Source organism: Herpailurus yagouaroundi, unplaced genomic scaffold (genome assembly GCF_014898765.1).
Source record: "Herpailurus yagouaroundi ecotype Mexico unplaced genomic scaffold, PumYag 28, whole genome shotgun sequence".
NCBI classification, from domain to species: domain Eukaryota; kingdom Metazoa; phylum Chordata; class Mammalia; order Carnivora; family Felidae; genus Herpailurus; species Herpailurus yagouaroundi.
The window spans coordinates 76,043,193-76,187,371 of record NW_024412376.1 but is presented as its reverse complement, the minus strand read 5'-3'; the positions used below and the strand labels follow the sequence as shown (position 1 = coordinate 76,187,371).

The window sequence follows — 144,179 nt, the reverse complement described above, 5'->3', positions numbered from 1 at the left end:
ATTCCAATGCCAAAATTATCCAACAAAAGAATAAAGATGAATTAAAACTCTTAAGCAAAAATAACTAGGCAATGTAGTTCTGCCACATAGGTCAATGAAACAGATTCTAAATTCTGTGATACATCCAAGAATATATAAGGATTTAGAATTAGTGAAGCAAGTTTGTAATCAACACAGAAAGAGTAGATTTTTAATAAATGGTTGTTTTAAAAATTTGTTAACTCAGGAAAAATACAGATTCCTTACGTAATGCGAAATATCAACATATTTGCATATTTCAGTGTAGTTTGTATTGTGTATCAGGAAAATGCAATCAATGTATTACTCATATAATTTTTAAAAAGATTAAAAAAAAAGAACTCAAATGACCAGTATAACTTTGAAAAAATGTTACTCATTGCAATTTATTTTTTTTTAAGTTTATTTATTTATTTTGAGAGAAAGCAGGAGCTTGAGCCAGGGGAAAGTAGAGAGAGGAAGAGAGAAAGAATCCCAAGCACATCACAAGCCTGATGTGGGGTTCTAACTCATGAACTGTAAGATCATGACCTGAGCCAAAATCCAGAGTCTGGTGCTTAACCGACTGAGCCACCCATGAGCTACTCATTACAGTTTAGGTCACCCAAGTTAAAATAATGAGATAGGAATTTAGCCCACCAAATTAGAATTTTAAAAATGATAGCACAAGTACCTATGAGGGTTCAAGAAAAAGGGCACTTCCATTAACTGCAAGTAAGAACTTAAATTAGTACAATCTTTCAAGGAGCAATTTGGCAATATGCTTCCAAAGTGTTAAAAATGTTAAGACTTTTTCACCCGACTTCCACCTCCAAAAATATGTTAAGACATAATGTGGACTTCAATCTAGAAATATTATGAACTATGTAACCTGAAAATATGAAATATTTTTCTGCTGCAAAACACTCAGGAATGTTGGATTAAAAATAAACTTATTTTTTAAATTGCCAGTGGAAAGAATGAGGGGAGGGACAGGGAAAAATGAGGGAGAGCTATAAAACAAAACAAATTCATTTTTGAGCTAAAACCTCACCAGCCTCAGAGGGGTTCATTAGTATCAGTAATCAGGGGGCTTTTTCTAAACACTGGAAATACATTCAAATGATTTAAGATTCAAGTCTTACGAAAGGAAGGAAGGAAGAAGGAAGGAAGGAAGGAAGGAAGGAAGGAAGGAAGGAAGGAAGGAAAAGAATTATTCAAAACCTATCCTCACACCACTCTCCAGAGGCAACCATTCTTAACCAGTTTCTTGTGTGTCTTTCTACACAGCCTTATGTTTATTGTGGCAAATATGTATTTGTAGACTTATTTTTAATCCATATGGTATCACACTATACACACTGTTCTGCACCGTGTTTTTTTCACTTAAGAAAAGAGTATTTTAAGAGCACCTGGGTGACTCAGTTGGTTAAGAGTCAGACTTTGACTCAGGTCATGATCTCATTGTTCATGGGTTTAAGCCATGCATCGGCCTCTGTGCTGAATGCATGGAACCTGCTTAGGACTCTCTCTCTCTCTCTCTCTCTCTCTCTCTCTCTCTCCCTCGCTCTCTGCCCCCTCCCCATCATGCTCTATCTCTTTTTCTCTCTAAATAAATAAATAAATAAATAAACTTAAAAAAAAGAAAAGATTATTTCATTCCTACTTATAAAGAGCACTCTCATTCTTTTTACCGGTGCACAAAACTCCATCTAATGGCTGAACTATAATTATTTATCCTATCTCCTATGAACAGGCATTTAGATGATTGCCAATCTTTACTACAAAATAGAGCTTCAATGAGTAATATTGAACAAAGGTCACTTTGCACTTACACGAGTGTGGGAAAATAGGTTCTACTTACATAAATGAAAAAAGTATAGGGCAGAAAACTGCCACCACTGGGCAAAAGTGACCAAGGTTAGCTAGTGAGATATTATAATGGAATCACGAGTAACTTGTTATATCACCTGCAGGAAATTACATTCCATCTGATGCCAATATACTATTGTAGTTTGATCACAAACTCCACTCGCCCCCCAGACCCCTTGTTTGTTACACACACATGTTAATGATTACTGTCTGATTGTCTTCTCCACATTCACAGGTATAAGATCTTGTTTTCTTCACGTTCAGCAGGTGGGTAATATCTTGAGCGCTCAGTAAATACAGAGATGAAACCCCTGTTCAGAGCTCATCTCCTCCCAGACGTTAGCCTCTCTTGTATTCAATTCTGTGCCCACTCTCTTGCTGCACAAGAGAGAACTCCAGACTCATAGTCTGCAACACACAAGTGTGTCTGAAAAAAAAAAATTCCAAGAAGTGGAATTGCTATGTAGAAGGATAGAGCCAAAATATATATATACATATTATTACATCATCCTTAGCTGTTGCATTAGTCCATACACTTACCATTCTTGTGGGAGAGCACCTGTTTCTCCAAACTCATGCTAATATTGTGTTGTATGGAATTGTTGATATTTGCCCATTAAAGAGCAGAAAAACAGTACCAGTGGTGCTTTAAGTTGATTTTTCTTTTTATGAATGAAGCCAACTATCTTATCTTAGGTTTCAGGGCCAATTATTTTACTTTTTCGTGAACTGTCATATCCTTTACTCATTTTCAGTTGTTTGGGTTTCTTTTCTTATTTCTTTGGTGGAGATTTTATATTAATAAAATTAGCCCTTTGGGGCATCTGGGTGGTCTGACTCTTGATTTCAGCTCAGGTCATGATCTCACAGTTCATGAGATCAAGCCCTGCTTTGGATTCTCTGTCTCTCTCTCTCTGCCCTTCCTCCCCCCACCCCAATTCACTCTCTCTCTCAAAATAAATAAATAAACTTTTTTTAAAAAAGGTAGCCCTTTACTTATGATTTAAAATTATTTTTTTGTTTTCATTTGTCTTCTGACTCTGTTAACAGCTTCATTGAGATACGATTGATATACACATACTGCCCATATCAAAGTGTGCAACTTGAAACGTTTTTAAAAATTTTTTAATGTTTATTTATTTTTGAGACAGAGAGAGACAGAGAATGAATGGGGGAGGGGCAGAGAGAGGGGGACACAGAATCTGAAGCAGGCTCCAGGCTCTGAGCTGTCAGCACAGAGCCTGATGCAGGGCTCGAACTCACAAACCGTGAGATCATGACCTGAGCCAAAGACAGGATGCTTAACCAACTGAGCCACCCAGGTGCCCCGAAACGTTTTTAATGGCTTTAATTGAGGAACAATTAACCTGCAATAAAATATATACATTTAAAGTATACAGTTTGGTAAATTTTTACCTATATATATACTCACAAAATTATCACCACAATCAAGATAAAGAACATATTCCTCCCCCCAAAAGGTTTCTTGTGCCCCATTGTAATCCTTTTCTCTTACCCCCTAAGCCTCCCATCTCATCTCCCAGACAACAGCAGTTATGTGTTCTATATCACTATTGATTGATTTGCATTTCCCACCATTTTATGTAAGTGGAAATATACAATATATACTTTTATTAATCTGGTTTCTTTCACTCTGCATAAGTATTATGACATTCATTCATGTTGTGTGTACCAATAGTTCATTCTTTTATTGCTGAGTAGTATTCCACAATCATCCCAAATGATCCTCAAATGGGCTCAGAAAAGGTATATATATATAATCTATATATTTAGATAGATAGATAGATATCTAGATAGATAGATAGATTCACATACATGTACATTTAGAAAGAGAGAATATGACAAAGCAACTGGAGCAAAATGTAAACAATTGGTGAAATTGAGAAAAGGATATATAGGAGTTCATTGAACTATTAAAAAAAAAAGCTTTATTGAGATAAAACTTACACATCATACAATTTATCCATTTAAAGTGTGGGTACTGTGGCCCATGTTTATGCAATCCTCTAGGGCATCTGCAAAGCCCAGGCGGCCCATTACCAGAAATATGTGGATGAGGCTTCAAGAGATCAAAGATGTCTTAATCTAGTATGATCAGATCTTGCTGGTAGCTGAGTCTAGTCACTGCAAATCCAAGGAGTACAGAGGCCTTGGTGCACACTCTGAAATCCTACTGATAAACCACTACAAGGAACAGGCTTCACTTTTGTATGAAACAATGGTTGTAGGATTTTCAGATTTTAAAAAAAGAGGTGAGGGGTTCTTCCAGGTTAAGATTATGTGAATACACACATCTACTTTTCTCCCTCCCTAAATTCCACAAAATTATAATTATAATACATGAGTTACGTTTAATATCTAAACCAACAAGTGTGGGGAAAACAGTAGAAGAAACAGCAATAACATTTTAGAAGTTGGAAGACATAACGCGAGAAAATTGCTCTAGCATCCCCAAGAAACCTAAATCCCAAGCTGGCAGCAAGGAAGGTTCAAAATCAACATCATTTGCACCATAGTCTCAGAAGGATCAGAAATTGGCAACACCAGAAAAATCTGAAACACAGCGTGAGAGTCCCTATGTGGGTAGTGCTCGCTTTGGCAGCACATATACTAAAATCGGAATGGTACAGAGGTGTGGGTAAAAGCTGTTTGAGAAACAGTAAGATCTCGGGTCTCTTACTCCAACCTAGACAAAACAGAGAAGGGATGCCATGAGACCATATGTCTAGTGAATTGCTGAATGCACACACCCCTCACTTTCTTCCCCAACACAACCCCAACATGCTGACAGCCAGAAAAGAAACTGAAAAACTCTTTTCCCCACAATCTGACCTTCCTAAGAGCAAGACTCTAAGACACCCACCTCAGAGTTTCTCCTGGAAATGCCGCCCCCCTCCAAGTTCTGAGTCACTGAAATACAAAGTTGAAAAGTTCTTCCCACAGGCTCAGTGTGTGTATCCGTTTTTTAGGCTCACACTTTCTTGATCATGAGCAGAGAGCCAACCGGTTACAAACCTAATGAAGAAAGCCTCTACCACAGAAAATGAAAACTAAAATAAGCAAGCAGTGGGGGGAGAAAGAAGGCAACTGAGGAGGAGAGAAAAACTTAGAAAAATAAATCAAGTTATTTAAAAGAAAAAGAGGAAGACAATATGTTGTATATATGAAACAAAAATAAGATGCAAAAAAGAAAAAGAAAAAAAGAAAGAAGAATAAACACATAGAACACAGAAAAGAGCCCTAAAACATTAAAAATACAATAGCAGAGGGGTACCCAGGTGGCTTAGTTGGTTGAGTGCCCGATTCTTTTGTTTTTAATTTTTTTAATGTTTTTTCATTTTATTTTTGAGAGAGAGACAGAGCACAACCGGGAGAGGGGCAGAAAGAGAGGGAGACACAGAATCCAAAGCAGGCGCCAGGCTCTGATCTGTGAGCACAGAGCCCAAACTGGGGCTCAAACTCACAAACTGTGAGATCATGACCTGAGCTGAAGTCATCACTCAACCGACCGAGCCACCCAGGTGCCCCAAGGGCCCGACTCTTGATTTTGGCTCAGGCCATGCATTATCCCAAGGTTGTGAGAACAAGCCCCGTGTCAGTCTCTGCATTAAGTGTGGAGCCTGCTTAAGGTTCTCTCTCTCCATCTCCCTCTCTCTTTCTCTCTCTGCCTCTGCCCCCTCCCCTGCTTGCACTCTCTCGCTCTCTAAAAATTTTTTTTTAATTTAAATAAAAAAATACAGTAGCAGAAATGAAAACATTGATAGATGGTTAGATGAAGTTGAGAAAATCTCTTAGCAGAACAAAAAGTCAAAGAAATGAAAAACAGAAAGAAAAGGAAATTATAACACCATTCCAGAAAGCTTAGCATCTGAGTAATGAGGGAAAGAAGTCATCAATGAAACAATCTAAGAACATTTATTAGAATGGAAGGACATGAAATTACCGATATAAAGGGCAATCATTGGCACATTACTGTAAAATTTTAGAGCTCTTGGAAGAAAAGTAATTTCCTAAAATCTTTCAGTGAGAATAAAACAAATTATATATCAAGGATCAGGAATACGATCCTTTATCTCTTTCAGAGATAATTACTGAATATTCACACATGAGACAGTGTGATGTCTGGAGTTTTATTTAAAATAATTGAAAGTTGACTAGGAAGCGGGGGGTGAGCTATAGATGCAACATTATTGGCTAGGAATTCATAACTGTGGAAGCAACGTGGTAGGTATGTGGGGAATCATTACATTACTCTCTCTTTGTAGATATTTAAAGGAATCATAGAAATGGTTTGGATTTCTCAGCAACACTAGAAACAAAAAGACAGTGAAGCAATGCTTTTAAAATTCTAAATGAAATTTATTTCCAGGCTAGAATTCTATACCTAGACAAACTATAAATCAGGGGCAATGGAAATGCCCAAGTAGATCTTGGCCTCAGATGAATCAATGGGAGTCTATCCACTGTATTAGGAAGTAAGACAGAGTGTTAGGGTGCAGATACAGGTAAGTTCATATATTTGATAATGGAAATAAGTGCTAGTTCTCTTCAGATTGCTTCTGATTGCTTTACTCTGTGGAGCATCATAGTCTAGTGGGGGTGATGGATATATAGATAATGTTTAACACTAAAATAAAATGTTCTAAGTTCTATAAGTAGAGCCATATATAGGATCCTCTGGAACCTCAGTCATATTATGGTTCAAGAAAGGTTTTATGGAGTCGGTGATGCCCGAGATACGTCTTATGGAATAAGCAGTTACATAAATGAAGAAGAAAGGGAAAAGCATTCAAGGTAGAAAGATCACCATTAATAAAGGTATAAAGATCACCATTAATAAAGGAATAAACATGGTGGCATGAATAGAATATAGCACAAAACCGAGCACAAGAAGTGTGCAATAAATACTTACTGGAATTAATTAAATCACTTGGTGTTTTTATGGACTTGGCATATCTAACATAACTGGAGGCCAGGGATGAAACCAGAAAGTATTAAGCAGCTGTCTTGTTATCCAAGTGTTACACTAATTATGAAAGAGCAGAGTCAAGAAACAAGGTGCTGAAAACTGTACAGGCGTGCCTCATTTTATTGCACTTTGCTTTACTGCACTTTTCAGATAATTGAGCTTTTTAACAAATTGAGGATTTGTAGCAACCTTACATCGAGCAAGTCTATTGGTGCCATTTTTCCAAGAGCATTTGTTCACTTTGTGTCTCTGGGTCACATCTTAGTAATTCTCAAAATAGTTCAAACTTTTTCTTTTTTTTAAGTTTATTTATTTATTTTTTGAGAGATAGAGACAGCACGGTTTGGGGAGGGGCAGAGAGAGGGCGAGAGAAAGAGATCCCAAGCAGGCTACAAGTTCCACACGGAGCTTGACCTCACGAAACCACGAGATCATGACCTCAGCCAAAACCAAGAGTCTGACACTTAACTGACTGAGCCACTCAGGCGCCCCTCAAAATATTCAAACTTTTTCATTATTATTGCATTTGTTATGACGTGATCTTTGATGTAACTATTGTAATTGTTTGCAGGCATCACAAACCACACCCATATAAGACAGTGAACTTGATAAATATTGTGTTTGTTCTGACTACTCTACACAGCAGCCATTCCCTCCCTCCGTCCCTCTCCTCAGGCCTCCCTATTCTCAGAGACACAACAATCTTGAAATCAGGCCAATTAATAACCCTACAATGCCTGTATGTGTTCAAGTGAAAGGAAGTCACATGTCTCCCACCTTAACTCAAAAACTAGAAATGTTGGGGTGCCTGGGTGGCTCGGTCGGTTAAGCGGCCGACTTTGGCTCAGATCATGATCTCACGGTCCGTGAGTTCGAGCCCCACATCGGGCTCTGTGCTGACAGCTCAGAGCCTGGAGCCTGTTTCAGATTCTCTGTCTCCCTCTCTCTGCCCCTCCCCCGTTCATGCTCTGTCTCTCTCTGTCTCAAAAATAAATAAACGTTAAAAAAAATTTTTTTTTAAAAACAACTAGAAATGATTAAGCTTAGTGAGGAAGGCATGTTCCTATACAGTATAGTATAAATGTAACTTTTTATACACTGGGAAACCAAAAAATTCATTTGACTCGCCTTATTGAGATATTCACTTTATTATGGTAGTCTGGAACCAAATGCTCCCTGGCTGATATTTCATTTGTTTAATTCAGAAACGCTTATCTTTTTTAATACATTTTTTAGTTTATTTTACAAAAAAAAAATGTTTTTCAGCCTACAAAATATTTTAAGCACCTATTTGTATAGACACTCTTTATACAAAATAAGTCCTTGGGGTTTTTATAGTCCAATGGAAGAGGCAGATGTTAAATAAATAAGAAGTTATGTGTGACTAAATATATAAATGATATTTTTTTATAAGGCACAAGGTCCCCGCCATATGACACAACCATAAGGTTCAAATATTTCAGTACCAGTAAGGTCAGCTTCTATCTTAAAAATACTGCCTAAGTACAACAGCAATTTTTGGTACGTATTATAAAAAAGGACCGGGAAAAAAAACTAATTTGGTCTTTATGTTTGTTTATTTTTAATTAATCCACTAATCATTATTTAGCTATTCATGTGAAACACTGAATTTTTATTCAAGATGAGTCCAGAATAATTGGATAGACTTTGAGTTAGTAAAATAACAGAACATACTATAGAGAAAGGACAAGAACATATAGATTCATTTTCTTTTTAAGTTTGAAAAAAGAAGCCATTGACTCAAATGAAGCTTCTGTTTCATGAATTAATGGGTCACCATAACCAAACGATTGTAAGTCACAATTTCACTGAAAACCAGAAGGGTAAAAATAGCAAAGACTAAACATAGAATATCCTTCTTTCTTCATCTTTGCTTCTGGAAGGTGTGTCTTTCCTGAACTATGAATCACTGCCGCAGACCTTGCAAATTTGTTCCAGAAGAGGGAAAGTACCAAAGCGGCAGTAATGCTCTCATTGTGGGCCTCGCTCGCTGCTCAGGAGGGGAAAGGTGCACAGTCTGCAGTTTGGTCAACTCTCCTTCCCCATAAGTTGCACAAAATGGAAACTAATGGTAAGAGAGAAATATTCCACGTTGTTTCAACTTTTCCTCTCCTCAACAACTGCAGTGATTAGACTAGTGAGTATAACAGAAGGCAAGCTCTTATTGCCCCCTAGCTAGCCTGGTTGTTGTTTTTTTTTTTAATTATTTTTTAGTGCTTATTATTTATTTTTGAGACAGAGAGAGAGAGACAGAGCATGAGTGGGCGAGGGGCAGAGACAGAGGGAGACACAGAATCAGAAGCGGCCTCCAGGCTCTGAGCTGTCAGCACAGAGCCCAACGTAGGGCCTGAACCCACAAACCGTGAGCTCATGCGCTGAGCCAGACGCTTAACTGACTGAGCCACGCAGGCATCCCAACCCCCTAACCTTCTTAAACTAGTCTTGGGTATTCCCATAACCAACACCACCATAGAACTTTCACCATCTCAATCCTAAAAGATAAATGAAGGCATAGTTTGTAAAATTTACCGTTGATGTTTATATTTTGGCAACTATCACTTCTTAAGCCTGGAAATAAAATGAATAAGTATTGAATTTGGACCAGAATCAAAATTAAGGTTTTACCTTTCAAGACTTAGCTTGATTGCTACAGAATTGTATTAGATTTCTAGATTAATAATTGTTATATTAACCAAAAGTTTTTCTATATTAAAAGCATAGCATTGTCTGAAGTCTATATATATACTTTATCTCTGATTTTTTGCATTCTCTCAAATTTCTTTTTCTATATTGCTTTTGTTGCTTTATTGAAAAATAAAAATTAGTATTGACTTTTTTTAGCTTTTCTCCTAAGACATTTCCTTTCCATGTATGAAACACAAGTTGCAAATAACAGTGTCTTCAAAGTTATATAGAAACAAGTTACGTACCATTTATTTTCTTCTTTGCCTTACCAATAATAATTGCTTAAGCGATTATGATAAGGAATTTGTGGGTGGAATTATTATATTATGTATTTCTTTAGGCTCTTTTAGCTAATTCGGTGCACAGCAGCAGCACCTAGTGGACATTTTTGTACTCTAAGAAGAATCACTTTATTACCTTCCAAGGTATGAAATTGGCTAAGAAATGCAATGTGTATAGATGTTACTGATGATTATATTTCTGAATATTGCTCTGGTCAGCCCATAAGTGAATTCATAGAGTTTACATAATAAAAAGAATGATAATAAGCCTCACAATTATGGAGTAATTAAAGAGAAGCATTTCAAACATGTGAAGATACACATATAGTCAGGGCTTCAAATTTAATGTGTCGTATCAATTCTTTTCTAAATTTTTTAATGGTTTGGGGTTTTTTTTTTTTTTGTGAGAGAGTGAGAGACAGAGTGTGAGCAGGGGGGTGGGGGGCAGAGAGAGAGGGAGACACAGAATCCGAAGCAGGCTCCAGGCTCTGAGCTGTCAGCACAGAGCCCCACACAGGGCTCAAACTCACAAACTGCAAGATCATGACCTGAGCTGAAGTCGGAGGCTTAACTGACTGAGCCACGTAGGTGCCCCATGTCAATTCTTTTCTAAAATAGACTTTATAAGGAAAAGAGAGCCAACATCCAAATTGCCAGTAGTAAAAATTCTCAGTTAAGCCATTTATTCTCACTCACATTCCTGTATATCTATGGAAAGATGCTTAATAGAGGTAATTGAGGTTGTTGTGATAAAACCAAGGCACAAGGGAGAAAATAATGCACATGATCCCAGGTGTTGATATGTACGTAGTTAATAAGGGGAAAAGGTATGCTAATACCAACATTCTCATTTTCTTTTGTCACAGTAAAGTTGGATTTGTCAGACATTCAATTAAAACCAGCATGGGAGAGAGGATTTTACACATTCATGGAGAAACATAAATAGCTGCCATCTAATTGCAATAATACAACATTTAACATTGTTCCAATACTCTTACCACTTTTCTCCCCAGTATAATTTAACCTCATGCACACAGCTCCCCTGCTGGATTGTATTAGAGACCCAGAGAGGCACAGCTGTGTAGGAGAGGCAACTCACCCTGCCTCCACACTTTAGGGGGCCTTCATCCGACTTGTTCCTAGGTCTGACACATGAAAAGAGTCAGGACTTCAAATGGTGCAGGGTGGAAGGGAGAAAAATAGAGTCATTTGCAAAAGGTAAAAAAGCATAGAGGCACTCCTATAGAACTCAGTCAGGTCATCATCACTCAATCAATGAGGCAACATTCTTCAGTTAACTTTTATATCCACGAATCACTGATGTGAGCTCTGTAGGCTATTTAGCTGGGGTCAGCAAATTGAGGTTTTATACAGCGTGTGAGCTGGGGATGAACTTTGCATTTTCAGAGATTTTTGTAAAAGAAAAGAATGTGTGTCTTAGGAAAAACTCAGTTTTTCCCTCTTATAAGTCTCCTTTACTCTTACGCTATGACCACATTCACAACCAGATATGGAGGTAGGGAAGTTCCCTACTAAGCAAGCCTCTGAAACCAGCTGGGTGTCCTATGGGGTCATTCAATTCTGACACTTTTTACCTGGAGTTAGCTTCAAATCCCACAGGTCAACAGCCCGTGAGACTGCCCCCCACTTCAGATGCCAGTTGCAAGTAGTAGGTCCCCAGGTTACCCACAACCTGTGTCCAACTTGACTACAAATTGGAGCCAAACCACAACCCCCTCATTGGGTCTGATTACTTTGCTAGAGCAGTTCACAGAACTCGGGGGAAACACGTTTACCCACTTATTAAAGGATGTGATAAAAGACACAGGTGAACAGCCAGATGAAGAGATACATAGGGGGAGGTCTTGGGAGGATCCCCAGCACAGGAGTTTGTTTCTGTGTGGTTGGGGTATGTGGATGTGTTCACCAACCTGAAAGCAATCCAAACCCCATACTATTAGGATTTTATGGAGGTTTCCTGTCGTAGGCATGATCAAGTATTAACTTCATTTTCAGCTCCTCTGCCCTCTCTGGAGAGGGGAGGTTGGGCTGAAAACTCTAAGCTTCTCATCATGGCTTGGTCTTTTTGGTGACCAGTCCCCATCCAGGAGATCGCCCGGAGTTGCCTCATTAGAACAAAACACACTCCTATCACCCAGAAAATTGTAAAGGTTTCAGGACCCCTGTGTCAGGAACTGAGATCAAAGATCAAACATTACAACAAAAGATGCTCTCAGTGCTCTTATCACTTAGGAAAACTACAAGGGATTCAGTCGCTCTGTGCCCGAAACCAGGGGCAGAAACCAATATATATTTTTTCTATTATTTCACAATATGTGACAGAGATATGTGTTGCTTGCCAAGCCTAAAATATTGTTTGGCCTTTCACAAGAAAAGGTTTGCTGATCTCTGCTATATAGAGAGATTTAACTCTCACCGAAGTTAGAGCCTAGAAAGGAAATCAAAACAACAATAATAACAAACAAAATAACACAATTCTTTGACCATTTACTATGTGTCAAGCACTGAGTTAAGTGTATTACATTCATTATCTCATTTAATCCTCATCAAAAAAACCCCTATGAAATAATTATGATTATTATCAATTTCCCAATGAAGAATGCAAGACTTAAAAAGGGTAATAACCAAGATCCCATAAGTGACCAGACCTTAAATTAAAATCTAAGCTGTCTGACCCAGAGCACTCAACCACTCAGTTCAGGAACACAAATACAAACGACAAAAGGTAGAAAATGATAGGTATCTCAAGAAATATGAAGACACAACATGCAGTGAAAAAACAAAGGTGGCAGATAACACTTCTAGAGGGATGTTCAGGGAACATTTCATGGACAAAGCAGCTTTTAAACCAGGTTGCCAAATACGGGAAAGTTGTAGATATAAGACACGGCAGTAAAGGACAACCAGCTATGGTAGAACTTCGAGGCAGAAGCCTTGGGCGTGTTGGAGGAAAAGTGAGTCTCATTTCTTGAAAGGAACATACAGGAAGAGTGTAGATGGTCAGAAGAACACCTAGGTTAGAGGGGGACTGTGGATGTCGCGGAATATTGAACCGAAGAAAGAAGGGTAATTGAAATCAACGTGCCTGAACATTCTAACTAAACAATTGGCACAATCAGCTGGATGCTCCAGAGAGATTAATCTGATCAGGACATATTGGATGGGTTAGAAGAAGGAGAATTCGAAGCAGAAGAACAAATTAGGAGACTATTAACAATAATCCAGATCCAAGATGGTAACAGTCTGAACCAGAGGGGAGACAGTGAGAACACAGTGGTACAGAGAGAGGGGAAGAGTAGTGGTAAGGCCTCTTGCTGCATTCCTTCCAAAGTCACAAAGCAATGCAAGAGGGAAGGGGTAAGTGTCCTGCCAACGACAGCCGCCTCTTGCTCCCACGGGCCCCTCAGGCTAAATATTGCCCTTTTCATGACATTGCCACTCCAATTGTTCCCCAACCTTGTGCCCACGCCCTGCCCCCCCCACACACACACACACACACCGCACCACTTTTACTGGGCAAAGGTCCCCATTTTTGTTCTCTTGATAAAGTCATTCCTCGATATTCATTTTAATGGAATTTCATCTGAATAAAAATGTCAACATTTTGGGGTTGAGTGGGGAGGCAGAGGGAATAATGCTCACACAGTGTGATTTACCAAGTCTGTCACCCTCAGGAATTGTCTTCTAAAAGGGTGGTGACATCTGTACACAGATCAACGGCTCACACTTCCTGACATACAGGCCTTGATTTAATGAATCTGTCAGTTTGTCACTTAAAAAATTGAGTGCCTATTCAGCAAGGGAAATAAGAGAAATGAAAATTCAGTCTCTGCCCTTAAGAAGCTGAGAGTTTAATACACATACCAAATGAATCAAATAAATCAAATATACATCAAGTAAATCAAATAGACACACCAAATCAAATATACATACCAAATGAATACAGAACATTTTAATACAACTACATGTTAATACCATCGAATCATATTCCTTTGGAACACTTTGGGGAATGAATTTTTTTTTTTAATAGCTAAACAATACGAACAGGTGAGTTTACTCACCCTCTCATTCTTCCTTAACATTTTTTTACACATCTACCTTTACATTGCTCTTTATTTCAACCACCTTGAATAAAACAAAATATATATCACTTTAAGGGCATCTGGCTGGCTCAGTTGATAGAGCATGCCACTCTGGATCTGAGGATGGTGACTTTGAGCCCCACCTTGGGTGTAGAGGTTACTCAAAAATAAAATAAAATAAAGTATCACTTTAAAAATATACCACCCCTTGGGGCACTTGGGTGGCTCAATTGGTTAAGCATCAAACTCTTGATGATTCGGTTCAGGTCATGATCTCTCAGTTCATGAGATTGAGCCCTGCATAGGGATCTGTGCTGACAGATATATATATATATATATATATATATATATATATATATGTGTGTGTGTGTGTGTGTGTGTGTGTGTGTGTGTGTATCACCACTTCTTTAACATACCTGGATCTCACTGGAATGAAACTATCCCAAAGGGCAGGATATGGTCTGTTAAATCTCAAGAGTGAAGCCAAGCATGGAAGGGCATGGTTACCCTGACATTGTCTGTGAATGCTTCAAGACAGAGAGGAGCGATGAAAATGTGGCTGAGGGGAAAAATAAACTCAAAACCCAAGAGAGTATATTTAAGCATTAAGCTGAAGGAGTAGAGTGAGGACCCAAACCCTGGAGAGGCCTCAATGTTGAAAGCCAAAGGGGAGGAGGGAGAACGTGGAGGAGCTAGGGCTGGTGAGTCAGGCATTTGGGACGGGAGGTCCTTGTACAGCAGTGCAGTGAAGTCTGACTTGCTAGGGGAGAGGAGCGCCTTACAGGTGATGCCAGCCTGGAAAGCCCCAGTCTGCTGACCATATTTGTGTTCCGGGCTGGTGGATGTTACAAGACAATAGTATGAACAAATTTAGTAGCATGCTAAATTCATACATGCTTAAAGAACAACAAATAGTGAAAGAGTTGACAAATAAGAGTCAAATAAGAGTCATCAGGTATATTCCCAAAGGGGTAAGTTTTGACTCTGATTTTGTAGCTGGTATTCCAGGACTTCTCTGCTTTTGTTGATTCATCAGTTCCAATTCCTAACAGCAAGTTATGGCATCCTTTCTGTCCTACTGTGCCTTTAAATCAAGTTCCACTGCCTTCCACGCATGAATCATCGTTGAGCCCACAAGGAAGGATTCCAGTAAGGGAAGCAAGGAGGATTGTTAGAGGAGCTATTCTGGGAGACTTGTTCTTTCACTGGACACTGCTTATTCCACTTTGTGGATTTACAGGGCAGCAGCTGTGTTTCAATTTCTCTTGTAAAGCTAGCTGCAGAGAAATATCACGAATTAAAACAGACAAAAAGAGACCAAAAATTACTTTACCAGTTACCCCCAAGTTGACAGTCTATAGATTACAACCAAACCTGACAGTGGTTTGCTGGTCAATTGTATTATTCTGTAGCTCAAGTGTCTATTTGAAGACCTAAAGCAGGTGATGTTTTCGGCCCAGATCCAGAGTTTAAAAACTTGTGTAATATAATGTAAGCTTACCTACAGTTTTATTAGAATTTCTGTTAAGCTTTTGGGGGTTTGGACTGTATGCTGTCATCCTTCATTCTCAATGAATACATTTTTTTACGATGCTGTTTCCCATATATACTTCCCATTGTCTGCAACAACTACCCTGACTTATTTATAAACTGCTGTCAAACTCTCAAAACTTTTCTGCCCCACAGCATACTGAACTGATTCTTTTCCCTTCCTCTCTCACTATGGATGGAGAAACAGATGATCACAAAGCTTTAAGAGGCCCTTGGTGGGCTTGTGTGGTGGGAGAGAGCTTGTGGAGAGAAAGGAGGGATTGGAGTAGAGTCATAGAAACGATTCCTGGCAAAATGGCTTTGCACGAGAGTAATTCCATCTGGGTGATACCTCAGTGCAAGCCTGTAAGAAGAGAGAGCCAGCAGTGTGCCAATGGGAAAAAGTGATGTTTCCTGTGGACTGGCAGTGGGAGTTTGTCCCGTCTCTTCAAAATGTTGTCAGGAAACCTCTTTGCCAGTGAATGCAGCCCTCGGCCACTGAACGGGGCAGACAAATCCACCTATGTGCCTCCAGGTGAGAAGCATAGGAAAAAGGTTTCCCCTCCCCTGTATCTAGGAGACCTAAGTTCCAGTTCTGATTTTACAACGAGTTGTGTGGCCCAGGGCAAAATCAGTTAGCGTCTGTGAGTTCCAGTTACGTTTTGTGAATAAAGAGGGGATCTTCATAAATAATCCCCCCGGCCCTAAAATTCCCTACGCCTATAATCTGTCAGTGTCTCTGGTAGCTTCGACAGAAGTAAAAGTCTGGTACAGCAGCTCTTCTAACGCTTCTATTGTCTAGTCCTGTCTATAATCGGGCCAAGTCCTGTAGTTTGTGGGATTAACATGAGGCACAAAATAACTGTGTGTCATCAGAAACAAAGAGTTTGGAAAAGACATTTCCCCTAACTAAATTAAATATCACTGCTCAAAAATAATAAAATGCTATAGAAAGAAAATATCAACGCCACCACAAATCAACATCTGAAGAACAGCTCTAGAAAACATCTGGAAAATAGCCTTCGGTTAACAAACCACTAGATAAAATGTTTGATTTCCCAGTCACTGATGTTACTAACTGCAAAAGCAGTTAAAGGGTCTTATGAGGAATAATATCTTGGCACTGGATGAACGGCAAGAAACCCAGCTGTTTGCACTTGCTGTATAACAAGTGCCAGTGTACATACCGTAATCCACACAGTCTGCTGAGGATAGAGCAGCAAACCACACAATGTGATGCAAAGCCCCGATCAGGTCAGGGTGATCAGGCTACTGGGACGGAATAACAGGCAAATGCCTCTTTTTACTACAACAGTCCACTTCCCGGGCAACTTCCTTGTGAAATGTTGTTTCTTGCTATATATTCATTCATTTGCTTTCACTAGAAATTTATATCACGGTCTGGAAAGAACTTCTATTTCCAGGCAGAGTCCCTCTAAACCATAACAGATGTTGAGAACACTATGAGACTGGCCAAAAACGCAAAAAAAGGAGGGGCTATCAACAAAGACCACATCAGCGACAGACACAAAAGGAAGGGGCCCACAGGTGAGTGGACAAGAAGACAGAGACACTGATGAACACAATAATGCAATAAAGCAAGATACAGTGAATCCTTCAAATTCCTCACCACAAAGGACCAGAGGATTATACCCATTCTGCAACTGAGATTTTGAAAGAGACTAAGGTAAAATTGCAAGCAAAGGAAAAAGGTAGGAGTGTTCAGATGCTCAGATGTCAGGACAGTAGGATTATCTGCAATCCTATTTAAGCACTCATTGGAATCAGCGATTCTTTGGAATTTCAAAAGAAAAGTCTGATCATTTTGGCTATTGTTCGTCCAATGATTAATTGTTAGGCTCTTTACTAAGTATCAGGAAAGCTTCTAGGTACAGGCAGGGTGGGTGGAATAACAGTAAACAAAACAGATAAGGTCTTTATGGAAGACTCATTATTCAGGTTATCTCATGAGTAAACAATCACCACCTACTGATAGATGTTATGAAAACAAACCAAAAAAGATATGCAGAAAAGGGGTTTCTTCTCTTCATTTATACTCTAGAAAATATAGATAGGAATAAAATAACCATAAAAATAAATATAAAATTGCAACTGTTTTGAGTGCTGCAAAGGAGAGGCAGATGGTTCTATGAAAAAATAATTATAAGATTAGAATTTGTCAGAGAGAAGAGACAGCTTCCTTGAAGAAGGGACATTGGAACGTTAATTTGAAGGATGAGTGGGCTTTAATTAGGTGAAGGAGGGGATGGAGTACAGATGGGGAAGAGTTCTCTAGGAAAAGATCAAAAGAAATGGGCTGATCAAGGAGCTGCAAGGCCACTAGTCAGGAATGGAGCATTCATAGGGAGCACGCTGCAGACTGAAACCAAAAGAAAATGTAAGAGCAAAATTTACAGGAGTCTGTGGATCATATTTGTCATCATTCTCAAAGTATTAAAGGGCTTTTTAATGGGGGAATAACATAATCAAATGTGTTGAGAAGATGGCTCTGGCTGCAGCGTGTAAAATGGATTACGGGAACAAGAATGGATACAGAAAGACTAGTCAGTAGATTACTTCAGTCCAAGTGATCAGAGACCACAGCTTGCCCTAGGCGGGTGGTGACAGTGGAGGAGATGGAATTTCATCTAGACTCAAAGCCAGAACAAAGGTAAGCATGTTGGGTGGGGCAGGGTGGGTGGAGGCCTAACACATCCCAAGAAGCCACTTTTCATTCAAACAAGAACTCGCTTTGAATGCAGAAAGAAGACAATGGTGTTCTAGGCAACCGGACCAAGGAACGCTACCATATCTTTCCTTATTCACATAACTTCCTGATATTAGCGAACAATTTATGCCAAAAATGATGACACAGGAGGAGAGGGAGATATAGGAGAGCACCGAGCTCCTTTTCCCTTTGGTCCATCCTTATTCATCAGGAAGCTGGAATGTAGGCTGTGCACGTATAAATAAGTGCAAAAAGAGTTGGGTTCGTTTTATGCAGCATTTCCACTCTTCTAGTAAGAACAAAATGCATATGCATGTACAAGCTAAGAAGGAAAAAAAGCTTCTACATTTGCATTTAAACTGGTATTGCGCAATGTAGAGATGAATGGCAAAGCTCACGTCGATAATTAAAATTTTTATTTTTTCTGGGATGCCTGGGTAGCGCAGTCAGTTAAGCATCTGACTTCTGCCCAGGTTATGATCTCACAGTTCGTGGGTTCAAGGCCCATGTCGGGCTCTGTGCTGGCACCTCGAGCCTGGAGTCTGCTGTGGATTCTGTGTCTCCCTCTCTCTCTCTGCCCCTCCCTGCTTGTGCTCTCTCTTTCTCAAAACTAAATAAATAAACAAACATTTTTTTAATTTTTATTTTTTCTTTATTTAAAATGACATGAAATAATAAAAGACATCATAAGTTGAGAGAGACAGTTTGAAGAAGAGACAAAACATGTATTAGTATCTTTAATGGTATTTGTCCCCTGTTTGTTTGAACAAGGTATCCTGCATTTTCATTTGCAGTGGTCCCCAAAAATTATGTAACAGGCCCTGGAAAACACATTCCTTATCAGCTTGCAATTGGCATGTTCCTACTAGACTGCCCCACTGCTGATCACAGTAGGCAGGAAAGAAATGCCAAATAGAAACAAATCTGGACATAGCTAAGGAGAGACTGTATTTAAAAGGATTCTTGCAATCAGAGAAAAGGGACTATTGCAATGGACAGAATGCACTGGTCATACAAACCATCTGCAAGTGTCGCAATGGTCTTTAAAAGAAGCAAAGATTTGGGGCACCTGGATGGCTCACTCGGTTAAGCATCCGACTTCAGCTCAGGTCATGATCTCACAGTTGTGATTTCAAGCCCCACATCAGGCTCTGTACTGACAGCTGAGAGCCTGGAGCCTGCTTTGGATTCTGTGCCTCCCTCTCTCTCGTTCTCTCTCTCTCTCTCTCTCTCTAGAGAATAAATAAACATTAAAAAATATTTTTAAAAAGAAAGAAGAGCAGATTTGAACACAGACGTGTGCACAGGGTGGAAAGACCGGGTGAGGACACAGAGAAGGTACCATCTGCAAGCCAAGGAGAGAGGCCTCGAAGAAATTAAACTTGCTGACACCTGGGTCTTGGAATTCCAGTCCCCAAAACTTTAAGAAAAGAAATTTCTGTTGTTTAAGCCACCCAGTCTGTGGTATTTTGTTATGGTGGCCCAAGCAAACTAACGCCATCTTCTTATTTTTGAGATACTTTATTATATTCTGTATACAAGAGATTTTTTCTTTTTTTTTTTTTTTTTTTCTGTCAGAGGTATGTATTGCAAATATTTCCCACTCCACTGACTGTCTTTTCATTTTCTTCATGGTGTGTTTCAAGGAGCAAAGTCTTTCATTCTCATGAAGTCACATTATTGAATTCTTTTATATTTTGGTTTGTGTTTTTTGTGCAGTCCTTCCCAACTTCCCCCACTGCCTCGTTAGATCAACCAAGGTCCAATCAGGAGACAAAAAACAACATCGGTTATTTTAACAGAAATGTTTAGCATCGGCAATTGTGAAGCAATGAAATGGTGAGGTGCTAACAGAGATTCTAAGAGTATTCTCAGGGGTACAGAAATAGGAACTGCAGAGGGCAACTACTTCCTCTACAGCCAATGGAGAGTGAACAGGGAAGGAATTTTCAAAATCTAGAAGCATCTCTAGGCTGAGACTGAGACCTCCAAGGGGGGTATGGCTGCCACAGGAGCCGTCAGCCTGCTGGTGGCAGCAGAAATGCTGGAAGGCACCAGGGCATCCAGAAAATTGATGGAGGACACAGACCTCACCTGGTGAACAGGACTCACTGACGGCAGCTCAGGTCTTAAGATATTTGTTAGTTAAAACACCGCTAGCGAGAAAGTGAGGAAAGAGGAGAGGGAACTCAGGACCAAGAAGACTGAGAAGAAACCAGGCAGGAGCCAGGACAGAAAACAGAATCTAATGCTGCTGAGAGAACTGTCTCAATACCAGTTTCCTCCATGAGATTTTCTTTGTTATTCCGTTTCTGTTTCATCCTATTTAACCTTTGTACCTTTCCATAGTAGTTTAACGTATCTCCTCTTCTGAATGCCTTCTTACATCTAGCACTTGGTTAGCTGTTCCCTTGGGTGCCAAATGCATTTCCACTTACTCTGTGATAAAAGTTAAGCTCCTTGAAGTCAGAGATTGTTTATTCTGCATTGTGTCTCCAGATCACAACACACTTCTCAGCATGTTGCTAGTATTTCGGCATTTGATAAATGAAGCTTTTTCAAAAATCTGAATAAATCACTCTTTTCTCTGTCCCAAGCCACTTTATTTATACTCCTGTCATGGAATGCATTACCTATCATTATTTTTCTTGTTGTTTGCTCTCCCAAAGAGTTAGCTCCTACTAATCTTTGCATTCCTGCGATTGACAAGCATTGTGTTTTGCAGAATAAGCATTTTCTGAATATTTGCTGTATCAATTTTAGCAAACTCATAGAAGGCGATTTTAATGTAAGCCGAACTGATGTATGATTGGCTTGTGAAGACATTTCCTTTTCTAATTTTATCAGGAAGCCCGCAACAAGCTTGGAGGTACTCATTCAAATTCGTTGGAGTGCCAGAAACAAATGAGCTTACCTGGAAAGGAGGGGAGTCTCTCTCTCTCTCTCTTTGAGGTGGGGAGTTTCTATGAGGAGTAGGATTGTGGTTGAAACTATGGATTGGGCTGGAACCGAGCCCTTCATCCCTGGCTCTGCCCCTTCTACGCATCCTCTTGGCTTTGTCCTCCACTTCCAGGGATCTTTCACACCTTCCTGCATGCTCTTCCTCCTTTCCTTTCTTCCCTGATAGCAGTGATGGAATTATAAGGCACAGGAGGGAAATGTTGGTAAGCATTCCCTCTGGTTGAAAATGGCCTCCTACAGCTCCAGAATCTGCAGCTCCTCCATTGAGACAAATTCCAAACTAGAATAACTGAGACTGGATTATTTTTGTGTGTCCCAGATGGCAGGTTGGAGGGACTCTGGCTTACTCAGGTTGTGTCCGGTGCTTACTCTGAGTTCAGTCAACTGAAGGGGCATGCAGTGAAAGCCTGTGACTATGGGGCATGGAGGAGTAGAGGATAGAGGTTCGGAGGGAAAGGAAACTAAATGGAACTAGACAAGAAGAACCTAATGCATCAGGCCCCACACCAAGCCACCCAGGTCAGAGCCTGAAAGGAGGAAATCCTGTCTGGGTGGGAGGAGGGATCCTGCACGACCATTAAGGGCTGGCCCTAAATTGAATCGTCAGCAATGCAATGTAGGGAGGGTAGGGTCAGCTTGGATGTGACTTGGCAGACTAGAAGGGCCTAAAACTTGCCCCTAGTCATAACAGATATGACTACTTACGGGGCTGAGGCTTTTTTGGAAGGTTCCCGTCAGGTTCAGTGGTAGCTTACCAATGAGTGAAGTCTGGCCAGTAGGTGGCAGCATTTGGCTGGGGACAAATGGAGGCTTGTGATTTCTACTGTATTTGCATACTAGCAGCATATCTTTACCCAAATTTTTTTGAAAGGCAGCATTCACTTATATAGCTAAATATGTTTTGGTGAGTATGAAAAAAGTAATTTTATTATATTTTATCCCATATCATACCATTTGTGATATATTTATTATGGGAGAAGATGACATTGAGCCAGCTATATATTTAATGTATCATTTGTTGTATTAATGGAAAAATAACAAGGGAAACTAATTTTTAAAAAAACACCCTGAATTTTTCGATTTACTCTGCTGCCTATTGTCAATTGTAAACTACTTTCCTAGAATCATATGGACTTTAACATTTTTAATTCATAGCTCATTGACCAGAAAGGGCCCCACAGCCAATCTAACCAAGGTAAATGTGCTGAAAGGCAGGGTTTTGGAACTATTCTGTGATGAGAACTGCACACTTCTTTCCCTCTGCCAGCCACATCTCTGCTCTAACTTTTTTTTTTTTTTTAATGTTTATTCATTTATTTTGAGAGAGACAGAGAAAGAGAAAGCCAGGGAGGGGCAGAGAGAGAGGGGGAGATAGAGAGAAGTTGAATCCAAGCAACCTCCGCGCTGTTAACACATAGCCCAAACTGAAAAGCCTTGAGATCATGACCTGTGCTGAAACCAAGACTCAGACGCTTAACCGACTGAGCTGTCCAGGCAACCCTCCTCCCTAGCTCTTTAAGGATGTGTGATACCCGTAAGGCTTATCTGTATTTTAAAATTAAAGGAAATGGGGGCACCTGGGTGGCTCAGTCAGCTGAGCATTTGACTCTTGATTTTGGCTCAGGTCATGATCTCATGGTTCATGGGATCCATGCTAAGAGCACTGAGCCTGCTTAGGATTCTCTCTCTCTCTCTCTCTCTCTCTCTCTCTCTGCCCCTCTCCTACTTGCAGGTGCATGTGCTCCCCCACCCTCAAAAAAAAATAAACTTTTTAAAAAATGAAAAAAATTTTTAATTACAGAAAATAGAACAATCTTACCAAAAAAGAGTAGATCCTCAATGTTGAGAGTAGAGGTGTAAGAGAAGTGGGATTATAGAAATAAAAATGGATGTAGATAGACTTCCTGTCCTCTCAAATGACAATGCTGAGTAAACATCTCTACTTAAGTTGGGCCATGGTGCTGGAAGTAGTTATGAAGTGATATACCTGTGGAGTGTGACTAAAGATTATTTTCATTACTTTGGTTCCACATCATCCTAGTTTGTGATCCAACACCTAAAAGTGATCCCCCTTTATAATTACCAAGAAATAAACTGTTTTTGTCTATGGAGTTGTTAAATTCCCATGCATTCCTTTCAGATTAATTGCATTATTATAAAACTCTTATTAATCACCCTCCTCCTCACGTCCTGCAGTCTTCTCAAGTCAGAGCAGACTGTACATTGTCCACCAGATGGCGATGGAAGCCCGCTTTATTCCACAAAGCAGGAGAAAAATTAGTTAAGCCCAAAGGGAGAGGTGGAACTTTCTAACTTGTTTTTAAACTTAATTGTTTAATGGAAGAGGGCTGTTGCATTTTACAGTCTCAGAAGTTGGGCTTTTATAAGAGCCCAGTTAAAAAAAAATTTAAGGGCACCTGAGTGGCGCAGTCAGTGAAGCTTTCAATTCCCGATTTTGGTCCAGGTCATGGTCTCACAGCCGTGATTGAGCCCCATGCAGGACTCCAAGCTGAGTGTGGAGCCTGCTTAGGATTCTCTCCCTCTTTTCTCTCTGCCCCTCCCCGCTCACACTCTCTCTTGCTCTCTCTCTCTCTCTCAAAAAAAAAAAAAAAAAAAGGTAAAAAAAATTACATATGCTAAAGACAATGTTTTTACGTTTTTAGTGAGCTAAGTAGATTACATTCTCTGTTGATTTTTTTTTTTTTTTTAATGAAGCAAAATGGTACTGAACACCAGTGCCTGGGTAAAGTTTGCCAACATATTTTTTAAGTTCTCAGTGATCTGTTTATTGAAACTTCTTGGCTGGGGAGGAATTGGAAGAGGCAATATGCTTGAAATCTCCTATTATTTTTCATCCCAATGATAGCATACAAGAGAAAACCGTCATTATGGATATCATTAGCTACTGGAGACTGGATGAACTACCTTTGTACCTGGATTCTAGAGTCTTTCAGGCAACCCTCCCTTCTTCCTCTGTGACTTCCTCCATTGTTTATCCCACTCACTAAATGATTGAGATAACTGTGATCGTGGGATGTTTCTTAATTCTTTGAGTTTCAGATTTCTTGTTTATAGAGTTTTTAAGTGTCTACTATTTTGTGGAATTAATATACTAGCATACCTAATGCAATGCCTAGCAAATAGTAGGTGCCCCAAAATAGCAATAATTATTATTTCCAACGTTTACCTTATTTTAAAAGTGAACCTGTGGCTTACTAATTATAGTGATTTGTATACAGTTCTTATTATTTGTGCCCAATGATCATGGGACAAAATTGTGACTATGCCTTCTGTTTACATACATGCTGATTAACCATCAAAATGTCTACATTTTGTGTCTATAAAGAACTCACGTATTTGCAGCCTTTAAAATTTTTTGTTGCTTTTTCCCCGGTTGGCTGATTATAGTAACAAAATACACACACATACACGTGCATACATATGCACATGCAAAAAAAGAAATGTTCCCTAAGCCCAGAGTGTGTCTCAAAACACGTATTTTCCAAACTTCAGCTAGGGGGAAAATTAATAGATACCAGACGTGCCGACATTCTCTGCCTTAGTTATAGAGAAAGTACATGGATTATATGACCTGGTTTCAGCTATACAACTTATAGCTCTACTGGAGTTCCATGGAGAACAAAGTAAGAACTCTTTGTCTCAGAAAGTAGACAGGAATTACCCACTTCACTCATATATCAGAAATTTCCTAGATCCAGGAAATGAGAACAGCTGGGCCTAGAAGATGCCTTTTGGAGGAAGTTTGTGTAATCTACAAACAGAACCCAGTTTTGGGGGGGGGGGGGTCTCATTCAAAGATAATGAGGCTAACTTTGATAAAAATAAAGATCTTTAGTAAGTTTCCTTAAAGATTAATACGGAAGTCTTTCACAGGGAAAAGAAAAAAGAAAGGAAATCTTCCTTCGATATCTCTACATATGTTTCCTCACTCCTCATGACAGTTAAAACTCCTTTCCTCTTTCAATCCCTCAAACCCTTCCATGCTGTTCTCTCATTGTTGCTTCTACTTTGCTCACTACCTCCTTCCCACGTGGTATAAAAGTGAGAAGCCATAAATTCTTGTGTAACCACACAGCAGCCACACATAGAAGATAGGCTTTCAGCTCACTTCTTGGGTGAGAAGCATGTAGCATCCCTTAGGATGTATATTTCTCTCCTCCTGAATGTTTTTCTCTCTTTTTATTCTTTAAGTTTATTTTTATTTATTTTGACAGATATCGAGAGCAAGCAGGGGAGGGGCAGAGAGAAAAGAGAGAGAATCCCAAGTAGGCTCCACACTGTCAGCATAGAGCCCGGCATGGGGCTTGAACTCATGAACTGTAAGATCATGACCAGAGCCAAAGTCAAGAATCAGATGCTCAATCAACTGAGCCACCCAGGTACCCCCTTAATGTTTTACTTAAGAGAAATGTTTTCAGAGAATTTCTGGGAAATAACATTACCCACGCTGTTGTGTTTAAAAGGAGAAAACCCCATGGGAGAAATTCCTGTTTAAAATAACCTCTCCCATATCAACTTTCCTGTAGCTTAAACCTCATAATATCATATAAGTTTGCAGGAACGTGATAAGGATTTATTTTAGTCTATTCCATAGCAACTGTGTATAGGAATCTGCTTGATTTCTACTCTTCATTACTGGAGAAGAAAGTTGTTATAAGAAAAAACCTTTTTGAAAGAAATTATGCACCAAGAAAATAAAGAAAATCTACTTCAATCCTTGAACAAAATATAGAGGAAAAAGACCCCATAGGAAGAACATCGTATTAACTTGCTAGGGCCGCCATAAAAAAATACCACAGACTAGGTGGCTTAAATAATAGAAATTTCTTTTCTTGTACTTCTGAAGGATTGAAGTTCAAGATTAAGGATTCAAGATAAGGTTTCTACTAAGAACTCTCTCTCGGGCTTACAGATGGTTGCTTTCTCTCTGTCCTCTCATGGTCTCTCCTCTGGGCAAACAAATCTGTGTCCTAATTTCTTCTTATAAAAACACCAGTCATATTAGATTAGGACCCATCCATAGGGCCCACTCATTTTACCTTAATTACCTCTTTAAACGTTCTATCTCCGAATACAGTCACATTCTGAGTTATTAGTGGTTAGGACTTGAAGGGGTTCAGACAGGCCCCTTGAGAATGTGCCTCTTTGGCAAGCAATGGAGACCTTGTGGGCCCAGGAGAAATTTTTCTCACACCCTTACCTACATAGAAGAATCTAAATTGGAGGGTCTTTCCAGAATAAGAGTTATTAGCACAGATAAATTTTATCCGAGTGACTCATCTACACGACAGGGCAAACATCTAATTACCAAACATCTCTTCTTATCACCCTATGAATAACATTCCTTTCCTCTGAAGTCCCAGACCCCTACTACTTTCTCCTTGGTTCAGAATAACATATATACCTCATTTTGCCTGTCTGTGGAATTTCCATGCCTGTATGATTTCCTTGTACATATGCTATTAAATCAGATTTTCCCCTGTCAATCTGCTTCATGCCAGTCTGATTTTTAGTGCAGTTAGAAGGGCCTTTAAAGGGGGCAGGAATTCCGCTCCCTGATATATCAATTACAAGTGGACTCAATTCAGCCCACGATAGAGATTCAAATTTTACTGGAATTTTAGTTGGGTAGGCTTTTGAAGACTTTAAGGATATTAATAAATGACTTTGTAATTACTGAAAATATCAAAGCAAATGAAATCTAAGTGGCAAGTACGACATGTGCTGGAAGCCGAAATGGGGAGTAAGTGTAGAGCACATGTAGTTGAATTTCTCTCCCATTGTGGAGATACCTTCTCCAGGATTCCCAAGAATCCTGATTGAACATATCCCATGTATCAAAATTCAACTCATTTGTCCTTGGTCTGGCATCTGAAGCAAAGACTTACCACTCTTCAGAAGAAAGCTCTCTAATATTTTAGGAAGTTTACCATTTTCCCATGAATTTATCTTCTCTAGTCCACCCCCTCCTCCCATACTCTTGCACATTTTTATATGTCAAGCTCTTGAAAAGTTTGCCATCATAGTGATTGTTAAAAAGTGTATCCTAACCGAATTAGTATGTTCGACATTTTTAATCTGGCATGTTTCGAAGAGAATTGTATTCACACAATTGATTTTTCTAATGTAATTGAAGGTTTTCCTTTCAACTAGAAAAGAAAAAATGAACTAAACCTGTAATATAGAAACACCAGGCATCCGGGAGCCTGGGTCGCTCAGTCGGTTAAGTGTTTCACTGTTGGTTTCAGCTCAGGTCATGATCTCACAGTTTCATGAGTTCAAGCCCCACATCAGGCTCGGTGTGACAGTGTCGAGCCTACTTGGGATTCTCTCTCTCTCTCTCTCTCTCTCTCTCTGCTCCTCCCCCACTTGCACTCTGTCTCTCTTAAAATAAATAAAGTTTTAAAAAAAGGAAAAGAAACACCCCTTCTTATGATGTTTTAACTCAGACAGCTTCATAAATAAAAATCTACCTTCTGGAGCAACACTATATCAATTTTGCCTGCTTCCAGCAGATGGCACTGAAGATTGTGCACAGTAATTTTTGCCAAGAGTAGCACTTCCCAGCCCCTTCCTGGCTTAGCCCAGATAGAAAATAAGAATATTTCTGTGAGGTAAACACACAGGGAAGTTGCAGCCCAAGGAGACTAGGCTGGGGATCACCTGAAAGCCCCCTCAGGACAATCCTCCAATGTCTGAAGAGGATTGATATTTGGCACATCTTTTAATGCATTGCAGCCCACAGCGTCCCCTGGTACTTTGGTTGGGAAATTCTGACCCAGGTCATCTTCTTATTAATTTGGAACCTATAATGAGTTTACATTTTTATTTTTTTTAATTTTATTAGTGTTTGTTTATTTTGAGAGAGAACACACATGTGAGAGTGGGGGAGGGGGCAAAGAGAGAGAGAGAGAGAGAGAGAGAGAGAGAATCCCAAGTAGGCTCCATGCTGTCACCACAGAGCCTAATCTGGGGCTCGATCCCACAAACTGTGAGATCCTGAACCAAACCCAAGAATCAGACACTCAGTTGACTGAGCTACCCAGGTGCCCAGAGTTTACATTTTTAAAGTGTACTTTACAAATATTAATCCCAACATTTTTTTTAAGTTTATTTATTTATTTTGAAAGAGAAAGTGAGCACAAGCAGGGGAGCGGCAGAGAGAGGAGAGAGAATCCCAAGCAGGCTCCTTGCTGTCAGCACACAGCCCGATGCAGGGGCTCAGTCCCACCAATGGTGAGATCATGATCTGAGCTGAAAGCAAGAGTCAGACACTTAACCGACTGAGTCACACACATGCCCCAAATCTCAACATTTATGTCAGTGAGAGAGCAGTGAAAACGTTGACAGTATTTAGAATAAGAATTTAAGATAAAAGAGGTTTAAGAATGGAAACTCATAATAATTAAATATACAGTGAATTGGGACAAACCCCTTGAAAGTAGGAGCAATTCTGAAGGGCAAACAGTGAACTCATGCCTTTACAAAAATGCCATTTGTTATGGACTGAATTGCGCCCCACTCCAAATGCATATGCTGAAGCACTAACCCCCATGTAACTGTACTGGAGCTAGGTCTTTAATGAGGAGGTGATTAAGGTTAAAGGAGACCAGAATGGTGGAGATGAGATCTGATAGAACTGGCTCCCTCATGCAAAGAGACACCAGAGACATAGCTCTCCGTGTTATGTGAGGACGTAGAGAGAAGGCCAGGTTCCGCAAGCCAGGAAGAGAGCTCTCGCCAGAACCTTCCCATGTTGCCACCCTGAGCTTGGACTTTCAGCCCCCAGAAGTGTGGGAAATAAATTTCTGCTATTCAAGCCACCCAGTCTATTGTATTTTGTTATGGCAGCCTGAGTCAATACAACATTTTTCTACAACAATAATCAGCAAGAGGAAAAATAATGACCCAAATGTTGAATATATGGTGAGATGATCAGTGTCAACATCGGGCACCCATCAATCCAGTAGGAGCAGGTTCAGTATCTTAAAGGCATAAGAAAGTACTGCCGCTGTAGGAAGCCAGGGTAATACCAGGCCCAGTTTAATCTGTACCACATCAACAGGAGTGGGACCAGGGAGGCCTACACTGCAGCTGCTAAGTAGTTCCCTTGTCATCCGGGCAGGGCATTTCTTTCCTCAATGGACTTTCTTTTTTAAAAAAAATTTTTTTTCAACGTTTTTTATTTATTTTTGGGACAGAGAGAGACAGAGCATGAACGGGGGAGGGGCAGAGAGAGAGAGAGGGAGACACAGAATCGGAAACAGGCTCCAGGCTCTGAGCCATCAGCCCAGAGCCTGACGCGGGGCTCGAACTCCCGGACCGTGAGATCGTGACCTGGCTGAAGTCGGAGGCTTAACCGACTGCGCCACCCAGGCGCCCCTCCTCAATGGACTTTCAAATGTAATTGAAACGATGCCCTTTGGAACCCTGCTACTCAAAGTGTGGGTCATGGACCAGCAGCAGCAGCAGCAGCAGCAGCAGCAGCAGCAGCAGCACCTGGGAGCTTATTAGAAATGCAGAATCTCAAGACATCCCCAAATCCACTAAATCAGAAAACTGCATTTTAGAAGATCCTCAAGTGATTCGTAGGCACATTGAAGTCCAAGAGGCACCCTTTACAACTTGCTACCAGTAAAAAGAAAAGAGTAAGCTTGGTTCTAAAGCTTCAAAGAACTGGCTCTTTCTGTTTGGTGAACATGCATATGGGGCCTAGGAGGGTAAACTCTTCTACTCACTCTGGACTTGTGAATATTAGAACAATGGGGCTTTAGAAGCCTAAGCTGATCATATGTACAAGAGTTTCTAAGGTTCTAAAAATAGGTTGTGTATCCCTGCTGTCTCCTGATTGTGTGTGTGTGTGTGTGTGTGTGTGTGTGTGTGTGCAAGAGAGAAAGAGAAGTGTCCTAGAGATTTCAAGTTGTATAGTAGATGCTCAGTAAATGGGAATTCCATTCGTTCAATTCCCTTCAGAATACGAGGTTAGAAATTCTCAGATGGCAGAGTTGTGGGCTATGTTTATCATATTCCCAGTGGAATATACAGGGTTGTTCAATTTAACTAATTGCTTCAGACTACTGTGCATTTTCAGTTCTTCCATTTTGCCAATTTTCTTGTCTTTCCTGTATTTATTCTGGCCACTGATAATGATTGCTGCTCTCAATATGCCCATATCAATAGTACCTCCCCCGCCCCATCTTGTGATTCATTGTTTCTAACTTGCTATGGGCTGGATAAACGGATAGCTACAGAAATTATAGTACTATATATCTGAAATAATAGCCAAATCTTCTAAGTAAGAACTTGACAGAATTTTCTGCATGCAGTTTTGTGCACAAGTTGACTGTATGGTAATTATTTACCTAATAATCCCCATCTTTTTTTTTTTTCTTTTAGGATCTTAGCTGTGTCTTAGATATTTGAGACTTACATGATAATTAAATGACATAAACATAAGCAATCACATAATATAAACGTCAGTGAAACTGTTTCTTCCCATCACAGTATAAGTGGTAGAACTCAATTTAGAATGCCATAATAAAAAGAAAAAATAAAGATTCACAAGGAACAGAAAAAAATAATAGAGCAAGTTTATAGGGAAAAAAATCAAGAAATTCCAATATAAAAAAGTAAGAATAGGGGCGCTTGGGTGGCGCAGTCGGTTAAGCGTCCGACTTCAGCCAGGTCACGATCTCGCGGTCCGTGAGTTCGAGCCCCGCGTCAGGCTCTGGGCTGATGGCTCGGAGCCTGGAGCCTGTTTCCGATTCTGTGTCTCCCTCTCTCTCTGCCCCTCCCCCGTTCATGCTCTGTCTCTCTCTGTCCCAAAAATAAATAAAAACGTTGAAAAAAAAATTAAAAAAAAAAGTAAGAATATATGTAAAAGATCCTGCATAAAATATTTGGGAACAGATTATATCTTATTCATCTGTCCATTGCCAATACCAGCTGTAGAAAGCCAGGGAAGTGCCAGACCCAGTTTAATCTGTACCACATCAATACAAGTGGAGCCAGGTAGGACTACACTGCAGCTGCTAAGTAGTTCCCTTGGTATCATCCAAACAGGGTATTTCTTTCCCCAGTGAACTTGCAAATGTAATAGAAAGATGCCCTTTGGAATCTTGTTACTCAAAGTGCGGGCCTACTAAAAATGCAATAAATGTGTAAATAGATCAGATAAAGAAGGAGAAAGAAGAAACTTGTTTTTCATGTTGGGAGAGAGACACCCAATAGGGAATGCTACTAAAAGAGAAAAGGTATGGGGCACCTGGGTGGCTCAGTTGTTTAAGCGTCTGACCCTCAATCTCTGCTCAGGTCATGATCTCACAGTTTCTGAGATCGAGCCCCGCGTGGGCCTCTGTGCTGACCGCACAGAGCCTGCTTGGGATTCTGTCTCTCTCTCTCCTGCCCTCTGCCCCTCCCTCACTCATGTTTGCACATGCGCTGTCTCTCAAAATAAGTAAAGAAACCTTACAAAAAACACAAGAGAGAAAAAAGGTGTTACACAAAGGTCAGACATGATTTAAGAACTAGAGAAGAAAAAAACCTGTCTGAGGATGGGAAGCCAGGCTACAACAGAGAAAGGACTGCACTAGCATCTTCTGAGATCCACATAGGTCTTTAGTTGTGAAGTCTCCTGCAACTTCTGTTATAGAGAATGTAAGTCCTGAGTTAGGGGTGACAAATAGTGGCACATGTGTCAGAATCTAACACTCAGCAAAAATTTCCCTCCTGTACCTGCAGAAGGGCTTAATTTCTTTTTTTTTTTTTTTAATTTTTTTTCAACGTTCTTTATTTATTTTTGGGACAGAGAGAGACAGAGCATGAACGGGGGAGGGCAGAGAGAGAGGGAGACACAGAATCGGAAACAGGCTCCAGGCTCCGAGCCGTCAGCCCAGAGCCCGACGCGGGGCTCGAACTCACGGACCGCGAGATCGTGACCTGGCTGAAGTCGGACGCTTAACCGACTGCGCCACCCAGGCGCCCCAGAAGGGCTTAATTTCAATTACAGCACTCTCCCACTGAACACAGACTTGGAGGTCAGCATTTGCTTCAACACCGCCTATCGATCAGAATCGACACAGGCACTACCATATTTGGCATTTCTGGCACTGTCATCACACATCTAAAAACGATCACTTTTAATGACTGGCAAAAAAATTGAAGAGACGTCCTGAAGAAAAGGAGCATTACCTCCCAATGTGAAAAAAAACAATGAACCAAGTCACCTTAACTTTGCTATTCAAAAGCGGTGGTTCTCATATTTTCCTATGCGTTCAAAATCACCAGGAGAGTTTGCTGTTGGGGCCCACGTCCAGTGTTCAGTAGGTCTTAGGTGGGACCTGTTAATTTGCATTTCAAACATTTTGAGATCCATCATTCTAAAGAATACTGGAATACATTTTAAATATGCAAAACTGAAAATCCTTTGACAAGCAAAACAGTGTATCATAATTAGCATAGCTTTATGAAGAAAAATGTAAATGAACCCAGCATAGCTTGTAGTGAATGGAGTAAAGATTTTGGAGCTAAATAGACCTTGGTTTGATCTCTGGTTCTGCTATTTACAGGTTCATGACTTTTGCTAATACTGAACTCTAGAACTCTTAGTTTCCTCTGGTAAAATGGGGATAAGAAAAATATCCCGTAGAGTTATTGCATTATTGTGAAGACTAAATGGAAATATATATATATATATCCACATACATACGCATCTCAAGTGACTAGTACAGTGCCTGGCACATGGTAAGCATTCATTCACTCATTCAAGCCTTTATCCTTTTCTTCACCGATAGCTGTCACAGAACTTAAAGCAAGAGAGCAAAATAACACATTTTCATAAAGTTTGTAGGATCTGGAGCACCCGGGTGACTCAGTTGGTTAAGCGTCTGACTCTTAATTTCAGCTCAGGTCATGATTTCAGGGTCATGAGATCAAATTTTGCCTCAGGCTCTGCACTGTCAGTGCAGATTCTCTCTCCCTTTTTCTCTGCTCCTCCCTTGCCCTTACACTCTCTCTCTTTCTAATAAATAAACATTAAAAAAAAAGTTGTAGGATCTGACATGCAAAAGATTCTTATAACCATGCTAGAAAATAGAAAATACTATGGTAAATTAGTGGACAAGAGGAAGCAGCTCAGATGATAAAGATTGTGGGGAAGATTGCTGAAACGTGGTCCCAGTCCTCCTCTTTAGGAGTCTCCCCTAAAACAGATAGGGCTTGCCTTCATTACATATACCTCTGATTAAAGGAAGATACATTCAGGGGCAAAATGCCAATTGCCTAGTGATTTCCTTACCCTCATAATGGTAGCCCTTAATCCAGCGGTTTTTTTTGTTTGTTTGTTTGTTTGTTTTTCAAAGAACTCCTGGGAAGCCTTGGAACCTGTAACCATGTAATCTCCTTGATAAAGCAAAGTGTGATTTTTGCTCATGCAGGGCTTAGGCTTCTGTGGAAAAGCTGGGAATGCTGCGGAAAAGAGCTTGCCACTTCTAGGTGGAGCATGACGTCTCTTTGAAAACCCTAAAACTCAAAAGTACTTATTCAACTACTGCAATCCTATTTGTAGTCCATTTGATGCACTAAAACACCAAATACCATTAATTCATGGGAACAACAAAAGGGAAGCTTTGCATTATTCTAGATCACACTACATGATTTCCATAATTATTCGGTAAATTAGACTTATCACTCCAGAAACATCTTGCTACATCCCATTTCAAATTCAATGTTTCTGAACAATTTCACTTTTAATTGTTATTTATTTTGAGAGAGAGAGAAAGCACGAGTGGGGGAGGGGGAGAGAGAGGGAGGGAGAGAGAGAGAGAGAGAGAGAGAGAGAGAGAGAGAGAGAGAGAGAGAATCCCCAGCAGGCTACCCCAGGGCTAGATCTCAGGAACCTTGAGATCATGACCTGAGCATAAATCAAGAGTCAGAGGCTTAACCCACCGAGGGCTTAACCATCAGGTGCCCTTGAGCAATTTCATTTCTAATAAAGATGGTAGCACACTAAGGGTTCTAAGATGGAAAAACGACTTGGGTAATAAAGTCCAAGATTTGCTTGCCAGTTAGCCTGCTGGCATAGGCCAGGGATTCAAAGATTTCAAGGTATATAATGCAGGCGGAGTTTCTGCTTTGGATGCTATAGCTTCTCATCTAAACATCAACAGAATGATGCAACTCTTGGCAAAAATGAGGAAGATAAAAGTTTGTCTTCCAGTTTCTCTTGCTCTATTTCCTCCTTCCCCTTCCCTAGATTTAAGTTAGTGGGAAAAGTTTAGAATAACGCACTTATTTCGATCCTTGTGTTTATCAAAGAGAAATGTTTCCTCTTCCTTTGCTGAGGATTACACTTTCCTACAGACAGGTAGACATTCCTACCCTGAATGCCGTATTTCCTTTAGAATTAACATTGAGAGGGAAAATTTCAAGATGAAAAACCAAAAGTGAATCCAGGGTTCCAGTTCAGGACGAAGGGTGGGTGGGGTCAGGCCAGTGCGGCGTGGCCCTGAGCTCCGGATGTCACTCCGAGGCTAGGGTGCGGCGCGCATCCCCCTCCCAACCCCGCGGGGCCAGGCTCGCCGCGCGCGCAGCCTCCGCACAGATGGGAGTCCTACCGGGGCCCATCCCTTCCCTCTCAAAGCGACCGGGGCTCCGCCGGTGCCGGAGCAGTTTAGTCGCCAGGCTGGCAGGGAGGCCGCGGCCCCGGACCCCGCCTCGAGCCTGAGCTTGCCGGGCTTCGACCTGCAGGGGGCGTTGCGTCGGCGGCCCAAGGCCTCGGTGCGGGGAGCCACCCGAGTCGGGAGCCCCGCACTCAGGGTTTGGGGCGCGCAGCACGGCGCGACGAGGCGGGCCAGGGGCCCGGCACCTGCGTCCGCAGAGCGGGTCTCCCCGGCGGAGTGCCGACACCCGGCCGCGGTCCCGGGCGACTCCCTCGGTGACGCCAGGCGCGTTCCTTCCTCTTCCTTTCGCCTCTCCGGCCCCGCCTTCCCTTCCCTCCGCCCACCTCCCTGAAGCGGAGCCGCCGCCGCCAGCAGCGCCGTCATGTCGGCCCCCGCCGAATCCCCTCATCCGGCCGCCAGCGCCCGAATCCCGCCCAAGCTTGGAGGAGCCGCAGCCTCAGGAGCCTCCGCGCCCGCCGGCCCGGGCCCGGCGCCGCACCAGCAGAACGGTGAGGCGGGCGGCCCCTGCGGAGCGCGGGGCCTAGCGCCGGCGGGGCAGCCTGGGCGGCTACTCGGGGCGGGCTGGACCGGGCCGGGCCGTGGGGGGCGTCGGGGCGGGGGCAGAGGCGGGTTGAGGCGCGGAGCCGAGGCCGCGGGCGGAGGCCGCGTGGGGGGCGGACTTTGGGGGGGGGGGGCGGCGTGGTACGGGGGGGGGAGGGGCCCCCCGGCGCGGGGGCGGGGGCCGACCTGGGAAAACTGGGGCCGGGGCTGTTTACGTAATGTGACCCTAGGCCGGAAAGCGGCCGGGGTTAGTGGGGACGGTGGAAAAGGAGGGGCCCAGGTGCAGTTTAAAAACCCTCATATCCAGCCTGAGCGCAGGCGAGTTGCCCGGAGCGACCCTTTCTCCGGCGAAAAGCCGAGGCCGCCGAGTGCGTGGTCTGGAGAAAACTGGTGTAGCCATGGAACTGCATGGATTGTGCCCTTCCCGAGTCAGGAAGATTGCTTTGATTTCTGCGGCCCAGCGAGCCCGCTGCCTTGTAGGGAACTTAAGTTAGCGCGCAAGTTTGTAGACAAAAGGGTGTAAATATGCAACATAAGAGTAACCGTAACCCTGACCCAATTCGGCCTCAGGATCTGTCATTGCCGCAGCGGCTGCTGCTCTAGCGTTTGGAGTTTGCTTGTCGCGTTGTAAAGGGAGCAGGTGTCAAACGGATTTAAACGAATACCTTTAGATCTGGGTGGCTTTTTTCCCTCAGCTTCACTTTCAGAAATAAAAAAGCGTGCCAGAGTTGGCCCTGCTTTGAGGAAAGAAAGGCCTTCGTACAGGCGGCAGCCTGTGCAACTTGAAAGCCGCTTTCATGCTAAGGTCGTAGGCTTTTAGTATGCAGGAGATTCAAGTGAAAAATAATCATTTCTGGGATATTCATTACCTAATCTTGAGATTTGAATGTTTGTGGATGGAGCCACGGTAGGAGGAACTCATGTTATAGACTTGATAGTATTTTAGATGAGAACTCTTGGAAGTAATGGAATACTTCAGAAAAAGTGCCCTGTGTTCATAAGAGAACAAAACTACACTAGTACACTGTACTAATACACTAGTACAAACGACTTTTGGATGGACCTGTTTTGTACAATTTGTTAATGAAAATTCATTGGGTTATGTCAGTTCAGCCAATATCTAGTTTTTACAGCTTATGCTTTTCTAACATGAAGATTACCGTGTATCCTGACAATCAGTGGTTGATGTCTTAGGCTTAGTATCCTTTGGCTCAACCATACTTGGCAATATTATATGCTTCCAATGGTCATTGTTTGCTGTCGTGGGTTTGAATGTGAACATTGTTGTAGGTTTTGTGTTCCTGTCCTGAACGTACATAAAGATATTTGTGAGCAGTTCTTTTCTTGTGAACTTAATGTAAATTGTTGTTTTTGTTTTGTTTTTGAACAGTTTTGTGTGTGAAGGAACTAGCACATGGTCATTTAAGAAGAGATCCCAAGTCTTTTAGAATATTGTAAACCCATGTTTAACAGTGATGCAAGGATTGCCTTTTCTTGATTCTGTGTAACATCATTACTGTGTTAGTGAATGATTTTTAAAGTGGGAGATATTGATCTTAGCCTTATAAGCTTTGTGAATGCTCAAGAAATGCCAGAACATCAATTGTAATGAGTGTAGTAAATCTGTAAGATCGTTAGAAGCCAGATACGGATGATGCTTTGTTTCTACCATTTAGCATAATTCATTAAAGCATTTGTGGAATGTTTAATACTTGGGTACTCAAGATTAGCCTAGTGGAAAGTGAATCACTGCCTTTGTCCTAAATTCACCTGTATTTTGGTGACATTCGACTTGGTGGTGACCTTGAGGGATTTGACAGGTATCGATAGGAAGGCAAGACTGTCTTGAGTCAGAGGTTACAGCATGGACAAAAGTCTTAAATTGTGGAAGTGCACGGCATGTTTAGAAGAGAAGCTGTCAAGAGACAAGAAGTGTGCTGGGTAATAGGCAGAACCCAAAGCATTGAAGCTGAAAAGGATACTTAAAAAGGGGTCAGGTTGCAGAAAGGCCTTGAGTATCATTGCCAAAGAATTTGGAAATTAAGATAAAAAACTAGGCTAAGAGGAAATGGTAATAGTTCTCATCACAAGAAAAGAAAATCTGTAACTATGTATGGTGACAGATGTTAACCACTTATTGTAGTGATCATTTTGCAGTTTATACAAATACTGAATCATTCTGTTAGTCTACCGGAAACTAATAGAGCATGTGTCCATTATACTTCAAAAAAATAAAGTAAAATAAAAAACTACAGTCAATTTTTTGTTGTTTTGGTGGAAGGAAGTAGCTTAAGTAGAGAAGTAGCAACATCAAATCTGTTTTTGTCTTTTTTTTGCTAATCTTAGAAAAAAAACAATTTTTGCTACATTGTTTTGGCATTTGTAGGTAAAGATTAAGCAATCCTTTGGGGTTTTGGTTCATTCTTTAGCCCTGCATGAAATAGTTTTCCTTTTAATTTGTCTGTATGGAATTCCAGGCATGATGAAAAAGAAACATGTCAGAAGTCTGAGGATAGAACATTACAGGAGACAGAATTGTTAAACTGGAATGGTATCTATAGATCACTTATTTAGTGGTCATCCAACCTTTTTAAAAAACATATTTATTGCTCTGAAGGAAATAGTGGATAGACCACTGATGGAAAAATCAGACAAAAGCAGAGCCGTTAGGATTAAAATAGAGGTGGATATTGAGATGTTTTTGGAGTGCAGCCTGAACAACACCTAGTCCACTTCCCTAGTTGTACAGAGGAAATTGAGATCTGGAAGGGTTAAGTGGGTATGTTTTTCACCAATTCCTGTGTAAACTTGGTGAGGGTAGCAGTTTTGTCTCCCTCATCACTGCTGTATATATTCAGGCCCTGGAACAAATAATGGGTATTCAGTAAACATTAGTTAAATCAACTCCAATTCAGTCTTCCTAATTCCAAGTCCAGTTCTCTTTCTATTAAGAGACTGTAAAAAGTTTCTTTTTCAGAGCCTTTTTTTTTTTTTTTTTTTGGAAAGGGTAGGAAATAGGCAGAAAACTGAGTCTGTATCACTTTTACTTTCTGGGTTTAACTGTTCACATGCTCTTTCCCACTTAACTTGAATATAATAGTTCGACTTGAGCTTGTGACATACTTGTCTTACACTTCCTTTTGTGGACTTGGATTTCTGTACTTCAGTTTTTCACTGATCAGCATATAGGCTTTTAGAATTATTTGTATTTCCATATGAGGTGTTAGTTGAATATTTTTCAACTTTTACTCTGCCTTTTCAGAGTCTTTCCAAAGTCTAGTTCTCAAAACCTGAAAGACTGGGTGAAATAATAATCCTGGCAATAATGATGGGATAACTCCAAAATTTCTCCCAACTGACCTACATTGAAAGGGGTAATTCAAAAGTTTTTTTTGAGGGCAGGCACCCAGATTTAAGAGTAAACCACTGCTGTTTAGTTCTACTTTGGGGAAGCAAATGGTGCTCATTTTCAAATGAAAATGTGTTTTCTTTCTTCCATATGCCTTTATTAGGAATGATACTGCTGGCAGTTTTATCATTTCAATTGCTAATAGTGTGAGAAAGAGGAGATAGTAATGGGAATTATTGGACTCCATAATGGCATAAGCATACCGTTGACTCAGCAGTACTATCTGGTCAGTTATAGGAAACCCTTCAACTTTGAGAGCACATGCAAAATTTAAAATGATATAAAGCTCCCTAGTGTGTCTGAAGAAGGTTCTTTTTGATCAGAGCAGCATCTGTGTCTCAGGTTTCTACTCTTTATAGCTCAGCAGAAACATCAGGTCCTCTGGTAAAGATACTGGTATGGCACAATGTAACCATCTGGATACATAATTTCTTTCTAAACTGATTAATAGATAAGGATCTTAAAAATTATTCCTTACATAAACAGGTGTCTTTTATGTGGGTTTAAATTTTATTTTTCGTTGCTGTATGTATTGCATTAGTTATTTGCAGTGTCTTTTCATTCCCACTGCAGTCCCTCCCCTCAGGTTTCTAAGATTATATCTGTAATGATTTTTGTAAACCACATTCATTGCCACTGATTATAGCATTTGAGCTAACTTCATCTTTCTAATTATCTGTAAACCCTGAAGTATTAGATCCTTAAAAACATTGAAATAGAACAGATTTTTGAGCCAGTCTTCAGTGGACTTTCCTAGAAATGAGACCCTCATCTTAGCAATGCATGTCAGAGCAGATCATGTTATATTCAGCCCTGGGAAAGCCACTCTTTCCAGTAGGCTAAGCATACTCAGAATTGCAGAAGGTGTGGGCTAGTAAAAAGTCGTTGGCTTTGATACAGCTCAGGGTTTTGTAGAGATAATTACTTAACATCTCTGAGTTTCAGGGGATAATAATACCTTTCTTCTAGAGTTGTAGAGAGAGTTTTATTAAATGAGTTACTATTTTTAAAGTACCTGGTGCTTAGCAAAATGAGATATTTAGCAAATGAGAGTGCCCTTCATTCCGTTTCCTTCAGAACACCAGGATATAAATTCTTTGGATGGCAGAGACTGTATGAGTTTTCCTCATCATATTCTGCAGTAGGCACTCAACTGAGTAAGTGAACTTGGCTTCATATTCATTATTATTTTTGAAGACTGACCCCTGAAAGGATCTGTGTATGGCCAGCTCTCTCTTAAGGCTCAATCTCTGTTTCAGTCTTTTTATTATTTTCTTACACTGCTCAGCCAGGCCTTCTCTCCTCCGACAGATCTACTCTTGAAAGGTTTCCTTGAATAGGCCATCTACCTCAGCTAGCTGGCTGCAGGAAGGTGGATTTAATTGGTGCTGAAAGCTGCTTGTGATAGGAACTGGGGAAAAGCAAGAGGAAATAGGGAGGCTAGAGGGAGTAGTAAAATGCTTTGCCTAGCCAAGCGAATGGCCAAGTCTTAACTTGCTTGTTTTTCTCAGTATTTCTGAGAAACAGGTATTGTGAAATGAGCTTTGGAACCTGCAATGCCTAGCTTCTTCACTATTTATCAACTGTTTGAATCTGTATACATTAGTGACCTTCCATATCCCCATTTGTCTGTAAAATGACAATAGTGACACTTCACAGGATTGTTGTGAGAATTATATAAGATGATGTAGAGAAAAGTAATGTGCCTGGCATAGAGTAGGTTCTCAACTGGTATTGGTTTTCTTTTGGTCCCTTTACTCTTAGTACTCATTATTGTGGCAGCCAAAGAGGGGAACTGATGTACTTAATGCAGTAAGATTTCATCCAAATGGTTACATAGGCCATGTCTGTGTAGACTGTCAGCCGGCAGTGACTGGGTCAGTTACTTTTGTAGCTATTAGCCTTCCATTAGAAAAGAGTAAACCAGGGTATGCAGATGTGATTGGAATTACTCATTTTCTAAATCACTGGGGTTTCTAATTGCAGATTTCTGTAGGGGTGTGTGTGTCTTTATGTTTTTTATGTTTCTAAAAAATTTTTATTTTAGCAACATTATTGATACTCTATTGTCAGGAATCATATATTCAAAATATTTAACAATCAGTGCTACATACACTGACGATGGAATGGATACTAGCCTTGATGCTAGAGCAGGATGGTGTTCATGAGGTCTTGAAGGTCTGGGGCAAGGAAACAGCATTGTGGGATACAACAGGGAAGCAGGGTTGGGGCTGTGTGACTATTTACCAACTGGTTCAGAAGTACTATAATATTTTAATAAGAATGGTTAAAATGCATGAGTGGCTGAATATTGACCTATTTCTTGGTAGTTTGGTGATGGATAAATGATGTTCTTGTATCCTTATATCTGATTGTGCCCCTCACGTTAGTATGAATGTATCTTTATCAGATAGAGGAGCTTATATTTTGCTGACCTTGATATCGTTTATAAGATAATGAAAAACTTGAATCTGACTTCTAAAATATATTGAAATTTGATTCAGGAAAAGACTAATGAAACAAAGACTCGATATTTAAAACGTTACTTTTTTGGCAAGGAAGAGGATGAGAAAACTCATTTATTTAAAGAGAGCTTATGATTAATTTTTTTTGTATAGTGACTAGACATCCGTAAAATATTTACCTTGTAAATTTGGATTCTTGTGTCTGGTTTGCTTACAGCAAGAATAGAATCAATTTTCCTTTGGTGGGAATCTAGTGTCTGGAAGGAGATTATGTCCCTGAGGCAGATGTATCATTTGGATAGATCTTGTGATAATTTAGTCTTGCCAAGAAGGACGTAGATGCTTATGGAAAACCAGAGGCCAGGAGAGCCTGGCTGGCCCAGTTGGTGAAACATGAGACTCTTGATCTCAGGGTTGTAAATTTGCACCCCAGGTTTGGTGTAGAGATTACTTAAAAATAAAATCTTTAAAATTTTATTTATCTTGTGATGATGTAGTCTTGCCAAGGAGAGCATAGATGCTTATAGAAAATCAAAGACTAGGGCGCCTGGCTGGCTCAGTTGGTGGATCATAAGACTCTTGATCTCAGGGTTGTGAGTTCGAGCCCCAGGTTTGGTGTAGAGATTATTTAAAAATAAAACCTTTAAAAGAGAAAACCAGAGACTGTATATAACGTATATGATGATATCAGTCAGGTTGACCAGCTGAGCAGCTCCATTAAAAGGTATATAGACTGGGGCGCCTGGGTGGCTCAGGCAGTTAAGTGTCCAACTCTTGGTTTTGGCTCTTGGTCATGATCTCACAGTTTGTGAGTTTGAGTCCTGCATCATGCTCTGCACTGACAGTGCAGAACCTGCTTGGGATTCTCTCTCTCTCTCTCTCTCTCTCTCTCTCTCTCTGTGCCCATCCTCTGCTCACATTCTCTCAAAATAAATAAGAAACTAAAATTTACAAAAGGTATATAGACTATTTCTTAAAAATCTTTTGTTTACTTTTCAGGTCAGATTGGTACCAGTGAGTAGATAATGTGTTAGAATATATGTTCTTCTTTTATGCAGACATACCTCACTTGAGGCTAAGAATGTAGAAACTTTTCAGAGATTGTATGTAACCTGAACTTCCCTGTTTTCAGTGATTTATTTGTTCATGCTCTTTTTGTGAGTCACTGTGTTAGGTTATTTGGTGGATGTAGTAAAATTATTTTATTTCATTGGTTCTAAGACACTTTTGTTTCACATTTTTATCTCTGAATTTGGGGGCCATCTTAGAATTGGTGAAATTTTAAAATTTGTTTTACTGAAGTGATAGAAGTCATGATATAGTTGCGTGAAAACCTGCCATTAACAGCTGATGCGGTGAGCTGAATAATGGCCCCCTAGTATGTTTCCGTCCTAATTTTTGAAACCTTTGCAGCTGTGATTAAGAGTTGGGGATATAGTCGGGGCGCCTGGGTGGCGCAGTCGGTTAAGCGTCCGACTTCAGCCAGGTCACGATCTTTCGGTCCGTGAGTTCGAGCCCCGCGTCGGGCTCTGGGCTGATGGCTCAGAGCCTGGAGCCTGTTTCCGATTCTGTGTCTCCCTCTCTCTGACCCTCCCCCGTTCATGCTCTGTCTCTCTCTGTCCCAAAAATAAATAAACGTTGAAAAAAAAAATTTTTTTTAATAAAAAAAATAAAATAAATAAAAAAAAATAAAAAAAAAGAGTTGGGGATATTATCTTGGATCTGAGTGGGCCTGATATAATCACAACATCTGATTAGAGGGGACCTGGAGGAGTCAGCATCTAGAGGGGGGAGTAGTGTGCTTTGAAGATGGAAGAAAGGGCCATAAGCCAAGGAATGCAGGTGACCACTAGAAGCTGAAAAAGGCAAGGAAATGGATTCCCTTCTTGGAGCCTCAGAAGGAACCATGTCTGCCCATGATCCTTTGACCTTAGCCCAGTGAACTGATTTTGGACTTCTGACCTCTAGAACTGTAAAATAATAAATTTGTGGTGTTTTAAGCCAGTTTGTGGTAATTCATTACAATAGCAGTAGAAGCTAATGCACCTGGTGAGTGTAAAAAGCAGCAGTATCAAAACACCTTAGATGTAGTTAAATACTGTATATTATTACCTTCCTTTCGTTTCAAAGGCTGTTCTTCCATTTGAACTAATATAGTTATATTATCTATAATATAGATCTATATATAATATAGATCAAAAAACTTAGATACATGCATTTGTTCTTGTACTAGAGTATAATTTGCTTTATGTAGCGAAAGCTCTTAAAGTTTTGTGTTCTTTCTCTTACGTAGTCCTTCTTGATACATTGTGATGAGAGAAATGTCTGATACAGAAGTGTTTGATGATTATTTACTAGGCTTAATTTTTTCCCCAAAATGTAGGAATGATTTCCATGAGCCAGGCATTATGCTAAGCTTTAGGAATATGATAGAGCTGGGACCCAACTAGACTCAAATTTTTCACTTAGAGAGTTTACAGTTAGACAATTACAGTACCATGTGAAAAGTACTGTCATTGTGGTCCAAGATGCTGTAGATGCACCATTAAGTAGGCATTCACTTGCAGGGTTAGCAGATGTTTTCTGGAGGAAGAGTTGAACTGAGATCCGAAGAATTAGAGTTGGTCAGATGAAGGGGTAAGAGAGGATTTTTGATGGTTCCAGGTGGAGAGAAGAGCCTGTGTGAAGGGTCAGAGATGAGAAAGCATGGCTTGAGAAAAATTTAGTATGGTCAACGTGTGTATGGATCAGTGATTCTTGGCCTTTTCATACTCATGGCTACCTTAGTGCTAAAGTTTTAGTTGGTGGCATTCTTGAAGAAATTAAACTTTGGACACTTCTAATTAAAAAAAAAGCAGGGGCGGGGTGCCTGGGTGGCGCAGTCGGTTAAGCGTCCGACTTCAGCCAGGTCAAGATCTCGCGGTCCGTGAGTTCGAGCCCCGCGTCAGGCTCTGGGCTGATGGCTCGGAGCCTGGAGCCTGTTTCCGATTCTCTGTCTCCCTCTCTCTCTGCCCCTCCCCCATTCATGCTCTGTCTCTCTCTGTCCCAAAAATAAATAAATGTTGAAAAAAAAAATTTTATAAAAAAAAGCAGGGGCATCTAGGTTGGTTAAGTGTCGGACTTCGGCTCAGGTAATGATCTCACAGTTTGTAAGTTTGAGCCCTGTTTGGGGATCTGTGCTGACAGCTCAGAGCCCCCAGCTTCCTTTGGATTCTTTGTCTCCCTTTCTCTCTGACCCTCCCCCACTCTCACTGTCTCTCTCTCTCTCTCTTAGAAATAAACATTAAAAAATTTTTATTAGAAAAAAGCAAATTTCAGAAAAAATCACATATTTATTTGATCCCCTTTACAAGGAAGGCAGCGTACCTATATTCTGCCCTAACCAACCTCTTCGATGGCCTTTTGAAGCAAAGCTCTGGCACAGTCTTTCCTTATGTTGTGCTCTGGCTTTGCTCTCTACCAGGTCATCATTCTGTATCACTTCAACATAATGATAGGCACCTTTAGTGTAGCAAAATTTCATTTTCTTTATTGACCAGACCTCAGTAGACCCATGTGAATGCTTTGAATATAGCGGTGTATTAAGGCACACCTGCTGAAAATCACAGTGAGAAGGAGTGGTGAGTGATAAAGTAGAAGTGAGCAGCAGTCAGGTCGTGCAGGGCCTTTGCATTCATTTTCTCTTTGCTGCTGCAACAAATTACCACAAATTGGCAGCATAATAACATGAATTCATCATCTGTAGGTTAAAAGTCTAACAAGGCTAAAATCAAGATCAGTAGGGCTGAATTCCCTCCTAGAGACTGTGGGAGAGAATCCATTTATTTGCCTTTTCCTGCTTTTAGAGGTGCCCACATTCCTTGGTTCATGGTCCCCTCTGTCTGCCTTCAGAGCTGCCAATATCTGGCTTCATCTCTGAAGAGTCTTCTGTAGTCACTTCTCCCTGCCTCTCCTCTGCCTCCCGCTTGTACTTTTAATTTTAAGGACTCTTGTGATTACACTGAGCTCATCTGGATAATCGAAGCTTTTCTCCCTATTTTAAGGTCAGATGATTAGCAGTCCTAATACAATCTGCAATGTCAGCTCCCTTTTGCCATATACGCTGTCATATTTACATGTTCCAGTGATTAGGTCATGGACATTTGGGGTCAGGGAGAGATTGCTGTGCTTTCCACTGTCTTATAGACCATATTAAAGGATTTGAACTTTTTATTAATGGCAAGAAAAACCATTAGAGGGGGGCCTGGTGGCTCTGTCGGTTAAGCCTCTGACTCTTGATTTCGACTCAGATTTCAGCACAGAGCCTGCTTGGCTTCTTCTCTTTCTGTCCTTCTTCCCCATCTCTTTCAAAATAAATAAACATTTTAAAAGATTAGAAAGCTTTAAACAAAGAAATAACATAATCAGATTTGATTTTTAGGAAAATCACTCTGGTTCTGTATGGTGCAGTCATTTGTCTAAAAATAGTGTCATACAGTCAATTTAGTAAGTCATTTCCAGCACTTTTTCCTTTTGATGTTGTAAAAACTTATTTTGCAGTAATTTTAGATTTGTGGAAGTGATGCAAAGATAGTACAGAATGCAGTGTTCTTCACTCAGCTTCCTCTAAAGTCTTAACATCTTCCAAAACCGTAGTACCTTTATCAAAACTAGAAAATTAACATTGCTGACATACCATATTAGCTAAACTATAGATTTTACTTAGGAGCGCCTGGGTGGCTCAGTCGGTTAAGCATCCGACATCGGCTCAGGTCATGATCTCTCAGTTTGTGGGTTCGAGCCCCACGTTGGGTTCTGTACTGACAGCTCAGAGCCTGGAGCCTGCTTCAAAATCTGTGTCTCCCTCTCTCTGCCCCTCCCTCACGTGTGCTTTGTCCCTCTCTCTCAAAAATATAAACTTTAAAATTTTTTTTGAAAACTATAGATTTTATTTCTATTTTCCCACTGTTTTTTTTTTTTTTTTCCTGTTCCTGAATACAGAACAGTTCAGGATATCATACTGCTTTAAGTATCATGTCTCCTTAGTCTCCTCTGATCTGTGACAGTTTCTTAGCCTTTTTGTTTGTTTTTTAGGACTTTGACAGGACTGGTTAATTATTTTGTAGACAGTTCCTCACTTTGCTGATGCTTTCTCATGATTCAGTGAGGGTGAATTCTTAAGACTGTCAGTTTACTGGGGCACATGGGTGGCTTAGTTAAGCGTCTGACTTCAGCTCACATCATGATCTCATGGTTTGTGAGTTCAAGCCCGTGTCTGACTCTTTGCTGACAACGCAGAGCTTTGGACTCTCTCTCTCTGTCCCTCCTCTGCTCATTCTCTCTCCCTCTCGCTTTCTCTGAAAAGTAAATAAACTTAAAAAAAATAATTTATGACTTTTTAGAAAGAATACCACAGAGGTGAAGTGCCCTTCTTATCACATTGTATTAGGGATCAGATGATATCAACTTGTTTTATTACTGGTCATGTTAACCTTGGGCACTTGATTGAAGGAATGTCTTAGCCCAGTCAAAATGTCATAGACTGTGTGGCTTAAACTGTAGCCATTTATTTTCTCACAGTGTTGGAGTCCAGAAGTCTGAGATTAGAGTGACAGCATAGTTGGGTTCTGGTGAAGACCCTCTTCCTTGCTGTTGTGCTTACATGGCTTTTCTGCATGCATGTGGAGAGAGAGGGATTTCTTCTTCTTACAAGAAAACTAATTCCATCATGAGAGTCCTTCCTACCATTGTGACCTAATCTAAACCTAATTACCTCCCAAAGACCCCATCTTAAGACCATCGAATTGGGGTTAGAGCTTCAACATACGTATTGGGGGGGGGGGGTGTGCATTTAGTCTATAACAGGGGCTGCCAGGTTCCTCCACTGCAAAATTATTTTTTTTTTCCCCTACTCTGTTTGTTAGGAGTTACTTAACTCCAGCCCACATTCAACAGAAAGTAAGTTGAGAATTAAGCTCCACCTCCTACAGTGAGGTATATCAAATAATTTGTGAGCACATGCTGAAGTCATCACAGTAATTCAAATATTCTTCGGGAAATACTTGATTCCTGTTTCTCCTTAAAGTTTGGCCCACTAATTTTAGCATTCCTCAGTGTCTTGCACCTGCAGTGATTTTTACTGTGGGATTCTGATGGTAATTTTCTCTTTTGCTCATTTATTCTACATTTATTATTTGAACTATTTCTGTAAGGAAGACACCCCTTTTCTCCCATTTTAAAATGTATGCAGTCATTTATTTATATCATTATAGACTCATGAATATTTATTCTTTGGATTATAATCTAGAACTATCATTATTTATATTTGTTGCTCGAGTTGTTTTGAGTTTTGGCCACTGGGAACTCTTTCAGGTTGGCTCCAGTGTCCCTTTACCTCCATCCTTTTGTCTTTTGACTGCTTCCTTACTTTCTGACACTACAAGGTACTCTACTCTGCACTTGCCCTATCCCAACACTGGAATCAGTCCTTTGTCCAAGGAGCCCTAGTTCCTTTTGTTGGAGCATGGTTTTTAGAAACCAAGACCTGGGCCCTGGAGGTGCTCATAGCTACTGGGGTGTCACTGCTTATAGGCTTTCTCAGTAGACAGAGTTAGGAGATATTTATGTATATACTTAATTATGTATGTAAACATCTCTATAATTACATCTGTGCCTATTCATCTGTGTATATATTACCTAAGTATCCTTCACGCAGGTTATCATCCATGTAATGCAGTTAGACTGATCTGTCACAGTCTTCATTCTGTCCTAGATTATCTTGACATTCTGGATGTTGTTTTACAATTTGCAGATAGTAAAACTTGCTTTTGTTCTTTGTGGTGTACAGCTCTATGAGTTTTGGCAAATCCGTGCAGTCAAGTATCTACCACCACCGCAGTATCATAGAGAACAGTTCCATTACTATAAAAAATGTCTTCATGTAGTCCCCTGGTAATCATCATCTCTTCCTCCATCAGCCCTGACAACCATTGCTCTGTTCTACGTTTCTGTCATTCTGCTTTTCCAGAATGTCATATAAATAGAGCCATAAAATATGTCTCTTGGGTCTGGTTTCTTTCACTGAGTTACATCCATTTCTGCTGTTGCATGAATCAGTTGTCTGTTCCCTTTTATTGCTGTGTACTTTTCTATGGTATGTGTATACTAGGATTGTTTAACCATCCTCTGTTGTTGAATATCTTGATTGTTTCTAGTTCTTGGTGATTGTGAATAAAGCTGCTGTAAACATTCATATACTAGTTTTTGTGTGAACGCAGGTTTTCTGCTCACATAGGTAAATATGTGGGAGTAGCACTGCTGAGTCGAATGGTAACTACAGTTGACCCTGAACAACTCAGGATTGAACTGCATGAATCCACTTATATGCAGATTTTTTTCTATAAATACAGTAAAGTACTCTTAATGTGACCTCTTCCTTATGATTTTCTTAGTAACACTTTGTTTTCTCTACCTTACTTCATCGTAAGAATACAGTATATAGTACGTATAACATATAAAACATGTGTTAAGCAACTGTTTATGTTATCGGTAAGGCCTCCAGTCAATAGTAGGCTATTAGTAGTTAAGTTTTAGGGAAGTCAAAAGTTATCCTTACTTTCAGCTGCACAGGGAGTTCATGCCCCTAACCTCTGCATTGTTCAAGGGTCAGCTGTATATATTTAACTTTACTAGGACTTGCCAAACTGTTTTCCAAGGTGGCAAAATAGTACTATTTTCTGTTCCCTCCAGCAATGAGTGAGAGTTCCTTTTGCACCACATCTTTCCCAACATTTGATATTTTTATTTTTTTGTTGTTGTTTTAGTCATTACAATGGCTATGTAGTGATATTTCATGGTTTAATTTGCATTTCCCTAATGATTTATGATGAGCAGCTTAATGTTTATTGCCATCCATATATCTTCTTTGGTGATTATTTTCAGACCTTTTACCAGTTTTTTTGGTTGGGTTGTCTGTTTTCTTACCGTTGGATTTGAAGAATTCTTAATAAATTCTGGATATGAGGCTTTTATTAGGCATGTGATTTGTATATATTATCTCCTCATCCATAGCTTTCTTACAGTTCTCTTGGTGCTTTTTGTAGAGTAAAATTTTTAATTTGATGAAGTCTCTTTTCTCAATATTTTCTGTTCCTGATCATGCTTTTTAGTGTCATAGGTTAAGAACTTATTGCTAATCTCATATTTATCTATATATTCTAAATTTTCTCCTAGAAGTTTTCGAATTTTACATTTAGATCTGTGATTCATTTTGACTTAAGTTTTGAGACCTTAGACGTGTTGAGGTTCATTTTTTTTTTTGAGGTTCATTTTTTGAATGTGGACTATGACAGCACCATTTGTTGAAAAGATTATCTTTACTTCATTGAATTGCCTTGACATCTTCGTCACAAATCTGTTGGCTTATGTTTTTGTGGCTCTATTTCTAGATTTTTTATTACGTTCTGTGTATCTGTCCTTTCTCTGGTACCACACCTTCTTCATTATTGTAGCATATAAAGCAACCCTTGAAATTGGGTAATGTGAGTACTCCAAATGTTCTTTTTCAAAGTTTTTGGTTTTTTGGTGTTTTAGTACCTTTGCCTTTCCATAGAAATTTCAGAATCAGCTTGTTGATATTTATTAAAAAACTATTGGTATTTTTATTGGCATTGCATCAAACCTAAAGATAAACACTGAGATAATTTATATCTTAATTGCAAGTCTTCCAGCCCACAAACATGGTATATTAGTCCTTCCATTTATGTAAAGAAATCCTTGATTTCTTTCATCAGTGTTTTGTCATTTTCAGCATATAGATCCTTTACATATTTCACTAGATTTATATTTTAAGTACTTCTTTGTGATATTATAAATAGTATTTATTTGTTTATTTTGAGAGAGAGCATGCACACATACTTGAACAGGGGAGGGGCAGAGAGAGAGGGAGAGAATCCACGCAGACAGCACAGAGCCTGATTCTGCGCCACAAACCAGGATACCATGACCTGAGCCAAAGTCAAGAGTTGGACGTTCAACCGACTGAGCCATTTAGATGCTTGATTTTGTTTTTTATTTTAATTTTAAATCCTATTTATTCATTATTGTTTTGAGGAGTGCATTTGACTCTTACATGTTGACCTTGTATCTTGTGACTTTGATAAACTCACTTATTTTCTTTCTTTTTTAAAGATTCTTCAGATTTTTCTACACAGTCCTGTCATTCTGCAAATATAGTTTTATTCTTTTCCAATCTGTATGCCATTTCTTTGTCTTTTTTTTTTTTTTTTTTTTTGCGTTTTTAAAGTATCTAGTAAATCCTGAACATTGTTGAATAAGGGAATGGCTTTTATTTTTTTACTATGTGTGCATGGTAGTGAAGAATACAGTACTTACTAGAGTTGCTTGGTGCCACTGCTTTACTTTATGCCACAGGGCCAGTATGGTACCCATCATTGCTTCTGTGCCGTTAGTACAAATGTCAACACAGCAAAGAAGGCAAATACCATTTTAGTACCCTTATGAACATAGTTTCTACCTATGGATCCCCCATGAGTCTCCAGTATTACCAGGGTTCTGTGTACTACACTTTGAGAATTGCTGTTCTATATCCTTACTGTACAAGTTTCCCAGGTCTGCTGTAACAAAATCCTACCAACTGGGTGGCTTAAAACAGAAATTTGTTCTCTCCCGGTCCTGGAGACTGGAAGTCTGAAGTTAAGGTGTCGCCAAGGCCATATTCTCTCTGTAGACTCTAGGGGAGAATCTTTTTCTTGCCTCTTCTAACTTTTGTTTGACAGTTGACGTTCCTTGTGGCTGCATCACTCTGCTTTACCTTCTCATTGCCTTTTCTTCAATGTGTATATCTTCTATTTACGTGCATCTTATAAAGTTACATGTGGTTGCATTTAGGACCCACTTAATCTCAAGACCCTTAACTTAATCTTGTCTTTTGTCATAAAATGTAATAGTTATTCTTTTCCCTATAAGATCATTTTCACACATTCTGGGGATTAGGATGTGGATATATCTTTTGGGAGGCCATTGTTCAACCTTATTGTTTACATAAATGTTAGACTGCTACATCTTGTTCCACAGGTTTCTTAAATTTTCCTTTTCTTATGTTTTCTCTGTTTTTAATTACATCATTTTATTTATTTATTACTATTTTGTTTCAACTAAGCTCTACACCCAATGTGGGGCTTGAACTCACAACCCCAAGATCAAGAGTCACGTACGCTGACTGAGCCACCCAGGTGCCTCAAATTTGGATCACTTTATTGACCAGTCTTTAGATTCATTGATTCTTTCTTCCACTATGCTGTTGAGGCTATCTAGTATATTTATTTCAGCTTTATTCTGAATATTTTCATTTTCAAAATAGTTTTCATTTCTCATTTTATATTATCAGTTCAGTTACTGATTTTTTTTTTTCAATTCTTTGAATATATTTTCTTCCTTCTTTTGAACATATTTACAGTAGCTGCTTTAAAACCTTTGTCTGGGGGCGCCTGGGTGGCGCAGTCGGTTAAGCGTCCGACTTCAGCCAGGTCACGATCTCGCGGTCCGTGAGTTCGAGCCCCGCGTCAGGCTCTGGGCTGATGGCTCAGAGCCTGGAGCCTGTTTCCGAATTCTGTGTCTCCCTCTCTCTCTGCCCCTCCCCCGTTCATGCTCTGTCTCTCTCTGTCCCAAAAATAAATAAATGTTAAAAAAAAAAAAAAAAAAAAACCTTTGTCTGCTAAATTCAACTTCTGGGACAACTTTGATTCTGGTCTCTGCTGGGTTTTTTACTGGGCATCTCAATGTTTCTCCTGTGTCTGTCTATACAGTTAGGCTGCTAACTAGGGACTTTGCCCAACTATTGTAACTGATAGGAAACTACTTTCAGAAGAGTAAAATGAATGAACACACAGACTTAACCTACAAATATATTTATTATCATATTGTTTAATATTTTTAAAATATGGAAAACAACCTAAATGGCTATTAATAGAGAAGTGATTAAAATATGGTATATCTATGTTATAATTCTATGTAGTTATATAGATTCTAATTTATAGATTCTATGAATATGTAATGGTATGTTATAATGGTATGTTATAATGTAAATGTATGTTATAATTTTACTTTTGCTTAACTAAATTAGATATATCCTAAAAGAAATTAGTGGGTAGTTATACATCAGAATATTAATAGCAGTTATCTCAGGTAGTAAGATAATGGATGATATTTTGTTTGATAATTTTCTGTACTCCTTTTTGCAATTATTGTATATCACATTTGTAATAAGAAAAATACTCCCAGAGTTATTTTTCAAAATTTTGACTATCTACATATAAAACTAATTTATCCTTTCATCCACAACCTTTGTCTCTCTCCATTTTAGTAGTTGTAAAATACCAGCAGTCTTTTCTTATATGCTACAGAACCATTTTGAATTCACAAAGAAAGATGCACATCTAAATAATCCCAGAAAACCAGTTATTTCTCTGTCTTTTTTTTTTAATTAGTAGCATTAATGAAATTTGGTAGTACCTAAAAATACTTTTGTAATTAATATTTCTACTGATGTCCAATTTAAATGTTTAGGCCTAGGGGCGCCTGGGTGGCTCAGTCGGGTAAGCGTCCGACTTCAGCTCAGGTCATGATCTCACAGTCCGTGAGTTCGAGCCCGTGTTGGGCTCTGTGCTGACAGCTCAGAGCCTGGAGCCTGCTTCAGATTCTGTGTCTCCCTGTCTTTCTGCCCCTCCCCTGCTCATGCTCTGTCTCTGTCTCAAAAATAAATAAAAACATTAAAAAAATAAATATGTAGGCCTAGGTTGAAAGCATTCCATATATGCTGACATTAATTCACCTTTTCTCTTTGTATTTTTCTGTCTTATAGTTGTATTCAGTAGGAGTCTAATGCAATCTGCATATGTAATTTTAAATTGTCTGGAAGTCATATTAAAATAGCTGAAATAAGTACAATCAATTTCAGTTTATCCAGTTATCACAACATATAAAAGGTTGTTACTTTCACATGTGTTCATGTTTAGTATTAAAAAGTTACTGAGAGGGGCACCCTGAGTGGCTCAGCTGGTTAAGCATCCAACTCTTAATCTTGCTCAGGTGGATGATCTCATAGTTCATGAGATCCAGCCCTGAGCTGGTGTGACAGCATGGAGCCTGCTTGGGATGGATTCATTCATTCTCTCTCTCTCTCTCTCTCTCTCTCTCTCTCTCTCTCTCTCTCTGTCTCTCTCTTTCTTTCTCTCTCTCATGCACTCTATCAAAAAAATAAACAAACTTTAAAAAGATAAAAAATTAAAAGTTACTGAGCTATCTTACTTTTTTCATATCATTTCTTTAAAATTGTGTGTTTTATACTTTTTTTTTTACAAAGGTTTTTTTTTTTAAATGTTTTATTTACTTTTAAGACAGAGACAGAGCATGAGTGGGGATGGGGCAGAGAGAGAGGGAGACACAGAATCCGAAGCAGGCTCCAGGTTCTGAGCTGTGAGCACAGAGCCCGACGTGGGGCTCGAATCCAAGAACTGTGAGATCATGACCTGAGCTGAAATTGGACGCTTAACCAGCTGAACCACCCACGTGCCCCTGAGTGTGTGTTTTATACTTAAAGCACCTTCAGTTCAGATTAGCTATGTTCTAGTACTCGATAACCATGTGTCGCTAGTGGCTACCATATGGGGTAATGCAGGTCTGTCACATGTGTCTATGATTCCAGTTGTTTTTACCTCTCCTAGTAAACCTAGTTTTCAGCCCTTAGGTTTTTTTTTTCATTCTTTCCTAGTGTACCTGATTCAACTCTTTTTCTATATTTTACATAAGCTTTTCAGCTCTGAAGTAATATGTTATCTACAAAGGAACTATTTTTCTAATGGAATAGGACTACTTAGTGCATTCTGTACATATGTACACATAATTATGTTTAACTGATTTAAAGATAACATGTTCTTTTGTAAGAATTACTGAAACTGTGATGTCTGGACTTTTAAGAATATAGTACATTTTTATGTTAAGTAAAGTTGGGTGTAGTTCAGTTTTAGAATCTGGATTCTGAATTTTTAAAAATAGTAATTAGTTGCTGTGTCAGTTGCTATTGCTATATAACAAATTATTCCAAAACTTAACAGTCGAAAACAACTATTTTATTATGCTCACAGATTTTTTTGATCAGGAATTTGCACAGGGCAGAGTCAGGATGGCTTTTCTCTGCTCTATGATATCTAGGGCCTCAGCTTGGAAGACTCAAAGGTGTTTTGATGACTGGAGTTTAGAATGATCTGGAAGGCTCATTTATTCACATGTTTGGCACCTGGGCTAGAATGACTCAAAAACTTGGGAGTTCAAACCTGGGTGCCTAAATGTGACCTCTCCATGTGGTTTGACTCCCCCAGACCATGGCAGCTGTGGAATAACTGGACTTCCTGCGCAGCTAGCTACTCAGGGGTCCACATGCACATGTTCCTTCAAACAACGTAGAAACTGAATTGTCTCTGATCAAGCAGGGAAGTCACACAGCTTCACTTCTGCCATTCTTTATTGGTCGAAGCTATTAAAAGCCTGCTCGAATTCAAAGGAAGTAGACAGATTTCACCCTTTAATCAGAACAGTATCAAAGAATTTCGGGACCACGTTTTAAAACTGCCACAGTTGCTGAGGGAATTATAGGAAATACAGGCAAATGCAAATGCTAATACTACTGAAATTTCGATAATTTACAGATTTTGTTAAAAATAAAAGAGCATAGGTGTGTGTAACCTCTGTATTTGTAATATTTGTCAGGTTCAGTTTTTAGTATGTGTAGAAGAAATTAAACTTTAATATTAGTTTTGATATTATATCCTACTACAGTTAGTAGAATTATCTAATACATTTTAAAGTTGAAGAGGAACGCCTGGGTGGCTCAGTGAGTTAAGCATCTGACTTCAGGTAATGATCTCGCTGTTCATGAGTTCAAGCCCGGTATCAGGCTCTGTGCTGACAAGGCAGCTCAGAGCCTGGAGCCTGCTTCAGATTCTGTGTCTCCTTCTCTCTCTGCCCCTCCCCTGCTCATGCTCTGTCTCTTTCTCTCTCTCAAAAATAATAAAAACATTTAAAAAATAAATTTGAAGAAAATACTCTCTCAAAAAAATAAGTAAATAAATAAATTTTTTTAAAAAGGGCACCTGGGTGGCTCAGTTGGTTAAGCGTCCAACTCTTGATTTCAAGGTCATGATTTCATAGTTCATGACTTAGAGCCCCACATCCGGCTCCGTGTTGATATTGATAGTGTAAGGCCTGCTTGGGATTCTCTCTCATTCTCTCTCTCTCTCTCTCCCCCCCCTCCCCCTCTCTCTCCCTCTCTCTTCCTCTCCTCCTTCCCCCCTCCCCCCCTCCCTCCCCGCCCAGTTCTTCCCCCCACTTATGCGTGCTCACACTCTAAATAAATAAGTAAAATTGAAGAAAATGTGTTTCTTGTTAGGTCACAGTAAGATAAAATTTTTAAAAATATTTTACTTGTCCTGGATACCATTTTCTTTTCATTTAAGCTGATCTTATGTTTATTTATTTTTTTAAGTAATCTTTTGAAACTTGATTTAAAATATTTGAAAGGAAGCGTTTTACTTCGAAAGGAGTCTTGATTCATTTATCATTTGAACCAGATTATCTTCACATACTTTTCATATATTCATAACATTTGGATCTTGATATTGAATAAGGATTGGTAAGCATCAACATATAATTAGCTATTCACACCTTCACATCCCCTCAAAGTAAGTAACTTTCTTTGATGGGCTGAGAAGTGAAAAAGGTTTCCTTTTTTCACCAGAAGTAGGTAGTTCACTTCTGGTAAACATTAGCATGTACAACATTCCTGTTAGCTTTAAAAGAATGGCATTTGAATAGCTTGGACATACTGATGATTATTTCCCTGTTTTCAGATCCTATAGGATAGATGAGCCACATCATTTATTAAGTGGATAGATATTTAAACAGACTTATCCAACTCTGATGTGGGTCTTCTCTTGATTGATAATGCCTTACCAGTATAGAGTTTAGTCTTTTTTTTTGTTTTTTCTTTTTGCCTAATTTGTGAAGTAGGTATAATTACAACTGTTTACTTCAAAGGACAGTGAATGGCACATAATGTAATATGTTTAATAATACTTGTAATATTAATAAAAGAGCACTGGGTGTTATATGTAAGTGGTGAATCACTAAATTCTATTCCTGAAATTACTGTGCTGAATGTTAACTAACTTGGATTTAAATTTTAAAAAAAGTAATAAAAGTAATACTGAGGTTAATGTTAATTTGAATGGTATTGATATAAAATATGTTCTGTAGTGATCAAAAATATGAATATATGTCAATGGAAATATTAATAGTATTAGAGGAGGGACGCCTGGGTGGCTCAGTCGCTTGAACTTTGACTTCAGCTTAGGTCGTGATCTCGAGGTCTGTGAGTTCAAGCCCGCCTCGGGCTCTGTGCTGACAGCTCAGAGCCTGGAGCCTGCTTCAGATTCTGTGTATCCCTGTGTATCTCTCTGCCCCTCTCCCGCTCGTGCTCTGTCTCTTTCTCTGTCAAAAAAATAAATAAACATTAAAAAAAATTTTTTTTAAGTAGTAGAGGAAAACACAGGTATATATTTTTATAATATTAGAATGGGGCTCTATTAAGTATGACTTAAAAATTTATCAAGCATGAAAGAAAGATTTTACTATATAATAATAGAGAAACTATAGCAAAGGGCACCATGAACAAAGTCAAAAAAACAGTAACCCAAGGGAAACAGTAACCCAAGGGAAAAAAATTTTTTTGAATGTTATTTTTCAAGAGAGAGAGAGAGACAGAGCATGAGGAGGGGAGGGGCAGAAAAAGAGGAGACAGTGAACCTGAAGCAGGCTCCAGGCTCTGAGCTGTCAGCACAGCCCGATGTGGAGCTCGAACCCATGGACTGCGAGATCATGACCTGAGCTAAAGTCGGACACTTAACCAACGCTTAACTGACTGAGCCACCCAGGTGCCCTGGTTAAACTTCTTAATATACAAGAACACTTATAAATCATTATGGAAAGCACAACTCTGTGACAAAAGGACAAATAACAGAGAAAGACACCTAAGTAGCTAAGAAATACTTGGAAAGATTCTCAGCATTACTCAAAGTTAAGTATGCAACCTGAAATGTTTCTCAGGTTGGCAAGATTGAAATGTTAGTGTTGGGAAGATGAGGCATTCTTAAGCATTATTCATAGGAAGTATAAATTGATAGACTTTTTGAAGAGATATTTGGCAGTAATGGTCAATTTTAAAAGTACAAACCCTTTGAACCTCCAGATTCATCACAGAGGTTGACCTCATAAATATAAATTAGTTTACTCCCTGAAATAAATATTCATCAAAGGAGATTTAGTGAATAATATTACATGTCCGTAATGAAATACTATATAGATTTTTAGAAGAATAGTGAAGATTTATATATGCTAACACAGAAGGATATTCAGGATATTTAGTAAAAAAAGCAAATTACAGAACTGTGTCATGAAAGATACGCAAGAAACCATTAAGTATAGCTACATGTAGGAAGAAGGATATCAGCTACCAGGAAAAGGAGTGGTACTTTTTATTTTATATTCTTCACTGTTTGAAAAAAAATTTTTTTACAATGGGTATCTAGTGTTAGTTTTTTAGTTAAAAAAAAAACAAAAAACAAAAAAAGAAGCTAATAAAAAAGGTTTGTACTTCTTCCATACTGGGAATGGTAGTTATCTATTGCTGTCTAACAAAACACTCCAGAATTTAGCAACTTAAACAACAAATGTTTAATCTCATCATTTCTGAAGGACATGAACTTGGGAGCAGCTGGGTAGTTTCTGGCTTTGGATGTCATGAGATTGTAGTCAAGCTATCATTTGGAGCTGTACTTTTCTCAAGACTCTACTGAGTATGAAGGATCTGTTTCTAAACTCACTGATGTGGTTGTTGGCAGGCCCCAGTTTCCCCTTGGCTGTTGGGCACAGAGTTCAGTACCTTACCTCATGGGTTCTTCCATAGGCTCCTCACAATTCGGCAGCTTTGTTCAAACTTAATGATCTAAGAGAGAGCTAGCACTCAAGATTAGGCTAATCTTGGAAGCGATAAATCATTACCTCTGCTTAATGTGCTATTGGTCATGCAGATCAGTCTTAGTATATTGTGGGAGGATGTGAATTCACACCCAAGGGTATCAATACCACAAGGTAGAGATCACTGGGGTCCATCTTGGAGGCTAGCTACCACAGTGGGTCATAATAGTATATCTTTTGTGACAATTTGGGATTATGGCAATATTTACATGAGAACTGTGTTTAAAAACTAGTATCTCCTTGCCAATCCCTATAAATGTTTGCTTTTCTTTTTCAGGTCCAGCACAGAATCAAATGCATGTTCCATCAGGGTATGGATTGCATCCTCAAAACTATATTGCTCCCTCAGGACATTATCCTCAAGGACCTGGGAAAATGACCTCATTGCCATTGGATAGCCAATGTGGTGATTACTACTCTGGTCTCTATATTGTACCGACACAAAATGTGGTGACTCCTAACACAGCAAACCAACAACCAGGAGCACAGCAGATGTATGGCAGGGGTCCTCCTGCTCCTCATATTGTAGGATCCACTCCGGGACCTTTCCAGGGTGCCGCTTCATCAGCATCCCATTTGCATACGAGTGCCTCCCAGCCGTACTCCCCTTTTGTGAATCACTACAGTAGTCCAGCCATGTACTCTGCCAACTCTTCTGTTGCTTCTCAGGGATTTCCCTCTACTTGTGGTCACTATGCTATGTCAACTGTTTCTAATGCTGCGTATCCTAGTGTTTCATATCCCTCTCTGCCTGCTGGTGATCCATATGGGCAACAAATGTTTACCTCACAGAATGCTCCGACTGTCCGGCCGGTTAGAGATAATTCATTTTCTGGTCACAGTACAGCTATCAGTCATTCATCACTGCTTCCACCTCCACCATCACACCAGTACCACCAGCAGCAGAGTCTTTCAGGATGCAATACTCTCTCGTGGTCAGCTTCAGGCCTTCCATCAACCCAAGATAATCTCCTCCGAAACCACGGTGGCTCCCTGGCTACAGCCAACAGCAACCCAACGAATACTGGTAGGTTGAATGAAAAGTACACCAAAGCATGGCTGAAAATCAGTGCATTTCCAGTCAGGTTTTTATTTGCATGAAGGTTAAAGATAATATTGCCTAATGGAAAAATTGGAAATTAGCTCACCTTTGCAGGTTATTTGCCTTATTTATTGTGGTACTTTGCAACATTTCCCCGAACCCTTTTCCTTCACCTATTCACAATCAGCCACCCAACCATCTACCATACATAGGTGTGTTCTTTGTCATGACTGGGATCTCAGGCAATGTTTGTTGATACATTTTATGCCTCTGCAATAGTTGTCTTTAGTATGAATTAGGTCTAGGGCAAAATAGGATCCATTTGGATTTATGCTTTGTTAGCCACTACTTTCTTTTTTATACCGCTCAACCTTGGGACAGTTACTATTTCAGCCAGAGCCCTACTCACTATAGAATACCACACCGGTTTCCCAAGTGAAGCCCTGTTAGCAACGCTCACAGAAAAAATATATATGTATGTAATATGTCAAAATACATACTAAAGCTTATGTTTTCTATTCCCTATTGGTAAATTAGGATGAAGGATGGGGAAGAGGAAGAAAGATACATGAAGAATACTGTTGTAGTCTTTCTAACCATCCTAAATCAAGATATGGTTAAATTTATTAGTTTGAAAATTACATACATGTCATTTTAGTGTGGGGTTTCCATAGGATATACTCATTTTAATTCAACTTGTGAGCTTGAACTTCACAAAATATGCTCTTGAACTGAATGAAAATGTATGTAAAGAATGAGAACTGGTCAAGATGTGGTAGTTTTCTGAACAGTATCTTTAAATTGTATATCAGAGTCCAAAGAGCCATAGTTTAAAGTTGATGTAGAAAAGTATCCTTCCCTGGACAATTAGATTATTTAAAATTAGAACTTTGGAATATTATGTCTGAACTGTATACTTGAGATCATCTGTTCTTTCACTGCTGTGTTATGTAAAAACACTTTTGGCTGTAAGCAACTAATAGTGGTTTAAACAAAAGTGGTATTTTTCTCAGATAACAAGAAGTCTAGGTAGATATAGTGGATCCAGATGTCCTCAGTGTCTTTTCTGCCGTCCTTTGCACATTGGTTTATAGAAACAGTTGAACTTCTGTATCTGTAGACATCTAGTCTTGGTTAAAAGCAGAAAGAAGGGAGAGGAAAGAAGATAGGGTGGTGGTACTGACAGACTTTTTATATCATTTGCCATAGCTGTTTTAAAAGACAGTCCCTAATTTTAGGGAGGATTGGAAAATGAACATTTAGCTTTGTAGCCTTCATGGTAGAAGCAGGTGAGAAAGAAATGTGTTGGTATCAACTAGGCCTTGGGTAAGTCAACATAGAGCATCTCTCACAGCTCTCAAATCTGGCTGTGCACCAGGTCCCCTTGCACGGATTGTGATCTTCAACCCTACCTACTGAGCTAGAAGAGAATCTTCAGTATAGTCTGTGGAATCTATATTTCTGATTTGACCTCATGACACCTAGTACAAGATTCAAATGCAAATTCTATTTTTTGTTTTACAAATGAGGAAAGCTATCCAAGTTGGGTTTTGCCTTCCGGTGGTGATTAATGTTAGAAACAGAGTTTGTCCCAGAGCTCAGTTTCTTTGACTCTCAGCCTTCCCTCCTCAGAACCAGGGCTTTCTGTCCCCTAGAAATTGTTTTCTTTCTCTCTTCTTTCAGCAGTCCTTTTACAGATCAGCTTATCCTAAGGTCCCTCTGACTTAAGGATTTTGTGACTTTCGGGACAAAAAAAGAAGAAATACAGGTAATTCCTATCTTATTTCTGAGATGGGAATGGGACCCTGGATGGAACCAATTATACTGAGATACAGGGTCAGGGAAATACGGGGCCACTTGGCCAATGAATAGAACACCTAATTGTAAAGAGCTATCGCTGAAAAAAATATTGAATAAAGAATAATTACAAAATTACCTTCTTTTTGAATAATAATTAGTCCTTTACATAGAGAGATGGGGTATATTTCCATTCTTTTAATCCTAGTACCGTACCATGAAAGTCATAAAAATATAATTTGAGAAGTTAATTCATGTCAAATAGGGTTTTGTTTTGGTTTTTTTTTTGCCTTTAGATTGGTAAGTTACTTTTTAATTCTAGTTCGGAACTTGACAAATATATCTCAGGTTAATTGGATACTTGTTCTTCCCCATTTCAAAAGAAATAAAGAGGTTATTTTTGAAGCCTACTTTGAAATGAAATATTACAGAAGTTCCCAGACTTTCTCAGGTTGAATCGATATGTATCAATATTTCTTTTCGTGGCGCCCCAAGCAATGTAGTAGTAGTAGTTCATAAGGTATTTGGCAGATATCACTGTTTCTCTTAGAAATTTAAAACATCCTTTGGTAAGTTTTTATAGTGAAAAATTAACAAATACACATAGAAAGAGTTCACATATAGATAGAATGAAAACTAAAAGTTTACTACCATTAGAAATTTTGGCCATTAATTTCCAGAGATAATCACAGTTAGCAATTTTTTTTGTGAATCCTTCCAGAAATCCTCTACACGTATACAAATGTTCTATATTAGAGGTATCATAAGCACATACATACACATTTAAAGTTAATCATTAAATACTAAGGAATTATTTTGTATGATACACTAAATAACATGAAACTATTGAAATTTGTAAATTTTTGGTTAATTTATGTTACTTTTACTAAATAAAACCCATTTAATCCTAATATATAAATGTACTATATTGGAATGGAATAAACTACATTCATTTTTTAAAAAATAAGGGGCGCCTGGGTGGCTCAGTCAGTTAAGCCTCCAACTTCGGCTCAGGTCATGATCTCGCAGTCCGTGGGTTCGAGCCCTGTGCTGACAGCTCAGAGCCTGGAGCCTGTTTTGGATTCTGTGTCTCCCTCTTTCTCTGACCCTCCCCTGTTCATGCTCTGTCTCTGTCTCAAAAATAAATAAATGTTTAAAAAAAAAATTTTGTTTTAAATAAAAAATAAATAACTAAATAAAACATCCCTTAGAACCCTGTAAATTTTTGCAAGGGTGACTTGTGTGCTTAGGTACCAGTTTTGGGAACCATGGGAATATTGATTTAAATTTCCTAGAAAGACAGGAAACTTTTTTTAATTGTTTTGGTCACACTTATACAATATTATTAAATTAGAATGATAATCTTAGGTATTAAATATAGTTTTGTGTGAAATTCATGGAATAATTGACTAAAATGATTGCATTTTTTATTGATTATACTAGTTTCATTTTAGGTGTAGTAAAAGTTCTTCAACAATTCATAAAGTGTTGGAGATCCAAAAACATGAACCTGAGTTAAATGATTACCAAAAACATGGTGATGCATACATGCTATTATTTTTAGGCAGCCAATAAGTTCATTTTTAAGAGCATTGGAATAAAAGAGAACTTAAATATTATCTCATTTGCCTCTTATTTTATAAGAACATGTCATTGTAATTCAGCACTAGAACTTCAAATTTTTTTTTTTTTTAATTAAAAAGCTTATCCCAATTATATATGTCTTGGGTGCTATGTTTAGTTGTTAGGGTGAAATTTTGGCTGATACGTGTCCTTTCATATGTGAAAAGGTGTCCTTTCATTAGGACTGTTACTGTAGGTAAATTTCTGAAGGTTCAGAAATTCTAGTTTGAGATGAAGTTAGTTGAGTGGGTGACTAAGATAAAAAGATACCCATCTTTGATAGCAAGATGAGTACTGAAACTTTAAATTCATTTAAAATCAATTTTTTACATTTTTTACTATCCTTTGTTTTGAAAATACATAATTTTAAAAACTAGCAAGATAATCTTGCCAAGACATACAGTTTTGCCAGGAAAGTTATTTTTTTTAAAAAAGGTTCATTTCTTTTGAGAGAGAGGGGCACGTGTGCACAGGGGAGAGAGAGAGACCCAAGCAGGTTTCACACTGTCAGCACAGAGCCCACTGTAGGGCTTGAACTCACAAACCGTGAAATCATGATCTGAGCCGAAATCCAGAGTCAGCTGCTTAACCGTCTAAGCCAACCAGGCGCCCCTAGAAGTTATTTTTATTAAAATTATTTTGACTTTTTTTGCTTAACGAGAGTCCCATATTAATAGCATATTATGACATAGTACTGTCTGAGAATGGTGTTTTACTCTGTGCAATTTTTTAAAATAAAAAGCATTTTAAAAACTGCTTATGTAAAAATAATAATAAACACCTATATAATTCTATATAAAAATCCACAATACACATGACACCATGATCTAATTACTGATAAGTTAATATTATGTCTGTCATCTTGGGGTACTGATGTGCCTGAGGAAAAGCAGAATAAATTCTCAGGAAGTTTCCCCTGATATTTCATATTTGAACCGCAATCTGAAAAATGAGTTCTTCATGTATAAAATAAATTGCAGGCGAAATAAATATTTTATATTAGTTTATTTTTTTAATGTTTATTTTTGAGAGAGAGAAAGAAACAGTGTGAGCAGGGGGAAGGGCAGAGAGAGAGGGAGACACAGAATCTGAAGCAAGCTCCAGACTGAACTGTCATCACAGAGCCCGATGTAGGGCTCGAACTCACAAACTATGAGATCATGACCCGAGCCGAAGTCAGATGCTTAACCAACTGAGTCACCCAGGTGCCCCCAAGATAAATATTTAAATGCAAAAGGCAAAATTTTAAAAACTTCTGAGAAAGTACAGAGGACTATCTTTAGAAACTTGGAATATGGAAGAGTTTAAGGCAACACTCATATAATAAATTATCACTATATTGAATAAGCATGTTCAACTTGACTAATTTCTCTCTCTCCTTTTTTTTAATGTTTATTTATTTTGAGAGAGAGAGTGCAACAGGGGAGGGAGAAAGAGAGAGGGCAAGAGAGAACCCCAAAGCAGGCTCCACGCTGTCAGTGTAGAGCCTGATGCGGGGCTGGATCCCAGGAACCATGAGATCATGACCTGAACTGAAACCAAGAGTTGGACTCTCAACCCACTGAGCCGCCCAGGTGCCCCCCTGACTAATTTCTAGTTAAAAACTTTTCTTGGGACACCTGAATGGCTCAGTCAGTTAAGCATTTGACTTTGACTCAGGTCATGATCTCGCAGTTCACAAGTTCAAGCCCCACATCAGGCTTTGTGCTGACAGCTCGGAGCCTGGAGCCTGCTTCAGATTGTGTGTCTCCCTCTCTCTCTGCCCCACACCGGCTCATGCTCTGTCTCTCTCTCTCAGAAATAAGCATTTTTAAAAAAATTAAAAACTACTCTATGATCTAGAAGCCATTATTTAAAAAAAAATTTTTTTCTTCACTGAAAGACATGAAGAAAACAAAAAGACAAGCTCTGAACTGAGAGAAAAAACTATTTACAGTATTTATCCAGAATACACAAATAACACATACAAATTAATAAGGAAAAGACCAACAACCCAAGAAAAAAACATATGAAATGAAAACATACTATATCTCATTAATTTTGAGGAAAAGAAAATTAGAACCAGAATGAGATTACCTCCCTGCCTTTTTTTTTTTTTTTTTTATTTTAGCACAAGTGGAGGACAGGGGCAGAGGAGGGGAGAGAGAGAGAGAGAGAGAGAGAGAGAGAGAGAGAGAGAGAGAGAGAAAGAGAATGAGAATCTTAAACAGGCTCTACACTCAGCACAGAGCCCAACATGGGACTTGATCCCACAACCCTGGGATCATGGCCTGAGCTGAAATCAAGAATCAGATGCTCGACTGACTGAGCCACTCAGGTGTTCCATAGAATGGGATATCTTTTTATACCTAGCAGTGGAATGGTAAAAATTTGAAAGTCTGACCGTACCAAGGGATGGCAAGGGTGTGGAGTAACAGGAAGACCGTTGTTGATAGGATTTATTGGTTCACTATTTTACGAAAATTTGGCACTAGTGGAATTGAAGATAGCCATCCCCTAAATGCAGTGATTCCATTTCTAAAATTTGATGCAATGAGTCACCTAGACTCTCGTTAAAATGCAGTTTTTGATTCACCAAGTCTAGTATGGCTTGGTCCAAGATTCTACATTTTCATTAAGTTTCTGTGTGAGTTGTTGCCAGCCTAGAGACTACACTTTGAATGGAAGGCTCTAGACTACCGCATCCTGTTTTAGATGTGTGGCACTTCTAGGAAATGATGACATTTGCTTGGGATACTGGGCTGAAAAGGACTACTGTGCTCTCTAGGCCAAAACAGCTTATTTCCCACAGGCTTCCCTCAGGGCTAAGGGGATTCTGAGTCTCTTGCTGCACACCTACGCCCCTTTGACCTACAGTTCATACCTTAAGAAGCTCTGCCCTAGAGGAACTTGCGTATCTGCACCAGGGACATGTTCAGGAATATTTATAGCAGCACTGTTTGTAAAAACAAAAGATTGGAAACCCAAAAGCCAGTATAATAGAATGGATAGGTTATATCATTCCAATGGACTACCGAACAGAAGTGGAAATGTCATATACGGTTGCACACATTAACCTGAGTGGACCCCAGAAATTTAACGTAGGAAGTCGTGGACTTTATCATGGGAAGACCCTGTTACTTAAAAATGGCTCAACTGAAATATATGGAGGATATGTTGTGTGTCCAAGAGGACAGAGAACAAATAAACGGAAATACTGTCAGCCTTGCAGAGTCTCCAGAACTTTATGATTGGCTTTTTCTTGGACTTATGGCTGTGCTTCTGCTTTTTTTATGTTGGTTCGTTGGTTCTTCATCAAATGGATTGTGTGTGTGTTTGGTGTATTAATCGACCTTTAATGTCCAAAAGAGGCATGGATGCAGAGCATAGGAGATGTGGTGGGGTCTCAACTTTTGCTTCAGAAATGAGGGAGAGATGAACACAAACCAGACATTTCCAGCTGGCCACACAAGTCTGGGAAGGCAGGGGAGAAACACAGACTTGGACATTCATAAAAAAATTCAATAAAACCAACGTATGTAGTGTGATATTGTTACCGAGTTGAAAAGCAAACAAAAAAAATGTTTAGGAATACTTGTATGTGTGGCAAATTATTTAAAAACAAATGCAAGGGAATAATAAACAGAATTCAGGAGGGAGGACTTCCGTGAGGAGTACACTGATAGCTTCAGCAGTTTGGGAAATATTTTATTTTCATAACTGGATGCTGAGTTCATGGGCATTTTATTATGTTTTTATATATGTGTATATGTATATATGCACAGATGTATCACATAAACTCTTATCTATACCAACTGTTTTGTTAAAGAAAAAAGTTTGTCAAAGCGAGGAGTGAATTTATTCCTCTTTAATGGGAAAGAGCATGGCAAGTTCAAGGGACTGGAAGAAGAGCAGTGAAGCTTGAGGAGAAGCACAGGCCAGGGTGAGGCTAGGGACTTAGGATCATTCCAGGCCTTGTTAACCATGTTAGAAAGTTTTGAGGGTAAGATGTTTTGTCTTCACCCCAAAGCACTGGCAGAATTCTGAAGGATTATAAGCAGGTTGGAGACTGGCTGTAACGTTCCGGAACAGAGAGGGGCCCTGTTTAAAATTACTTATCTTTGCCTTTGTGCTTGGAAAATTGCTTTTGAAAAATTAATTGTGGGAATCGTTTGAGGCCTAGGATGATGGAATTGTTCTCCATAGAGGTTTTTTTCTTTCCTTCTGCCAAGTGCCTCTGGGTACTACCAGCTTATTGCACTAATTCATTTCCAGGCCTCTTGATTTCCTGGACTATGAATGATCTGAACCAAAGCTCCTTGTGTTTATAAGGATTAGATTCCTGGCTTATCCTTATCCTAAAGTTATAACCCTTCAGAGTACTATCTTAAAAGTGGAAGTATGGGTACCTTATCAGGTACCCCATCTGGTGTGCCCTGGCCTCTGCAAGTCCACAGAAAACAGATCAGGTGTGTAGCAGATATCCACAGTGTGCAAGCAGCTTTGAGTGTTAGCTATTTTTCTGAGTTTTTAATTTCTTACAGATTTGGGCCTCGAATTTCATTAATATCCTGTTAGGTCTTTGATAATTTTTAAAAAGTATTTTTAAAGTTATCTTTAATGGGAGGTTTGGTCCTTACTGAGGCAGAAATATCCTCTCCATTTTTTAGACAGTACCTTTTAATTACCTACCACAAGCTAATGTAAAACTAGCCTATTTACTGGGTCTTCATGCCCCCTTCTCTGTTCTCTGTCACCCAGTATTAGATGACTGTATCTTAGTTTTCCCTTTGTACTGTTAACTATATTTATCACTCTGTTATGTTAGCAGTTTTAGTGATTACATCAGTTATCTAATTCTGGTTTAAGACAAAAATGGCTTACTATTTTTTGTGGTCTGTGGGTTGGATAGTTCTGCAGGTTTTTCCTGGACTCACCCGTGTGTCTTCATTTAGCTAGAGGTTTGGCTGAGTTGGAAGATCCTAGGACTTCACTCATGTGTCCAGCAGTTGGTGCAGAATAGTTCACTGGGGTACCTAGGTTTTTCAACACTTAACTAACTTCCTTACATGATAGTCCCAGGGTAGCTACAGGGTGTCTTGAGATTTGAGTTCTGGGACTTGCATAGCATTACTTCTGTCACATTCTGTTGATTAAAGTCAGTCACAAGGCTAGTCCTAATTCAGAGAGAGGGAAAATAGACTCCATTTCTTAATGAGAAGAATTGTAACATATTGTGACCATGTTTTCAGTTCCCCACAATGACGTTTGTCCTTCCTAAAAATGATGAAGTAATAACACATTTAGACTACCTTCCACCTTCTTCCCCATTCCCCACATTTATATCATTTATACACTATGGGACATATAACGTGTGTGTGTGTGTGTGTGTGTGTGTGTGTGTGTGTGTGTGTGTGTGTTTTAAATTTTTGTTTATTTTAAATAATCTCTATCCCCATCATGGGGCTTGAACTTACCACTCCAAGATCAAGAGTCACATGCACTTCCAACTGAGCCAGCCAGGTACCCCAACATATAACATATTTTGTTCTGTCACCATATTCCTACATTTGTTTAGGTCTTACACATTCTAAGTTTGTCTATATAGGCACAGACACATTATACATGTTTAAACATACATACGTGTATGCATATATATAGATATATTTTCACTGCTCACTAGTCTTTTTGTCATAGGGTGTTCCCCCCTTTTATTTTTTTTAAGTATTTATTTTGAGAGAGAGAGTGCGCACAAGCCAGGAAAGGGCAAAGAGGCGGGGAGAGAGAATCACAACCAAGCAGGCTACATGGGACACAATCTCACGAACTGTGAAATCATGACCTAAGCTGAAATCAAGAGTCAGATGTTTAACTGACTGAGCACCCAGGCACCCCTTTCTTAACTTTTAGATATAATTGGCATATAACGTTGTGTAAGTTTAAGATGTACAATGTGATGATTGACATGACATATATATGTACTGCAAAAAGATTACCATAGTAGGGTTAGTTAATATATCCATATCATCTCACATAATTACGTGTGTGTGTGTGTGTGTGTGTGTGTGTGGTGAGAATATTTAAGATTTACTGTCTTAGCAACTTTCAGGTATTGTTAACAGTAGTCACTGTGCTGTACATTAGATCCCCAGAACTTACTCATCTTAAAACTGAAAATTTATGGTGACAGATGGTAAGTACACTTATTGTGGCGAGCATTTCATACTGTATATAATTGTCAAATCACTATGTTGTACACCTGAGACTAATACAATATTGTATATCAACTGTACTTTAATAAAAGAAAAATAAAAGTTTACACCCTTTGACCACTGTCTCCCTATTTCCCTTCCCCCCAACCACCCAGGCCTTGGAAACTACCATTCTGCTCTGTTTCTATGAATTCAGCTTTTTAGATTCTACATACAAGTGAGATCATGTGCTATTTGTCTTTCTCTGACTTGTTTTACTTAGCATAATACCTTCAGGGTCCATCCCTGTTGTTGCAAGTGGAAGGATTTCCTTTTTTATGGTTGAATAGTGTGTGTGTGTGTGTGTGTGTGTGTGTGTGTGTGTGTGTGTGTGTTTTATCCATTTATCCATCAGTGGACCCTTGATGGATAGGCTGTTGCCATGGGTTTTTAATTACCTCTTGGTTGGCTGAAGATTATCCTCCAAATCAGGCAGTTTGACCTATCACAAAAGACCCACTGTGAATCACAAGTACTTTATTCCAGACGTCCAACCTAGTGTGACCGTTGAGTCCTTACTTAGCTATATGTGAAATACAGCATTTGATTAGCAGCAGCAAATAAGATGTGGCAGTTTGTAATAAAATACGGGATCTGAGCTGATACTGGAAACATTTGAACGAGAATTCGTGGACATTATGCAGAAACAACCTCTATTCATCTTATCTTAGGTACCACTGCATAGTACAATAATGAATTAATAGCAGTGATGATTAGTAAAGTAAAACTGGGATTCATTTTGTTTAAAAAGGTAAGGAAGTTTATGAGATGTTTTAGGAAAGTTGCCATTAAAGATTATTAAAACATTTGGTAAGTTTCCAGTTTTTCTTAAAATCATGTCTTTGAACCACCTTATTTTCTCTATATAATACTAGATACATGTGATGCTACTGAAGTTTCTGCAAGAACTTCATATAAACTGTATTTTGTTAGTATTTTGATGTCTTTCCAGTTGATTCCTGTGAATGAAATAGTTTTCTGTCTTTAGTTGCAGATTCTTTATCTTGTCCTGTTATGCAAAATGTTCAGCCTCTCAAGTCCAGCCCAGTCGTATCCTCTGTTTTGTCAGGAGCCTCATCAACAAGAACACCTCCTGCTGCAAATCGCCCAGTTGAGCCTGTAGCCTCAGTTACACAGCCATCAGAGTTATTACAACAGAAAGGTATTTGAAAAATTTATTTTACTGTATACAGAGAGAGTACACACTCACATATATACACACACACTGATTCAAATAGCTGATTTTAGAAAGTCAAACTGTATAACTATAGTTTATATAAAATATGAAGTGATATAATTTCTAATCTCAATTCAAACACTGTTTTTTGTATATTAACTTCCAGTCTCTGCTTATGACTATATATTTTACATAATTGTAGTCATAGCATATATACCATTTTGTGTTTTGCTTTTACATTTGTTAAATTATACACAGTTCTTCATATATCCCCATAGTTGTCAGAGTCATTTTCATGGCTAATACTTCATTGTGTCAATGTATTATAATTTACTAATCCATCCCTCTGTTATGGAACATTTCTTTCCTATGTTTTAAATATTACTATAGTTGTAGGATAAAGCACCCCAGATTTTTTAATTTAGTGACTCTCCATATCCTATTTGATGTTTTCTCTATTTGTCATTATTATTAATGAAAGTAACTTTTGAGCCACCTTTGGTACTGAGAGGGGTGAAAATTAAATTGTAACCCATACCCATACCCATGTAACCCATACCTTGCAGCACTGACAAACAATATGGTTTATTCGTTTGCTTGTTGAATATTCTCTATGTGTTAAATAAGTGACAGGTAACTAAAAGGTGTTGTTTTGACCCTCCTTCCCTACGTTGCCTTTTCTCTTGGCAGTATTCTTGGTTATTTTCTACCTGGCTGAAACTCCAAATCTATTGATGTTTCAGGTTGATGTACTGTGTTTTTCATTTGATGAGAAATAACTGAACTATTTTTAGGAATCTATAGTTTGTATTTCCAGAGCAACCATTAGTAATATTTTAGAGACTATGCTTACTGTATAATGACAGCTTCTTACCTTGAATATGAAGAATTCTCTTTCATTTTTCTCTCTTACGTTCTGAATCTCAGAAAAAGCATCTTAGGTTGATCTCGCAACTAATCTGTTGAGTATGTGGTCAAGAGGACTTTCTATCATTTAATCAGATTCTACATTAAAAATGTTCTTATTTGGCTTTATAGGAAAACCACCTGCAGCACCATGGAGTGTCCATGGATTCCCAAGAAGCCAGTGGGTATATTGGGAATAAAATCTAGTTTTTTATAAGTGTTTGCCTTTAAAATGAAGGACTGGTAGGAAATGTTTGCTTATCATGAGTAGAACAAATTTAGGAGTAGGTTGAACCCCTGACTAAATGAATGGTATCTTTCCTCGGCATTGATGACTGCCTTCCATTTCTTAAATATCTTGCTTGTTTTGACCCTTTACATTGCCCCTGCTGGTATCTTTTTTTCTGTTATATTTTCTTTGTTAGCATTTTACTTTAAGTACCATCCTGCCATTTTAAGTATCATTTTGTAAACCACATCCCTACAAAATAATCCTAATTATGTGTTTTTCTTACTAATAAGATAGATTTAATAAAATAGGTTTGAAAAGAGGGGCTACCATTTATTGAGCACTTACAGTGTGCCAGATACTTTTATCTTACTTTACCCCCATTATCATCCTATAATATCCCTGTTTTACAGATGAGAACAGTGAGATTCAGAAAGATTAGGGAGTTTGCCCAAGATTATAAATTACTCTGCCCGAGTAGCAGAGTGAAAGATTTTTAACTGAAACTTTATCTTTCTGTAAAATAAGGTGAATTGTTTTGTAGGCTGTTAACAAGCTCTTGATTTACCTAAGAGAAGCTCCTTGAATAAGTAACAGAAAAGAGAATACTAGAAACATTTGAATTGTAGTTTTTTTGTTCCTTTTTTTTTTTAAGTGGGAGATTGGCTCCTTAGTGACCTTTGGATAGATGTGCAGTGTACAATATATCATGTGAGGTAGGGCTACCACGTGTGTTGTGCAAGTTATGGTTTATGTGAATGGTGCCTGTTGTAGTTGGATGGTATGTGGGCTGCACAGGCTATGCTGTGGTTCTGATATGACTACTAAAATATTAATACTTCAAAGAGATTTTAATATTTTTCTCCTAGCTTCAGAGATACTCTTGCTTTGTTGTTCTCAGAAGGACTACACATTCTTGTACTGTTTTAAGATAGGAGGCTGCAAATTTTGGTTTGCATACCTCCTAAAAAGTTTTTCTAAAAACTCTATAACTACTTGGACATTGGTCAGATTGACGGCTAAAATTTTCACCAAAAGTTTAAATAGTTGCAGTTATGTAATTTCAACATATTGCATACATTGACTTTTATTTAAAAAAAAATTTTTTTTTCAACGTTTATTTATTTTTGGGACAGAGAGAGACAGAGCATGAACGGGGGAGGGGCAGAGAGAGAGGGAGACACAGAATCAGAAACAGGCTCCAGGCTCCGAGCCATCAGCCCAGAGCCTGACGCGGGGCTCGAACTCACGGACCGCGAGATCGTGACCTGGCTGAAGTCGGACGCTTAACCGACTGCGCCACCCAGGCGCCCCGCATACATTGACTTTTAAATCAAAGAGGTTATATTATTCTTTGTATCCACTAGAATGATACCTACTGTCATCCTTTTTAAAAATGCCTAAATGAGCCCTTCTTTAACATTTGGAAAATTTACATTTTTTTCTTTTTCTCCTTAATGTCATACTCTTTCCCCCTGAATATAATATGATCATTTTATATATATTAATATATATAATAATATATTCTTAAGCTAGAAACTCTTTTATCATTCTATCGTAGTTCTTTGCCATAGTAATATTATATAAAATGAAATTTAAATTTTGCTTTATGATCGTACATGTCTAAGCATTAACTTTTTTTTATTCTTGATTGAACTATCAAGATAATTATTAGTATATAGTTGGTCAAAATAACATAAAAATTATGAATTTGGGTATTTTTTTTATGGAAAGTACATTTTGAATGGAAATACATCTTTCAGTGAAATGAATGACTCTCCCCCACCCCCATCATAGCTTTGTGTACCTGACTTGTATGACTCATTATTAGAATAAGATAAACTTCAGATAAATTTTGGGGCGCCTGGGTGGCGCAGTCGGTTAAGCGTCCGACTTCAGCCAGGTCACGATCTCGCGGTCCGTGAGTTCGAGCCCCGCGTCAGGCTCTGGGCTGATGGCTCGGAGCCTGGAGCCTGTTTCTGATTCTGTGTCTCCCTCTCTCTCTGCCCCTCTCTCTCTGCCCCTCCCCTATTCATGCTCTGTCTCTCTCTGTCCCAAAAATAAATAAACGTTGGGAAAAAAAAAATTAAAAAAAAAAAATTAAAAAAAAAGATAAATTTCATTCATAGTTTTTATCTTCACACATACAATTGCTAAGAAATTTTTTCATGTAAAGAAGATAGGAATGGTATTGGAAGGCTTTTATTAAAGTAGTGGTTTTCTTTAGACTTTTTTAACGTTTTTAATCTTCTGGGTTACATGTCAGAATTTTTATTGTTGTTTGTTAGATTTTATTTTCCAGCTTGTAGATAGATAGTACCATTATTACTTTCATGTAGCAGTTTATAATTTTTTTTTTTAACGTTTATTTATTTTTGAGACAGAGAGAGACAGAGCATGAACGGGGGAGGGGCAGAGAGAGAGGGAGACACAGAATGTGAAACAGGCTCCAGGCTCTGAGCAGTCAGCACAGAGCCTGACGCGGGGCTCAAACTCACGGACCGTGAGATCGTGACCTGAGCCGAAGTTGGACGCTCAACTGAGTGAGCCACCCAGGCGCCCCAGCAGTTTATAATTTTAAAATACCTTTAATTTTTATCACCTCACTCAATCATCAGGTAAAGCAGGCATATCATATTTCATCTTCCTTTTATAAAAGGAAAAATTGAAGGTTAGAAAGGTTTAGGTGTGTTCCCCAAAGACACAAACTCTCTAGGTAGGGGGTGCCAAGACCCCATGTAGGTCCTCTGGCTCCAAACCCAATCCTTGTTCTGCTGAATCACCAATTATTCAGAGTATTGTGAATTTCATTATACTTTTGCCAATATAACATCTCATCACATCCTTTAAATGAGTTTTTATCAAAAACTTTAAACTGTAATGTAGGTCATTTGTTTTATATATGGCATCACCATATAACCTAATTGGCAAAGGCAGTCCTCATTTTCAAACCAGTGAGACAAATTTCATTCTTTGCCAGAAAATGTGACTTAATTTTTTTAATCCAAGGGAATGTGTTCCTGGAGTTTAAAAGGGGTATCATAAACTCCACTGAGAAATAAATTATAGCATATATCTTCTAAGCCAAATTACTAAAAGCAGTCAAATTTAAATGTCAAAGACCAAATATGATTAATGTATCCTTTTTTATGGTAGATTATAAAAATTAGGCAATGAGTTGATAAGCTGTTTTTCATTACCAAATTTGAAATAAAGGAGTGTAACATCTATCTGATATTACACTATTTAAGAATGAGGATTTTCGGGGCGCCTGGGTGGCACAGTCGGTTGAGCGTCCGACTTCAGCCAGGTCACGATCTCACGATCTCACGGTCCGTGAGTTCGAGCCCCGCGTCAGGCTCTGGGCTGATGGCTCGGAGCCTGGAGCCTGTTTCCGATTCTGTGTCTCCCTCTCACTCTGCCCCTCCCCCGTTCATGCTCTGTCTCTCTCTGTCCCAAAAATAAATAAACGTTGGAAAAAAAAAAAATTAAAAAAAAAAAAGAATGAGGATTTTCTTGAAAACCATTGTATTCCTATAGTAAATATACGCGTTATGTGTATCAAACTCTGGTATTTGGCGTCTTTAAAATATTTAAATAGGAATCAAGTATAAAAATGAAAAGTAATTCTGTTATTTAATCAGGCATCATGATTAAAATGTTCTCATGTTGGAGTGCCTGGGTGTCTCAGTTGGTACCTGACTCGATTTCGGCTCAGGTCATGATTTCACAGTTTGTGAATTCGAGACCCATGTCATGCTCTGTTCTGACAGCTCAGATCCTGCTTGGGATCCTCTCTCTCCCTCTCTCTCTGTCCCTCCCCCGTGCTCGCTCTCTCTCTCCCCTTCTTTCTCTCTCTCAAAAATAAACATTAAAAACAATGTTCCCATGTAATTAATTGAAAAAAGAAAAACATATACCACTGAGTACTAACAGATTTACCCACTAGTAAATATTTTTGTTATTGTTAAAAGGAGGTAGAAATAACTAAATATTGTATAAAATATAAGGAGGTGAGAAGTGATTATAATCATAAATATTTTATGATAAAATAGGTTGTAAAATACTTTATTGAATATTTCATGTTGACTTTGAAAGAAATTATGTAAAATTTTTATCTATGAGTTTTATCCAATATATCTTGAAAAAAATTGGTCATCCTAGAAAACATTCTACTTGTTTTTAAAAGAATTAACATGGCTAAGAATACTCTTCAGATTGGTGGAAGTTTAGTTTTCGTAATGACTTGTTCTGTCCCCTGTCGGGATAAATATTAAGAATAGCTGAAAATAATTGTTTTTAATTAAATATACACAAAAACATGTTTTTTAAAGTTCAATAATAATAATAGCTAATAATTATATAGTATTTAGTATATTTCAGGCATCATTCTAAGCTTTGAAATATATTAATTCACTTAATCCTCACAACAACCACTATCTGAGGTAGTTCTTACCCCCTTTACAGATGATGTAAATGAAAACCAGAGAGGTTAGTAATTTGCCCAGGGAAACACAGCTGGTAATTGATAGAACATAGAATTGAACCCAGAGCCCCTATCTTTATTCAGTGTTCTGCTGCTTGTCTCCTCAGTATTTCTTACTGGTTTTGCTTTGTCCTCATGGTACTCTTTCAAAAGCAGTGGGTTCTTTGGCAGTAGTGCTTGTGAGCTGCACATGTGCAGAATTATTAAATAAATTCACAATTACTCCCACCAATTTACTTTTCACTATTTTTGAATTAAGAATATTCCAGTGAGCCCCAGCCCTATTTCTAACATCTTTCGTCTTTAACCGAAACATGTATGGCAAGACAAAAGAAAGTCTGTAGATTGAAGGTGCCTTGATTAATCATTTAAAGAAGGAAGAAGCTTTCCCTTTAGTCCCAGAGACATTTTTGTATCTCAGGGCGATGTAAGATTTAGGAGAAGTTAAGGGTATGTGTTTCCTTTGTAAAGTGAGAGAATGGCTGTTAACACAGGCACTTTCTAAGGTGGGTAAGTTTTAGAAAGACTACCATGGAAACTGATTCTCTTAAAGCCATTATTTTGCAGGAACTCTTGGAAAGTTTTAGAGTATGCATATGTAGTTTGAAGACCAGCTTAAAGAAAAATAACAGCCGCTCAAAAGTCTGAACTCTTGAATTTAAAAAAGCTAGCTTCCACAAGGGATTTGTTCTCTTCAGACTAATTTTATTTATTCCCAGTGTAGCTGTATCCAGGGAACAGTGAAGATGCCCTTTATTAAGCAGCTCCAAGGATACAGTCTCTTGGAGAGTTTGCCTGAAGGTACTTTAATGTGGTAGGCAGTTTAAACTGAATGTCCTTTTTAAGATATTGGGGCCCTGTTGGTAACAAAGCTCTTCATCGTGTCAGATTCTATCTATGAAGTGTGTCTTGCCTCTTGGTTTACTAAGATTCATACCTTGAAAGTTCTAAGTAAAACAGTAAGTTGGGATGTAGCATTCCTGCCCCATTTGGCGCAGGTGGAGATGGAGGTGGCGGTGGTTGGAGTGGAAGGTACTCCATGTACATCTCTACAGTGGCTTTCAGGCTGAGCTCTAGAAGACCTTATGTTCTACCACCTCATATATGCAACCTGAGTATCTCATGCATAGGTTCTGGCTCTTAAAGGAGGTCTGAATAAAGGCACTCAGGAAGTTCACACATATCGTAGATGACTTGGCTGTCAGCCCCCTTTTGGCTGTAACTCTCCATTTGTTGCAGTTTGTATGAACCGTACCCAGCCTAGAGCAGGGCTTTAAATAAGGGTTGATTGTTATTCCAGAGCTCTTATCATTTCTCTGTGGAGTCACAAAAATATCATATTCTTGTGCCATTAATATTCTCAAGCTTTAAACAAAGTTTACTTGGACAAGCAAAGGAATGCTAAATTCTGAGCATAGTAAGAGTCATAGTTGGGGAAGGACTCAAATCTTGACACTGTCATCTCTAGAATTTCTCAAAAAGGACTGCATCCTTTTTTGAGAAAGTAAAAATTTGAGTATTTTGTGTGACATTCTGTTAATACGGTACATTGACAGCCATAGTATAACCTAAAATGATACATTACTCTATTTTGTCTTATTCATAGGTTTGTTCCAGTTCATTAAGTAGTTCTTTAGATTTTTTTTTAATCGTATAGTCTTCTCATTTGTTTCCAATTAAGCACTGCATATTTTTCCAGTAATAAGTGAATCTGTTAATTCAGTAAATCTAGACAAAGAGAGGAAAATGTTTTATCATGCATATAGGTTTGTGCTTTATTTTGGCTTTTTTGATTAGTTACAGAGTCAACATCCTGCATATTGATTCAGTCATGAAAAGAATGGATTCTCTTCTGATTTTTTCCTGCTTAGTGGCCTGTCTTAGCGCAGTAAACGGATTTTCTTTTTTCTCTTGTTTCTTCTTATTGTATACACACGTATATACTTTTTAAAGTGCAATGCTAATTGCATTTTGAGAAAGTACTTCATTTTTAAAGAAGTTCTTATTGAAGAATTTATTTTCTGTACTATCTTTTTACTGTTAACTTGTGTTTTATTGCAGACTTCTTAGTATATTTAACCTAAGGTCTAATATTAGTCAAATTTTCATTTTAAATAGGTTTTGTTAGAGGAACAGGCCACTCTGAATTTGGTCTTTCAGGGTGTCAAGTTGATTTCTCAGATAAGTTTTTAATAACTACTGTTTATCTATATTTAAAAGATGTTTCAGCAAAGCCAGCAGATTTTTCTCTGACTTCTTTGGTCCCAGTGAGAAGATCAGAGCTTCACTCATCTGCAGTTTAACCTTTGCTCTCTTCTGAACTCAGATTTTTCTCTTTAATAGCATTTTTCTTATGATAGCCATGAGTTATGTTTATTAACATAATATACTAATTTATTTATTTATTTTTTCAATATATGAAATTTATTGTCAAATTGGTTTCCATACAACACCCAGTGCTCATCCCAATAGGTGCCCTCCTCAATACCCATCACCCACCCTCCCCTCCCTCCCACCCCCCATCAACCCTCAGTTTGTTCTCAGTTTTTAAGAGTCTCTTATGCTTTGGCTCTCTCCCACTCTAACCTCTTTTTTTTTTTTTCCTTCCCCTCCCCCATGGGTTCCTGTTAAGTTTCTCAGGATCCACATAAGAGTGAAACCATATGGTATCTGTCTTTCTCTGTATGGCTTATTTCACTTAGTATCACACTCTCCAGTTCCATCCACGTTGCTACAAAGGGACATATTTCATAACGTGCTAATTTAAAAGGTCACCTGAAAGAAAAAAGACAGCAAGCGTCAGGGGACTACCATGTGAGTTTGATGAGGCATCGCTTCATTGTGCTTCCAATATTGTGAAGTGTTCTTAAATATCCACACTGTGTTTCGGTGTCATTTTTTTTTTTAATCTTTTTTTCAAGTTGAGCTATAAGATTTTCTTTACAAGGATATTATTTTTTATTTTTGTATTTTTAATTGGGATTATTTTATTTTCCCTCTTAAAATTTTGTGGATGTTAGTCTAATTTTACCACATTAATTAAATTATAAAAACACCCAGTCACTGTTTTGGGGAGGGGGGGAGAAGAGTTATATAGTTAAACCCGCTGTGCCTTTTCCACATAATCTTTCTTCTTGGTGTGTCTTACAAGACCAGTCTTATCCACCTACCTCAGACTTACATGTAGGCAGTAGGCTGAAGCTGAGATGATTGGCCATCTCAGAAAATTCACTGTTTTGTAATTGTCACACTTGTAGGACCACAGGTAATTAGCTCTTCTTTTTTTTTTTTTTTTTTTTTTTTTTTTTTGAGCATCTGTGAGCAGAGAACTATTCTGAATACAGTTCTTTAACTGTCATTCTTTTTCCGTTACGAGAACTGAGTTACCATCAAGGTGGCATTAACAGAAGGAAGGTATCAAGTATTTGTATGTGTGTTGAATGCTGTATAAATTCATTTGAGTAGAAATGATCACTGCTCACCAAGAATGCGCAGTCCCAAAGGATGTATGCCACAAGGGCCCCAAGGTCAATGAAGGTAAACATGTATGGAGCTCAGTTAAATTTTCAGAGTATCACTGCAGTTTCCTAAATATTATCAGCGTAATACGTGGTACGTTTTTCACACTTAAACCAGTTATTATAAAAGCTGCTTTTACTAAACTGCTTTGCAGAGATTCTCTAATGGTTCCAGTTTTGATAATAAGTTTGCTAACATTAAAATGCATGCTGGGATGTTCTTTAGAATGTCAGAGTTCTTTCTCACTTTTGATGCAATGTCAAAATTTTATTTCTCATCTTTCCTGTTGGTTTGACTCTTGTGTTTGTGCTTTCCACTTTACAGGCATGCAGTATGGTGACTATGTTAATAATCAAGCTAGCTCCGCACCAACTCCCTTGTCATCAACTTCCGATGATGAGGAAGAGGAGGAGGAGGATGAGGAAGCAGGTCTGCTTTAGCTTTACACCAGTTCTTGATCTTTTCCTACTCAAGCTTTCTTTTTATGTCCACAGTCTGTTAGCCTTTAAAACAAGAGTGTCTGCAGATTTAGCTCAATGAACTTGCTTGGTTTGGGTTATAGAAGGTTGGTTCACTTGAAATGAGGTGTTTTTGCTTGTTTTATTTTTCCTCCTTTGGACATCTCTACCATTTTGTAAGTAATGACACATCTTTCATGATGATAGAGTGCTTTCTTCTTTCAGAAATGCATATCCTCTCATGTCACATGCCAAAGAATGAATCCTAACTGAAGCTTTTGGCTTATGGATTGCTTTAGCACCCTTTGAGGAATAATGTTTTGTTTTCTGCTCTGCATGCTACCTAAACTAATCAAAATGAACCACATGGACTTTATAATACTGATAGAGAAATTAACAGTGTTTCTTTGAGGTCCTTTTTGGTCCTTCTTGTTATATATTTAGGAGGCCCAAAATTTGTAGTTATGATCTTGCTTCATGACGTAGTAGTTCATATCTTGGTAGGGGAAGAAGTTGTACATGTGATTATGTGTTGCAGCCTGTTGAATATCTTTTTCTGGCTTTGTTGGGTAGAGCACTACTAAACATTAACCAGTTCAGTTCCTCCATTACTCTAACAGTTTAAGACAACCATTAAGGCAGATATTTCAAATTATATATAGCCATGATTCTCCTGTTATTTTTATTATTGAATGGAAGGATTTGCTCTATAAACAGTATGTTTAAACAAAAGTTTATTGGGGCGCCTGGGTGGCTCAGTCAGTTGGGTGTCTGACTTCGGGTCAGATCATGATCTCGCGGTCTGTGAGTTCAAGCCCCGCGTCGGGCTCTGTGCTGACAGCTCAGAGCCTGGAGCCTGTTTCAGATTCTGTGTCTCCTTCTCTCTCTGACCTTCCCCTATTCACGCTCTGTCTCTCTCTGTCTCAAAAATGAATAAACGTTAAAAAAAAATTAAAATAAAAATAAACAAAAGTTTATTTCCTGTGCATTTTTAAAATATTCAGATCCTGGGGCACCTGAGTGGCTCAGTCGGTTAAGCGTCCGACTTTGGCTCAGGTCATGATCTCACAGTTCGTGAGTTCAAGCCCCACGTCGGAGTCTGTGCTGACAGCTCGGAGCCTGGAGCCTGCTTCAGCTTCTGTGTTTCCCTCTCTGTGTCCATCCCCGGCTTGTGGCCTGTCTCTCTCTGTCTCTCAAAAATAAGTGTTTAAAAAAAAATTTTTTTTTTTTAAAAAAGAGGATTGACTATATTCAAGTACTGGTTAAAAAAATATTCAGATCATTATGCACAATTCGAGGAAGGGTAAAAAATAGAGGGTTACAGTGGGGAGTAATTTTTTTTTACCTTAAATATATAAAATACCCATCTATCTTTTTGGATTTTTAGTAATGTTTAATTTTTAAATAATTTTCTAAATTTTCAGCCTTATAGAAACATTGGTAAGAAGAGGAAAAGAAATTCCCATATACACTTAGATAAACCATTTTTGCCCCACTTACTTCATAATTCCACATTTTTTCCTGCATCGTTTGAAAGTAAGTTGGAGATATCATATAGTTCCTTATTATAGGAACAATGTCTTACATAACACAATGCAGTTATCAGGATATTAAACACTGGTGCAATATCAGCTACACAGCCCATAGTCACATCTCAACAGTTGTCTCAGTAAGATCGTTTATAGCTATTTTCATGGTCCAGGATCCAATTCAGGGTCATCCATCGAGTTTTGTTGCCATTTCTATTTAGACTCTTACCATCTGAGATAGTCCGTTAACCTTTCTTTTTCTTGACTATGACAATTTTGAAGAATATAGGCTAGTTGTTTTGTAGAATGTACCTCACTTTGGGTTTATCTGATGTATCCTTGTGATTAGATTCAAATCATGTATTTAGGCAGGATTACCACTAAAGTAATGTGTTCTTAGTGCATTCTCTCCAAGGCACATGATGTTGATTTGTTTCCATATTGATGGTGTTAACTTTGATCACTTGATTAAAATGGTGTCTTCCAGGTTTTTCCACAGTAAAGTTACTTCTTTTTCCTCTTGGAGTTAATAAATAATTTGTGGGGAGAGGTGCTGGAGTGGCTCAGTCAGTGAAGCATCTGACTCTTGGTTTCAGCTCAGGTCACGATCTCAGGGTTTCATGAGTTCAAGCCCCACATCAAGCTCTGTGCTGGCAGCCGGAAGCCTGCCTGAGATTATCTCTCTCCCTCTCTCTTTCTACACCTCCCCACTTGCGCTATCTTGGTCTCTCTCAAAATAAATAAACTTAAAAAAATTTTTTTTGGCAGGGGCACCTGGGTGGCTCAGTCGGTTGAGTCTCCGACTTCGTCTCGGATCACGATCTTATGGTCAATGAGTTCAAGCCCTGTGTCGGGCTCTGTGCTGACAGCTCAGAGCCTGGAGCCTGCTTCAGATTCTGTGACTCCTCTCTCTGCCCCTCCCCCCATTCATGCTCTATCTGTCTCTGTCTCAAAAATAAACATTAAAAAAATTTTTAATAAATAATTTCTGGGGAGATTTTTTGATAGCATGTAATGCCCTGTTCTTTACTATAAACTTTCGCTCAGTTTAAGTATTCATTGCTGATTTTCTAATTCCAACATTCCTTCAATATTTATGAGCCAAGGTTTCACTGTAAAGGAGAACTTTTTCTTCTCCCTTGTTGACTTCTTTGGGTTCATATTGATTCATGGATTGTTACTTTATTCACTAGGTAATAATCTATTACAAACATTGGTTATTTTGACAGCACCTTATCCTAGTTTTGGCCCAGTGACAGCTCCTTCAAACTGTCTTTTAAAAATGTTCCCATGGGGGGCGCCTGGGTGGCGCAGTCGGTTGAGCATCCGACTTCAGCCAGGTCACGATCTCGCGGTCCGTGAGTTCGAGCCCCGCGTCGGGCTCTGGGCCGATGGCTCAGAGCCTGGAGCCTGTTTCCAGTTCTGTGTCTCCCTCTCTCTCTGCCCCTCCCCCGTTCATGCTCTGTCTCTCTCTGTCCCAAAAATAAATAAACGTTGTAAAAATGTTCCCATGGGGTCACCTGGGTGGCTCATTCGGTTAAGCATCTGTCTTTGGCTCAGGTCATGATCTCACGGTTCGTGAGTTCAAGCCCCACGTTGAGCTCTGCTGACACCTCGGAGCCTGGAGTCTGCTTCGGATTCTGTCCCGCTTCTCTCTGCCTCTCCCCTGCTCATGCACGCGCACTCTCATGCGTGTTCTCGCTCGCTCGCTCTCTCTGTGTCTCTCCCCCTCACTCTTTCTCAGAAATAAACATTAAATAAATAAATAAATAAATAAATAAATAAATAAATAAATAAATAAAAATATTCCCATGAAGGCCACCTGGGTGTCTCAGTCGATTAAGCATCTGACTTTGACTCAGGTCATGAACTGACAGCCTGTGGGTTCCAGCCCCGCATTGGGCTCTGTGGGAACAACTCAGAGTGTGGAGCCTGCTTCAGATTCTGTGTCTCCTTCTCTTTCTCTCTGCCCCTCCCACACTTGTGCTCTATCTCTCTCTCAAAAATAAATATTAAAAAAAAATTTTTTTAATGTTTCCATGAGTCTTTAAGCATATATTTTAAGCACATTGAGGTCTCAGTAAGATGTTTCTAGCTCATCTTACATTGCTTCAACCATGGACTGAGCTTTTTCTCCAAATAGTCCTATTTTGTTTAGTGGAAAAGGGTATTTTAATGAAACCAAGATCTGATTGTAGTGTGTGGATATTGCTACTAAATGGATTATTGTTCCCAGGCCCTGAATTATTACTATTTAATGTATATATTATTCAGATCCTCTCATCCTTATTTTGCACATTTCAAAAATGTGTTATTTTGTATAATGTTGTCAGCCTAAATTACTCTCATTTAAAAAAAATCTTTTTAATTCCAGTATAGTTAACTAAATTACTCTCATTTTTATTCTGCTTGCAATTAAGTGCAGTTGTTGAAACTCCTGTTTCCTTAGACTGAAAAAAATTGGGAAATCAAAAAGATTAAGCATTTATGGTTTTTCTCCAATTACCTTATCTTGTTTAACTATTTTTTTTCTTGAGTATATTACAGATTTAAAATTCTGAGTTCTTTTTTTTTTAAAGGTTTTATATAAATTCCAGTCAGTTAACATACAGCATAATATTAGTTTCAGGTGTACAATAGTGATTCAGCACGTCTGTACATCACCCTGTGCTCATCACAGCAAATGCACTTTTTAATCCCCATCACTTACTTCACCCATCTTCTCACCCACCTCCCTTCTGGTAACTGTCAGTTTGTTCTCTATAGTTGAGTGTGTTTCTTGGTGTTTGCCCCTTTCCCCCTTTTCTTCCTCTTTGCTCATTTGTTTTGTTTCTTAAATTCCACATATGAGTGAAATCATACGGTATTTGTCTTCTTTCTCTGGTTGACTTACTCCACTTAACATAATATTCCAGCTCCATCCACAGCCTTGCAAATGGCAACATTTCACTCTTTTTTATGGCTGAGGAATATTCCATTGTAGATATTCATATACCACATCTTTATCCATTCATCAATTGATAGTTGGGGCTATTTCCATAATTCGGCTATTGTAGATGATGCTGCTATAAATATCGGGGTGCATGTATCCTTTTGAATTAGTATTTTTGTATTCTTTGGGTAAATACCTAGTAGTGTAATTGCTGGATCTTAGGGTCGTTCTGGTTCTAACTTTTTGAGGAACCTCCATACTGTTTTCCAGAGTGGCCACACCAGAAAAATTTCTGAGTTCTTAACTCATGGCATTTAAACTATAATAATACCTAACATTTTTGAGCACTTACTGTATGCCAGTGCCGGCACTGAAGAGCTAATACGTCTCCCTGGGGTTTTGTGTCAGTTTTTCTAGATTCAAATCCTGACTTTGACCCTTCCTAGATTTGTGACAAGTTTCTTAAACTCATTGAGTCTCAGTTCGTTCATCTGTAAAATGGGAATAACAATACTGATGAGATTACATATGGTTATTTTAAGGGTTGAAGGTTTTCTTTGTAAAGAGCCTAGAACACTATCTGGCAAATGGTAAGGACTCAAAAAGATTAATTGTCATTGCTAACATTGAGATGATGTTTGTTTGTTTGTTTTTAGATAGTGAGTGGGGGAGGGGCAGAGAGAGGGAGAGAATCCCAAGCAGTCCCCATTCTGTCAGCACAGAGACCAACATGGGGCTCCAACTCACAAACTGCGAGATCATGACCTGCGCCAAGATCAGGAGTTGGATGTTTGACCAACGGAGCCACCCAGGCGCCCTAAGATTATATTTTTATTTCAGTTTATTCTTCTCCACAATCCTGTAAGGCAGAGATAATTGGCTTCATTTTACAAATGAGTTGACTATGATCTGAACAAGCTAAGTAACATTTGTCTCTGGTCCAACAACTACTAAGCAGCAGAGTGGGGAGTCAAACCAAGGCCTCTTTGTCTACACGAAGGTGTGAAAAAGAAAAGGAAAAGAGTCTCTGTCTCCTAGTGAGAACACAAAGCACTGGAGTAGGAAGGAACTAAAGGGCACGTGGCAGTAGTCACTACTCTATTACTTACATATTATCTTCCTCCTGTGCCTTTTTTTTTTTATTATGGAACAAAATAATAAGACTATACCATGGACAGTTTTACTAGAATCCTGGTGTTCTCAATCCATGGTTTGTTTAAAAAGTCATATGTTTGTTGATTGCAAATTAAAGACATGTTTTGAGTAGGAAAGAAAGCAGCCAAGGAAAAATTTGCTTTTTTTTCTTAAGGATTTTATTTTTAAGTAGTCTCTGACACCCAACATGGGGCTGGAACTTAGAACCCTGAGGTCAAGAGTCACATGTTCTGCCAACTGAGCCAGCCGGGCACCCCAGAGATCTTAGCTTTTAAATGAATTTTAGGGGCACCTGGGGACAGGGGCACTCAGTCAGTTGAGCATCTGACTCTTGATTTCTGCTCAGGCCATATTTTAGGGTCTTGGGATCAAGCCCCACGTTGGGGTCCGTGCTAAGAATGGAGCCTGCTTAAGATTTTCTTTCTTGATAAAATTTAAATGAATGAATGAATTTTAGTTTTATTTTTTTAAATCTCAGTTGCAATAATTTTTTCCTATGTAAAGAGGTAAAAGACAGTGGTTCAAGTTGTTGTGGGGATTACATATAAGTATCTATAATAAAGAGATTTGGAGTGCTCTACTTTTTAAGCATTTCAGTGGTATTCATTCCTTATATTCATAAGATTTTTGTGTGTTTTGTTCACATGGAATTGTTCTCCGATTTTGAAAAAATTTATCAAAGAACAACAAAATATTAATGGGCAGGTTTGGAAATCAGTAAAATTCCTCTTTATGGTAAAAGAAACTACTTGTTTAGCTTTTCACTTATTAAAGCTTATGGTTTTCTTGACAACAAGGTTACGCAACAGTCCAGTACAGGAATGTTTTTTTTTAACTTTCGATTTTAAAGGAAAACTTTTATTTCAGTTTCAATCTTACATTTACAATCTAATTATATTTTCTAAATGGCATGCTATAGGTAGACTTTCTTTTAAAAATTTTCTCACAAAATACACACTAGAAAACTACAATAGGATTTTTACTAGGGGCAGTCATATTTCGTTAGAAGCTCCTAAAAGTTCAGAATTGTTGGAGAATAAACTTTAAAGGAAGCTTGAACAACTAGCAAGCTGTCAGGTTCCCACATGGTTTTATCTTAAATTCTTCTCTTTAGTTTATTTGGTCTCAGGTGTTGACTCCTTTAGTTGTTAGTGCTAGAGTGGACCTTCTGTTAGTTTTAGGTACTGTACTGCAGACAGATACTGTCAGACTTGTAATAGTAAGGGATAACAACTTGAAAGTGGGAGTGAAAGGGAATAGCAATGGAATAAAAATGGAGAAGTGAAATAATGTCAAAGAGGGAAGTAACGCAAAGACTAATTCAGACTTTAGGCTGTGCTCAGCCCTGTTCCCTGAAAAGCCCTGTCAGTTAATCTTCTGTTACCTGCTATACAAACTCTCAGTCACCTTTCCTCTAGGGAATTTTCAGGTTAGGAAATGGCCAGAGAACAACAGGAAGCTTTCTTACATGGCTCTGGGAATGTGACAGCTTGGTGCTACATTTTGTAAGTGCTATTGGAATAAAACTTTTGATTTTTCATAATGAGTTTTAAGGTCACAGTTCTTGTTTGACTTTCACACAAGCTAATAGTAATTATTCAGTGCTAGGTGCTGCATCAGAGTTAATGATATGTTTATGGTTTGCCTTGGGAATTGTAAAAGATAATGGCGTATTTTGACACAGAATGAGTTAAAGTCGACGCCTATAGATAACAAGACCTTATTGGCCTACTTAGGTCTCACTTCCAAAGAGAATTTTTCTTTTTGTTTATTCAAATATGTAATACAGTATTATTAACTATAGTACTATAGCTGTACATTAGATTTCTAACCATATTCATCTTATAACTAGAAGTATGTACTCTTTGACCAATATCTCCCCCCTTTTCCCACCCCTGAAGAGAATCCTTAAAAGGTTCAAATCTGTCTTTCCCTTTATTTGATGTACTATTTTATTATTTAAAAAAAATTTTTTTTAACGTTTATTTATTTTTGAGACAGAGACAGAGCATGAACAGGGGAGGGTCAGAGAGAGAGGGAGACACAGAATCTGAAATGGGCTCCAGGCTCTGAGCTGTCAGCACAGAGCCCGACGCGGGGCTCGAACTCTCGGACCGTGATATCATGACCTGAGCCGAAGTCGGCCGCTCAACCGACTGAGCCACCCAGGCGCCCCTATTTTATTATTTTAACAAGTAAATATCTTTTAGCTGAATTCAATACATATGGAACGGATTTTTTAAATTTTATAAATTGAACACATGTCCTGGGTCTCTGAAGGATATAAAAGGATATTCATGCCACAAGAAAAGTATTTGAGGGTTTTCAGTATTCGTATACATTTTTTTTAATGTGGTACCTGTTACCTGAATAATTAGCTTGTAAACATCCTGTACATAGATATATGATTGCTATAGCTGTAAACTGCCAACTTTCTGTAAGGTGAGAAGCAGAATATTAGGGGTTCAGTGGGAGGAAATTTGGTACCAGCATCTAGAGTTAAAATTTTAAAGGTACTTTCAAATAGAAATAGTATTCAAGTAGTAATTAGATATCTAGGCTAGCCCCAAATATGATTAAGTGCAATACTAAACATTTGAAAATGCTTTATTTTTTTCCCCAGCCAGCAAATGTATAGTATTTAGTCAATAATATAGAGTATGTGGTATATAAGTGTCTGCAAACTGGACCTATGTAATGTTTAAGAATGTGGACAAGTCCCAAAGCTATTCGTTTAACCAAAGCTAGCTTGTACCCAGAAAGCAGTATTTTGCTTGGTATTATGGTTCCAGAGATTAAGACAGCAGCATAGCCTCCTCCTCAAATATGATAGGAAAGCATATATGATTACAATATATCTTGAAAAGTACATTAATTAGGAGTTGAAAAAATGTCCCACCATAGGAGTAGAAATGATTTTCCATGCACGTATCAGAAAGGTTTTATGGAGGATTTGAAATTTGAAGGATGAGTAGGAATTTGCCATGTGGAAGAACAGAATCTAGGCTAGTGAACCAATATATACGGTGTATAAATGCCAGGAAAGATGGTGTGTTGGGTGCAGAATGAGATCAGTGTGATTGCATCATAAGGTAAAAGAGAAAATGGTATAGGAATAGGAGAGAAATAGAGGTGAAGAGAGCAGGTGGGAGCCACATTTTGTAGTTCCTATTTTGATAAAAGGTACTTAGACTTTATTCTGTAAGATGGTAGGAGAATTGTGAAGGTGCTTTTAAGCATGTTCAGAATGTCAACTTGTAAGTTACATAATGTACCTCTTTAAAAAAAAAAAAATGCCGCTTTGACTTGTTCTGGCAGTGATGGCATGACCTAAGTAGAATTAATCTAAACATTAAATTTTAGAAAAGTTTGAGTCTTTTAGAAAAGTTGAGTTTGATTTATCCAGATAAACTTTTATCATTGATGAACTTTTTTATCAATGATACACTTTTATCATTGCTTTGCTATTTCAACAAGTTCAAAATAGAGATTTGCATTGGTTCTTTTCTTCTGAAAGTGAATTTTAAAGTTTATTTATTTGTTTTGAGAGAGAGTGAGCAAAGGAGAGGCAGAGAAAGAAAGAATCCCAAGCAGGCTCTGCGTTACACGCTGAGCCTGACGTGGGGCTTGATCTCAAAATGGTGAGGCCATGACCTGAGCTGAAATCAAGAGTCAGATGCTTAACTGACTGAGCCACCCAGACACCCCTGAAAGTGAATTTTAAAGTAAACTAGCAGGTTTCAAATTTTTCAATAAATAAAACAGTATTTGTACAAAATTAATACTTTAAAGTTTGTAGATATAGCATTATTATTAAAATTGGCCAAATTTTTAAGCATTAATATTTGATTTGGCATGAAGGAAGATAAGCAGCATAAGTAGTATGTTCCTTAAAGTAATTTGATACGTGTAAGCAATCTTACCTTTCAACTTAATTTTTTTTCAAGAATAATTACTTCTTGATATTTATAAAAGTTTTTCTTGATCAGAGAGAATGCTATGGTATTTTTTTTAACAACAGCTTTATTGAAATACCATAAAATTCACTCATTTAAATTGTACTATTTGGCAGTTTTATATTAACAAAGTTCTGCAACCATTGCTATGTAATACCAAAACATTTTTATCACCCCCAAGTAGAAACTTTCTGCCTTTTAGCAGTCACTTCCTGTTCTTAATTCTTGTATGTACACACACACACACACACACACACACACACACACACACACACATGCTTACAGCTCTGGGCAACCACTAATCTACTTTTTGTGTCTAGATTTTTCTATTCTAATATTTCATATAAATAGATTATTTAATATGTGGATTTTTGTGACTGGCTTCTTTCTCTTTAAGGCATGATGTTTTCGGGGTTCATCCATGTTGTTGCACGTATCAATACTTCATTCCTTTTTATTGCTGAATAATATTTAATTGTGTAGATACATCCCATTTTGTTTATTCATTCACAAGCTGATGGACTTTTGGGTTTCCACTTTTTAGCCATATGAATAATGCTGCTGTTAACATTCATGTGCAGCTTTTTGTGGAGGTGTGTGTTCTCATTTCTCATAAGTGGAATTGCCAAGTCATAAGGTAGCTCTGTTTAACCTTCTAGAAACTGTCAAGGTGTTTTCCAACATGACCGTGCCGTTTTCCAGTCTCATGAAGTTTTCAGTGTCTGCACATTCTTGCCAAAACTTGGGATTATCTGTCTTTTCAATTATAGCCATCCTGGTGGATATGAAGTGGCATCTCATTGTTACTCTGATTCTCATTTCCTTAGTGGCTGATGATGTTGAGCATCATTTCATGTATTTATTGGCTCTTTATCTTCTTTGGAGAAATCTCTTTTTAAGCCCTTTACCCATTTTTAATTTGGTTGTCTTTTTATTGTTGAGTTATAAGAATTCTTTTTATATTCTGGATACTAGACCCTCATCAGATGTATGATTTGCAAATATATTCTCCCATTCTGGGGGTTGTCTCTTTTTTTTTCCCCCATGGTATTGTTTGGAGCCCAAAAGTTTTTAAGTTGATAAAATCTAATTTATTTTTTTCTTTTTGTTGCTTGTGGCTTTAATGCCATATTTAAGAATCCTTTGCCAATCCAAGGTCATGAAGATTTACTCCTGTACTCTAAGAGTTGTAGTGCTTACATTTAGGTCTGTGATCCATTTGGAGTTAATTTTAGTGTAAGGTGTAAGAATGGGATGAAAGTCATGTAACATGAAATTAACCATTTTAAAGTGTATCATTCAGTGTCAGTAGTATAACCGCCTCTATCTGATTCTAGCGTTTTGGTTGCTGTGCAGTCACCACTTCTATCTAGTTCTAACTTTGTGAAGGTACTGAATGGATAGAACTAAACTTTCATCCTACCAAAAGGAAAATCTTTTCATCAAGTAGTAGCTTCCCAATTTTCACTTCTCTCAGCCCCTGGCAGCTGGTCTACTTTGTATCTCTGGAGACTTAACCCATTCTGGATATTTTTTATAAATAGAATCATATAATTGTGACCTTTTGTGTCTCACTTCTTTCATTTAGCATGTTTTCAAGGATCATTCACACTGTAGCATGTATCAGTACTTTATTCCTTTGTATAGCTGAAAAATATCCCAGCCATTTTGTTTATCCATTCATCTGTTGATGAATATTTAAGTTTTGGTGTCTTGCGTAGGGGAGGGGTGGATTTACTAAACAAAGATTTTATTTTATCATTGAAGAATAGTTAACATACAATGTTATATTAGTTTTAGATGTGCAGCATAGTGATTTGACAATTCTGTACATTACTCAGTGCTCACTGCAATAAATGTAGTCACTGTGTGTCACCAGACAGTGTTATTACAGTATTATCGATTATATTCCCTATGTTGTATTTTCATCGCCATGACTGATTTTATTTTGTAACTGGAAGTTTGTACCTCTTAATCACTTTCACCTATCTTACCCATACCCCTACCTGCCTCCCCTCTGGCAACCACCAGTTTGTTCTTTGTAGTTAAGAGTCTGTTTTCTTGGGGCGCCTGGGTGGCTCAGTCGGTTAAGCATCCGACTTCGGCCCAGGTCATGATCTCACGGTTTGTGAGTTCTAGCCCCACATCGGGCTCTGTGCTGACAGCTCAGAGCCTGGAGCCTGCTTCAGATTGTGTGTCTCCCTCTCTCTCTGTTCCTCCCCTGCTCATGCACTCTCACTCTCTCTCTCAAAAATAAATAAACATTAAAAAAATTTTTTAAAGTGTTTTCTTGTTTATTTGTTCACTTGTTTTCTAGATTCTACATCTAAGTAGAATCATATGCCATTTATTCTCTGATTTATTTTACTTAGCATAATACCCTCTAGATCCATCCATGTTATAGCACATGGCAAGATGTCATTCTTTTTTATGACTGACTAATATTCTTGTGCGTGTGCGTGTGAGTGTGTGTGTGTATGTATGTGGTGACATCTTCTTTACCCATTCATCTATCAGTGGACATTTGGGTTGCTTCTGTATCTTGGCTATAAATAATGCTGCAGTGAACATAGGGGTGCATATATCTTTTCAAATTAGCTTTTTGGTTTTGGGGGGTAAATACCCAGTAGTGGAATTTTTGGATTGTATGGTATTTTGGGGTTTTTTTTGAAGAACCTCCATACTGTTTTCCATACTGGCTGTACCAATTTACATTCCCACCAACAGTGCGTGAGGGTTATGTCTCCTTCACATCCTGACCAACACCTTTTTTTTTTTTTAATGATTATTTTTGAGAGAGAAACAAAGACAGAGCATGAGCAGGGAAGGGACAGAGAGAGAGGGAGACACAGAATCTGAAGCAGACTCCAGGCTCTGAGCTGTCAGCACAGAGCCCCACATAGGCTTGAACTCAAGAACCGCGAGATCATGACCTGAGCCGAAGTCAGAGGCCCAACCGACTGAGCCACCCAAGTGCCCCTGACCAACACTTTTTGTTTCTTGTGTTTTTGATACTAGCTAGTCATTCTGACTAGTATGAGGTGATATCTCATTGTGGTTTTGATATGCATTTCCCAGCTGATTAGTGACGTTGAGCGTCTTTTCATGTGTCTGTTAGCCATCGGTATGTCTTCTCTGGAAAAAATGCCTATTCCAGACCTCTGCCCATTTTTTAATCAGACTGTTTTTTGATGTTGAGTTTTTATGAGTCCTTTATATAATATTAGCCCTTTACCAGATATAGGATATACAAATATCTTTTCCATTCAATAGTTTGCCTTTTTGTTTTGTTAATGGTTTCCTTTGCTATGTGAAAGCTTTTTATTTTGATGTAGTCCCAGTAGTTTATTTTTCCTTTGTTTCCTTGCCTGAGGAAACATATCCATAAATAAATTGCTAAGGCCACTGTCTAAGAGATTACTGCCTGCATTTTTAATTTAGGAGTTTGATGATTTCGGGTCTCACATTTAGATCTTTAATCCATTTTAAGTTTATTTTTGTGTATGGTGTAAGAAAGTGGTCCAGTTTCATTCTTTTGCATGTAGCTGTCCACTTCTCCCAGCACCATTTATTAAGATGTATATTCTTGGTTTTTTGGTCATAGATTCATGGGTCCTATAAGCGTGGGTTTATTTCTGAGCTCTCTACCCAGTTGCATACATCCGTGTGTCTGTTTTTGTGCCAATACCGTACTATTTTTATCAGTATAGCTTTGTAATATATCTTGAAACCTGGGATTGTGATACCTCCAGGCCTGTTCTTCTTTCTTAAGATTGTTTTGGCTATTTGATGTCTTCTGTGGTTCCATAGATATTTTCAGATTGTTTGTTCTAGTTCTGTGAAAAATGCCATTGGTATTTTGAAAGGGATTGCACTGAATATTGCTTTGGGTACTGGTGTATTGTTTTTTAATGTTTTACTTTCAAACTTTTCAAAAGGACCTTATATATCAGCATTCTTTTTTAGTTGTATATTTACAAACACAAAGAACAAAAGGAAGAGCCATCATTTCCCATTCTTAATTAAGAATGACACATATATGCATCCATTTTCTATTTATCACAAAGCATTTAGTAAACGTTAGTATCTTCTACCTATTACTTATTTTATAGCCCTTATATTTTCTCAGTTCATATTCACCATCTCATTTAAGCCTCACAGGAACATTAAGAAGCACACATGTAGGGCATTTTTTAAATTGTTCCCATTTTGCAGAAGAGAGTATTAGTACTGACAATTGTCACTTACCCTAAGTTAATATAGCAAGTAAAGAACAGAGTCTAAGTAACTTCAGTCTTTTGCCTCTAAATCATGTTTTTTGCTGATAATAAAATGTTCCTTTGCAAAAAGCTTTAGCCATTATGCCCTGAGTCAGTATACCTAATTCTCATGGCACCTAAAATTATTCAATGAAAGATAATTATGCATACCTGTTCTTTTTATATCGCAGTTGAAAATTAACCTAAAATGCAGTTTAAACCCCGTTATAATATTGGTGGTAAGAACTAGGGATCACCTCTCTACCAGATATTTGTCTTAGAGTGAAAGAGCCCAAGATCTCTAATACAAGAGAGGGACCATGTGAATTTTCAGTTTTATTCATCAGTGTATACTCTTGCATATCGCCCTATGATAACTGTAGGCTCAGAATATTTATTGAGTGGATGAATGAAATAAATATACTGTTTATTTTATCCATGTGACCTATCACTAAGTCTCATAAATTGCCACTGATGGTTCCTGTTAATCTCACAGATTTTTATTCTCCAATCTGGAGATATATAAACTAAGGCATAGAAATGCTTGGTAACATGTGAGGTAACAACCAAGCCATAGACTCCTCTTCTAGGAGGTTCCATACAGCTGTGCTGCCTTATAAAAGTCATTAAAATTGATTAAATTTTGTTCCACTTGTCAGCTCCATATTCTCCCCACTCTTATTAACATAAGTTTATATATGATTTTTAAATATCATGAAACATCAGTCACTTTTAGCGTTTACTAGACTCAGGAATTTTCCTAGTTCGGCAAAACATCCTTTTCAACATTGCCAAAGGCTGCTTGCTCTAAGATACATTGTCCCGTTAAACTTAGTAGATGTTTTGGTTTCCTTTCAGGTGTTGACAGCTCTTCTACCACAAGCAGTGCTTCTCCAGTGCCCAACAGTTACGACGCCCTGGAAGGAGGCAGCTACCCAGGTAGTTTATTTTGTGCTTATTTGATGCTTACTGAAAACATTACTGACCATCAGTTGTTTCCAGACATCAACATATATTACACATAATTAGCGGGCTATGTTTTTAACAGAACAACGAGACATTTTCTCATACTCTCAGCCCTAATTTAGTAGTTTTAATGGTCCTATAACAACTACAAGTGTTGTTTCTGGGAGGCCTAAGAAAATTTATTATTTTATTTTTGTTATGCTCTTTATCTTTTTCCTCTTTCTACAAGTCTTTTAATACTTTAAGTATTAAAGTATTAAATGCTAAGTAACTTTTAATACTAAGTAATTTTCCTCTTCCCTTTTTTATGCTAATAACTTCTTAAGTAAATTTTATATTTCTGTTCTCATGCTTAGGTCCTTGAATTCCTTCCAACTAGCCTCTGAATATAAATAGTCTTTGACTCTTTACTCCCCCTATGGCTCCTGGCTGCCTCCACCAGGTAAATAGATTAACCACTTGGGGCTAGATTTTGGAGGCATTACTTTTAACCATATCTAGAAATAACTTTGGTCATTACAAAGGAATAGGAGTGGTGGATGGTTTTTTAAAAAATGCAAGATAGGTTTTATAATTATTAGTCATTTCATTATAATGTCTTGTATTGTGAAATTCCTTTTCTGTCTGTCTCTTACATCACATCTGACTTCTCTCTTTCTCACTTTTTCTAATGATTTGAAACATTAGGACTAACAGGACAAGTAATTTTGCTCTTTTCTTTACTTCTTACCACTTTGTAATAATCCAAGATGGAGCTTAATTTAAGTTGGAGCATGCTGGACTTAACATACTATCTTGCTATCACTATCCTACAGATTGGTAGAAAACTTTCATCTTCTCAGCTTAATATAGAGTTCCTTTTTAGTATTTCAAGAATACTCCAGTAAGCTACTCGGTCTTTTGTGAGTAGGGATTTTTTTTTTTTCCCTAGGCATGCACATGTGTCTAAGAAATTATGGACCATTCCAAAAACATTCACCATTATCAAAATATTTTAAAAGAGTAAATTTGCTGACTATAAGGCGAATACTATATGTAGGATCACTATATTGTATACTTGAAACTAATATAACACTGTATATTAACTATACTGGAATTTTTTTTAACTTTCTATTTAAAAAAAATTTTAAGATGAGTAACTATATAATATTTCATAAGCTTCAAATTAACCTAAAAAAATTAACCTGATTATGAAATGCCAAATGTGGTTTAATAAAAGGTCATGGCCTTGGAGTTTGACTTTGCTTTGTCTGTCTATATTCATTTCCTCAACAATTTTTTTTTTAATTTTAATGTTTATTTTGAGAGAGAGAGCGAGAGAGAGCGTGTGCAAATGCAGGGAGAGGCAGAGAGAAAGATGAGACAGAATCCCAAGCAGGCTCCGTACTGTCAGCACAGAGCCTGACTCACGGCTTGATCCTACAAACCATGAGATCATGACCTGATCTCTGAGCCACCCAGGACTGACTGAGCCACTGGCTGAGCCACTGACTGAGCCACCCAGGCACCCCTTTTATTAACCAGTCTTGATCTTATTATGAACTGTGCTTTGACATAAGTGGGTGAACTTGGGCAAGTTTTCTAGCTGTTTATACTGCATCAAAATTAAAGATGTGAACATTTGTAAGAAAATGTATTGAAAATACTGTATGTCAGATACTAGGATAGATCTTAGTACTATAGAAATATATAGTTTTACCTCCTCCCTTTCCTAAAGAAGAGGAGAAGTCTTAGACCTCCATGTTTAGGAATCCAGTTTTTTATTTCTTAGGCTGATGACTGTTACCATGTTAAGAGACCGTTCTACTTATTTTCCCTGTGAGGAAGGATAAGCAGGACATGACACTACATAAATGCTCTTGTTCTATTAAGAAATCTGGGAGGTTACCAGAAAGCCAGTAAGCCAGCCCTTGCCTCATTAGCACAAGACGATAGAAGAATATCTAGGAACATATCTTCAAAATGCAAGCCAAGAGATACTGTCAGTAGAAAGATAAGAGTCTTCAAGAGTCTTCAAAGAAAAAATATTATTAAATCACATGCTTTTAAGAGCATATTTTTTGCAGAACCTGGTTGCTGGTGAAGAATGTAATTTTTATAGGAAAAAATAGAGTAAAATTCATGTATGCTATATAGATTTTACTTTAAAATAAGACTTAACCGTATAGCAGCATGTTAATAACGGCATGTGTAGTGGAGTAATTTTTAGGGTTTCTTGTTATTTTTGTCTTTGATGATTAAATTTTCTGCAGTTTTTTCTTAGTGTGACTCAAATTTTAGTTTTTGTTTTGAATTTAAATAAAGGAAGAACATGTATTCACTAAATTTTATTTGGCATCTATTATATACCAAACATTGTTTTAGGAGCTGGACACTATTCTGTACATTGTCTTTCATACTTGTACAGTTTGCTTCTGCAAATAATACAGACTTCTAAGGGATTATGGAAATATCTACCCTTTCCATGGACTTTTTAAATAATGGCAGGGTCAAATAAAAGTGGGTGATACCCTTTTTATTGCTTTGTTCTTTTTTCTGCTTCTTAGCCCCAATTCCTGCTGAGAGAATAAAAGTAAAAATAACTGTATCATAATGTATTCATTTATAGTATAGTACATTTATATATTTTATATGATATATAGTATATTTTATATTTGTATAAATATGAAGGTCATACCTGTTAGAAATACCAACTGAAGTATTAGTGAAATGATAGGAAATACGGGATTTTCTTCTGAATACTTCTGTAAAAAAAAAAAAAAGATAGGATGTAAACACTATATTGTATACTTGAAACATTTAAAAACACTTTTCTGGGGCACCTGCATGGCTCAGTCGGTTAAGCGTCCGACTTCGGCTCAGGTCATGATCTCGCGGTCCGTGAGTTCAAGCCCCGCGTCAGGCTCTGTGCTGATGGCTCAGAGCCTGGAGCCTGTTTCAGATTCTGTGTCTCCCTCTCTCTCTGACCCTCCCCCGTTCCTGCTCTCTCTCTGTCTCAAAAATAAACGTTAAAAAAAAAAAAACAAAAAAACAAAAAACACTTTTCTAATGAATGCAATAAAAAAAAAACCAGGATGAGAATACATGAAATAAGATTAGCAAACCACTGGCAGCTATTAAAGCTGAGTGAAGAGGTATAGGGTTCATAATTCTGTTCTATTTCTGTGGATATTTGCAATTTCTCAAAATAAAAAGTTTAAAAAGGCAGGGGTTGGGTGGGTCCCTGGGTGGCTCATTCAGTTAAGCATCCGACTTTGGCTCCAGTCATGATCTCTCAGTTCACAAGTTCAAGCCCCGCATCAGGCTCTGTGCTGACAGCTCAGAGCCTGGAGCCTGCTTCAGATTCTGTGTCTCCCTCTCTCTCTCTGCCCCTCCCCCACTCACGCTCTGTCTCTCTCTCTCAAAAATAAATAAAAACATTAAAAAAAATTTTTTTTTAAGTTTAAAAAAGGGAAATGCCAAAGATTATAGCTTGCCCAGGAGCCAAGTCTTTATAGAATCCCGATTTGCAGTGCTAACATAATGTTTTTCCCTCTGTTAGATATGCTTTCTTCATCAGCAAGCAGTCCTGCTCCTGATCCTGCTCCTGAACCTGACCCTGCTCCAGCTTCAACTCCTACTGCTCCTCAGCCTTCAAAAATGGCTAAGCCATTTGGGTATGGCTATCCAACTCTTCAGCCTGGTTATCAGAATGCTACAGCACCACTTAATTCTGGAGTACCTCCCAGTAGCCCAGTGTATTCTGGATTCCAGCAGTATGCTCAAGTATGTATAAACTTGACATTGCATTTCTGGGGTGCATGGGTGGCTGAGTCAGTTAAGCATCTGAGTCCTGATTTCAGCTCAGGTCATGATCTCACAGTTCATGGGATCGAGTTTCACGTTGGGTTTTGCACTGACAGCTCAGAGCCTGCTTCGGATTCTCTTTCTCTCTCTCTCTCTCTCTCTCTCTCTCTCTCTCTCTCAAAATAAACAAACATTTTAAAAAAAGACATTGCATTTCTAAAATCATGACACCTATCAATTCTAACAAATACTCGGTGATTCAGATGGATCATAGGTGCAAATACTGATAAGCCTAGATCAAAAATACATAGAATTTGGTTCTAGTTGTGTGTGTGTGTTTGTGTTTGTGTGTACATAGATAGAGATAAAAGGAAATATAAATACCAGATTTTTAAAGAGATTATATCTGGATCAGGATATTAGCTATGATTTTTCTGGCCCTCGTGGTGCTTCCATTTTTTAGAGTCTTGCAATGTGCTGGTAATGATTTTATAATAAAGAAAGTAAGTGTTAAGTTTTTTAAAATTCTGTATTACCAAGCTGGCTTTTTCTTCAAAAAAAAAAAAAAAAAAAAATTACATGGTATAAATATGATTTGGAAGTTTGGTTCCAATTCTTAGATTAAAGAAATCTTAGGCTGCCTGGGTGTCTCAGTCGATTAAGTGTTCTACTTAGTTCAGGTCATGATCTTGTGATTGGTGGGTTCGAGCCTCACAAAGGGCTCTGTGCTGATATCTCAGAGCCTGAAGCCGACTTTGGATTTGGATTGTGTGTCTCCCTCGCTCTCTGCCCCTCCCCTGCTCATGCTCCCTCTCTATCTCAAAAATAAACATTAAGGGGCGCCTGGGTGGCGCAGTCGGTTAAGCGTCCGACTTCAGCCAGGTCACGATCTCGCGGTCCGTGAGTTCAAGCCCCGCGTCGGGCTCTGGGCTGATGGCTCAGAGCCTGGAGCCTGTTTCCGATTCTGTGTCTCCCTCTCTCTCTCTCTGCCCCTCCCCTGTTCATGCTCTGTCTCTCTCTGTCCCAAAAATAAATAAACGTTGAAAAAAAAAATTTAAAAAATAAAATAAAATAAAAAAATAAACATTAAAAAAAAATCTTCATAACATGACACATAACTGGTGACAGCCTCCATATACATAAATGCTAATCAGTAGTTATGTTTATTATTAAGTACTGCTGTGACCCATTCTGATATGACCTTTTTTTGGAGACACCTCTTAAATGCCATATCAATTTAATAATACAGAATAGTAAGTATCTTAGATTTATATTTATTAAGAAAGTAAAATATAAGGTAACAACTGAAATGGCAAAAGCATTCTACTTATAATGAAAAAACTGCTCGTAGTAGACTAATCTTAGAGAAATTTCATCTTATGGTCCACTAAGAATAAAAATTAGAGGGAGGGGCACCTGGGTGGCTCTGTTGGTTGAGCATCCGACTCTTGATTTCAGCTCCGGCCATGATCCCAGGGTCACGGGACCAAGCCCTGTGTGTTGGCTCCTTGCTGAGCATGGAGCCTGCTTAAGATTCCCTCCCTCCCTCCCTCCCTCCACCTCCTCCCCCCACCTCCTCCCCCTCCCCCTCCCTCCCTCCCTCCCTCCCTCTCTCTCTCTCTCTCTCTCTCTCAAAAACCAAAATTTAAAAAAATAGAGGAAATAGGACAATCATGTTTCTGGAATTTAATCTTAGCATTAAGGCACAAAAGGAATAAAGATACTGGGAGAGGCACTGAAGAAATGTGGTTAGTTGGTACACATTTTTCTGCTTTCTGTTCTGTTAGAGTTTCTTTATGACTAATGTCATATGAAACACTTTTTAAATCATTATTTTCTGACTCTTGTGCTTTAGACAGATTGCTTTTGGGGGTCATAATATATAATGTGTTTCTACGTTTTAATGAGACGAAAACCAAGTTCAAAGAAAGGATCTGGTTCTTAGAGGAAGTTTTAGGCACAGAAAAAAAAATTGTAGTGGTATTCCACAGTGACAAAGGAAAAGGTTCTTTGACCAAATCTGGCCTCCTGCCCATTTCTGCAAATAAACTTTATTGGAATAGAGCCACAATCATTCTTTTATGTATTATCTATGACAATTTTGCACCACAGTGGTAGAGTTGAATAGTTGCAAAAGAGATATGCATCTTTTAAAGTTTTTAAATATTTACTACCTCTCTACAGAAGAAGTTTGCTGACCCTTGACATAGAGAATGGACAATATTCTTTTCCCATTTTATTTAGGAGGTTATTTTGGAAGTTAAGAGATTGTCCTTGGAATAAAAGTGAAAATTAATATTTATTATACTAGATTTTTAAATATAACTTCATTCTATTCTGTGACCCCAGTCCTTTTTATACTCTAGTTCCAGTGCAAGGATCACAGGAGTTTGAATGAAGGGGACAGAGGCAGACTAAAAAGTAACTTGGGTGGCTCAGGTTGGGCATCCGACTTGATTTCAAGGTCAGGTCATGATCTCACAGTTTGTGGGGTCCCTGTGTCAAGCTCTGCGTCAGGCTCTGCACTGACAGTACAGAGCCTGCTTGAGATTCTCTCTCTCTCTCCGTCTCTGCCCCTCTCCACATGCACGCACATGCTCTCTCTCTCAAAAATAAATAAACATTTTAAATAAAAAATAAAAAGTAACTTGGATTATTAAATCATGGGGGAAATGAGCATCACAAAGCCAAAACTTTAGACTTTATACTGTTAGAAATCATTCACTCCTACCTTTCATTTTTTAAAACTTTTTATTGAACTATAATCTATATTACATTTATGTACAGGTGTATAAATCAACATCATACAGTTTGATACATTTCAACAAATTGAACACACGTAACCAACAGCCAGAGTCCTTTGTCATGCCTTTTCTAGTCACTAACCCTCAAGCTAGAGTTGGCAACTGTCTTGACTTCTAATACTACACATTAGTTTTGCCTCCTTTTGTACTTAATATAAGTAGTATCATAACTGTGTATACTCTTGCTGTGAGTCTTTGGCTCAACATTTTGCTTTCTGTGTGCTTGTTCTCATTGTTCATTCTCATTGTTCTCGTTGTACAGCACTCTGTTTTGTGAATATACTTGTTTATGTATTTGTTCTATTGTCGATGGGCATCAGGGTAAATTCCCAGTTTGGGGCTATCATGAATAGTGCTGTTGTGAGTATTTCCGTTCATATCTTTTACACAAATGTGTGTATCTAGGAGTGAAATTGCTGGGTCATGGAATACCCAAACGTTCAACCGTTAATGCCAAACAGTTTTCCAAAGCAGATGTTCCAATTTATACCTCCCATTAGCAGTTTATGAGAGTTCCAGTTACTGCACATTCTTGTGAACACTTGGAATTTTGACTTTTTTGTAGTAATTATCTTCCTTTCATTATTTAAGTGAAGAAATTGAGACTCAGATAAGCGAAATCATCTAAGACCAGGCTTAGTCCTGAGAATACAAGTCTTTGCAGTTCAGAATTAAGCATTTTTTTTTCTCTCTTTAACTGGTAGGGACTTGTGCAGAAAACCAAAGTCAGATTTGATATATGAATCTAAGGAAGAATACAAAGCAGCAATTTAATTTTGTTTAATGTGAATTTAAAATAGGTTTTCGGACCCTAGTGTTTCTGGGCCAATGAACAGTAATGATTTAAACGCACATTTAGGACGTACATTTAAATTCTTACCTATCTGCTAAAAAAAGATTATACATTTTAATCTAAGATTAATATTATCAAGCTAATTTTAAAAGAAGCCATTTATTTTTAAAGTCCTACTTAGGGGGCGCCTGGGTGGCTCAGTCAGTTAAGCGTCTGACTTTGGCTCAAGTTATGATCTCACAGTTTGTGAGTTCAAGCCCTGCATCGGGCTCTGTGCGGTCAATTCAGAGCCTGGAGCTTGCTTCGGATTCTGTATCTCCCTCTCTCTGCCTCTCCCCCTCTCACTCTCTGTCTTTCAAATAGATGAATAAACGGTAAAAAAAAAAAAAAAATTAAAGTCCTACTTCGGATAAGAATATCTTTTTTTTTTTTTTTAACATTTATTTATTTTTGAGACAGAGAGAGAGAGCATGAACAGGGGAGGGTCAGAGAAAGAGGGAGACACAGAATCTGAAACAGGCTCCAGGCTCTGAGCTGTCAGCACAGAGCCTGACGCGGGGCTCGAACCCAAGGACCGCAAGATCATGACCTGAGCCGAAGTTTGACGCTTAACCGACTGAGCCACCCAGGCGCCCCAGGATAAGAATATCTTACTTTAGCTTTAAGCAACCCTTTATAATGAAATGGAAATGCCATTAAATGTTGTACTTAGTATTAGCCAGTGGTAGGGTTCTAAATTTTTAAGGGGTTTTTTTTTTTTGCATTTATTAATTTGAGATGACTCTTATTAAGAAATGGGAAACCTCAGTAGTTGGCCTTTGAGGAAGAAAAAAAAATTAAAATTTGTTTTTCAGCCCTGAAATATGATGTTTGAAAATGAAAATAAGAATTAGATAAGTATTTTAATGAATATATGAAAAACCAGATGTAATGTTATATAGTGCTTTTTTTTTAGTCAAAAGCTTTTTTTTTTTTAAGTTTCTATTTTAATCACGACAAGTGCACTCCTTAATCCCCATCACCTATTTCATGCATTCCCCTCACCCTCATCCCCTCTAATAACCATCAGTTTGTTCTCTGTAGTTAAGAATCTGTTTTTTGGTTTGCCTTTCTCTCTTATTTTTCCCCCTTTGCTCATTTGTTTTGTTTCTTAAATTCCACATATGAGTGAAGTCATATGGTATTTGTCTTTCTCTGAATGACTTATTTCACTTAGCATCGATGGACACTTGGACTGTTTCCATATCTTGGCTAATGCAAATAATGTATTTAGCACTTTTTTTTTTTAACCTCCCCCCTGAAAAAAAAAGACATGATCAACTGTAGAAAAGTGCAGATAAGCACAAAGAGGAAAATAAATACCAAACAATATTCCCACTATCAAGATGTAAACAGCAACACTTGGAGTCTGTCCTTCCAAGTTTCTTGCTATGCATTTTGGGGGAAAAGCTAGGAAAGAAACTGGACATCTAATGGCTTTTTTAAACAAACAAAAGAAGTTGATAAGTAGGGATATTGTTTTAGAAACTTTTTGTTCTTTTCATAGCAAAAGACAAAACCTTTCTATATATCCTTCCTCTGGTAGCTGCATAGTGTTTTATAATCAACCAATTTGCTATTGTTGGGCATAATTGTTAAAGTCAACTTTTATACGCACACACACCCTTAATGCATCTGTCTCATTTTCTTAGATGAAATTTCTTCAGGTGGAATTACTGAATCAAAGCACCTAATTTTATAAGACTTTAAATTTTCCACTTATGCATTCAATAAAAACTTACTGAATTCCTACAGTGTGACAGCACTACTTTAGGCACTGAGGATACAAGAGGAGCTAAGTAAACAAAACAAAGTTCTTGCTGTCAGAAATTTGTTGGGAGGGGTAGGTTCCCTGGGACAGTAAATAAGTAAATCAATAAATTTATGAGATAATTTCAAATAGTCACAAGTGTTGTGAAGTAAGACAAGTTGAAGAAATTGCTAGGGTTGGGGATATAGGATAGATAGGAAATCCCTCACTGTAGAAATTATGTTTGAAATACCATATTAATGACAAATACCAGGCATGGAAAAATCTGGGGGTAGAGCATTTCAGGCTGAGGAAGCATACATGCAAAGACTTAAGGCAGGAGCAACTGTGATGTGTTGCAAGAATAAAGTCTCGGTATGGCTGGAACTCAGCAATAAGAATAAGATCAGAGAGCTAGGGAAGGACTATCATCGGAAGCTTGGATTTTATCCCAACTACAGAGGGGAGACAGTGGAGATTTTATGTAATGGAGTGATATCCGATTTACATTATTTAGAGAATCATTTTGGCTACTGTGTGAAGAACAGATTATGGATGGAAGTATTTGAAAAGACAAAAATGGAAACAGAGACAAATGGAAGCTTTGCGACAATCATAGAAATGTAGGACTATGCTTTGTTCTAAGGTGGTATCAGTAGAGGTAATGAATAGTGGATGGATAAAAGTTGACTTATTGATGAACTGATTATGATAAGTGAAAGAAAGGAAGACACCAAGGATAACTTAGGTTTTTGGCAGAGCAACTGGGTATAGGGTAGTGCTTTTACTTTGATGATGAAGAGAGACAACAGGTCTAGGAGTGAGAATCGAGTTGGCCATGTTAAGTTAAAATGCCTGATAGACATTTAAGTGTAGATATCCAGTAGGCGGTAAAAGTGTATATGACTGCCCATTCTTCTATATTACAAAGTCCACCAAGAATTATTTTTTATAAGCAAAGATTTTTTTATAACTATTAGTCATTTATGTTTCTTTACTGAAATTCCAGTTCATATTATTTCACCATTTTCAGGTCTTCTGGTTTGTAAAAGCTATCTATAATAAGTATAACCTTTTGTCTAATACACACTGTAATTTTTCTTTCTAGCTCGACATTTGTATTTAATTTTAGTGGGGTTTTTTTTTGACATTGAAGGAATGTCTAAATTTTAAATAGTCCTATTGTGATTTTTGTTTTAACTTTTGTTTGTGTCCTTTAGAAGATCTTTTCAGCCTTCAGGTTAGGAAATATTCCAGCTATAAATTGTTTTAGTTCTTTGGTTGTTTCAATTTTGCATCTTTAATCTATTTAAGGTTTTATTTTGGCTCATACTGTAAACAATAAATCTCATCCCCCTCCCCACCTCTATAGTTAGCTCTAAGTTCACTATCATGTATTAAATAATCTTTTTTTCACTGGCAAATAATTGGGTAGTTTGAGCATTAAAATAAATAATAACTGTAATTCAGTCACTTGGAGTTGATAGAAAGCCATGCATTCATAATAATACTAAATATAACAAAGGTAACAAAAAATAAGCAAAGCAAAACAGCATTGTACATTTTTATGGCATCAACTCATTATTACAAAAATTGATCATTGAAAAACCTTGCAAACATAAGCATGTATGTATTCATTATGCCTTTCTGTATTCACAGAAACCAGATTTTTAATGTTGAAAAACATTGTTGCTGAAAATTTTGTTATGAGGTTTAACTGTACTAATACTAATACTGTTTTTTCAGTATTTTGTTTTGAGGTTTTTTTCAAGAATGCTTTAAATTGAGCTACCCTTTTAAATCATTCTGTTACCAAGCCAGGCTTAATATTTTTTAATGTTTATTTTGAGAGAGAGAGAGTGTATGAGAGTGAGAAGAAGGAGCAGGGGAGGGGCAGAGAAAAGGAGAGAGAGAATCCTAAGCAGCTTCCACGATGTCAGCACAGAACCTGACACAGGGCTCAAACTCATGAACCCATGAGATCATGACCTGGGCGGAAATCAGGAGTGAGACACTTAACCAACTGAGCCACCCAGGCACACTGCCTCCCCTTTGTTTATGTTTATTAAATTCTTATATTTTCTCACTTAACTCTGAATGTTAAAATCCTGTAATAGAATACATTGTATTCAATTTGATTTTATTGTTCTTTTGTTTGTTTTGTTTTGAATTGTGTTTTTAGCAGTATCCTGGTATGAACCAGCTGTCCTCCAGTCTGGGAGGACTGAGTCTTCAAAGTTCTCCACAACCAGAAAGTCTGAGACCCGTAAACCTCACCCAGGAGAGGAATATTTTACCCATGACTCCTGTTTGGGCTCCTGTACCTAACTTGAATTTAGACCTCAAAAAATTAAACTGTAGCCCAGAGTAAGTATTTATTTTTATGATCTTTAGTAAATAATACACTTTGTCAGAAATGTTGTTTGAGTTTCAAAACTAGTAAAAGTGATAGGATATTAATTCCTTGACTGGAAGTTTTGTTAATCCAGACTTTTGTATTTTAGTTTGTATAGAAGTTCTAGGTCCTGTTCAGTTTAGGTAAAATTCAGTTTAGGTCCTGTTCATGCCTCCATCTCTGTCTCCATTCAGTCCTCTTCCCTGTCACCTAATGTGAGGGAATTTTTTTTCTATTTGAGTGAAGGGTTTCAGGAACCCAGATTTAACTATATTTTTCAAAAATTTATTTTTCCTTACTTTTCACCAGGAGTAACTTCTGATGTCTCTTAAGGTGGAATCTTTAAAAATGTATACCCTTCAGTCTTTGCTTGAAAAGGATGCAGACTTCACATATATAATCCCAAGAACAGGTTTAGGTAAATGGTTTCTCTCTGAGTTTTCTTTGCCTACTCAGCATAGAATGCAAAGACCATTATCCCCAGGCTTAAGATTTCCTTTTTTGAGTTTTCCTCACCTCATGGAGAAGTTTCACTGAGAGTTTGCATCTGGTGGCCACCAAGCCCTGGTGTATCCTCTGGGTAGGTGAGCTCTGTCACTCACATTACAGTACCTTCAAAACTAAGAGTTATGTTCTTGTTTACTTTCAGTACTTCTTCCTCCTAAGAATAGGATATTTCTCTGCACCTAGATGCTTTTTAGAAAACATCTTTCTGCTCCTGAAATCGCTCCTTCATAAAGTAAACTCTGATTCACAAAAAAATGTTGTCTTCTTCCTTGTATTAGAATTAGTGTTCTTTTTTACAGCCAGTATTTTCCTTTATTAAGGCAGTGATGTTCTACCTTTTTTAAAAAACCATAAGCTTCTCTTTTTTCAACCAAAATTTTGTAGAGAATTCCAATACAGGAAACAGAAAATAGAGCCACTCCGAAGATTCCCCCTCTTCTCCTACCCACTGCCACCAATCCCCCATCGGTGCCTAAGGCAGCATCAAGATCATTGTCATAAAAATGTATAATCACTGATTCTAGGATAAAAACAGCTGCCTATTCCTGTGAATATAAGTTGCTATCAGGTCGTAAGTATGTGGATTTTGGCCTTGTATTATAGAAGATTAGGCATCCCCTAAGTAGGTGAATGTGGTGTATGTATATGTTTGAAGAGATTCCACAGGTTCCGGGGATGGTGTGTGTGTTTTCTCTGAAAATCTCTCTGTTATCAAAATAGCAACGCAGAGTAATTAGGAGTGTAGACTTTAGAGCTGGACAGACACAGGTTCTTACCATGGTTCCACTGATAAATAGCTGTAAGGGTCTGCACATTTTTTTTTAATACTCATTTTTGAGAGGGGGCAAGTGGGGGAGGAGCAAAGAGAGAGGGGGACAGAGGATCTGAAGTGGGCTCTGCACTGACAGCAGTGAGCCCGACGTGGGGCTCAAATTCACTAACTGTGAGATCATGACCAAAAGTTGGTCATGTTGGCCAAAGTTGGATGCTTAACCAACTGAGCCACTCAGGTGCCCCAAGACTGTGCAAATTTCTTAACTTCTCAAATTTTCAGTGTTGTCAGCTGTAAAACAGGAATGATAATTGTGCCTACATAAAACGATAAATCATTTATTCAATAAATATTTATCAAATGCCTTCTAAATTAAGGGCCAGGCACTGGTTTTAGGTGCTAGGAATGAAGCAGTAAGCAGAGTTCCTAATCATATGCAACCTTTATGCTATTAGGGAAGACATACTATGAACAGTCAAAAAATCGTAAGTTAACCTTCATAAGTTAGGGATCATGCGTGTAACGTAATGTCAGAATATTACTATGAGGTAGAGAGTAGTAAGGGTAGGGGTCGGCTGTTTTTAATTGAGGAGTCGGGATAGGTCTTTCTCAAGGAGTTAACATTTGAGTAGAGATCTGAATGAAGTATGAGAACAAACCAAGTGTGCCAAGCTGCATGAACAGTAAACACAGAAGTCCTGAAGCAAGGACCACCTTAGTGCGTTCATGGAACACCACCGGCCCGAAGTCTGTACGTATCTGGATATCTCTACATACTATCGACTGCTCTTCTTAAAATTTCTTTTCTGGTGTCCAGTACTTCTTGCTTATCTCTTTGATTGCTCCTTTATTGATTCTGTGTCTACTGACCTTGACTTATAACTCAATGAGCTATAAGCACTTTGTCTAAGAGAGGAATAGTGCTAGGGTCACACAGGACAAAATGATCTCTGATCTCAAGGGGAAAAGACAGACAAGGTACACAACCCTAAGGCAAGGCAGAGTAATACATAGAAGCATAAACTGATCTCAAAGCACAGGAAGACGTCATTTCTTCTGACTTGTTAGCAGAAGGAAGGGTGGTTTCAGAAGAAGCAATAATTTTGAGGAGTCTCATAGTAAGAGAGTTTCAACAGGTGGAAAATGGGCAGGAAAGCAGAAACAGCATTATTAAAGATGTGGGGGTATACCTGTTCACTTGTGTTTTCTACTCCCTCCGATTCACGTTCTTAGTCATAATGTTTTTTCCCAAATGTGTTAAACATTTCCACCATGAAAATGTTGAGTCCTTGATTTAGGTCTTTTGACATATATTACAAATATGCCTGCTTAGAGTAACACGGATCTTTCTAGTTGTAGTTCTAGAACATTCTCAGATAATTTTCATCTGTACCCTTGAATGTTAATTATCTACAGCTGTCTACTTCAGTATGTTTTTTTCTCTGATAGCTAATATAGTCCGTGTTGCCTCTGTTTTTTGCAGTTCATTTCGGTGTACTTTGACAAATATTCCACAGACCCAGGCTTTACTGAATAAAGCTAAGCTTCCTTTAGGATTGCTGTTACATCCTTTCAGAGACCTGACGGTAAAGTGACATATTTCAAAATATTTGTGGATACTGATATATGTTTGTGTGCAGGGTGTTTGGATTGTATATCTTCTGGGAGATTGTTTTTCATCTCCTTTTATTTTTTAAGTTGGAAATAATCATTTTTGTCAAACTCAACTCAGCAGACATTGTTTTTTAAAGTACCTGCTCTGTGACAGGCTCTAAGCACCGATAAATACAGAGATAACTAAGTCGTTGACTTTGCTCCTAAGAAATTTATATGTAACACGGGACAAAGATGTAAAAACAAATAAACGATGGTATAGGGTAACCAATATGTAACTAACCAAATTCTGTGAGGTACTTAGGCGCTGAGTACAGGATGAGAAGTGATTTTCTCTAGGTGCAGTAGCAGAGGTTTTCTGTGACTGACAAGGTCTGAGCTGGATTTTGAAAGTTTAGTACTTTTGGAAATTGGAAAGACCATTGCAGGTAACCTTTGGGAGCTCTATTAAACATAAAGGTTGTACCAACAGTAATGTCCAGTTAGGGAGGAAAACCATATGATGTTCCTAACTGTAGTAAACAAATAACCTTTGTAATAATAAGTCCAAATGCTTCAAGTCTATTGAATTAAAACATTACTTGTTTGTGTTTCCACAGTCTGTTGGTTTAATGCCGAGCTTGCTGGATTTTTACATATACTTCTGCTATTTTATGCAAATATGTTGTCTTTAAACTAAAATTCTAAACTTCATAAAGTTTATCCAGATATATTTTATTTATACTTTGTAAGTTGTATTTCCCCCTCACATTTTTTTACTGCTGTGGTTTTCTATCCTTACTGCTGCTGAGTTTCTTTTGCCCTCATTTATCAAAAAAAAAAAAAAAAAAAGTGTTTATTAACTACCTATTGTGCCAGATGCTGAGGTTATAAAGGTCAGTAAGGTTCCTTATGGAACTAACTTTCATACTAGGATGTATAGAAAGGAACAGAGTGAATAGAAAATAAAATAATTATGATACGCAATAAATACCTTGAATTTATTCATTCAGTAAATACTGTATCATCACCTATAATACTATTTCAGCCATTATCTCTAAACCAAGATAGTTAATTTCCTATATACATAAGTGAGAATTTTTGTCTAAACACAGATGCCATATATGATATTTTCTGGAAGTGTATACACTAAATTGGCAACAGTGGTTTCCTCTGGGCTGTAGAATCCTGGGTAATTCTTTGTTTTCTCATTTTCAGTTAATTGTGTTTCCTGATTTTTTCATGAAGTGTTTTGTCATTACTTGTGTAATAAAAACTGTGTACGTTAAAGAAATTAAGTACAAAGATATAAATATTTATGTATAGATGGAAAAAAGCGAGAAGGAAATATACTAAAATGTTATCAGGGATTAATTGAATTAATTGAATAATATTTGGGGTTTTAGTGTTTTTTCATATTTTCTAAAGTTCTTAAATATAAAGTTCCCTTCCCAAACCTTTTCTTCCCTTTTCCCTTTTTTTTAAAGGAGTCCAAAACAGATTTATAAGTTTATTTTTGAATATTTTTCATGCTGACTTTTAAGTTTATGTATTTATTTGGGGGGGGGGGGCGAAGAAAGGGCAAGTGAGGGAGGGGCAGAGAGAGGGAGAGAGGATCCCAAGTAGGCACAGTGTCAGCACAGAGCCCAATGTAGGGTTCAAACTCACAAACCATGAGATCATGACCTGAGCTAAAGTTGGACACTTAACCAAGTGAGCTACCCAGGTGCCCTTATAAGTTTATTTTTATAAATCATAATTTATAATCTTTGCCCCCTCAACACTTTTAAAAAGATCACTAAAATTACCAGCATTTCAGTGGTCTCTTTTTTGATAAGTTTAGCACCGAAACATTCTCATTCTCTTAAAAAATAACTCGTTCAAAACTAGGTAGAACTTCTGCCTTTGATTATCTAAAACTGTCTCACACACACACACACACACACACACACACACACACACACATACACACACACACACACATTTTGTTCATGTATTTTTTGTTGTTGTTGCTAATGTTTATTTTTGAGAGAGAGAGAGGGAGAGCAAAAGCAGGGGAGGGCAGAAAGTGAGGGAGACAGAAGCAGGCTCCAGGCTCTGAGCTGTCTGCACGGAACCCAATGCAGGGCTCGAACTCACAAACCATGAGATCATGACCTGAGCCGAAGTTGGACTCTTAACCGACTGAGCCACCCAGGTGCCTCTCATGGTTTTTTTTTTGTTTTTTTTTTTTTTTTAATTTTTTTTTAACATTTTATTTATTTTTGAGACAGGGAGAGACAGAGCATGAACAGGGGAGGGTCAAAGAGAGGGAGACACAGAATCTGAAACAGGCTCCAGGCTCTGAGCTGTCAGCACAGAGCCCGACGCAGGGCTTGAATGCACAGGCCATGAGATCATGACCTGAGCCGAAGTCGGCCACTTAACCGACTGAGCCACCCAGACGCCCCTGTATTTTTTTTTTTTTTTTTTTTTTTTTAAAGCACATCGTGTTTGTGTTTTTGTGGCCTCGGTTCCCATCAGGACTGTGTGGCTGGCTGGTGAGCAGTGCCTGATGGTCTAGTACCAGGTGCTGTCGGGCAACAAAGACAAACACATTTTTATGTGGTACATTTTTCTTTCTCACTGATATTTCTTGAGTCTACCTGATGAGCTCTGAGTTATTTTCTTGGCCAACAGGCTATTCTTATGAGCCGATAACTTTTATTACATTTGGTAATAAAATGTTTTGGTGTTATTTTATAGTTTGCGACGAAGGGGGAGAAAACTTGACAGCTGCCTGTGTTGCTCAGCACATCACTGGATTTTATTAAAAGGCATCGATTCCAAAACTCAGTTATGGTTTCTGTTGTGTATGTGGAGCAGAGCAGTATGCGTTCCGTTTTTCCCTGTGGTGATTTTTCTGCTACAGCGTCTTTATTTTACTTCCTAGCAATTACCAGTGATAACATCAAACACCATCGTGAGGTGCCGGTCGTGTCGAACATATATCAACCCTTTTGTATCCTTCATTGATCAACGTAGATGGAAATGCAATTTGTGCTATAGAGTTAATGATGGTGAGCTTCAGATTCTTAAAATAAGTGTGTTTAATATTATTTTAAACATTTTGACAATTTTGTCATTATCTGGTATCTTTCCTCATTGCTTCAAAAACTTTCGAGCCCCTTTTGATGGAGAAAATGTAGGCTAGGGACACTTCATCTTGGCTGGCCTGGGGATAATTGATAATAAGCAGAGTGACAGTAAGGCCAAATAAAAATAATATTCACAGAACAAGCAGTGAAAGTCATGTAGACTAACTGTGCTTGATCCTGCCAAGTTAAGATTATCTTCAGTTTCTACATTACCAAATATGATTGGTCCATTAAAGCAAGCATACGTTTTTACCAGTATGTGTAGACACGTGCCTACCAGCGTGTCTGTCTGGTTTCCCTTTAATCATTTTTTAGGTCCTTGTAGTATAATTGCTTTCAATTTTGTGTTTCTGTCTGATTTCTTTTCATGCCATGTGATATAATAAATAGGACACAAGCCTGGGAGAATCAAGGTTGCCCGTGTCCTGGTTTCCTCACTTGATTTCACTATATGTTTATTTTATCTTGATATATTTTTTAAGGAGTGTTTTTACCATTAGATGCTCACAGAACTGTTGAAACTTGATACAGATACTGACGAAGGTGTTTATTTCTTGGTATGTACATGTGTGTTTAGTTACAAAACATACTACTAACTTTGTACTGGATTTCTGTTTGTTACCTAGTTCCTGAAGAATTTATGTATAACCCCCTAACTCGATCTTATGGAGAGCCTCATAAACGACCAGAAGTTCAGAATTCAACTGTGGAATTCATTGCTTCTTCAGATTACATGGTAACTACTCAGTATAAAAATTAGCCATAGGATATAACTGTATTGGTCATTTATAATTTTCTGTGAGGTAAATTCTTGCAAAATTTTGTATTGTCCCCAGTATTAATTTTTTACAATAATACCGAAAGTTTATACTTAACAAATAGAAAACTTTTTATAAAGGTTACTTGATGTCCTAAAAGAATGCAGTTATGTCACTAAGAAACATTAGTAAAATTTTGTGATAAGCACTTACATTTATAATTTGTTGTCATTTTGATTTGATTACTGTCATGGAATGAATATAAATATCCTTTTGCCATTTAATATTTAAGACCTTCAAACAGAAAAACTCATGTTTTTGCCAAAAACTGCAGTTTTCCGGCTCTTAAAGATATCACCATCTTACTGGTTCACCCAGTACAGATATCAAGATAAATGGATATCGACCTCACTTTAATTTTTCTCTCTCCAGTTCATCACAAAATTCTACTTGTTCTTTAATTATACTAGTCCTTTAAGATCTCATTCTTCTTTTCTATTTACAAAAATGAATTCTTAGCTAAAGTTCTCCTCTTTATCATATCTATTCATTTAAATGCATTTATAATAACCTACATTTCTTCAGTATCCTCATTACTAATCTTTGTCGCCTGCAAAAATGTAAGGTGTTGCTAGTGGGGAAAGGTGAACAGGGACAGTTAATGTGTATTAAATTCCTGCTGTTCAACCCATCTCTCTATTTTTGTGATTTTTATGGTCCTTTGTGTCCAGTTTAGTATCTCCCCACTTAACTACTATTTCCTTGTCTGTTTCCATATATTAACTTTTACTTTTGGGCACTTTTACTCTGAACTTCTTGCCTTCTTTACAACTTACTTTCCCAACTCTGTTATGGCTCCTTAGGATCTCAATCTAATTGAAGTGGTGAAGCAAGAAGTTAATCTTTAATTTTTGCCATATGATCTTTGGTTGGCATATTAAGAAAAAAAAAAGATTTTATATATCCTTTTAATTTTCTGTAGCAGTAATTTTTCAAGCTTACTACAAAAAAGAAATAATAGTATAGTAAGCCATTATTTACCTATCACCAAGCTTCAACAGTTAGCAACATTTTGCTAAATACATTTCATCTAAACCCAGTCCACCCCAGTGTTCCCTCCCCTCACCCACCCTGGAGTTTATTAAATGCTGATCCCAGCATCATATCATTTAACCTATAAATACTTCAGTATATATCTCTACCAGATAATGACTTAACATACTTAGAATACCATCACAAGCACTTTCTTTACACTTAGCATTTAATACTTGTGACTTAGCCACCACCAGGTGACCCAACAGCTAGTACTAATGGCTACTACTATCAGTTGTAAGATTCTAAAAACTAAATATAAAAAACAATGTTTTTCGGAGTAGGGAAGGGATATAGAGGTTCACATTAAATAGTAAATAAGCTTAATTTTTCTTTGAAAGATAGCTCAGCACTCTATCAGGAAGACATTTAGCTTATTTAACTATTACTGTGTAACAACTACCTTATTATGCTTAATCCATAACCAACTTTATAAGAAAAAAAGTTAAAGGAATGTCATTTTCTTTAGCACATTAGATCTTACAAAATATCAATCCTATGTGTGTATTTTTTTGTGTCATCAGTAAATATCCAGTGGTAACAGTGGTATGAAAAGAATAAACTGTGCCTACTAAATAAATTACATTATTTTTATTCCTTTCAGCTTCGTCCTCCTCAACCTGCAGTTTACTTATTTGTTTTAGATGTATCTCATAATGCAGTGGAAGCTGGATATTTGACAATTTTGTGCCAGTCGTTGTTAGAAAATCTAGACAAGTAAGAAATATTTTTACTCATAGTGTGTTTGTGTGTGTACAAATATATATAAATGTGAAGTTTATTAGCAATTTATGGGGTTTGTTTTATTACAGTTTGACTTCATTTATCTATCACTGCACAGTACTTCTTGTCCACCTCAGACCAAAGATCCTGCTACTTCAATTATTATGATCTATGACTTGGTGTCCAAATCATAAAATTGTAAATGTTTAATACTTGCTAAGGAATTTAGATCTCATCTAACTGTTCCTCTGACTTGACAGATCTGAACACTGACCAGGATATCAGGGATCCAGATGAGAGAAATCTAGCTGTAATTTTTGCCTGAGCAAGGAGTTTTTCATGAGTTTCAAATGTCCTAATGAGAAAATGAGCCAGATAAAAGGGAAGAAGGAATTGATTTTGTGCTGAATATTTCAGGAAGCCAGAAACCGAGCTCTTCATTTTGACACATTAGAAATGAGCTATATCATGCAATTAGAAACAGGGTATATATAGGATATTGGCTCTAAATCCTGCCTAGTATTGGTCATGAAGGAGACCCTCAACTAGCTTCAAAAATGGACCTTCCAAATCTCTGGAAAACAAAGTAGTTTGTACATTTCTTTTTTTACTCCCCAAACCTACAGGATATATGACTTAAGGTTATTAGTAAGAGTGGCTCACACCTGCATTGGTTCTTGCCATGTGTAGAGGAGTAGGGGTGGTTATATATAAATACTTTGTCAGAAGTACTCCTGGTGATTTCAGAAGGTTCTCTCCCACCTTCCATTTAAGTCTGAGAATCCTTGCTCTGTTACCATAGTCTACATATCACTGATCTGGGCCTATGACTAGTGGATAACGTTGAGATAAAAATACCCAGAAACTTTAAATGATTTGCTTTTAGTTTCTTTTAGTAACTTAGAGTTTTCATAATTTCATCCTTGAGTGAACCATTTGCCCTGTTTTTCGGCACAAGTACTTATTAATTCGGGTGTAGTTTCAGCAGTGAGTAGCAATGGAAGACTGCAAAGAAATAGTTTTAAAGCTGAAGAGTCAGCTTGCTGAAAAAGTATGAGGATATGACCCTAGAAACAGGAGCCTGTCCAGTGCATGACTATTTGTGAGTTAAATAGACCATGCCAAACCTAAGGATAAAATTGGGAATGGCAAATTATTTAAAACATAACATACATATATATATACACACACACACACATATTTATTTTTTTTTTATTATTAAGCAGAAAATAGCATTAGGAAAGTAAAAAAAGAAGATAACATGTTTTTGGAAAGGGCTATGGATATAATTTGGAGAAAAAGCCATTTGATATGGAGCAATTGCATCTCAACTCTGAATTTTGAGCTTGGAGTAGAGTAGATAGGGAGTCTCCATTCTAATCAGTAACAAACAGCCCTAACACTCCATGACCTTAGAAATTTCAGAGGAATAAAGAATCATCTGTAGAAACATCATAAATCTTGACCAGTATTGGTAAACTAAACACTCATAACTTGGTGCATTGTTTTCTGAAATTTTCTTTGACTTTGCAGACTATCTGACTGGCCTGATCAATCATGCATAACAGTAATAATGTTTCTTGTTTTTGATGTACACTGTTTTGGCATCCTGTGATATTCAAAAATATTTTAAAAGCATTGCTAAAATAATAAATTATATAACAGCATTTAACATAGTGGTACTTAAAAAATATTTTTGTAAGATGAAGCATCCATTTTATCAATAAGGAGAACCTGACGGGCAAAGAAATGGTCATTTATTCTTTTTTTTTTGTCATGTCATTGACTCTTGAATACTGAGTTCTTGCAGAAAACTTTTAAAGGACTGATAATAGATAAAATGTCTTGATGTTCTTAAATGTGATTTTTATTTAAAAATTTCCACATTAAAATCTGATTTACAGGGGCGCCTGGTGGCTCAGTCGGTTGAGCGTCCGACTTCAGCTCAGGTCATGATCTCACAGTTCATGGGTTCAAGCCCCGCATCAGGCTCTGTGCTGACCGCTTTCTCAGAGCCTGGAGCCTGCTTCAGATTCTGTGTCTCCTCCTGTCTCTGCCCCTCCCCCGCTCACGCTTTGTCTCACTGTTTCTCAAAACTAAATAAATATAAAAATAAATAAATAAATAAAATAGAATTAAAAAATAAAATCTGGTTTACATTAATTACATTGTCTTTTCTTGGAAAGTACTCACTTGTCATCTGCCCTTAAACAGTTTGAGCTACATACACTCTTTTTGTAGCATTGGAACTGAAAATATGAGTAAGTGTTTAGTTAAAGGAGTGTGTGCTAGAGGAAAGTTAGTAAGAAATCTTTGATTTTTTTAATCATTTTTAGTTTTGGTTTATTATTTGAACATGGTTCAGTTTTCTTGAGTATTAGCTCTAAACACGTTGGTTTCATCTGAAAATGGGATGTTTCATCTTTGCTCTTTTCTGATGTATGTTGGTTTAGAGAGGAATAATTTTCCTCTATGAAAAAGCATGTGTAATATTCTTATACTTTGTTTACTATTTCATTATTTTTTTTAATAAAATATGTTACTAAACACTTTGAATTTAAAATTATCATTTTTATCCTTAGGCTTCCTGGAGATTCACGAACAAGAATAGGGTTCATGACCTTCGATAGCACTATTCATTTCTACAATTTACAAGAAGGATTATCACAACCTCAAATGTTGATTGTGTCTGATATAGATGGTAAGCAGTGAATAGAAGTCTTTGTGACTATAGATTTTTGAATTGAGGCTACTGTATTTGACAATACATCCTGTCATAGTGCTGTAAGGATAATTTGGTGCACTTTGATACTTTAAAAAAAATTTTTTTTAACATTTATTTATTTTTGGGACAGAGAGAGAGACAGAGCATGAACGGGGGAGGGGCAGAGAGAGAGGGAGACACAGAATCGGAAATAGGCTCCAGGCTCTGAGCCATCAGCCCAGAGCCTGACGCGGGGCTCGAACTCCCGGACCACGAGATCGTGACCTGGCTGAAGTCGGACGCTTAACCGACTGCGCCACCCAGGCGCCCCCCACTTTGATACTTTAAAAACAGTTTCCTGGCGAGGTGCCTGGGTGGCTCAGTTGGTTGAGCGTCCAACTCTTGACTTTGGCTCAGGTCATGATTCCAGGGTTGTGGCATCCAGCCCCATATCAGGCTTTGTGCTGAGCATGGAGCCTGTTTAGATTCTTTCTCTCTCCCTCTGCCCCACTCCCCCAATTCATGCTTTCTCTCTCTCTCTCTGTCCTTCTCCCTCTCCCTCTCTGTCTCCTCTCTTCTCTCTCTCCTCTCTCTCCTCTCTTCTCTCTCTCTAGATAGATATAGTTTGTTTTCTGGAACATATTTCATTCTAAGTTTTCTGTGTCTGTGTGTGTACTTATATGTGCACACACATATGTATAATATATATTTAATAAAGCAGTATCATGGTTCCTATTATATATACGGCCTGTTAAAAACTAAGATTTTTAAATTTATGATATTCTTTTGACTTGATTTATCTCTTGATTAAAATATGTTTTCCCTTTAGATGTTTTTCTACCTACACCGGATAGCTTACTTGTGAATCTGTATGAAAGTAAAGAGGTGAGATTGACTTTTCTCTTAAAGTATGAAAATATTTCTGTTATTTTAACTGTTTACTAAAATCCTTAACATTTGTTTACTTAGTATATTAATATTGCATAGACAATGTAGGTAGCATACTTATTGGCCCCTCAGTTTATATCCCCTAAGATACAGTGGTATATATTATACTCCAGAATGTTTTAAAGAAGAAAATTGCCTTGCCCTCTGAGTAATTCAACTTTTAATCTTTGTTTTCCCAGCTTATAAAAGACTTATTGAATGCATTACCAAATATGTTCACCAATACAAGAGAAACACACAGTGCCCTTGGTCCTGCGCTTCAGGCTGCCTTTAAATTAATGTCTCCAACAGGTGGCCGTGTGTCTGTATTTCAGACACAGTTACCTTCCTTGGGTGCAGGACTTCTGCAGTCCAGAGAAGATCCTAATCAGAGATCAAGCACAAAGGTATTTTAGATTTGGTTTCTCTGTCATGTTTAAGATTTTGTTTTGTACCTCCATAGCCCGTGTAATTATTTGTTCGTTATTCTGCTTTTTTACTTCATCGATAGTAAAAATCTGGTGAGAAAATGTATCATTTTGCGTTCTTTGTATTACTTTCTTTGCAAGTCATAGAAATTTAAAAATAACTTACTCTAATCCTTTCATTTTACAGATGAGGAAATAGATTAAATTTGCCAAAGGTTAAGTAACTAATGGTGAAGGTGTGACTTGATTTTCTGGCTGCAGTTCTCTTTTCTGTTATACACCTAATAATACTAAATCTGAGATATTACAATTTAACATGTTCATACTAATAAACATTTAAAAAAAATTTTTAATGTTTATTTTGAGAGAGACAGAGTGTCAGTGGGGAAGGGGCAGAGAGAGAGCGGGAGAAACAGAATCTGAAACAGGCTCCAGGCTCTGGCTATCAGCACAGCCCGATGTGGGGCTCGAACTCGGGAATGGTGAGATCATGACCTAGGCTGAAGTCGGACGCTTAACCGACTGAGCCACCCAGGAGCCCCCATAAACATTTTAATTATAAAGATAATACAAACCATTGTATAACAAGAATAAACCATCAGTAATCTTTACTATCAAGATAATAGCATTTAGGGGTGCCTCACTGGCTTGGTTGAAGAACATGTAACTCCTGATCTTGGGGTCTTGAGTTTGAGTCCCATGTTGGGTGTAGAGATTACTTAAAATCTTTAAAAAAAAAAAAAAGATAATAATGTTTATATAAACATATACAAATATGCATAATCAGGCATAATACGTATATAGTATATGTTTTAACTGACTTTTTTTCATTGAGTACATTGTGAGCATTTTCTGAGGTCCCGAAAATTGTCTTAATTTTTTTTTTTTTTGAAAAATTTTTTTTTCAACGTTTATTTATTTTTGGGACAGAGAGAGACAGAGCATGAACGGGGGAGGGGCAGAGAGAGAGGGAGACACAGAATCGGAAACAGGCTCCAGGCTCTGAGCCATCAGCCCAGAGCCCGATGCGGGGCTTGAACTCACGGACCGCGAGATCGTGACCTGGCTGAAGTCGGACGCTTAACCGACTCTGCCACCCAGGCGCCCCTGTCTTAATTTTTTTTTAATGTTATTTATTTTTGAGAGAGAGAGAGAGCACAAGCAGGAGTGGTGCGGAAATAGAGGGGGACACAGAATCCAAAGCAGGCTCCAGGCTCTGAGCTGTCAGCACAGAGTCCAACACGGGGCTCAAACTCACGAACCTTGAGATAATGACCTGAGCTGAAGTCAGAAGCTTACAACTAAGCCACCCAGGTGCCCCTGAAAATTATCTTTAAAAAATATTTTTTAGAGGCACCTGGCGGGCTCAGTCAGAAGAACATGCAACTCTTGATCTCAGGGTCGTGAGTTCAAGCCCCGCTTTGAAGGTAAAGATTACTAAAAAACATAAATAAACTTTCAAAAATAAAGAATATCTTTTAGTAAATATGAAAGTACTCGATTTAATTAGTTGCCTCCTAGCTACTGAACTGTTGTCTCCAGTATTTTCTCTATTAAAGAAAAACAAAAACCAAAAACTATGAGACTGAATATTACTTGGGTTTTACATGAAGATTTGGTCAGAATATTTTAATCCCTTGTTTCAAATAATAAATGAGCTAGAATAATCATTTTTGTGCTGTGTATAAGTTTTATGTGACCTCAAGGGAATACTATTACAACTAATTGTGAGTCTGAACTAAACAGTTTTAGTAATGCCATAAACATTTAGCCACATATTTAGTTTTTCCTTAGGAAAAATTCCTAGAAGCGAAATTATTGGGTCAAACTTAAGTTATTAAAGTGTTTTGCTTGCTTGGGGTTTTTCTTTTCTTTTCTTTTCTTTCTTTCTTTCTTTCTTTCTTTCTTTCTTTCTTTCTTTCTTTCTAATCAACTGAATCCTTAAGGACTCTCAAATCTTCTAGCCATTATTTTTACTGTTTTTTTATTCTTCATCAATTTGCTAGAGAAAAATAGTGCCATATTTTACTTATTATAGAAACTCTATTATTAGGACGGTTTTTTGTTTTTGTTTTAAGTAGGCTTCATGCCCAATGTGGAGACCAAAGCAAGTTTTGAACTCACAATTCTGAGATCAAGAGTTGGGCACTTAACCAACTGAGCCCCCCAGGCATCCCAGAAACTGCATTTTTTAAGTTGTTTTTCAGAAAAAAATCTAATTTTAAAATAAATTAGGGCAAGTGTATTTTTTGAACTCATCAAGTACAGCTAGCATTCAGTTCATTGATCTATTGCAATCCATCATAGAATACTGAGGGGTTTTGAACAGAGGAAGGTGTTATGTGTTACTGAAGTCCCCAGTGCAGTTTTGTTTTATTTATCTCATTTAACTTTTAGAAATACTCTTTATTTCCTGGGACTCAGAAGCTTAAATACCTGTTCTGATATACGTATTTCTTCATGTCTGAGTAAACTCTAATATAGTAATCATACATTATAATTAAGAGGATTGAAATATTTTGTTATGCAGTGTAGCATAGGAGTTAAGAATTGGAGTCTGACTCTTGCATTTTTAACTCTTAACCAGTGCTACCTTCTCAGCTCAAGTGTCCTCATGCCAATAGGAAAAACCTTCATCAGCCTTTGATTCCGTCACATTGTCATGTAACAGTACACAGTAATGGTTAACAGCACTCACTCTGGAGCCAGAGCCAGACTTCTCAGTTTTATATTCCAGCGTCCGCCACTCAGTAAACACGTAATTGGTTGTTACTTAATCATTTTTTGCCTCAGTTTCCTCACCTGTAAAATGTAGGTAACTTCAATTTATTTAAAACGTCTCGAACAGTCCTTTATTAGTGCTTTATAAATGTTAACAATTAGTCTTGTAGGATCTATGCCAACTACCTAGATGTTTCAAAAACTTACTTAGTTTGATAGGAGGACAAAGTATCATCTTCGTTACTGTAAGAGACGTAGAAATGTGTGCATAGCGCAAGGCTTCCAGCTCTTTCTTTATGGCCTGTTGACTTAGGTTGTACAGCATCTTGGCCCTGCAACGGATTTTTATAAGAAACTGGCTTTAGATTGCTCAGGGCAGCAGACTGCAGTGGATCTGTTCCTCTTAAGTTCACAGTATTCTGATCTTGCTTCTCTAGGTAAGGAGATTCCATGTTCATCTGTTTACATAAACATTTTTAGCATATAGTCAAATCTAAACTCTTTAGTAAGGGTTCTCTATTTGGGGATAAAAAGCATGTGAATTAGATAGATGATATCTGTGAAAATTACCAGTAACTGTACAGCACTATACAAATCTAAAATGCTATTACTATTTGTTTTTAAAATTTAATTCCTTTGCCATTCTGCTCAACAATAAACCCTATCCAGATATTTTACAAATATTTGTGTTTTCGCAGATTTGTATTTTTTTACTTTGACAGCTTAGGCTTCTTCCTTAAGACTTAGATTTTTTTCATGATATAAAAATCTGTACTGTTGTTGGGCAAGTAAGATATTCCTGGATATTATTATAGGATATCATTGTTTCTGTAGCTAATATTTTTTATATTTCTCTCTAAAGCTTGCGTGTCCAAGTATTCTGCAGGGTGCATCTATTATTATCCATCTTTCCACTATACTCACAATCCTTCACAAGCAGAAAAGTTACAGAAAGACCTGAAACGGTATCTCACAAGAAAAATTGGGTTTGAAGCTGTTATGAGAATAAGGTGTACTAAAGGTATGAAATTACAAGAATCATGCTTTATATTACATACTTTTGTCAAAATTACTTTGACTACCTATAATGATTCTTCACCATTCAGGACTCCCTGCTTGAACCAGTCAGCTATAAGCTGTTTTAAATGTATATAGTTATTGAATAATCATTGCCTAATTTCTTAAGTAATTTGAATAAATGAGAAAAAGTAATGTTTGCTTTATTAGGAAGAACCTAAGAAAAAGCCATACTGGAGGTGATTTTAGAAGGAGAATTAGAGGAGTAGGGAAGATCACAAATGAAAATTGTTTGATGAATGATCTTTGCCTTCATAATCGTTCAGTTAGTCTTCAGTTTGCATTACCTCAGTTTTATGTGAATGTTTGCTGGAGGGATTCTCATCCCCAATTTTACTTAAAAAAAAATTTTTTTTAATGTTTATTTTTGAAAGAGAGAGAGACAGGGCATAAGCCGGGGAGGGGCAGTGAAAGAGGGAGACACAGAATCCAAAGAAGGCTCCAGGCTCTGAGCTGTCAGCACAGAGCCCAATGCGGGGCTCGAACCCACAGACTGTGAGATCATGACCTGAGCGAAAGTCAGACCCTAAACAGACTGAGCCACCCGGGCGCCCCCCCAATTTTAATTCTTAAATGAGTTATATAGTAACCGTCATTAGTTTCATTTTGTATATTAGATCTTTGTCTGACTTCAAATCATGTATGAGAAAATATAAGATTAGTTATCAATACAAGTTAAATGTATACTGTCTCTTTTATATAACATGCATTGTTTGTTAGTTTTGAATTGGTATTTTAGAACCTCTACTAACACCCTAATCCTAACCTTTTTGATTTAGAATCACAGGGGCACCTGAATGGCTCAGTCAGTTAAGCATCTGACTCTTGATCTCGGAGTCTTGAGTTCAAGCCCCGCATTGGGCTCTATGCCTCCAGCATGGAGGCTACTAAAAAAAAAAAAAATTCAAAATCAGGGACAGTTTTTACTTTAAAAAGGAGCTTTAGCCTGAGTTAAAGATACTTCTGTCGCTTTATCTTTTATAACAAGTTTTCTCTTCCTTAGGTCTTTCAATGCACACTTTTCATGGAAACTTCTTTGTCCGTTCCACTGATTTGTTATCCCTTGCCAACATCAATCCTGATGCTGGATTTGCAGTACAGCTGTCAATCGAAGAAAATTTGACAGATACTTCCTTAGTGTGCTTTCAGACAGCTTTATTATATACATCAAGCAAAGGTAATGTTAATAGATATGAAATATAATCAGCCGTAATTTCCCCCTCCTTTTACATGCTGGTGGAAATGGGGAGAAAGAATGAATGTACAGTGGGAGATAAATGGAATCTGCATTAGTTAATCAAATATATGTTCTGTTTTTTTTTTTTAACTCATTTTGAATCTTTAATATCATTTTGTTGTCGTTGTTGTTTTTGTTTTGTTTTGTTTTATTAAGGGAGAGAGTGAGCACACAAGCAGGGGAGAAAATCCCGAGCAGGCTCCACGCTCAGTGCAGAGCCCGATGCAGGGCTTAATCCCACAACCCTGGGATCATGACCTGAGCCTAAATCAAGAGTCAGACACTCAACCAACTGAGCCACCCAGGTGCCCTCTTAATATCTAATATTTAATATTTTTGACTCGTGGAAGTCATGGATTCTCAGTATCATATGTGTCTGGTAAACTCATGCTAAATCCAGCTATGTCATCCTTAGCATTATTTTTTGCCCCATAAAATAAATAAATCTGTATATCATGTAAGACCCATGTTAGTTACTTGACAGTCAGGTTTTCCGACATTTTACTATGCTGTATATAATTTACAATGATTGATATTAAACTGAAAACCAGGAGGCACCTAGGTGGCTCAGTTGGTTGAATGTCCAACTCTTGATTTCCACTCAGGTCATGATCCCAGGGTCGTGGGATCAAGCCCCGTGTCAGGCTCTGCACTGAGTGTGGAGCCTGCCTAAAATTCTCTGTATCTCTACCTCTGTCCCCCTCCACAGCTTGTGTGCTCGCTCTCTCTCTCTCTCTCTCTGTCAAAAAATTAAAAATAATAAAAAATTTAAAAATAAAAGCCAGAACCTACTGCTCAACTGTATACAAAATATATATCACAATCTATAAATATGGGGAGTGTTTGATTTTCTTTAAAACCCATTACGTGTAAACTTTGTTTTTACATTTCAGAATCCTGTTGGTTTAATTCAGTCAATAGTAACCTGAATACTGTTTTGACCTGTCTGCTTTATTTCTGTCTTGGTCTAGTGTGTTTTGACATTATTTCATCATTTCCTATAGGCGAACGGAGAATTAGAGTGCACACGCTCTGTTTGCCAGTAGTGAGTTCACTAGCAGATGTGTATGCGGGAGTGGACGTACAGGCTGCCATCTGCCTTCTGGCAAACATGGGTGAGTAAGAACGTGGACGACTTGGATTCTTCTGTCCTAAAAGCTGAAACCTGGACGTTTTTTACCCTAGAAATTACTTACTTAGAAAGTGTATATGTTTTACATCTTCACTTACAGAAGTGTGAATTGGACTGTTCTTATATTTCTTATTAACTCTTTAGTTTAAAACCTCCTGGGGGATTCATAATCACTAAAAACTGGTAACAACCCAAATGTCCTTCAGTTGATGAATGTTTGAACAGACTATGGTGTATCCATACCATTAACTGTAACTCAGTGATAAAAAGAAATGAATTGTTGATACGTGAATAGACATGGATGACTCTCAGAGGCATCATGCTAAATGGAAGGGAGCTAGCTTCAAAAGGAGACAGCTGTAGACATACTCATATGACATTCTGGAAAAGGGAAAATTCCAGGGGTGAAAAACAGATCAGTGATTATCAGGGTTAAGGATAATGGGAAGATTTTACTACAAGGGGCCAGCACCACTGGATATTTTTGGGGTAATGGAACTGTGGTGTATTTTGATTGTGATATTGATTACATAGCTGTGTGTTTGACATATAATCACCATAGAATTATACCCAAAAGAATAAATATTATTATATGTAAATTTTTTTTAAAAAGTCTTTTGGGGAATTAATATAATACTGGGAGTGTTGTTTTTAATGAATTTTCCTTTTTGACATGAAATGAATCTTATTTTTCCTGTAGTCCTAGAAAAAAGTAGTCATTATTATCCATTTTGGGAAAAATTATAATACCACATACTAAAGTATCCCAGTATTTTATTATTTTATCTGTATTTCAAATTCAGTATGTTATAACTGATTGTTTTTCAATATAATTTTTTTTATTCAGTATAATTTTTATTTTTAATACTTGGGCATACCTATAAGCTATCTCTAGTTTAATAAAATATGTGCTTGGAAGAAAATAACTTTCACACTGATACCTGGCTCTTCAGTGTCTGCATGAGAAGCTATGTTCAGTTGTCCTCTTTTTTTTTGTTGACCTGGAAATGCTTTAATAAAGAAAATTTTAGAGGATCACAAGGTATGACTCAGATAGCAGAACCAGCATTGTTTATGCAAAAAAAAAAAAAAAAAATGATACTTTATACATGTGACTTCTACTGGAGAAATGAAAACATCCCTAGAGCTTTCTTGCTCAGATGTAAATGGATGGTACACATTCCCTAATATCAATAGAAGTTAAGCATTTTTAGATGTATAGAGACTAAAACCAAAAGGTCCGAAACAATCTAGATTTGTTCTGATTGACAGAATTGTTCACATTTACCTCACAAAAAATGTGTCATGAGTAGACACTTACAAAATGAAGGGGCAGGTGAAATGTATTTTTCTATCCTGAAAACAGTGTTTGTTGCTTTCTTAAGAAATGCATGTAAATTTTATCTCTTGTAGCATTCATTGGAATCTAATGGTGAAATACATTTTCATTTTGATTGCTTTATAGCTGTTGATCGATCCATCTCCTCAAGCCTATCAGATGCAAGAGATGCCTTAGTGAATGCTGTCGTGGATTCCTTATCTGCATACGGCTCAACGGTCTCAAATTTACAGCACTCTGCCCTGATAGCACCCAGCTCCCTCAAGCTGTTTCCTCTCTATGTTTTGGCCCTTCTTAAACAGGTAGCTCTCTGTCTACACTGTTACATTTCATAAAGATGAAGAAATGAAATCCAGGTTTTCTGTGGTTTTTCATATTTAACTAGACAGTTTTGCAGCTTAGCACTGGAAAATTTTTGAAAAACAGAAGATCAGTGGAAAATGAAAGTATATAAAAACAGGATGTTTGAAACCATATGCTCTCTTTAATATGTGGAAGCAACAAGGGGCACCTGGGTGGCTCAGTTGGTTAAGCGTCCAACTTTGGCTCAGGTCATGATCTCGCAGTTCGGGAGTTCAAGCCCCGCATCAGGCTCTGTGCTGACAGCTCGGATCCTGGAGCCTACTTCGGATTCTGTATCTCCCTCTCTCTCTGCCTTTCCCTGGCTCATTCTCGCTCTTGGTGTCTCTCTCTCTCTCTCTCTCTCTCTCTCTCAAAAATAAATAAACATTAAAAAAAATAATATGTGGGAGCGACTTAAAGAATGGTATGCTTTTATAGCACACTCTTAGTATGTATGTGCTTCTGGAACAAGACTCTAAGGAAAGGATATACTGTCCATCGAAAATCTTTCCAAGTCTCAAGCACTATAATAACTGTTATATATGTATCATCTTATTTAATCCTTACCACACCCTAGAGAGGTAAGCATTTTTTTGTTTTTATTATGATAATAGTATAGCTTTGAGAAGCTAATAACTTGCTCACCTATCTACCTGTTCAATGTCAGAGCTGAGAATTTAATCCAGGTCTGTTTTGAAGGCCATGCTTTTTCCATGACTGTGATGGTATATATATTTGTTTTAATGTTTGTCTATATTTGTTTTATTTGAAAATATGTATTTTTTTCCTCGTAGAAAGCATTTAGAACTGGTACAAGCACACGCCTGGATGATCGTGTATATGCCATGTGTCAGATAAAGTGTCAGCCACTTGTTCATCTAATGAAAATGATTCATCCGAACTTATACAGGATAGACAGATTGACAGATGAGGTAGGATCTTTTAAATATATTTGAGCGTCTTGATTCTACAGCTAGGCTGCTAATGTAAGGTGCTAACAATTTTTTACATCTGCTCTTTCCCTATAGTAGTAATACAGTAAATGACGACACTAGCTGTAGAGTTGGTTGAACAGTAGGACTATTAGATACTGTCTATGGTCATGGAGTTTTCAAAAATAACAGGAAGTAATTCAGCTTATGGGTTTGGTTATATTTATTACAAAGTAAATTGTAGAGTGGACATTTCCATTTGTATTTGGTAGATACTGACTGTTCCTGATGTGATCAGAATGCAATTTTTGGTTTTGTTTTTAATTCCAGTATAATTAATGTATAGTATAATGTTATGTATAAGGTTCAGGTGTACAATACAGTGGATCAACAATTCTGTACATTACTCAGTGCTCATCATGATAAATGTACCCTTAATCTCCTTCACCTGTTTCCTGCATCTCCCCCCACCTTCCCTCTGGTAACCACCAGTTTGTTCTCCATAGTTAATAGTCTATTTTTTGTTTGTTCCTTTTTTTCTTCATGTTTTCTTAAATTCCACATATGAGTGAAATCATGGGGTATTTGTCTTTCTCTGACTGACTTACTTCATTTAGCATGATACCATCTAGATCCACCCATGTTATTGCAACTGACAAGATTTCATTCTTTTTTATGACTAATATTCCATTATTTATATATACCACTTCTTTATCCATCCATCTGTTGATGGATACTTGGGTTGCTTCCATACTTTGACTATTTTAAATAAATAAACATAGAGATGCTTGTATCCTTTTGAATTAGTGCTTTTGTATTCTTTGGGGAAATACCCAGTAGTGGAATTACTGGATAATATGTTAATTCTATTTTTACCTTTTTGAGGAACCTCCATACTGTTTTCCACAATGGCTGTACCAGTTTTCATTCCCACTGATAGTGTATGAGGGTTCCTTTTTCTCCACATCCTCGCCAACACTTACTTCTTGAGTTGTTGATTTTGGTCATCTGACATGTGTAAGGTGATATTTCATTGTGGTTTCGATTTGCATTTCCCTGATGGTGAGTGATGTTGAACATCTTTTCATGTGTCTGTTAGCCATATTGGGTGTCTTTGGTGAAATGTCTTTTCATGTCTTGCCCATTTTTTAATTGGATTATTTGGGTTTTTGTTCTTTAAGTTCTTTGTGTATTTTAGATCTAACTCCTTATTGGATATGTCATTTGTAAATATCTTCTCCCATTCAATAGGATGTCTTTTGTTTTGTTGATTGTTTCCTTTGCTGTGCAGAAGCTTTTTATTTTGACATGGTCCCAACAGTTTATTTTTGCTTTCATTTCCTTTGCCTTAGGAAACCTATCTGAAAAAAATGTTGCTGTGGCTGATGTCCAAGAAATTGCTGTCTGACATGCCCTCTTCTAAGATTTTTATGGTTTCAGATCTCAGATTTAGGTCTTTAATCCGAGTTTATTTTTGTGTATGGTGTAAGACAGTGGTCCTGTTTCATTCTTTTGCATGTAGCTGTCTAGTTTTCTCAACACCATTTGTTAAAGAGACTGTCTTTTTCCCATTGCATATTCTTGTCTCCTTTGTCAAAGGTTAATTGACCAAATAATCACGAGTTTATTTCTAGGCTCTCTATTCCGTTCCATTGATCTATGTGTCTGTTTTTGTGCCAGTGCCATACTGTTTTGATTACTATAGTTTTATAGTATAACTTGAAATCTGGGATTGTGATATCTCCAGTTTTGTTCTTTTTTTTCCAAGATTGCTTTGGCTATTCAGGGTCTTTTGTGGTTCTATATGCATTTTAAGATTGTTTTAGTTCTGTGAAAAATACTGTTGCTATTTTGATAGGGATTGCATTAAATCTGTAGATTGCTTTGGGTGGTATGGACATTTTAACAATACTTGTTTTCTAAATCCATGAGCATGGAATATCTTTCCATTTGTTTGTGTCATCTTCAGTTTCTTTCATCAGTGTTTTATTGTTTTCTGAGTACAAGTCTTTCACCTCCTTGGTTAAGTTTGTTCCTAGGTATTTTATTATTTTGGGTGCAATTGTAAATGGGATTGTTTTCTTAATTTCTCTTTTTGCTACTTCATTATTAGTATATAGAAATACAGTGGATTTCTGTATATTGATTTTGTGTCCTGTGACCTTTCTGAATTCATTTATCATTTCTAGTAGTTTTTTGGTGGATTCTTTAGGGTTTTCTGTATATTGCATCATGTCATCTGCATAATGAAAGTTTGACTTCTTCCTTACCAATTTGGATGCCTTTCATTTTCGTTGTCATCTGATTGCTGTGGCTGGATCTTCCAATACTGTGTTGATGAAAGTGCTGAGAGTGGACATCCTTGTCTTGTTCCTGATCTTAGGGGATGGAAAGAGCTTTCAGTTTTTCACCATTAAGTATGATGTTAGCTTGGGGCTTTCATATATAGCTTTTATTATGTTGAGGTGTGGTTCCCCCTGATACAAGTGCAATTTTGATTATATTATAAACCAAATCTGGTATCCAATAGTTATTTTTAATATGCAAATTTATAGTGTCTTTTCTTTCTTGTGTTAAAACTCTATTCTTTGGAATCTTCTTTATTTTGTTACTAGAAAAATGTAAAAAAGTAGCTTGCTTTGCAGCAGATTTAATAGTCATACTTTTAATGTGTCCAGATCCCAGAAGGGAAGGAAATGGACAGATCATTTTACATATTCATGTTTTTTATCTTTGTAATTTGAATATATCTGAGTGTCTTGATTCTATAGCCAGGGTGGTAATGTATTATCAATAATTTTTTTGCAACTTAGAAAATTCTCAAGTGTCAGTTTTTAGTATTTCATAAAATGCTGGTAGTAGCTTTACGTTCCAGACTGTGATGATAGTTATATAAGTTCCTTCATGTTTCATCTCTTTTTTTTTTTTTTTTCAGGGTGCGATACATGTTAATGACAGGGTCGTACCTCAACCACCTCTTCAAAAATTGTCTGCAGAAAAACTGACAAGAGAAGGTGCTTTCCTTATGGACTGTGGCTCTGTAAGCACCCTCTACTGATGATGTTTAACACTGTTCTGGCTGGCAAAAGCAGAAACACTTACAGAGGCCAGCTCTGTTATCGTAGGTCAGGCAGTGAAAGGTGGGATTAGGAACTGAGAAGCAATAAATTGGTACCTGGCACTAGCAGTCAATTTATTTTAGACTTTTCTAGTCAGATACCATTTTATTATTATGGATTATTTATTGTCATGGGTTATGTATACTTGATAAAGAGAAGTAAAGAGATAAATTCTGTCTAGCATCTAGAATCATTAAATTCAAAAGGACCTCAAGAGTCTTAGCAGTTTCAACTTCTCCCCATTGTCTGAGCCATTAGTGATTAGGAGTTCAGGAGAAGTCACTGGGCCAGATGGTGGTGAAGGGTGTCAGAATGATCAAGATAGCTTCATAAACGATACCTTATGAGCAGGAAAGGAGGGGTGAGGGAGAGCCCTTAGTTAAAATACACAGATAGTAATTGAAATAGTGGATAGGAAATACAGTGAGTCAGTTATCCTGGCTAAAGCACTACCTCCCTATTGGTGGAAAAAAGTAAGGAAGATGGTGAAATAAAATAATATTTTATGGAAAGTTTTGAAATTTAAGCAAAGAAGACATGAACCACTCTAGATTCTTGAATATGGATTCCAAATGTACCAATTATGAGTTTCCTTTTACTTTTATGTTTGTTCCTAATTTAAGATGGTATACTTTACCTCTTTTATGCTTCACGATTTTGAGAAAATTAGTTATAATAGGTTTCTGAGTACGGAGCTTTAATATGTTGTTGGGTTTTTTTTGTTTTAGGTTTTTTACATTTGGATTGGAAAAAGCTGTGACAATAATTTCATAGAGGATGTGCTTGGGTATCCTAATTTTGCATCAATACCACAGAAAATGGTCAGTGGGCTCTACACTTTTAACTTTTTGTATGCTTGTTTGTTTAAAATGTTCAGTGAGATCAAATTCATATACAATTCACCATTTTAATTATCATAAAGTCAACTCATTAGCTTTTAGTATATTTACAGTGTTGTACAACAGTCACCAGCACCTTAATTTCAGAGCATTCCCATCACCCCAAAAGGAAACCTATATTCCAAATTCTCCCCTCCTGCTTTCCCCTAGCAACTCCAATCTACATTCTGTCTCTGCAGATTTGCCTGTTCTGGACATTCCATATAAATGGAATCACATAAGATGTGGCCTTCTGTGTTTCGTCTCTTTTCATTTCTCATAATATTTTCAAAGTTCATCCCCATTGTAGCACATATGAGTACTACTTCATTCTTTTTTTTAGTTTATGTGCTGCGGAAGGAAGCACAAGTACTTCATTCTTTTTTATGACTAAATAATAATTGTGTAGTTATGCTACATTTTTAAATCCAGTCATTCATTCATGGACATTAGCATTGTTTTCCTTTTGGAGTTACTGTGAGTAGTGCTACTGTGAACAATTTATGTACAAGTGTGTGTGTAAACATATGTTTTCAGTTCTCTTGTGCATACCTAGGAATGTGCATACCTAGGAATAAAATTGCTGGGTCATATGATAAACCCTAGGTCTGATTTTTTGAGGAACTGCCAAATTGTTTTCCAACAACTTTAACTTCTAAGTTTTTTTGCTGATAATAAACATAATTTTTTTCAGTGGGCCTTTTCTGGATGTGTATTAACCCATACCAAAGAAATATGATTCTGAAAATAGTTCTCTATTTTATTAACGAAAAGGCCTACTTTAAAGTCAATGTAATTTTTATCACATTCTGGTATTGTTCGATTGATTGATTGATTTTATTTTGACACATTAATTCCAGAGTTCGTTTCTAAAACTCAACAAATGAAGGTAATAAGGAAAAGTTTAAGAAGAGGGAATAATGTCAGCAGAGGGGAAAAGCATATGAAGAATAAGTTGTTGTTGTTGTTGTTGTTGTTTATTTATTCATTTTGAGAGACAGAACAGGCAGGGGAGGAGCAGAGGAGAGAGAGAATCCCAAGCAGGCTCTGCACTGTCCGCTCTGAGCCTGACGTGGGGCTCAAACTCACAAACCACAAGGTCATGACCTGAGCCGAAATCAAGAGTCGGACACTTAACCTACTGAGCCACTCAGGCATTCCTAGAAAATAAGGTCTAAATAAAATAGTAAACTTTCTTCCAAAGCTGTAGTTATTTAAGCACTGTGATAGTGGCACAATAAATATATCAGGGGCACAAAATAGAAATGGATGTAATTCATGACAAATAGAAGGTGGTAAAGATTGCATTTAAAGAAAAAAATACTAGAAAAATAATCTTTATTGTATTAAAATGGGTAGGGCCTTTGTAAGTCCGTGATGGAAAAGATTAATAAATCTGAGAGCATTAAAAAAAGCATTTCCATGTGGTAAAATAAATAAAGACAATAAAATCAGAAGGTTATCTCTAACTCAGGACAGAAAAAGGGCTAATTTCTCCAGTATTAAAAGTTTTCTTACAAATCTTTAAGAAAAAGACACCCCAGTCCCCTCAGAAAAAAAGGAAAGGAAAAATGGGCAAAAGATTTGAATAGGCAATTTATAGGAGGGAAAATCTAGTAGTAGCCATGTGAAACAATGTTCAGCTTCAATCATAGTTAAAAACAATAACAGTAAATAAAGTTTTCTATTTAAATATTTTCTATTTAAATTTTTACTCTGTACTTTATTTAGTTTACTATTAATTTGGCTTTGGAAAAAACTTCATCATATAACATATATATAACTTACATATATAAATATATTTATTAAATTTATAAAATATACTTATGAAAACATATAAGAATAGACTTTTTAGGTCTTTTAAAAATAATCTTGCACATAGTTTTAAATATGCATACACTGTTCTTTAGAATTCCTTGTCCTTAAATTTTCTTTTAAGTTTTATTTTAATTCCTATTTAATTCCTCCCTAATCCCCATCACCTATTTAACCCAACCCCACCTCCCTTCTGGTAATCATCAGTTCTCTAGAGTTAAGAGTCTGTTTCTTGGTTGGTCTCTCTCTCTTTTTTTTTTTTTTCCCTTACCTTGTTTATTTTGTTTCTTAAATTCCACATATGAGTGAAATCTTAATAGTATTTGTCTTTTTCTGACTGGCTTATTTCACTTAGTTTATACTCTAGCTCCATCCATGTTGTTGCAGATGGTGAGATTTCATTCTTTTTTATGGCTGAATTATATATATATACACCACTTTTATCTATTCAGTCAATGAATAGTTGGGCTGCTTCAATATCTTGGCTATTGTGAATAATGCTGTTATAAACATAGGAATGCTTGTATCCCTTTAAATTAGTGTTTTTGTACTCTTTGAGTAAATGGGTAGTGTCACTACTGGACCATAGGGTAGTTCTATTTTTAACTCTATGAGGAACCACCACACTGTTCTCCACAGAGAGTGCACCAGTTTGCATTCCCACCAACAGTGCAGGAGGGTTGGCATCCTTGCCAACACCTGTTGTTTCTTGTGTTGTTTATTTTAGCCATTCTGACAGGTGTTCTCATTTTGGTTTTAATTTGCATTTCCCTGATGGTGATGATGAACTCTTTTCATGTGTCTTTTTGGCCATCTGGATGTCCCCTTGCCCTTAAATTTTAAGGACTAAAGGAAACATACAGTTCTCTGAGGATGACTGTTATTAGAAGAGGATGTAACAGGGGCGGGCGCCTGGGTGCCTCAGTCGATTGAGTGTCCGATTTCAGCTCAGGTCATGATCTCACAGTCTGTGAGTTCGAGCCCCGCGTCGGGCTCTGTGCTGACAGCTCAGAGCCTGGAGCCTGCTTCAGATTCTGTGTCTCCCTCTCTCTCTGCCCCTACCCTGCTCGTGCTCTGTCTCTCACTGTCTCAAAAATAAATAAAAACATTAAAAAAAAAAAAAAAGAGGATGTAACATACAACTGTTGAGCAGATTTGGAAATCAGCAATAGCCCCCTTCAAATGCATGTTTCCTTTAGATGAAACATAAAAGTGCAACACAATACCAGTGGCATATTAATCATGGTTTATGTTTTATCGACTTAGAAAAAATATAATATGCAGGTAAAATACCAGTGATATATACTTACCATCAAACATGTTTTTTTATCTTATCCAAAAGAATATAAACAGGTTTGTGAATAATTTCAATTTCACTCGTTTGATTGCTGCTTTATGGCTGATAGAGTACTGGTGGTTGGTGGTAGGGGGAATGAATCATGATTTAGTTCTAATATTGCTGAAGTGTGTGAGAAAGGGAAATAATTTCCTAACTATGTTACTTTTACCAGACACATCTTCCAGAGCTAGATACACTTTCATCAGAAAGAGCGAGATCCTTTATCACTTGGCTTAGAGACAACAGACCATTAAGCCCAATTCTTCATGTGGTAAAGTAAGTACTTCTGTAACTCAATTATGAAATTGCCATATCCTGTGCAATCTGTGTGAAATTGCTTGTCTGCAAAGCAGACTTTAAATAATATTATGAAAATGTATTCTAGTAGAAGAATGCTGTTAATTGATAAATATCCCTTACGTTCCATTTTCCTAAAGTCCCCATGTACTGATTTTTTTTTAATGTATAATTATTCTTTTTAATAATGTGCATCTCTAGATAAATACCCTTTTTTCTTTTTCAGAGATGAGAGTCCTGCCAAAACAGAATTTTTTCAACATTTGATTGAAGACCGAACAGAAGCTGCATTCTCTTACTATGAATTTTTGCTTCACATTCAGCAGCAGATTTGTAAGTGAAGTGAAATTAAATTGAGTAAGAAGCAAAAGATCCGTAGCCTGAGTAAAGCGTACTCTGTCAGAGAAGCACACAGGCTGTTTGAAATGAAGGCATTTGTTGTCACAAGACACAGTGCGTAGCATAGCACCCCGAGGCTTTGGCAGAAGGTAAAGGGGAAGAAAGAACTTGACAGATTTTCTTCAGCCTGAATTAGTGGTCATGACGATGCTGTTTCACCAAGTATATTTTGAGTTGGTTTCTACACATTTTCAGTAGTGCAGCAGTACAGTGCCCTGTTCATTGCAAGCTGGCAAATTTATGTAGCTATGTGGAATGGTATGTCCTAATGTCAAGTTAGGTAAATCCCTTTTTCCTATACTTAATATAACATTTCTGGACTTGAAACTCTGACAAGAGATGCCAAAAGGCAGTGGTACCGTGTTACTTGTTTATATGAATTACTTTTTAACAAGGAATGATTTGTATTCATTAAATGAATTCAATATTTTCCCTGTAAAAACAATAGCATTTCAGTACATGAACTATAGAAAAATATATATAATGTACATAAATGTTACATTTGTAAAGAAAATGTAAAAATGTAACTACAAAATATGAATTGCTTAAACTGTGCTGCATCGTTGGATGACAACTCTTTTGTCACAGTTAGAGAATGAGGTTGACTAATGCATATGATGAATTGAGTCCACAAAAGAAATACAAAACTCTTTGTAATTCTGTTAAATCTTTTATGTGGATTTATTTATGATCAGCCTACTAATTAAAAATATTTTGCTTGACAATATTTGGTGTCTTTTTGTGTGTGGGAGGGTTGTTGGTGTTACTTTTACATATAGGATATGTTGAATTTACTACTTGAATTTAGTAATATCTGTGAATCAATACGTTTTTATTACTTTGTGGACATTACCAAGTACTTATTCTGTTTGTATTCTAAAAGCCAATGTTACTTTCAAAATACATACAAGTATTGACTAGGAATAACTTAATTTGTCTTTCTCAGTTAAATTAGGCATTTTTTTCCTATACATTCATAGCAAGAAAATTTTCATGACATAGTGACTATCCTATTTGTTAAGATTACCATCTTGAATTTTGAGAGTCATTTTATTCTAATGAAAAAAATCTCTCATTTACTAACAGGTTATTTACTATAAAAACTATTAATGATCTGTTAGATCATTGAATGGAATTTTATAACTATAAAAGTCCCATCAATTAAGTTCAGAAGGAAGAAGGAACTTGGTGTGTTTAGTGGGTGATTTTTACTGCTTATGTATTTGGTGGCTCTATTTTCTTTAGATAAAAATAAACGTATTCTTCTCACATTCCTTGATGCAAATGAGAAGTTAAATGACTCACTCTAAATGACTTCACTAATTAATGACAGAGCTAATAGTAAAAACCAAATGTTCTCCCCTCCCACCACCTACTCCCATCCCAACCTCACCCCCAAGACTGTACTTGTCTCTGTACCATGATGCCTCCAGCAAGGGTGAATCTTATTGAACTTTAGGAAAAACTACAGTATTCTAAGGGCAACTAAATATTGTAATTTTATAACAAAAACTATCTTGTTTCTACTTTGAGAAAGAAAAAATCATTCGGATATTTTGTTACTCATTCAGGAGGTAATTTTAAGCACTTAATACTTGTCAGACTTTGTTCCAGGCATAAAACAAACAAAATCCCCACTTTCAAAGAGCTTACAGGCTAGGGTAATGGTGTGGAGGACTGAGAAAAAGACAATGTATTTATATGTCAGGTGTAATGAATGCTACAAAACGAAATAAAGCTGGATAAGGGAATCAAGAATGCTATTTTTGGTAGTAACTAGGGAAGGCCCTTCTGGAAAATGACAGCTGAGCAGAGACCTAAACCCACACAGGTGTCTGGAAGAAGAGCCAACCAAGTGGTAAGTGAATATGGCAAGTACCTTTGGATTGCCCTTGTTTTCTCTGTAAAAGCAGCAGCAGAGTTACCAGCTGAGAAAGGGGGAAAGTAGGAGAGGCTTCAAGAAATAGTCGCTTAGGGGAGTGAGAGGTTAAATTGACCAGTGGCATGTAGTAGGGTTGTCAAGCAGCACTTAGGACGTTGGGGTGTGAGTCTTGAACATAAAGTGGAACCATTGGGCTCAGCAGTGCCTCTTGCCTCTGGCCACATCCAGCTGCTTCGTGGAGGGTTGGACTTAAGCAGGATTGGTATGAGGAGGAATGGAGGAGCAAGGGAATTGAGGACACATAAAAGGGAGAGATTCATTTAAAGGAAAGGTGCACATGAGGCACCTGGGTGGCTCACTCGGTTGAGTGACTTCAGCTCAGGTCATGGATTTGAGCCCTGCATCAGGCTGTGTGCTGTCAGCTCGGAGCCTGGAGCCTGCTTCAGAATCTGTGTCTCCCTCTCTGCACCTCCCCCGCTCTCGCTCCGTCTCTGTCTCTCTCAAAAGTAAACATTTAAAAATTTTTAAAAAGAGTATGGACACCAGATGGAATGAGCTGGAAACATAGGAAGTGATAGTCAGGATATGGAATGCTTGAAATTGAGATTTGGGGAAGTTTAGATTTTGGTGATGACAAGATCTAGGGTCTGTCTGTGGGAGCGGATGATTGAGGTGGTGTAAAAGATCACAGGAGGTGAAGAGGTCAGAACTTAGAACCCAAGGTTTTTAGATGGATCATTTATTCGACTGTTAAAATTTCCAAGGAAAATGACAAGAAATAGTCATAGAGAGATGGGGACTGTAAAAAAGGGAGCAGGGAATATGCTCTGGTGTGATGGCATGAGCTCAGAGGACCTGGGGGAGGCAAGGAGAAAAGATAATCTGGATGTCCACAATGAGGAGCTGAGGGGTGCCTACCTAGGGTTTGAGATAAAAAACAGACACCTCTTGAAAGGTTTGCAAAGGAAGTTGTGCCCTCAGAAGACAGCCAGGTTCATTAGAATGTGTAGGGACTGACATCAAATGGAATGTAGACATGATGAGTTAATCCTCATGTGAGATGGAGAATCTCCTTGCCTCCAGGAGGGACGAGTCTGTGGCCACTTGTTTTGTGAAGCAGGGACTGACGAGAGGGACAGACGTGCTTACCAGGAATTCTGTGAGCCCCTTTTTAATTAATTGAAGCTGTCATTAAGTCAGAGGTTCTTAGTGTGTGTAGTGGGAACGGAAAGAGAATTTCCTGGGAGACCTTTTTTGATATACATCTCTTCTGCTTCAAATCATATTCACCATCTGGTAAGGGGTTGACCAGAGAGATGTATTTTAAAAGAGTATCCCAGGTAATGTGAAAAACTTCCTAATCCCCTGCTAGAACGACTGCTGAATAGGAACATACAATTTGATTTATAGAGCTGCTGTTTACATGCTACTTTTAAGGAATACTTCTATAGAACAAATCAAGTATAGTTCACAAATCAGTGGAAAAAGAATTGTATTTTTTATACATTAACTTGTATTGCAAAAAAACATTTGGAAGCTATTTGTGGATATTAATCTGTTGTGGTCAACATGTGAGGCTATAATCTACACATATTAGCAACATGTAATACTAAGAAAACCATAAGTACTTTATTCAAACTAACTTTTTTTAGAATTTGAAGTAACTTTTAAAGACAGTAAAAATACTTTCAAAGCCCCTCCCCCCCCCTAAAAAAAACCCTCACAAAGCTGAAAACAACACTGCAGATATTATCTAGGTGGAATCGCTGATAAGTGAAAGAAGATTCTAAGTGGAAAAAAAAAGCACCTAAGCTTTGGCATATGAAACAGATACCTCCTGAGAAATAAAAATGGTAGGTAGATACTTTATGATTCACTCATTTTTTTAATCTCTGAATTCAGAGATAGAATCTGTGTCAATCAGAAAATTGTGTCTCTTCCCGTCTGCCTTCTTATAATACCTGTGAGGCATGGCACATAAAACACGTGGGCAGGAAGTGTCTGTGTATATGGCTTGAGGGGGGAAGGTAGCGCAGCTAGGGGACACAGGCTATTGATGCATTGCCTTCTGATCGGTCACAAGCTAATCCAAAAATGAAAGCCCTTTCTTCAGTTGCCATTAGTACTACACTTGATCTTAGCCTAAAGGCCGAGAAGCGATCTTCAGTTGCCATTAGTAAACAATGCATAGTTCTATAAATTTTCATTTCAATTTGGAGACCAAAAGTATTACTTATTAGTAACCCACTGAGTTAAAGATTGCTAAAATTCGTATTCACTCATTTGTGAATTAACAATCATAAACTGGTGTTATTATAATTTACTTGGGGCACCTGAGTGGCTCGGTTAAGCATCCGACTTCAGCTCAGGCTATAATCTCCTGGTTCATGGGTTCGATCCCCGCGTCGGGCTCTGTGCTGACACAGCTCAGAGCCTGGAGCCTGCTTCAGATTCTGTGTCTCCCTCTCTCTCTCTGCCCTTCCCCCACTTGGGCGCTCGCGCGCACACTCTCTCTCTCTCTCTCTCTCTCTCTCTCTCAAAACTAAAAAAAAAATTTTTTTAATAATTTACTGAGACTCTACTTCTATTCTCCTAATAAACCTGGTTCCCATGCAAAGTTCATAATTTTTCAAAAACTCCCCAAAGTGCACAGAGTCTGTCAGACAACTGACAGAAACTACCCTCCGGCAGGACTCAGGCATTTCCTTACGAGTACATCATCACTGTTGGGAGATGTTAATGGTTTTTGTTATTTTTGCTTTTCAGCTACCTGTTGGTAGCCACTTAGGTTGTTGTTGATAAATTTGATTAGTGTGTAGTGATGTATATATGCTTATTTTTCCACTACAATTTTCTACTTTTCTATAACTACATTTTAAGTATATTTTTTTGGTACGATAGATGTAAAATAATTATACATACTCTCATTGCTAAAACAGAAATATGTGTAATTTACACATCTATCTAGCTTGTAACAGTTTATTGATAACTAATCTGTGCTGGTGGCTCAGTCAGTTGAGCATCCGACTTCAGCTCAGGTCGTGATCTCATAGTTCATGGGTTCAAGCCCCGCATTGGGCTCTGTGCTGACAGCTAAGAGCCTGGAGCCTGCTTCAGATTCTGTGTCTTCCTCTCTCTCTGCCCCTCCTCTGTTTGCACTTTGTCTCTCTCTCTCAAAAATAAATAAACATTAAAATTTTTTTAATTTAAAAATAAAAAACTGTGCTAGTTTAAGTAATTTGTAAATAGAATTAAGGTAAGTGCAGTGTAATTACTAAGAATTTCAAAGTCTTTTGAAATTAATAGCCTGTGGCTTTATAATATTAAACGTGTGTTTAAGCTTATTCTTTAGGAATGAATAATATGCAATTCCTGTATGTTCATCTCAATTCTTTATTACATAGAACGTTAACTTTATGGTACAATTGTATCTGGGGTGTTTTAGTATTTTTCCTGCCTCACATATCCCTGAGCCCCTTTCCTAGAAGAGGCAACATAACAGAAACACATTCCATTTAGTGACTGGAAAACTGATTAGCCTTTCTTACAATGGAGTCATTTCACAAAGACCCTTGGGAAAATTGTAAAGCACTATACTAGTTTGGAAAGTCGGTTTCATTTTTTGTGGAATTTCTTTTTTCCATATTCCAGTTTCTTTCAAATCTCGATCCTTTGGGGCTTACATCTTGTGACCTACATAGTAACAATAGGAAATGCCTATTAACATATGCTTCACATTGAAAGCTGAGTTATTTTACTAGAATGCAAGATACTGTGCCTCTAGACTATCTGCTATTAATTAGCTAAATAATTATAGAAACTGATAAGTAGTTATTTGCAGAGTCAAGATTAATAGAAATGGAGGAATAAGTTGTTAAAGCAAGAAGGGTCAAAGCTGAAAGAAGAGTTCTTTAATAGCTAGCATCCAGAGTTCTGTGTCCCCAAACAATAAGGGATCTGAAGGGTGTTTCCCCCTAAAATGTAGTGAAGCTACCTTGTCTTTGTTGAACTCAAGGCAACCTTTGGGTCATAGTTGGAGAAGGAATGGGGACAAAATTGTAATGGAGAATGGGTGGGAACCAGAAGGATAACCGTGAAAGGAAAAGAACGACTGTACATTATAGGAGCTGCCCTTTGTTCATATCCAGGCTTTGTGTGTGCTGCTCCCCTTACTTAGAAAAAGGAAGCCTCTTACTTAGAAAAGAGTAAAGCTCCATCCTGGCTTTACTCACTGAGCCCCGCTCATCTTTTGGAACTCAGCCTGAAGATGGCTACCGCCTGGCAGCCTTCCCTGACCACTCCCCCACTTAGCTTAGAAGCCCCTCCTGTGTATTTCCATGCTACCTTGTGCTATCTCTGTCATAGCCCCTGTCGTACTGTGTTGTAATTGACACTCTCCCTTAAATAGAGGAACTATGTTCTCCCTCAGACTAAGACAGCGTGTTGTCTTTGTGCCCACCCCCACCCCCGCCATGCCTGGCCCTTCAGAGACATTCAGTAAATGTTGAATCAATTTTGAATAATTGTAACTTAGAGATGAAATGAAAACCTGGAAACAAAAGTAAAGAAACAGGCTCTTTGGGATAAAAGAAGAAACTTACTATACAGCGCTAGGTAGAAGTTGAAGGAAAGTCTGAGGGAGAGAAGGGGGATAGTGCCAGAAGGTGAGTACAAGCCCCACGAAAACTCAGGAGTGCACCACGTCGGAAGTTTCTGCAGGGTCCGAGGTCTGGAGTCTGTTGCAAGACTCCCTCCAAAAGGAAAGACAAGTTGCCGTTTCTTGTGTCGCCTTCCACAGCAGTATGTACGATGCTTGTGTTTTTTTGGATCTTAGAAGCTACCCATCCCACAGTTCCGTGTGCTGCTCCCAGCCGTCTAGCAGGTAACGTATCAGGCTGCCCGTCTGCAGTGCGGTCAGAGCAAGAGCCAGCTCCGCCCCAAGTCAGGCCGCAGTGCAAACCGCTCTGGCGCTCAGGCTTCACTGACCTGGCAGATCCAGCTGGAGTGTCTGTGGCAAATATGAGTGCCGTATGCAGTCTCAGTGGAGATTTACAGACCTCTCGAGGGTGTTAGAGCACCCATATCTTCTGCAACAAAACAAAACAAAACAAAACTTCTTTGTTTTTGAGAACATCTCCTAGACTGCTACTGGACATGTCCACTACAAGATATCAAGTGCTCTTGTGATGTGAGCTGACCGGTGTGAACCGGCCAGTAAGACTAAGCAGGCCCAACTGTGGTCTACTGTTAAACGGAAATAGTGTATAAGATACTGGGCCCAGCTGGGCCTGAGTTAAGTTGCGTGAGCAGGTGGCTTAGATGATGAGGGCAGCTGCTCCTTCGGCCTTCGCGTCACTTCCCATCTATGGCCTCGTGAGGTATTTCCCTGTAACCAGTTAACTAAGGAAGAAAACATGAGAACCCAGCACCAACTGGACTGCTATAGTATTAGTGTAGTGGTGAATGGAAATCCTCTTTATGGACAGAACACAAACTGTACAAGTGTCCAGACTAAGATGGCCTGTACGGCCTCCCAGGCAGTTGCTGATGGCTACTTAAATGATAGGGGACTTGGAAGGAACAAGATTGGAAGTTAATGACAAAGAGGTTTGGAGACACAGGTATATGGAAGGATTTCATAAAATGGACACAGTGAGATAGTATCTGTATTCTAAATGAATGTACAACAAAGGGCGTCTGCAGCAAAAATCGTCCACCTCAGTCAGGTGGCCAAAGTGACCATCTGTGAAGGTCAGCCTTTTTCCTTAGCCACCCCAGCATTTGGCTCAGTGGCCTGTGTACGAAGTTGCTGTATCTGTGAGAATAGAAGCTATGCATGGGCTAAACTATCGATGTCCCCTCACCAAGGCTGAAATGGCTACCAACTACTATATTCCTAACCCGTTCTCAGCTGAGACCTACTTTGATTTCTCAGTGTGGCATCATTCCTTGGGAAACAAGGCAGCTACCCACTAGCAGGTTGATTACACTGGACCTTTCGGTCATGGAGCGATTTGTCACCAATAGAGTAGACACGTAATCTGGGTATGACAGTAAAACTGTCCTGCCTGCAGTTTTTCTGCCAACACCACCATCTATGGGCTTACAGAATGCCTTCATCATTACCATGGGACCTCCACAACCTTGCTTCTGATCACAGAACCCATCCCATGGCAAAAGAAGTAATGGCAATGAGAATTCACTGGTCTTACCACAACCGGTCAACTCAAAAGACAGCAGTCCTGATAGAAAAGTGGAATGTCCTAGCAAAGACTCAGTTAAAGTGACTGCTGGTGTACTGTTTCACAAGATGTAGTGTATGTTGTAAGTCTGCAACCAAAATTTTTCTCCCATAGCCAGAACACACGGGTCTAAGAATCAAGGTTGGAACTAAGAGCTTTCGCTCTTAACCTGTTTACAGAATTTGGGTTCTTAGTTCCCAAAAGCGACATGCTTCTACTGGGCGACACAGTAATGTTCCCACTGAATTGTAAGTTGGCTTTGTATACCAACAGCCAGAAGGGAATTGATTCTGATTGTGAAAAGGAATTAATTTCCTGCTATGCAGTGGGGCAGATAGGACTATATCTGGGACCTACAGGGTTTTTCAGAATGCCTCTTAATATTTTTATGTTGAATTCTCAAAGTTAATGGAATATTACAGAAATTCAGTTTAAAAAAAAAGGAGGGGGTCACTGATGACCCAAACTCTTCAAAAATTAAGGTGTCTGTCTCCTGCTAGGTAAAGAATGCCAACTAACATTCTACACTGTGCCGAATAGAAATTGGAAAATGGTCTGAGAGGTATGGTCAAACAAAATTGACAGT

General features: G+C 37.9%; 2 protein-coding genes and 1 long non-coding RNA gene across 7 annotated transcripts; 2 read left to right on the top strand and 1 right to left on the bottom strand.

The window, feature by feature from the left end:
• Nucleotides 1-30,962: 30,962 nt before the first annotated feature.
• LOC121031201 (protein argonaute 12-like) lies at nt 30,963-35,277 on the bottom strand. Of its 2 annotated transcripts, XM_040476413.1 has the most exons (3): nt 34,803-35,277; nt 31,733-31,831; nt 30,963-31,005 (listed from the first exon to the last, which is right to left on the bottom strand). In XM_040476413.1, the coding sequence occupies exons 1-3, from the start codon at nt 35,254-35,256 to the stop codon at nt 30,989-30,991; spliced, it is 570 nt and encodes a 189-aa protein (XP_040332347.1). In that variant the 5' UTR covers nt 35,257-35,277; the 3' UTR covers nt 30,963-30,988. The 2 variants fall into 2 exon arrangements, with proteins under 2 accessions (XP_040332347.1, XP_040332349.1); XM_040476415.1 differs by lacking the exon at nt 31,733-31,831 and having other exon boundaries at nt 30,965-31,005.
• Nucleotides 35,203-136,196, top strand: SEC24B (SEC24 homolog B, COPII component). 4 transcript variants are annotated; one of them, XM_040476410.1, is made up of 24 exons: nt 35,203-35,356; nt 58,648-59,397; nt 70,051-70,224; nt 79,704-79,808; nt 94,527-94,607; nt 98,176-98,399; nt 105,992-106,173; nt 108,964-109,066; nt 112,006-112,132; nt 112,837-112,946; nt 114,665-114,777; nt 117,366-117,484; nt 118,317-118,372; nt 118,615-118,821; nt 121,877-122,000; nt 122,426-122,584; nt 123,644-123,817; nt 124,882-124,992; nt 126,475-126,650; nt 127,485-127,622; nt 130,558-130,662; nt 131,470-131,562; nt 134,946-135,049; nt 135,297-136,196. In XM_040476410.1, exons 1-24 carry the CDS (start codon nt 35,230-35,232, stop codon nt 135,409-135,411), a joined length of 3,777 nt encoding a protein of 1,258 aa, XP_040332344.1. In that variant the 5' UTR covers nt 35,203-35,229; the 3' UTR covers nt 135,412-136,196. The 4 variants fall into 4 exon arrangements, with proteins under 4 accessions (XP_040332344.1, XP_040332343.1, XP_040332346.1 ...); XM_040476409.1 differs by having other exon boundaries at nt 105,989-106,173; XM_040476412.1 differs by lacking the exon at nt 79,704-79,808.
• On the top strand, nt 106,180-107,049 carry LOC121031227 (uncharacterized). The gene is made up of 2 exons (XR_005790624.1): nt 106,180-106,328; nt 106,361-107,049. It is a non-coding gene; the product is annotated as an uncharacterized LOC121031227 (long non-coding RNA).
• Nucleotides 136,197-144,179: the final 7,983 nt, after the last annotated feature.

Bases quoted from the DNA above. Each gene is read 5' to 3' on its own strand.
- LOC121031201 (XM_040476413.1), bottom strand. From the start codon at position 35,256: ATGAGGGGATTCGGCGGGGGCCGACATGACGGCGCTGCTGGCGGCGGC. The intron at 31,832-34,802 runs GTAGGACTCCCA...TCTCTATAACAG, and splicing joins GAGGGAAGGGATGGGCCCCG to AAGTTGCAGGAGACTTCACA.
- SEC24B (XM_040476409.1), top strand. From the start codon at position 35,230: ATGTCGGCCCCCGCCGAATCCCCTCATCCGGCCGCCAGCGCCCGAATC. The intron at 98,400-105,988 runs GTATGTATAAAC...TTGTGTTTTTAG, and splicing joins GATTCCAGCAGTATGCTCAA to CAGTATCCTGGTATGAACCA. The intron at 126,651-127,484 runs GTAGCTCTCTGT...TTTTCCTCGTAG, and splicing joins TTTTGGCCCTTCTTAAACAG to AAAGCATTTAGAACTGGTAC.